The sequence below is a fragment of the Zea mays genome, chromosome 6 (assembly GCF_902167145.1).
Source record: "Zea mays cultivar B73 chromosome 6, Zm-B73-REFERENCE-NAM-5.0, whole genome shotgun sequence".
Lineage (NCBI taxonomy): Eukaryota > Viridiplantae > Streptophyta > Magnoliopsida > Poales > Poaceae > Zea > Zea mays.
Genome location: NC_050101.1, coordinates 148,225,500 through 148,359,203, shown reverse-complemented (window position 1 = coordinate 148,359,203; position 133,704 = coordinate 148,225,500). Strand labels below are relative to the sequence as shown.

Here is a 133,704-nt window from a genome sequence, read left to right as displayed (position 1 = left end):
TCGTCACATCAATGACTACTGATAGTGATGAAAGGGAAATGTGCCCTTGGGCCATTTCTAAGTATTTTGGTGATTTAGTGTCTAACACAAGTGCTTAAATGTAAATGGTGGACAAAGTACAAACTAAGGTCAAAGGTATGTTTCTCAGACTTAGTACATTGTTTTAATGACTAATGTATTGTGTCTAAGTGTTGGAAACAGGAAAAAGCTAATTGAAAATGCCTTGGCTCGAGCAGCCAAGTTTCAGCTCAGTCTGGAGCACCGGACTGTCCGGTGGTGCACCGGACAGTGTCCGGTGCGCCAGGCTGGCTTGAGCGAACTGGCCGCTCTCGGGAATCCACCGGCGACGTACGGCTATAATTCACCGGACTGTCCGGTGTGCACCGGACTGTCCGGTGAGCCAACGGTCGGCCGGGCCAACGGTCGGCCGCGCAATCTGCGCGGGACACGTGGCCGAGCCAACGGCTAAAAGAATGCACCGGACTGTCCGGTGTGCACCGGACATGTCCGGTGCGCCAACGGCTCTCAGCCTGCCAACGGTCGACTGCTTCGTTTATGGAAAGAAATCGGGCACCGGACAATGTCCGGTGTGCACCGGACTGTCCGGTGCGCCAGTCGACAGAAGGCAAGATCAGCCTTCCAAGATTGCTATCAACGGCTCCTAGCTGCCTTGGGGCTATAAAAGGGACCCCTAGGCGCATGGAGGAGTACACCAAGCATTCCTACAACATTCCTAAGCACCAAGACATCGATTTCGCGCATTCTTTTCATTGTGATAGCATATAAAGCTCTAGTGGAGTTGTGAACTCATTGAGTTGTGTTGCGAGCTCTTGTTGCGACTTGTGTGCGTGTTGACACTCTGTTTCTTGTGTCTTGTGTGCGTTGCTAATCCCTCCCTTGCTCCGTGTTCTTTGTGAATTTCAAGTGTAAGGGCGAGAGGCTCCAAGTTGTGGAGATTCCTCGCAAACGGGATTGAGAAAAAGCAAGCAAAACACCGTGGTATTCAAGTGGGTCTTTAGACCGCTTGAGAGGGGTTGATTGCAACCCTCGTCCGTTGGGACACCACAACGTGGAGTAGGCAAGCGTTGGTCTTGGCCGAACCACGGGATAACCACCGTGCCATCTCTGTAATTGATCCTTGTTGGTTATTGTGTTTTGTTGAGGATTCCTATCTAGCCACTTGGCAATTATTGTGCTAACGATTAACCAAGTTTTGTGGCTTAAGTTTTCAAGTTTCACAGGATCACCAATTCACCCCCCCCCCTCTAGGTGCTCTCAATTGGTATCGGAGCCGTTCTCTTCACAAAGGGACTAACCGCCCGAAGAGATGGATCCTAAAGGGAAGGGTATCGTGATCAACGATAAAGAGAAGGAATCTTTCGTCAACGAGTCGAAGGATGACAAGCCTACCAACTCGGGCTCGGGCCATAGACGAAAAGATGGGAAGAAGAAGAAGACAAGGCGCATTAAGGAGATCGTCTACTACGACGACAGTGATGAGTCCACTTCTTCCCACAAGGACAACGACGACAACGACTACGACAAACGAAAGACGGTTAACTCGAACTTTTCTTTCGATTATTCGCGTATTCCTCAAAGTGCAAATGCTCATTTATTATCTATTCCACTTGGTAAACCTCCTCATTTTGATGGAGAGGACTATGGTTTTTGGAGTCACAAAATGCGTAGTCACTTGTTCTCTCTCCATCCTAGTATATGGGAGATTGTAGAGAGTGGAATGCACTTTGATAGTACGGATAGTCCCATGTTCATTAATGAGCAAATTCATAAGAATGCACAAGCTACTACTGTTCTTCTAGCTTCATTGTGCAGGGATGAATACCACAAAGTGAGCGGCTTGGATAACGCCAAGCAAATATGGGACACCCTCAAGATTTCTCATGAGGGGAACGACGTCACCTTGCTCACCAAGATGGAGTTGGTGGAGGGCGAGCTTGGACGATTCGCGATGATAAGGGGCGAGGAGCCAACCCAAACATACAACCGGCTCAAGACCCTTATCAACAAAATAAGGAGCTACGGAAGCACGCGATGGACGGACCACGACGTCGTCCGACTGATGCTAAGGTCCTTTACCGTTCTTGATCCTCATTTGGTGAATAATATTCGTGAGAATCCCAGGTACACCAAAATGTCGCCAGAAGAAGTCCTTGGAAAATTCGTTAGCGGGCGAATGATGATCAAGGAGGCGAGATACGTAGACGACGCCTTGAATGGTCCTATCAACGAGCCGCAACCCCTTGCTCTCAAGGCAACAAGAAGCAAGGAGGCGCTACCTAGCAAGGTGGCACAAATTGAGGCGGCCGGACTTAATGATGAAGAAATGGCCCTTATCATCAAAAGATTTAAGACAGCGCTAAAAGGTCGCAAGGGACAACCAAGCAAGACCAAGACAAAGGGAAAGCGCTCATGCTTCAAATGTGGTAAGCTTGGTCATTTTATTGCTAACTGTCCCGACAATGATAGTGATCAGGATCAAGGGATCAAGAGGGAGAAAAAGAAGAACTATAAGAAAGCAAAGGGCGAGGCACATCTTGGCAAGGAGTGGGATTCGGATTGCTCTTCGTCCGACTCTGACAATGAAGGACTCGCCGCCACCGCCTTCAACAAGTCATCCCTCTTCCCCAACGAGCGTCACACATGCCTTATGGCAAGGGAGAAGAAGGTATGTACTCGAAACTCTAATTATGCTTCTTCCAGTGAGGACGAATCTAGTGATGAGGATGAAATAGATTACTCTAGCTTGTTCAAGGGATTGGATAGAAATAAAATTGATAAAATCAATGAATTGATTGATGCCTTGAATGAAAAGGATAGGCTTTTAGAAAAGCAAGAGGATTTGTTATATGATGAACATGATAAATTTGTAGAGGCACAAAAATCCTATGCTTTAGAAGTTAAAAGAAATGAAATGCTTTCTTATGAACTATCTACTTGTCATGAAACCATTTCTACTTTACAAGGTGTTAACAATGATTTAAATGCTAAATTAGAAGTAGCAAATAAATCTAATTCTTGTGTAGAACATGTTATAATTTGTACTAGGTGTAAGGATTTTGATATTGATGCTTGTAGTAAACACCTAGTTGCAATTTCTAGATTAAATGATGAAGTAGCTAGTCTTAATGACCAACTTAAGACTAGCAAAAGTGATTTCGATAAGCTAAAATTTGCAAGGGATGCCTACACGATTGGTAGACACCCCTCAATTAAGGATGGACTTGGCTTCAAGAGGGAAGCCAAGAACTTAACAAGCCATATGGCTCCCATCTCCACCAAGGAGAAAGGGAAGGCCCCTATGGCTAGTAGTGCTAAAAAGAACCATGCTTTTATGTATCATGACAAGAGACAATATAGAAATGCTTATAGAAGTTATAATGCATATGACGCTTTTGATTCACATGTCATGTTTGCTTCTAGTTCTTCCTATGTGCATGATAGAAATGTTGGTAGAAAAAATGTTGTTCACAATATGCCTAGGAGAAATGTTGCTAATGTTCATAGGAAAATTAATGAACCATCTACAATTTATCATGCTTTAAATGCTACTTTTGCTATTTGTAGAAAAGATAGGAAGATAGTTGCTAGGAAATTAGGGGCAAAGTGCAAGGGTGATAAAACTTGCATTTGGGTCCCTAAGGCAATTGTAACTAACCTTGTAGGACCCAACAAGAGTTGGGTACCTAAGACCCAAGCCTAAATTTGCCTTGCAGGTTTATGCATCCGGGGGTTCAAGCTGGATTATCGACAGCGGATGCACAAACCATATGACAGGGGAAAAGAAGATGTTCACCTCCTACGTCAAGAATAAGGATTCCCAAGATTCAATCATTTTCGGTGATGGGAACCAAGGCAAGGTTAAAGGTTTAGGCAAGATTGCAATATCTAATGAGCACTCTATCTCTAATGTGTTTTTAGTTGAGTCTCTTGGATATAATTTACTATCTGTTAGTCAATTATGTAATATGGGATATAATTGTCTATTTACAAATGTAGATGTGTCTGTCTTTAGAAGATGTGATGGTTCACTAGCTTTTAAGGGTGTATTAGACGACAAACTTTATTTAGTGGATTTTGCAAAAGAGGAGGCCGGTCTAGATGCATGCTTAATTGCTAAGACTAGCATGGGCTGGCTGTGGCATCGCCGCTTAGCACATGTGGGGATGAAGAACCTTCACAAGCTTCTAAAGGGAGAACACGTGATAGGTTTGACTAACGTGCAATTCGAAAAAGATAGACCGTGTGCAGCTTGTCAAGCAGGTAAACAAGTGGGAGGAGCACATCACAGCAAGAATGTGATGACCACTTCAAGACCTCTGGAGCTGCTGCATATGGACCTCTTCGGACCCGTCGCCTATCTGAGCATAGGAGGAAGTAAGTATGGTCTAGTTATTGTTGATGACTTTTCCCGCTTCACTTGGGTGTTCTTTTTGCAGGATAAGTCTGAAACCCAAGGTACCCTCAAACGCTTCCTCAGGAGAGCTCAAAATGAGTTTGAGCTCAAGGTGAAGAAGATAAGGAGCGACAACGGGTCCGAATTCAAGAATCTTCAGGTGGAGGAGTTCCTTGAGGAGGAGGGGATCAAGCACGAGTTCTCCACTCCCTACACACCTCAGCAAAATGGTGTAGTAGAGAGGAAGAACAGGACGCTCATAGATATGGCGAGGACTATGCTTGGAGAGTTCAAGACCCTCGAGTGCTTTTGGTCGGAAGCCGTGAACACGGCTTGCCACGCCATCAACAGGGTCTACCTTCACCGCCTCCTCAAGAAGACTTCATATGAGCTGCTGACTGGTAACAAACCCAATGTATCGTACTTTCGTGTATTTGGGAGTAAATGCTACATACTAGTGAAGAAGGGTAGGAATTCCAAATTTGCTCCCAAAGCTATAGAAGGGTTTCTATTAGTGTAGCATCCCAAAAATCCTAATCTAGGTTTGAAACCCTAATCCACCTTTTTCCCTCCCTTCACCCTATAATTCTAAGTTCTTCACTAAGTTTTTCTTTCATCATATGCATACATTTTGTTTGATCACAAGCACCTCACTTAGATTCTATTTTCTAAACACTTAGAGTATCCACAAAATATTTTTTTTGTTGTTCAAAAGAAAAAGGGACAATATGGGAAATAGAAATTAGAAAGTAAAAAGAAAAAGGGGAAAAGCTCTCTCCCCCCTGCTGGACCGAATTCCGGCCCAAGCCCGCGACCCCCCCCCCCTTTCCCACGCGCCCGCGCTCCCCGCTTTCGGCCCAACTGCGGCCTGCCTCCGCGCGCGCACGCCAGCCCGCTCCTCGCCCTCGCTCTCGCTGACAAGGCGTCCCCACCTGCCAGCCGCCCTTTCTCGCGCGCTCGCTCCCACTGGCAGACCGGCCCCACCGGTCAGCCGCTTCGTCGTCCTCCCCGCATACGACGCCCCGCCGTCCCTTCACTGTCGTCCCTTCCCCGCCGTCTCTTCACCGCCGTCTCCTCGCCGCACAGGAAAGTTTGGCACCGCTCCGTCCTCCTCCCCTTGACCAGCGTCCTCGCCAGTACCGCCCCGCCGTAGCGTCCCCTCGGCGGCGCTGTGCGCCATTGATGGCGGCACCGGGAAGCTCGCCGGAGTCAGGAAGCTCCACCGCTCCCCTTGCCCCCGCGCGCCTATAAAAAGCTCGCCCCGAGCTCCTTCTTCCTCGCACCGGCCTCGACCACTACCCTCCTCCCCTCGCCCGAGCCCAATTCGCGAAGCCCCGTCGTCTTCCCCCTCTCCGGTGAGTCCCTCCCCCTCTTCTCTCTCCCTCTCTGTTGGCCCAGCGAGCGATTAAGTTAGCCTAGCAGCTTCCTCACCTTGCCGCAAACACAATACACCACTCCCCCACCCCGATTGCTCGCCCAGAGCTCACCGACGGCAACCCCGCCGCGAAGCTCCGCCACCTCCCCGCGGACAGCCCCCTCCCGACCTCCTCTGACCAAATTGAGCCCACCTCTAGGTCCGCCATCCCCTCCCCATGCTAAGACACCTACACATTGCCCAAGAACCGGGCCACCGGCGGCGAACCGCCACCGAGTCCACCGGCGGCCGAGTCCTCCCCGCGGACGACCGGTTCACCCCCCCCCCCCCCCCGTCAACCTGACGCCGTTCTCTTCCCCCTCCCGTTCTCTCTGGCACGTGGGGCCCACCGCGACGCTGTCACCTTCACGCGCCCACGCCGTCCCTTGCCCTGGGCCGCAACTGGGCCGGCGCATTCGCGCCCACGCGCGCTCGCGCCTGGCTGGGCCAGAATCCCTCCCCCCGGCCCATCAGAGCTGAAACCCTTTTTCTTTTTCCTTTTTAGCATTTTCCCTCCTTTAATTAGTCCCCTCAATATTTTATGCACCAAAAATTATCAAAAGTAATTTCTAAGGCCACATACAATAATGATGTTAGAAAATGACACACTATAATTTGTAAATCCCTGTTGATGTATTGTTTTATTGCCTGTTTTCCTAGAAGAAGCGGGGACCGTTGATCCGGAACCCGTAGCCCCGGAAGAGGGACCAGAGCCCGAACTTCCGGAAGTAGGTCTTCTGTGCCAGGAAAGCTTCGACGAAGGCAAGTCCATCTTTCCCTTGATGCATAAATTACCTATTCTCTCTACCACTGCCTAGGCCGGGAACTATGGGGGAATATTGCATTGTGAGTAAGAGATGGCCCGCATTAACATATTATTTCCGATTACGAAATGTGGATCTGGAAGTAGGGCAAAGTGTTTCTTCAAATAAAACCTCTTTCTGAAAAGTTATGCGATGAAGGGTACTCACCCTCATCACCTTGAGAGTGGGGTGATCAGGGACTCCCTGGTTTAGGGGAGGGCCTAAGGTGTTGGCTCAGCTGGTTTAGGCGTGAGCAGAAGGATCGTCCCCTCATATAAGGACCGGCTTGTCATTTTTCACTACCTGTACTCCTTTATCGTACAACCACTCGAGACTGTGTGGGCAGTCACTCGATCCGAACTCGTACGGTCCAACCCCAGGGTTAAGAAGGCTGGGGAGCACCGGGAGGATAAGGAGGGGGAAAGTTTTGTCCGGTTTGGGCATGGTGGTGGCCTGACTCCTTCCGGATAACCGTTAAGGTTAGGACGTACGGGTAAGGAAAGAGATCCGGCATTCGGGTCTCGCGACGGTGAGATCGCAGAAACCGGGCTAGTGGGTAAAGTGTACCCCTCTGTGCAGAGTTGAAACCTATTCGAATAGTCCGTGTCCACTGGTATGGATGAGTCCGGTGTGGTATGACAATTAGAACTTTCTCTATGAATTTCAAGAAAAGGGGGAAAGTGCGAATGATTAAGTGTTAAGAAAGAACTAAGGCCACGGGAGCGGGAAGCTCAGTGGTGGTTGAGTTTTGGTTACTTTTAAAGATTATGGGTTAAACCTTCAAGCAACTTCCTTTCTCTAAGAAAATAATGAGTGACATCAACTCCACCAAATTGAGCATGTACATCATAGGTCTCTTTCTCTCTACGGGAGCGGGGTGGGCTTGCGGAATACCTAGTGTATTCACCCAGATTTATTTATGTTTTTCAGCAGCCGAGGACTTCTTTTCTGCTATGCTTGATTAAGAGGGCTGTGTCTGCACCCAGTTCTGCCTATGGCTTGGGCTAGTATATTTTTCCTCCTGCGCTTCTCTATTTGGCTCTCTCGAGCTTGTACCCCAGTATTGTAATAAATTTACCTAAACTCTGTACTATTTGAAGTAAGGAATGCGTTTACTAGCCTCCTGGGACTAGTAATTGTTTCACATTTGAGTCCCAAAGGATCGGGACGCTTCAATTAGGTTATGATTCAAATACAAAGGCGTATAGGGTCTTCAACAAATCATCAGGTTTGGTTGAAGTCTCTAGCGACGTTGTATTTGATGAGACTAATGGCTCTCCAAGAGAGCAAGTTGTTGATCTTGATGATGTAGATGAAGAAGACGTTCCAACGGGCGCAATACGCACCATGGCGATTGGAGATGTACGGCCTCAGGAACATTTGGAGCAAGATCAACCGTCTTCCTCAACTATGGTGCATCCCCCAACCCAAGATGACGAACAGGTACCTCAAGTGGAGGCGCATGATCAAGGACGAGCACAGGATGCTCAAGTTGAAGAGGAAGAAGCACCTCAGGCACCTCCAACCCAAGTTCGAGCGACGATTCAAAGGGATCATCCCGTCGACCAGATATTGGGTGATATTAGCAAGGGAGTAACTACTCGTTCAAGATTAGTTAATTTTTGTGAGCACTACTCTTTTGTCTCTTCTATTGAGCCTTTCAGGATAGAAGAGGCCTTGCTAGATCCGGACTGGGTGTTGGCCATGCAGGAGGAACTCAACAATTTCAAGCGCAATGAAGTTTGGACACTGGTGCCTCGCCCCAAGCAAAATGTTGTGGGAACCAAGTGGGTGTTCTGCAACAAACAGGACGAGCACGGGGTGGTGACAAGGAACAAGGCTCGGCTTGTGGCAAAAGGTTATGCCCAAGTCGCAGGTTTGGACTTTGAGGAGACATTCGCTCCTGTGGCTAAGCTAGAATCAATTCGTATCTTGCTAGCATATGCCACTCATCATTCTTTCAGGTTGTACCAAATGGATGTGAAGAGCGCTTTCCTCAACGGGCCGATCAAAGAGGAGGTGTACGTGGAGCAACCCCCTGGCTTCGAGGATGAACGGTACCCCGACCACGTGTGTAAGCTCTCTAAGGCGCTCTATGGACTTAAGCAAGCCCCAAGAGCATGGTATGAATGCCTTAGAGACTTTTTAATTGCTAATGCTTTCAAGGTTGGGAAAGCCGATCCAACTCTTTTTACTAAGACTTGCGATGGTGATCTTTTTGTGTGCCAAATTTATGTCGATGACATAATATTTGGTTCTACTAATCAAAAGTCTTGTGAAGAGTTTAGCAGGGTGATGACGCAGAAATTCGAGATGTCGATGATGGGCGAGTTGAACTACTTCCTTGGTTTCGAAGTGAAGCAACTCAAGGACGACACTTTCATCTCCCAAACGAAGTACACGCAAGACTTGCTAAAGCGGTTTGGGATGAAGGATGCCAAGCCCGCAAAGACGCCGATGGGGACTGACGGACTCACCGACCTCAACAAAGGAGGTAAGTCTGTTGATCAAAAAGCATACCGGTCCATGATAGGTTCTTTGCTTTATTTATGTGCTAGTAGACCGGATATTATGCTTAGCGTATGCATGTGTGCTAGATTTCAATCCGATCCCAAGGAGTGTCACTTAGTGGCTGTGAAGCGAATTCTTCGATATTTAGTCGCTACGCCTTGCTTCGGAATCTGGTATCCAAAGGGGTCTAACTTTGACTTGATTGGGTACTCAGATTCCGACTATGCTGGATGTAAGGTCGATAGGAAGAGTACATCGGGGACGTGCCAATTCTTAGGAAGGTCCCTGGTGTCATGGAACTCTAAGAAACAAACCTCTGTTGCCCTATCCACCGCTGAGGCCGAGTACGTTGCCGCAGGACAGTGTTGTGTGCAACTACTTTGGATGAGGCAAACACTCCGGGACTTTGGATACAATCTGAGCAAAGTCCCACTCCTATGTGACAATGAGAGTGCTATCCGAATAGCGGAAAATCCTATTGAACACAGCCGCACAAAGCACATTGACATCCGGCATCACTTTTTGAGAGATCACCAGCAAAAGGGAGATATCGAAGTGTTTCATGTTAGCACCGAGAACCAGCTAGCCGATATCTTTACCAAGCCTCTCGATGAGAAGACCTTTTGCAGGCTGCGTAGTGAGCTCAATATCTTAGATTCGCGGAACTTGAATTGAAATGAAGCATACATGTGTTTATGCCTTTGATCATGTTCATTCTGCATATTGTTGCTTATTGTGGTGCTCAAGTTGTACAAACACTCCCTGGACCTCACAAGTCCTGTTTGCAAGTGATGCACATATTTAGGGGGAGCTGTGCTACAACTTGACCCTTTGAGACTAACCATGTACTTGAGTTTGGTTGTTTTAGTCTCCAAGGAGAATTGAAAGGGAAAAGGTGGACTTGGACCATGCAAGACTTCCACTGCACTCCGATGAAAAGAGTAACTTTTCCAAGTTCATCTTTATACTCTTATTGCCCTTGTGTTCTTATTTGAAGATTTTGGTGAGGCAATGGGGTTAAAGGGCCAAGATTGATCCCGTTTTGGTGCTTGATGCCAAAGGGGGAGAAAATAAAGGCCAAAGCAATAGATGGATCAGCTACCACTTGAGAAATTTTGAAAATAGTAGATTAGAGCTTTTGGTTTGTCAAAACTCTTTTATTGTCTCTTATGTCAAAAGTTGGCCTCTTGTGGGGAGAAGTGTTGATTATGGGAAAAAGGGGGAGTTTTTGAAATCCTTGATCAAATTTCTTTGGAAAACCTCTCTTTATGTCTCTACAAGTGGATTTGACTTAGAGATAGGAATTTGAGTTTGATTTGCAAAAACAAACCAAGTGGTGGCATAGAGTGATCCATATATGTCAAATTTGAATCAAAACAATTTTGAGTTCTTAGTTGAATTGATTTTGTACTTGTTCTACTTGCTTTATGTTGTGTTGGCATAAATCACCAAAAAGGGGGAGATTGAAAGGGAAATGTGCCCTTGGGCCATTTCTAAATATTTTGGTGATTTAGTGTCTAACACAAGTGCTTAAATGTAAAATGGTGGACAAAGTACAAACCAAGGTCAAAGGTATGTTTCTCAGACTTAGTACATTGTTTTAATGACTAATGTATTGTGTCTAAGTGTTGGAAACAGGAAAAAACCAATTGAAAATGCCTTGGCTCGAGCAGCCAAGTTTCAGCTCTGTCTGGAGCACCGGACTGTCCGGTGCGCCAGGCTGGCTTGAGCGAACTGGCCGCTCTCGGGAATCCACCGGCGACGTACGACTATAATTCACCGGACTGTCCGGTGTGCACCGGACTGTCCGGTGAGCCAACGGTCGGCCGGGCCAACGGTCGACCGCGCAATCTGCGCGGGACACGTGGCCGAGCCAACGGCTAGAAGAATGCACCGGACTGTCCGGTGTGCACCGGACATGTCCGGTGCGCCAACGGCTCTCAGCCTGCCAACGGTCGACTACTTCGTTTATGGAAAGAAATCGGGCACCGGACTGTCCGGTGCGCCAGTCGACAGAAGGCAAGATCAGCCTTCCAAGATTGCTATCAACGGCTCCTAGCTGCCTTGGGGCTATAAAAGGGACCCCTAGGCGCATGGAGGAGTACACCAAGCATTCCTACAACATTCCTAAGCACCAAGACATCGATTTCGCGCATTCTTTTCATTGTGATAGCATATAGAGCTCTAGTGGAGTTGTGAACTCATTGAGTTGTGTTGCGAGCTCTTGTTGCGACTTGTGTGCGTGTTGACACTCTGTTTCTTGTGTCTTGTGTGCGTTGCTAATCCCTCCCTTGCTCCGTGTTCTTTGTGAATTTCAAGTGTAAGGGCGAGAGGCTCCAAGTTGTGGAGATTCCTCGCAAACGGGATTGAGAAAAAGCAAGCAAAACACCGTGGTATTCAAGTGGGTCTTTAGACCGCTTGAGAGGGGTTGATTGCAACCCTCGTCCGTTGGGACGCCACAACGTGGAGTAGGCAAGCGTTGGTCTTGGCCGAACCACGGGATAACCACCGTGCCATCTCTGTAATTGATCCTTGTTGGTTATTGTGTTTTGTTGAGGATTCCTATCTAGCCACTTGGCAATTATTGTGCTAACGATTAACCAAGTTTTGTGGCTTAAGTTTTCAAGTTTCACAGGATCACCTATTCACCCCCCCTCTAGGTGCTCTCAAGTGAATCGCTTATGCTTGATTACATATGTTCACGTATCTGATGGCATTTGAGGTCTGACAACTTCAACACTAGATAAGCTCTAGCTTAATCATGGGACACTATGTTGGACATGGTGGACGTGGTGATCGCGGACGTGGTTGTAGTGATCATAGTCGTGGGTGTTCTGCTCCTACTTGGACTGGTACACCTCCTCTTCATTGTCGTGGCTCATCTTCCTGTCCTCGTCAAATCTATGGCAAGGTCAGCCACACTGCAATAAAGTACTAGCTCTAGATGGATGAATCTTATCAGGAGTCATCTTTTTTTCTAATCTATATCTATACCCCTAATTAATTCATCATTTCAAATAATTCTAGAGTTACCCTAACAAATGACTCGCGTGGACATGGACTACCCTCCATGCACCAAAGAAACTGTACCCAGAAAACCAACACATCTATACTCCCAAATAATCCACCACTTCAAATAAATCTAGAGTTACCCTAATAAATGACTCCTGCAGACATTGACTACCCTCTATACACCAAAGAAACTGTATCCAGAAAACCAATGTATTAAAAACAAATAGACGAGATTGTACTCAATTTCTTCTTTTCTCTTACTCATTCACATCCAACGCACGTTTAATATGTAAGGATGTTTGGGACAAACTCTATCTTGTGTAAACTCTACTACGGAATAGCTAAGGTCTATTTGATTAGGGACTAATCTCTGCTCCTTAAAAGCAACAATTTCGTACGTCGCGCATCATGGCGTAGATATGTTTCTATTCTCGCTTCTCTTCTAACAATGAGTCTAATAGTTTGTTACACCACAGATAGGCCATGTGAAACCACATAAGTTCAACACTACATAAAGTCACACACAACACAACTCTCTCACGTTGTATATAGATAAATACATGCAAAAGTTCATGCCTTATGTTTGTTAACAACTTGGTAGAAAAATCAGGAGGCACAACTCGATGGAGCAGATATTAGTAAAATTTAGCGCTCTAAATCACATATTTAAGAAGTTGCTAAATAATTTTGGAAGTAAAAAGTTATGAGTTCTCCAATAGTTATATAAATATATCTTGTAGTTTGCTTTGTATCTATCCACATAAAAAATATATGTCACAAATATCAGCAATCATCTTCATTATCTACATAATGCAGTCAACATTTTTATTTAGAGAGTTACTAAATGGTTACCCAATGTAGATAGAAAATAAAATTAGATGAGAAATTGCTAAATTTGGGAAGTTCATTTAGAGAATTGCTGGATAGGAGTTTTTATATTAAGGACTAGTTTGGGAACAATATTTTTCCCAAGAGATTTTCATTTTCCCGAGGGAAATTAGTTCATTTTACCTTGTGAAAATAGGAATTTCTTAGTAAAATGGAGTTCCTAAACTAACTCTAACTACCTAAATTATTGATGTAGAAAGTATTTTAGAGAACTACTGGAGTTGCTGATACAACTTCTCCTATAAATAGATATAGACTTTTATCTTTAACAACAGCCACGCAACAGACAATAGCAGAAATAAAATAAGCAAAGCATATATAGCAAACTAATTTCGCATAATTAAGTTTCAGTTGATCAAACCAAACGAGATGAAATGAAACGAAATCCATGAGTTCATAGATCACGGAAACTGAGAACATGGATTATATTGGCCTGTCAGTAATTCATAGATCACTACGTACGACGGCGCGGAGAATCCAAATCCATGGGTTGGCCTGGCGGCTGCCGCATCCGCATCATTCACTCATGGTCGCCGGGCGCCGGCTGCCACAACGAAACTGAGAACATGGGAGTCCAGCACGAGTGGACGAAGAAGCACCCCTTCTCCTTCACCTTCACTACCCGATACAGCGGCCTTTGCCCGTCGCCGTCAGACAGCCGGTCCGCCAGCCTCGTCGTCTCCTTGAACCCGTCCATGCCCACCAGCGCTGGCTGGAACCCAGCCGCCAGCATCCGCGGCACCCAGCGCAGCAACTTCTCGTGGCGCTCCCGCCGCGCCGCGCCGTCGCGGGCGATGATGTCCACGATCTCCTCCCGGAGCAGCAACCGCTCCACGACCGCACGGTCCAGCGACTCGCGCGGCACGCGGGATACCTCCAGGTCATTGAACAGGACCGCGTAGTAGTCGAAGGCGCTGTCGACGCGGTCCCAGAGCCCCCGCCCCTCGCCGTCGTTGTGGTCGGCCTCCTGCTCCGTCAGCACCAGCAGCTTCGGGGACAGGTCGCGGAGCACGTGGAGGAGCGCGTCCGCCCTAGTCATCGTCTCGTCGTGCTGCCGTCCGGCGTGCCTGTGGCTAACGATGGTCGTGTCGGCGATCAGTCGGTGGAGCTGCAGCGTCGACGAGATCACCACGGCCTGTCCGCGCTGCACGCCGAGAGCCGCGATGACGGCAGCCGAGAAGTTGTCGATGTGGGATCGCACCGGGTTGAGCGCCAAGGGGACGTGCAGGCGCGTGGCCTCCGCGGTGAGCAGGCCAGTGGCGCAGGACAGGAAGCAGGCGTGGTCGCTGACGATGGTCAGGCGCAGCGACGACGACGGCGCACCCCCGGGGCGCGCCGCGAGGAGGCGGAGCAGCTCGACCCACTGCCTTGGGTTCGCGCCGCCGAGGTCGACGACGTGCACGTCCTGCTCGCCCTCCAGCGCCTTGACGATGGCGTGGTTGGCGGCCAAGCCGGCGGCGCGGAGGAGCGGGCTCAGCGTGTGGAACCACTGGCGAGCCACATCAGCGTACGCCGGCGGAGGAGGCCTGCGGAGCTGCTCCTTGATCGCCCAGGGCAGGCCCTGCAGCAGCGGCTCCAGCGCGCGCCGTGCGAGCGCCTCGGTGAAGGCGGACGTCAGGCGCTGGATGGGGTCGCCGTCGAGGGATGAGACGGACGACAGGGCTGCCAGAGCATTGTTGGAGGCCTCGGTGTTCCCTGCCTCCATCGCCCTGACGCAATGCTGCATGACGCATTTGACGAGGAGGATGAGGCTCTTGTCAAGTTGCTGGGACTGGGATCCACCAGGACGGATCACGGCCGCCGCCGCCGCCGCCGCCATCGTCGCTGCTGCAGGCATAGCCTCAGCCGACGACCTCACTGCTGGCTCCCCTGAGCCGACCGCCATTAGAGGAACAGCTTCCACCGGCATCGGCGCACAGAGGTCAAGATTGAGCACAGCTTTGCCCTTGTTACTACTATTATATAGATTTCCCGAAGACATGACTGCAAAATGGAGCGAAAAAGAAACAAAGGCACCCTTCGTTCCCCGATCAAAAATACAGTGGAAATTAAGTAAACAAAGAATATAATGTACTTCAGTAAATAAAAGCAAATAAATCGCAGGTCTTGTGAATTTGAGGTCCCATGGAAAGCTTTCAGATTTATCATGATCCAAGTAGACAATAGAACTACGGAAAACAAGAGGGACCTTATTACGCACGGCTGTGCCTACTGGATTTCACTATATATAAGTATAGACCATAAATCTTGGTTGTCTCGGTATTACCTTTGGATCTACAAGCAGTGCCTGCCTGCACCCCGATCCTTGATCTTCTACAAAGATGTACCAAGGTTCCTTTTTTTTCCTCTTCTGTGGGACATGGACAAAATAATCAAAATGAACAATGTAAACACATGGAGAGAGATCTTTGTGCTATATATGTATCAAAAGAGAAATTGAAGTAATAATCAAAACATTCAAAAGGAAGAAGATCATGCATGTTGTGCAGCTTATGACAGAGACACAGGTTCTTCCTCACAAACTAAGAAATGTGATCCCTCTTCTCTAGCTATCTAAACCAATTAAGAAGCTAAGGCTAGGAATATATCTCTATGCATTTTCTATTCATATCTCTATAATCTATATGTCTTCTATTCAATCTGATGGAATAGATTATTCAGAGATGAAACCACGTTCCTCAGTCAGAATCAGAACTGAAAAGATGTTGCTTACCTCGTAGGAGATGGATCGGAGTGTGTGTGATAATCTTGAGTCTTGATTTTTGAAAGAGGGATATATGGGGGCCAAGTGGGGGATATATAAAGTCGTACCAAAATTCTAGTTTTAAACTTGGCAGCACGTAATTTGTTTAGATTTGCTGGCAGCCTATGGCAGGAGTATCAATCAGATTTGGCTGTATTAATTTCAGCAGATGGCTCACTACTAAGTACTAACCGTTGATACGAGCAATTTTATTTTAGACCCACTCATACTATCCTGCCTTTGCTTGCGCTGGTGCTGTGGAGTGTGGACCCCAAAGATTGTTAGTTGACCGCGGGTTTTAGTCTATTGTCCGTGCGAGTTTAATTGAAGTTTTAATCTTATTAAATGATATGCCACCTAAGTAAACATAATGACATGACATGCAATTTAATGAAGAAAGATGAGAGAGTTTTAGGTGAGATGAGAGAGTTTTATGGGGATGAAATTCTGGATTGACGATTTCCTGATAAATGTTGACGTGGAGATTTAAAATAGGGCGATGAAACTATCCATTAAGAATGACCTTAGGTGTGACTTTTGAATGATTGATGTCGTCCACGAGATTGGATTCAAGCCAGGTAAAAACATTTGTCCTTAGTTTTCTTTCGCCTATAACTGATGTGTATATACACGTGTACTTTATTTGTTGTGCACTTATGCACGCTGTATATGTTGTTGCTACTGTGACCAGCGTGAGCAAGAGGACACTGTTGCGTGTCTAGTCCTCCTAACATATAAATATTAGTCAAAGGGCGTTGGCTCAAGTAATAGAGAGATATTTTTAGTAATGTTGTTTACTTGTTTATAAATTGATACTAACAAACTATCCGTACTGCGATTTACATTTATGCTTGATTATAGAGTATAAAACACAAAGACATATGAGATATTAACCTATACAAAATAGGTACGTGTGCACCAATTATTTGTTGATTCACTTCTACAAAAAACCACTTTTAGACGCATTTTGTTTTTTATATAGGTGAATTCCACTTACCAGTAGCAATGACTATTCGAGGGACATAGCTAACGGATTGTCAACATTTTTTTTGACATTGACTTTATGGGGTAGGTCGCGGGATCGAAAGATAAAAGTAAAAGCACAGGAGACACAAAAATTTATACAGGTTCGAACTCGCGATGTGAGATAATACCCTACATCCTATATATGGTGTTGTTGTATTCTCCGATGAGATGAGATCTCATGTACTTATGGGGCTCCCTTTCCCTCCTTTTATAGTTCAAGGAGGAGGAGGTTACATGGTGGACACTGAATTTGTTACCAAGTTCAAAATGGTACCAAGTCTGGATACCTAGTTATACATGAATCTAACTCTATGATTACAAGTGTATCCTCCTTACCCCATAAGATCTTTGTCGTATATATATGTTAGGATCTTGATCTTATCTCCTATTTGGATAAGACCTTTGCCATGCTTGGTGGTAGACCTTATTTTGATCATGATGATCGAGTCCATGGCTTCTTAGCCAAGGCTAAGGGCCTATCCATACATGCCTTCTCGTTGGGCTTGATTTGGGTAACCCTATTATATATTATTGATAGTAGCTCTCGAGTTTTATTTGGTCGAGTGATTGACTCAGGCAGATGAGACTCTTCTCTTGAATCTTCTTGAAAATCATGAATTATCTATGTCTAAGTTGTCTTGTCCTTTGGTTGAGTCTCAAATTCTATAACCCCCTAGTCTATAGACTCAACTCATTGTTCAAGACTCGATCATATTACCAGGTTAGCGCTTGAAATTCTGAAACTCTATGTCACCTCTACTTCTTTAGCCGCTTCATAAAAGAAAAATACTTTGTAGTGCTTCAGTTTTCTCGAGCCATTAGTTTGCAGAGTTTCTAGGTCAACGTTATGTGCCTTGATATGAGTGGATGAAAGATCTTCTTTCAAAGCACATTGATGCCATCTCCTCCAAAATGAAGAAAATCTAGGAATTGAAACCTCTATGTCTAATAGAAGTTTATGTGGCCAGCCATCTGAACTCAATGCCAAGTTATCCTTCTTCATGAGATGGCAAATTATGCATGGGAGTACGACAAGCAGATTAATCCTTCCCGATCCAAGTCGAGCCCATAACCTCACTAAAGGTAAGAGCCTAGTTCCATCAAACCTTTTTATTGGAAATTGGCTTGAATGATGCTTCATAGAAAACTTATCTCTTCTTGAGCTATGGCTTAAGGTATCTTCAATGACTTTGTCACTTGTACTTTTCATTAAATTCATCAACTAAGTCTTGAACACGTTTTAGATTGATTTAGATGTTGGAACATTGTTGGTGAAAGGGAAATGTGCCCTTGGGCCATTTCTAAGTATTTTGGTGATTGAGTGCCAACACAAGTGCTTAAATGTGAATCTATACCCATGGATGGACATAGTGCAAATCAAGAGTAAAGGTATGTTTCTAAGCCTTAGTACATTGTTTTGAAGACTAATGTATTGTGTTTAAGTGCTTGAAACAGGAGAAATCGAGTCAGAGAAAAGTTGGCTATGTACAGCCAAAAGGCTGTTCGGTCTGGAGCACCGGACAGTGTCCGGTGCGCCAGGCTGCCTCGAGCGAAGTGGCCGCTCTCGGGAATTCGCCGACGGCGTACGACTAAAATTCACCGGACTGTCCGGTGTGCACCGGACTGTCCGGTGAGCCAACGGTCGGCCGGGCCAACGGTCGGCCGCGGAATCTGCGCGCGACACGTGGCCGGGCCAACGGTCGGAAGGGGGCACCGGACTGTCCGGTGTGCACCGGACTGTCCGGTGCGCTAACGGCTCCCAGATCTGCAACGGTCGGCTGCGCCGTTTAAGGAAAGAAATCGGGCACCGGACAGTGTCCGGTGTGCACCGGACTGTCCGGTGCGCCCGAAGACAGAAGGCAAGATCAGCCTTCCAGAATTGCTCTCAACGGCTCCTAGCTGCCTTGGGGCTATAAAAGGGACCCCTAGGCGCATGGAGGAGCACACCAAGCAACCTTAGAGCATTCTTGATCATCCACACTCAGTCTTTGCGCATCCGTTTGTCATTCCCAGTGATTCGAGCTCCGTTCTAGTGAGAACTTTGAGATAGTCTTTTGAGCTCGATTCTTGGCCGTGTGTGTGCGCATTTTGCTGTGGATTTGTGTGTGTTGCTTCCCTCCCTTACTCCGTATTTCTTTGTGAATCTCAAGTGTAAGGGCGAGAGACTCCAAGTTGTGGAGATTCCTCGCAAACGGGATATTGAAAGGCAAAGCAAAACACCGTGGTATTCAAGTTGGTCTTTGGACCACTTGAGAGGGGTTGATTGCAACCCTCGTCCGTTGGGACGCCACAACGTGGAGTAGGCAAGCGTTGGTCTTGGCCGAACCACGGGATAAACCACTGTGTCATCTCTGTGTTTGATCTCTTGTGGTATTGTGTTTTGTCGAGACTCCTCTCTAGCCACTTGGCAACTATTGTGGTAACGATTAACCAAGTTTTGTGGCTTAAGTTTTCAAGTTTCACAGGATCACCTATTCACCCCCCCTCTAGGTGCTCTCAATTGGTATCGGAGCCGTTCTATTCAAGAAGGGACTAATCGCCCGAAGAGATGGATCCTAAGGGGAAGGGAATCGTGATCAACGACAAGGAGAAGGAGTCCTTCGTCAACGAGCCGAAGGATGACAAGCCTACTGACTCGGGCTCGGGCCACAAGCGCAAAGACGGGAAGAAGAAGACAAGGCGCATCAAGGAGATCGTCTACTACGACGATAGCGATGAGTCTACCTCTTCCCAAAAGGACGACGACAACGACTACAGGAAGACGGTCAATTCGAACTTTTCATTTGATTATTCTCGTATTCCACATAGTTCGAATTCGCATTTGCTTTCCATTCCTCTTGGCAAACCTCCACACTTCGATGGGGAAGACTACGGATTTTGGAGTCACAAAATGCGTAGTCACTTATTCTCTCTCCATCCAAGCATATGGGAGATTGTAGAGAATGGAATGAAATTTGATAGCTCGGATAGCCCTATGCTTATAAATGAACAAATCCATAGAAATGCACAAGCTACTACTGTTCTATTAGCATCTTTGTGCAGGGAAGAGTACAATAAGGTGAGCGGCTTGGACAACGCCAAGCAGATATGGGACACCCTCAAAATCTCTCACGAGGGGAACGACATCACCATGCTCACTAAAATGGAGTTGGTGGAGGGCGAGCTTGGACGATTCGCAATGATAAGGGGAGAGGAGCCAACCCAAACCTACAACCGGCTCAAGACCCTTATCAACAAAATAAGGAGCTACGGAAGCACGCGATGGACGGACCACGACGTCGTCCGCCTAATGCTAAGGTCCTTTACCGTTCTTGATCCTCATCTCGTAAACAATATTCGTGAGAATCCCAGGTACACGATGATGACGCCCGAGGAGGTACTCGGAAAATTCGTAAGCGGGCGGATGATGATCAAGGAGGCGAGATACGTCGACAACGCTCTAAACGGTCCAATCAATGAGCCTCAACCTCTTGCTCTCAAGGCAACAAGAAGCAAGGAAATGCTACCTAGCAAGGTGGCACAAATTGAGGCGGCCGGACTTAATGATGAAGAGATGGCTCTCATCATCAAGAGATTCAAGACGGCACTAAAAGGCCGCAAGGGGCAACCAAGCAAGACCAAGACAAAGGGGAAGCGCTCATGCTTCAAATGTGGTAAGCTTGGTCATTTTATTGCTAACTGTCCCGACAATGATAGTGATCAGGATCAAGGGAACAAGAGGGAGAAGAAGAAGAACTATAAGAAGGCAAAGGGCGAGGCGCATGTAGGCAAGGAGTGGGACTCGGACTGCTCCTCTTCCGACTCCGACAATGAAGGACTCGCCGCCACCGCCTTCAACAAGTCATCCCTCTTCCCCAACGAGCGTCACACATGCCTTATGGCAAGGGAGAAGAAGGTGAGTACTCGAGACTCCACTTATGCTTCTTCTAGTGATAATGAGTCTAGTGATGATGATGACATAGATTATTCATGCTTGTTCAAGGGCTTAGATAGATCTAAGATAGATAAAATTAATGAATTGATTGATGCCTTGAATGATAAGAATAGGCTTTTAGAAAAGCAAGAGGATTTGTTGTATGAAGAACATGACAAATTTGTAGAAGCACAAAAATCACTTGCATTAGAGATTAAGAGAAATGAAATGCTTTCTTTTGAACTATCTACTTGTCATGAAACCATTTCTACTTTAAAAAGTGTCAACACTGATTTAAATGCTAAATTAGAAGTAGCAAATAAATCTAATTCTTGTGTAGAACATGTTGTAATTTGTACTAGGTGTAAAGATTTTGACATTGATGCTTGCAGTGAACACCTAGTTTCAATTTCCAAGCTTAATGATGAGTTGGCTAGTCTTAATGCTCAACTTAAGACTAGCAAGAATGATTTCGATAAGCTAAAATTTGCAAGGGATGCCTACACGATTGGTAGACACCCCTCAATTAAGGATGGACTTGGCTTCAAGAGGGAAGCCAAGAACTTAACAAGCCATAAGGCTCCTATCTCCGCCAAGGAGAAAGGGAAGGCTCCTATGGCTAGTAGTACTAAAAGGAACCATGCTTTTATGTATCATGATAGGAGACAAACTAGAAATGCTTATAGGAATTATAATGTTTATGATGATTTTGACTCTCATGCCATGTTTGCGTCTAGTTCTTCTTATGTGCATGATAGAAATGTTGGTAGGAGAAATGTTGTTCATAATATGCCTAGGAAAAATGTTGTTAATGTTCCTAGGAAAGTTAATGAGCCTTCTACAATATATCATGCTTTGAATGTTTCCTTTGCAATTTGTAGAAAGAATAGAAAGGTGATTGCTAGGAAGTTAAGGGCAAAATGCAAGGGTGATAAAACTTGCATTTGGATCCCTAAGGAAATTGTGACTAACCTTGTAGGACCCAACAAGAGTTGGGTACCTAAGTCCCAAGCCTAAATTTGCCTTGCAGTTTTATGCATCCGGAGGTTCAAGCTGGATTATCGACAGCGGATGCAAAACCATATGACGGGGGAGAAGAAGATGTTCACCTCCTACGTCAAGAATAAGGATTCCCAAGATTCAATTATATTCGGTGATGGGAATCAAGGCAAGGTAAAGGGGTTAGGTAAAATTGCAATCTCCAATGAGCATTCTATTTCTAATGTATTTTTAGTAGAGTCGCTTGGATATAATTTGCTATCTGTTAGTCAATTATGCAATATGGGATATAACTGTTTGTTTACAAATGTAGATGTGTCTGTCTTTAGAAGAAGTGATGGTTCACTAGCTTTTAAGGGTGTATTAGACGACAAACTTTATTTAGTTGATTTTGCAAAAGAAGAGGCCGGTCTAGATGCATGCTTAATAGCTAAGACTAGCATGGGCTGGCTGTGGCATCGCCGCTTAGCACATGTGGGGATGAAGAACCTTCACAAGCTTCTAAAGGGAGAACACGTGATAGGTTTGACTAACGTGCAATTCGAAAAAGATAGACCTTGTGCAGCATGTCAAGCAGGTAAACAGGTGGGAGGAGGACATCACAGCAAGAATGTGATGACCACTTCAAGACCCCTGGAGTTACTACATATGGACCTCTTCGGACCCGTCGCCTATCTGAGCATAGGAGGAAGTAAGTATGGTTTAGTTATTGTTGATGATTTTTCCCGCTTCACTTGGGTGTTCTTTTTGCAGGATAAGTCTGAAACCCAAGGGACCCTCAAGCGCTTCCTCAGGAGAGCTCAAAATGAGTTTGAGCTCAAGGTGAAGAAGATAAGGAGCGACAACGGGTCCGAGTTCAAGAACCTTCAAGTGGAGGAGTTCCTTGAGGAGGAAGGGATCAAGCACGAGTTCTCCGCTCCCTACACACCACAGCAAAATGGTGTGGTAGAGAGGAAGAACAGGACGCTAATCGATATGGCGAGGACGATGCTTGGAGAATTCAAGACCCCCGAGTGTTTCTGGTCGGAAGCCGTAAACACGGCCTGCCACACCATCAACAGGGTCTACCTTCATCGCCTCCTCAAGAAGACTTCGTATGAGCTTCTAACCGGTAACAAACCCAATGTATCTTACTTTCGTGTATTTGGGAGCAAATGCTACATTCTAGTGAAGAAGGGTAGAAATTCTAAGTTTGCTCTCAAAGCTGTAGAAGGGTTTTTGTTAGGTTATGACTCAAATACAAAGGCGTATAGAGTCTTCAACAAATCATCGGGTTTGGTTGAAGTCTCTAGCGACGTTGTATTTGATGAGACTAATGGCTCTCCAAGAGAGCAAGTTGTTGATTGTGATGATGTAGATGAAGAAGATGTTCCGACGGCCGCTATACGAACCATGGCGATTGGAGAAGTGCGGCCACAGGAACAAGATGAACGAGATCAACCTTCTTCCTCAACAACGGTGCATCCCCCAACTCAAGACGATGAACAGGTTCATCAACAGGAGGCGTGTGATCAAGGGGGAGCACAAGATGATCATGTGATGGAGGAAGAAGCGCAACCGGCACCTCCAACCCAAGTTTGAGCGATGATTCAAAGGAATCATCCCGTCGATCAAATTCTGGGTGATATTAGCAAGGGAGTAACAACTCGATCTCGATTAGTTAATTTTTGTGAGCATTACTCCTTTGTCTCTTCTATTGAGCCTTTCAGGGTAGAGGAGGCCTTGCTAGATCCGGACTGGGTGGTGGCCATGCAGGAGGAGCTCAACAATTTCAAGCGCAATGAAGTTTGGACATTAGTGCCTCGTCCTAAGCAAAATGTTGTGGGAACCAAGTGGGTGTTCCGCAACAAACAGGACGAGCACGGGGTGGTGACGAGGAACAAGGCTCGACTTGTGGCAAAAGGTTATGCCCAAGTCGCATGTTTGGACTTTGAGGAGACTTTTGCTCCTGTGGCTAGGCTAGAATCAATTCGTATCTTGCTATCATATGCCGCTCACCATTCTTTCAGGTTGTACCAAATGGATGTGAAGAGCGCGTTCCTCAACGGGCCGATCAAGGAGGAGGTGTACGTAGAGCAACCCCCTGGCTTCGAGGATGAACGGTACCCCGACCACGTGTGTAAGCTCTCTAAGACGCTCTATGGACTTAAGCAAGCCCCAAGAGCATGGTATGAATGCCTTAGAGACTTTCTAATTGTTAATGCTTTCAAGGTTGGGAAAGCCGATCCAACTCTCTTTACTAAGACATGTGATGGTGATCTGTTTGTGTGCCAAATTTATGTCGATGACATAATATTTGGTTCTACTAACCAAAAGTCTTGTGAAGAGTTTAGCAGGGTAATGACGCATAAATTCGAGATGTCGATGATGGGCGAGTTGAACTATTTCCTTGGGTTCCAAGTGAAGCAACTCAAGGACGGCACCTTCATCTCCTAAACAAAGTACACGCAAGACTTGCTAAAGCGGTTTGGGATGAAGGACGCCAAGCCCGCAAAGACGCCGATGGGAACCGACGGACACACCGACCTCAACAAAGGAGGTAAGTCCGTTGATCAAAAAGCATACCGGTCAATGATAGGGTCTTTACTTTATTTATGTGCTAGTAGACCGGATATTATGCTTAGCGTATGCATGTGTGCTAGATTTCAATCCGATCCTAAGGAGTGTCACTTAGTGGCGGTGAAGCGAATTCTAAGATATTTGGTTGCTACGCCTTGCTTCGGGCTCTGGTATCCAAAAGGGTCTACCTTTGACTTGGTTGGATACTCAGATTCCGACTATGCTGGATGTAAGGTCGATAGGAAGAGTACATCAGGGACGTGCCAATTCTTAGGAAGGTCCCTGGTGTCGTGGAACTCTAAGAAACAAACCTCCGTTGCCCTATCCACCGCTGAGGCCGAGTATGTTGCCGCAGGACAGTGTTGCGCGCAACTACTTTGGATGAGGCAAACCCTCCGGGACTTTGGCTACAATCTGAGCAAAGTCCCACTCCTATGTGATAATGAGAGTGCTATCCGCATGGCGGAAAATCCTGTTGAACACAGCCGCACAAAGCACATTGACATCCAGCATCACTTTTTAAGAGACCACCAGCAAAAGGGAGATATCGAAGTATTTCATGTTAGCACCGAGAACCAGCTAGCCGATATCTTCACTAAGCCTCTAGATGAGAAGACCTTTTGCAGGTTGCGTAGTGAGCTAAATGTCTTAGATTCGCGGAACCTGGATTGATTTATAGCATACATGTGTTTATGCCTTTGATCATGTTCCTTTTTGCATTTTGTTGTTTAGTATGGTGCTCAAGTTGTACAAACACTCCCTGGACCTCACAAGTCCGTTGCAAAGTGATGCACAGTCTTAGGGGGAGATGTGTTACAACTTGACCCTTTGAGACTAACCATATGCTTGAGTTTGCTTGATTTAGTCTCGAAGGAGAATTGAAAGGGAAAAGGTGGACTTGGACCATGCAAGACTTCCACTGCACTCCGATGAAAAGAGTAACTCTTCCAAGTTCATCTTTATACTCTTATTGCCTATTTGCTCTTAGTTGAAGATTTTGGTGAGGCAATGGGGCTAAAGGGCCAAGATTGATCCCGTTTTGGTGCTTGATGCCAAAGGGGGAGAAAATAAAGGCCAAAGTGATAAATGGATCAGCTACGATCAGCTACCACTTGAGAGATTTTGAAAACAGTAGAATAGAGCTTTTGGTTTGTCAAATCTCTTTTGTTGTCTCTTTTGTCAAAAGTTGGCCTCTTGTGGGGAGAAGTGTTGATTATGGGAAAAAGGGGGAGTTTTTGAAATCTTTCTTTTGGAATGACTCTCTTTATGCTTCAACATGTGTGTTTGACTTAGAGATAGAGATTTGAGTTTGATTTGCAAAAACAAACCAAGTGGTGGCAAAGGATGATCCATATATGCCAAAATTGAATCAAAATAAATTTGAGTTTTATTTGAAGTGAATTGCACTTGTTCTAGTTGCTTTGTCTTGTGTTGGCATAAATCACCAAAAAGGGGGAGATTGAAAGGGAAATGTGCCCTTGGGCCATTTCTAAGTATTTTGGTGATTGAGTGCCAACACAAGTGCTTAAATGTGAATCTATACCCATGGATGGACATAGTGCAAATCAAGAGTAAAGGTATGTTTCTAAGCCTTAGTACATTGTTTTGAAGACTAATGTATTGTGTCTAAGTGCTTGAAACAGGAGAAATCGAGTCAGAGAAAAGTTGGCTATGTACAGCCAAAAGGCTGTTCGGTCTGGAGCACCGGACTGTCCGGTGGTGCACCGGACAGTGTCCGGTGCGCCAGGCTACCTCGAGCGAAGTGGCCGCTCTCGGGAATTCGCCGACGGCGTACGGCTAAAATTCACCGGACTGTCCGGTGTGCACCGGACTGTCCGGTGAGCCAACGGTCGGTCGGGCCAACGGTCGGCCGCGGAATCTGCGCGCGACACGTGGCCGGGCCAACGGTCGGAAGGGGGCACCGGACTGTCCGGTGCGCCAACGGCTCCCAGATCTGCAACGGTCGGCTGCGCCGTTTAAGGAAAGAAATCGGGCACCGGACAGTGTCCGGTGTGCACCGGACTGTCCGGTGCGCCCGAAGACAGAAGGCAAGATCAGCCTTCCAGAATTGCTCTCAACGGCTCCTAGCTGCCTTGGGGCTATAAAAGGGACCCCTAGGCGCATGGAGGAGCACACCAAGCAACCTTAGAGCATTCTTGATCATCCACACTCAGTCTTTGCGCATCCGTTTGTCATTCCCAGTGATTCGAGCTCCGTTCTAGTGAGAACTTTGAGATAGTCTTTTGAGCTCGATTCTTGGCCGTGTGTGTGCGCATTTTGCTGTGGATTTGTGTGTGTTGCTTCCCTCCCTTACTCTGTATTTCTTTGTGAATCTCAAGTGTAAGGGCGAGAGACTCCAAGTTGTGGAGATTCCTCGCAAACGGGATATTGAAAGGCAAAGCAAAACACCGTGGTATTCAAGTTGGTCTTTGGACCACTTGAGAGGGGTTGATTGCAACCATCGTCCGTTGGGACGCCACAACGTGGAGTAGGCAAGCGTTGGTCTTGGCCGAACCACGGGATAAACCACTGTGTCATCTCTGTGTTTGATCTCTTGTGGTATTGTGTTTTATCGAGACTCCTCTCTAGCCACTTGGCAACTATTGTGCTAACGATTAACCAAGTTTTGTGGCTTAAGTTTTCAAGTTTCACAGGATCACCTATTCACCCCCCCCCTCTAGGTGCTCTCAGTTGGCCTCCATGTTTTTGCCTGGGCCAGCAAAGATGATGAAGAAATAGGTCCCAAACACTTTAGAACAACTTGTTGACTGAGCCCCTGAGCCTCCAACTATTGCCTTCAAGTCGAGTCCTCTTGAGCCCAAGAAGAGGAAGTGGGGTGGTCCAAGTTAATAACTCGGATGGTGAACCAGAAGGAGGTCTTCCTCCAAAGCAACCCTCATTTGCACGATCAATGAGGTATGCCTACTGATTATCATTCTTTCATAAGTAGAATATGAGTGTAAGTCTCTAAACCTGTTTGGAAAGCGACGTAGTTGCCAAAGGACAAGGCAGACTATGTCCTATAAGAGAGGGGTTCGACCATCAATATGCCAACTAGTGTCGAGTTTTCCAGACTTCAATTGGTACAATTGTGAATCCCAATTCATCTTGTGAATTACAACTTTGGATGGTATTTGATGGTAGGAAATTTTGAACGAATCTGAGAAGAAATCTAAAAGTACCCTTTGGCGATACTAAGGATCTAGATGTTGTCTAGTGGGGGTGAATAGGCGAATAAAAACTTTAACTCTAAAATGAATTTTCTTACTCTACTCAAAGCATTAACTACAACTGAATAAGATTAGGTCGGGTAGATCACAACGAAATTGAAGTCTTTATCTCAAACGATCATGCACTTCGCAAACAGCTTATACATACAAAGATAAGTAGAGAAGTGCAAATAGAAACAAAACAAGAGACAAGAGACACGATGATTTTCCCGTGGTTCGGCCAAGCCTAAAACGGTTGCCTACATCCACGTTGAGCCAACCTAGCTTGGACTCTATTTCAACTCCCTCCGGTTGCTCAAGTTTATCACAAGTGTGATAAACCGAGTCATCCACTATATCAATGTTGGTTACAACTGTACCAAGGCTTTCACAACTTGGTAGCTCAATGATAGAGTAGCAACACAAAGGAATGACAAAAATCACCAATCGCTCTTGCAGCAGCACTTCGCCTCTCTCTTTTCGCTAACACACTCGCCAACACTTGATCTATCACAAAATACAATAGAGGGACATAGAATAAGAGTGTGTACTACTTGCTTGCTGGCTTGGTGTGCTAGTTGAGGTCGAGGGAGGGTCTATTTATAGCCCCAATGTCTCCCATAGTGGTTGGAGTTTCCTCCAAAAACCTGCACAAAAACTGCTCTCGGCTGGTGCACTGGACCGGTCTGGTGCACCACTAGACCTCTTCCTGTAGCGGTTCCTCTGGGACCTTGATTGGATACTTCCTTTTCATGTAGGCACCAAACCGGTCTGGTGCACCACCAGACCGATGTCCACATCAACTAGCCATTGGGTAGCTATTGCGCCCATGAAGTAGTCGTTTGGACCGAGGTCCAGTGCACCACTGGACCACATACTATTCACGGTCCGATGAATTATATAATTAATTCCTGAAGCCACCGAGTTCCTGTACGGTGGCTATCCAGTGCACACAGGACCAAGTACTGTAGGCGGTTTGATGATTTTTAGCCAAAATCCCGAGACCAACCAATTCATTGTTAGTGGTCCGGTGCATACAAGATCGAGTCATGTAGAGGGTCCAGTGCACCCAAACCGCTGATTCTAAGTCCTTTTTCTTTGGTTCTTCTTCCAATCAACTTGGACTTTCTTGGGCACCTTCCTATGACATAGATAAACATAATTAGAGTGTAATCCAATTGAGTGAGTCACAGGAACTCACCTCCTTTTCCTTTTCCCCATTGCTTCTCTTTTTCCCCTCAAATAGGGACTAAAATAGCACTCTCACTAAAAACAAGTTATATTGCAAACCAAAGTGCCAATAACAATGTAAAAGGTGTACGCAACATATTCAAATACTCAAACCTCTCATACTTAACCTTTTCCATTATGTTGCTCCATTTGGCCTGTTTGAGGTCGATGTTGGACTCTAAAGCTCCAAATCACATGACTTGATCACTCTTGCCATACCTTGAGGTCCAACACCTTTCAATGGTCACTAAGAACATTTCCAAACATAGGAGTGACCCAAACTCTAATCACAGTGCACTTATCTCTTTGGGCCCTTCTAGGTTTTGACTTTGATACGTCTACTATATCGTGTGGCCATGACTCCACTTGAGCTAGGATCTTGAGCCTTATGACTTAAATCATAAACCAATATAAATTACCTCAACGGTTGTAAGTCATGTCTACATGTTATGGTCTTCAATGCACTTTGTCTCTTCTCAGCTTGATCAACCTTGACCTCTAGCAAGACCATCTTCTTCACCTTGGCTTTAGGTACCTGAGTCCTCTTGACCTTCTCCCTTGCTCTTGGTCCCTCTAAGTCTTTCCTACCTTTGTCCTTAGTTTGATCAGTTGTTTGCAAGACATGTACATTGATTTCCACTTAATCAATGTCCATCCTTCATCTTCTTCACTTGTGATATTCATAATCCATATTCACCTCGGCTTATGTGGAATATCACATCTTCCACGCATGTTGAACCTTACATGCTCTTCACTAGGAACCTGTTCAACACCTAACACTCTTATTAGTCCTTTAACTATGTTGTCATCCACAACACCAAAACCCACAAGAGAACTTTCAAAACCCCTTATTCTAATGTTAACCTATAGGAAAACTATAAACAAACGAGTCCATTTGGCTAACCATAGAGCAAGAGGAAAAGTATAGCTCTCGATTCATAGAATCCATCCAGAACTGGCACAATCAACTTGAGGCAAACTTGGCTGAGTTAGATGGTATATAGTTGAGTCCTCTTATTTGATTTCTAAGTCTTAAAAACCGATTCTTTTTATGTTGCTTTTTAAGCTAGTGGCATAATTCCTGAGGTCTTCAAGATGAGAAAACCAACTCAAACATTCTCAGGCTTTGAGCTAAAAACATAGATAACTAAGTTCCATGAACTGAATATTCCTGAAACCACATATAACAAAGTTTCATGAACTCAATTTTCTATAGCATGTTATAGGGGCTTTTATCATCGATAACTGAGTTCTAAACTTCTCCCTTTGTTGCAGCGATTTCATCTAGAACTCATCATTCCTGGCACCCATATAAGGATGTTTTTAATAGATAGTCTAGTGTCATGGACTTGGTTTCCCCTGCACTCATATGGTCTTTAGAAATTGATGACCGAGTCACATGGACTCGTTACTTTGAGTGCTCACGTAGGGAATTTTTATAGGTGATAGATGAGTTACATGAACTTTGTGTTAGAAATATTCCCTAGAGATAATCATAGAGATGAGCATATTTCTTTATATCCATGATATATATATTGCTTAATTAAATATCCATGAAAGGCACCTTGTATTGATTAGCAATTATGTGAATTATTTGTGAGATTCTTTACTTGTATGGTTATTCTAATTGGTGTCCCTGGTCAGAGTCGATGACTAGCACATGTATTAATTGATGACTACATTTTACAAGTCATGGACATGGAGATGTCAAACTAATAATGTGGGTGCATGTATACAATGAGGCTGAACCGACCCAACGTGAGATATTATAATATAGTTCTCTCTTTACAACATGTACAATGTGTCCTTGGACCTATGATTGTTGCATGTTCTTAAGATGTGAATGACTTACTTAGGGACTGTCAAATGCTACTCCATAACTGGATAGTTATAAAGGTAGCCTTGGGTTTGTCAGGAAACATGTTGTGGGGGCATGATCAATCAAGATGGAATTTGTCCCTCTCTTCTTGAGAGAGATATCTCTAGGACCCTCGAGTGATTGGATCAAGAAATGCTATGCTAGGGTTAAGTGGTAACCATTGAAAGGATTCCATTTCACAATATCAAGAAAGAGAGGTCAGCTTAGAGCCAGACCAAATATCGTGAGAAAAGGGGAACAATATGTGTGTAATGTTGTAATGGTTCGTCTGATATGATCATTACGTGTGCATAGGAGTTGAGACGTCTTGATAGAGGTCGATGTCAATTATTGGGCCAAGTAAGAGTACTTTGGCCATGTCTATGTGTACGTGAACCTATAGGGTCACACGCTTAAGGGGAAGGAAGCCTAACTCGGATTGGATCTGAAATTAGACTAGTTGTTAGGGTTGCCGATGGACCTTAGAGTTAGAAGTCCACCATAACGCCTATATAACGAGGGGTGGGGCACGCTTAGGGACAACCCTAATTCGTGACCAACAAACCAGCAGTCGCGCCCCTCTCGCCCTCGCCAAGCTGTCGTGGCGAACCTATCAGTTCGGTATGCGGCATTTCCTCCCTGTACGTGTGGATACCTCGGAGGTGCTGCATCTAGAGCACTAGGACGAACCGTGCGAGGACGTCGGCGACTGCATGATGCTCCTCGACGTGTACGTCTACATTGAGATGGCTTCCGCTGTCCTATGTGTCTAGTGGTAATTCCATGACCTATAACAGCAGGAGTTCTTGGTTTTTATGGGGTCGAAAATTTTGTTTTGCGCTAGTGTAGCCTCCCCATAATCTAACACTTTGGCATTTCTATAATCCTTGTTAGGGATCTTATTTCATAGATGATCAAATCTCACGAACTCAGTACTGAGAGCACCTAGAGGGGGGTGAATAGGTGATCCTAGGAAATTCAACACTAAATAGCCAACACTTGGTTATGAAACGTTAGTGCAATTAAAACCAAGTTGCTAAAGTGTGAACTTTAGAAGAAAACCAATCACAAAGACGATGGACACAAGACATAGTGATTTATCCCGTGGTTCAGCCAATGCCTACCCCACGTTGTGGTGACCTCCTTCGGTCAAGGATTGCACTCAATCCCTCTCAAGTGATCCAATGATCAACTTTGAGTACCACAATTATCTTCTTCAGTAGTCTTTTCCCGTTTGCGAGGAATCTCCACAAGTTGGAGCCTCTCGCCCTTACAAAGTTTGATCACAAGAGAAGCACAAGAGTAAGGAAGGGAAAGCAACACACGCAAGGTTCAATCCGTAGCGCGCACACGCACACAGGCCAAGACTTGAGCTCAAAACAAGGTGCGGGGAGTTCACAACTCAAACGGAGCTCAAATCACTAACACAACAATCCAAATGCGTGGAGGCAGAGTCTAGATGTCTTAAGATGCTTAGAGAATACTTGGTGTTCTGCTCCATGCGCCTAGGGGTCCCTTTTATAGCCCCAAAGCAGCTAGGAGCCGTTGGAGATCAACTTGGAAGGCAAATCTTGCCTTCTGTCGAGTGGTGCATCGGACAGTCCGGCGCACCACCGGACATGAACAGTACCGGTCCGGTGCTCGATTTCCTTCCATATCGGGCACTACCGACCGTTGGACCTCCGGGCCCGTTGGCGCACCGTACACTGTCCGGTGCACACCAGATAGTCCGGTGTGCCCAACCGACTGTTGGCGCGGGCCACACGTCGCCCGCTGATTGCGCAGCCAACCGTTGGCCGCGAGCGCTGTTGGCTCACCGGACAATCCGGTGATTTTTAGCCGCAGCGCCTTTTTCTTTTCCTGAGAGCAGCCAGTTCGCCGCCGGGCCATCCTGGGCACCGGACAGTCCGGTGCGCCATAGGCTGGTGCTTGTTTGGCTGGTTACAACCACTTCTTCTCCAATCCTTTTCCTCTTTTCTTGGCCATGCCTCTAGCACTTAGTTAAACATGTTAGTACCCAAAAACAATTTACTAAGTCCGGAGACATACCTTGTTCCTTGATTTGCATCTTGGCACTTATAAACTTAGAACAATGTGTTGGGCATCTAATCACCAAAACAATTATATAAATGGCCCAAGGGCACATTTTCCTTTCAAGTACTCCGGGGCCCTTGTAAGAACTTTTAATTAGATGAGCGAGCCTCATGGACTCAATACTTTGAGTGCCCATGTAGGGATTTTTAATTAGATGGTCGAGTTTCATGCAAGGATGACCGAGTTCCATGAACTAAGTGCTCTAGAAACCCATAATTGACTGAGCTACATAAACTTTGATATTCTAAGTCTTTATAGAGAATCATTCTCATAGATGATCGAGCTTGATGGACTTGGTGCTCCTAATGCCCATATAGGGACCTTCTTAAAAGATGATCGAGCTCCATGGACATGGTATTCTAGAAATACTAAGATGACCAAGTCTTCATGGACTTGGTATTCTAGAATATCAAGATGACAGAGTCTCATGAAATTAATATTCTAGAAATCCATATAAGAATATTACATTGTTGATAATCGAATTTTGCAAGCTTGGTATTCCAGAACCCTTATAGGGGATACTTTGATATAGATGTCCAAACCTCATGTACTTGGCACTCTAGGGGCCTCATGGGGACTTTTAATAAATGACCAAATCCCATGGACTCGGTCTTCCAAAACTTTTATAGAGAAAGTCACTTCATAGAAGACTGGATTACCAATCCTTAGTATTCCATCATTGTCATAGAGAAAAATCTGGATAGATAACTAAATTTCTTTAACTGAGTACTCCAAAACTTCTGTAGAGGATACTTTGGTAAAACTGTCCAAGCCTCATGGACTCGGTAATCTAGGGCCCTCATAGAGACTTTGATGACAGATGGTCGAGCCTTATAGACTGGACACTCTAGTGCCCTTAAAGGGACTTATGTTTTATTAATTGAAGCCTTATAGGCTTTTTATTCTGGTGCCAATGCAGGCACTTTCAATGTGTAGATGACAACAGAGACATATAGGTTGTACTGCCGCCCTCCTTATAGGGATTGATAATTAGAGTCTCATAGATTTGGTATTCATTGCCCGTGTAGGGAGACTGAATGTACAAAAAACAGAATTGTATAAGTGATATTGATGTTCTCTTGAGTGACCTTTAACCCACCTTAGATTATGTCTAAGGGACCCATGGGGGGACTTTCAACGTGCAGACACCAATGGAGCCATATAGGTGATACTGGCACCCTTCCTGGAGAGACCTTAAATCTACCTCAGTTGATGTCTAGGCACTTAGAATGGCGTGTTGAAGAGTCTTAATCCTTTGGAACCCAAATGTGATACAAATATTAGTCCCATGAGGCTAGTAACCACATTTATTTCATCAGATGGAACAAAATTTTACAAAAGATATTACAGTACCAAAAGCAAGCTCAAGTAGCTTAGAAATAGCGGAGTGAGAATCAGCTCTAGCCACAGGCGGATTGGGTGCAGACACAACCCCCTTGTAGTCGAAAAAGCAGTAATGAAGTCTTCAGCCACTGAAAACATATAAAGAGATGGGTGAATACTTTCGTATTCTGCAAGCCCATTCTAGCCCGTAAAAAGAAACAAACCTATGTTGTACATGCGTGATATAGTGGGGTTGTAAGTCACTCTTTATTTTGGTATATCCCAGAGTAGAAGAGAGAAAAGCACATTTTAACTCAACCACCACTGAGCTTCCTGCTCCCGTGGTATCATTTTTCTTTTCCAAAAAAATACTCACATATTTACCCATCCCATTTCCTTTTTGACAACAAAACGTTAATTGTCATACTGCACCAAACTTGTCCATACCAATGGACATGGAATATTCGAATAGATTTTAAACTCTCTGTAGAGGTGTACACTTTACCTCTTAGTTCGACTCTATGATCTCAGCAACATGAGATCCGACACCGAAACCCTTTCCTTTCTTTCACAACTTTACCTTATCGGTTATCTTGAAAGGAACAAGGCCACCTCCTCGCCCAAACCAGGACATAATTATTCCCCCTCCTTGTCCCCCTGGTGCTCCCCAGCTACCATAACCCTAGGGTGTAGACCCTGCAAGTTCAGATCAGGTGACTACCCATACAGTCTCGAGTGGTCGCACTTGTTATGAGTATAGGTAGTGAAGGATGATAAACTAGTCCTTATACGATACGAGACAATCCTCCATGCTCACACCTAACCTAGTTGAGCCAACACCTTAAGGCCCTCCCAAACTAGTGAGTCCTTGATCATCCCGCTCAAGGGTGATAACCCTTCATCATACACGTTTTTTGAAGAACTTTTTATTTTGAAAACACAACCCTTATCCCACTTTTCCTTTGTAGCAAAATGATATTCTTAATGCGGGCTTGACCTCATCTCACAAATGCATAGAAACCAATCCCATGATCCCGGCTTAGGTCGTGGTAGAAAGAATAGGTATTTTATGCATCAAGGGTAGAATGAACTTGCCTTCGTCGAAGCTCTCATGACCCGAAGGCTCTATCTCCGGGAGGTTGGGCTCCTTCCCTTCTTCCGGAGCTAGGGGTTTCTGAAACGTCGGTCACTTCTTCCTCTAGCAAAAACAAGCAATAAGTAGTACATCAACCATTGCCTTGCTAAGAAAAGTGTGTCATGTTTTTATGATCATCATTTTATGTGACCTAGAAAGTGCTTGAACTATTATTTATGCATTTTATACCAAAATACATATATAAACATATGGGAAAATAGGGAAAATGGGAAATAGAAAAAGAAAAGGGATTTCTTGGTCTCATGGGTCATGCGGGAAAAATTGGCCCAACGGGTGTGCGGGCTTGGGCGTGGCCTAGTTGGCCCATGAGAGGGGGACAGGGTTGCGGGGCGGGCTCACATGCCAGAGAGAGGGGGAAGGGTGATGACGTTGGGGGGGAGCGAACCCGTCGGGGTCAAGGAGAAAACCGACCGCTAGCGAGTTCCCACGGCGGTTCTCCGTCGGTGGCTCGATTCCTTGGGATCGGAGAGGTGTGCTAGCATGAGTGGAGGTGGCAAACATAGGGGTGGGTCCAATTTGGCCAGTTTTGGTCCATCGCGGCGGTGAGGTCGCCAGCGAGGAGTTGGGGGGTAATCGAGGGTGGGGGAGGGTGCCTCGTGACCGTGAGGGAGCAGTGAAGCTCAAGAGCTTACTTGATTCCTTACTGGGTAACTAGAGGGGGAGAGCGAGAGCTCACTGAAGAAGAGGGAGGCGGCAACGCCAGCTCTGATTGAGCTCGAGGGAGGGAGTAGGAGGGGCAATGAGTGGTGTGGGTTGGAGAGGAGCTCCGGGCGCTCCTTTTATAGATGCCCGAGGAGGTGATCGGTGGCCAGTTGGCCTCCAACGGGCGGTGCACATCGGCGGCAATGGGACGACATAGTGATGGGAGGGGGGCGGTGTTGTGCAGGTACACACTCACAACAAGAAGGGGATAAGGTGGTTGTAAGGAAAATGGACCCCGGGCCATTTGGCTAATTGAGTTTTGGTGTTTGATGATCAACACAATCTGTGGACTAATAAGTTTTCTAGTGTTTGTGTTTGTAGTTCACAGGATGCAAGATTAACTTGGACTAAGGAATTGAGGAAAGCAACACCTCAAAAGAAGACATTAAAAAGATCCAAGAAAAGTCCAAGTGTGCTGACTGTGGACTGTCCGGTGCACCAGGGAACCGCAGCCCAACGGCTAGTTCCAGGTGGCACTCAGAGAGAAGACCACCGGACTGTCCGGTGTGAGGATCGGACTATCCGGTGTGGAAAGCCTGCGACGCCAACGGTCACCTGCTCTAACAGGGCAACGGCTAGGCGCACCGGATAGGCTACAGTGCGCTGTCCGGTGTACCACCAGACTGTCTGGTGTGCCGCAGAGAAGCAGCAGCTTTTCTCCAACGGCTCTATTTGTGTTGAGGGCTATAAATACACCCCCAACCGGCCATTTCCAAGTGTGGGAGCCCAAGAAACATACCAAGGCATATAGTAGACATTCCCAAGAGCTCTTACACACAAGTGCTTAATAGAATCACTCGGTGATTAGCGTAGGTGCTTTGCGAAGTGCTTAGGTTAGTTAGACCGCTTTAGCGCTTGCTCTAGGTGAACCCTAGATTGTTGAGTGAGTTTAGATAAACTTCACAACCCCTCGGCTCTTGCGTGAGACGTTGTAATTGTACCGAGTGGGGCGAGAGTCTTGCGAGACCGTGACAACCGTGTTTGTGTCACGGTCGCCACCATGTACCGGAGGGAACGAGGCCCGCGGCGTTTTGGCCGAAAGCTCGATAGTGGAGACGGTGGGGAGCGTCCGAGAGGAGCCAGAAGTGGAGCACCACTTGCGCGTGGAGAAGGCCTGCGGCTCTCTACGGAGTTACTCGACCAAGGTGCTTGGCTGTAGCATCCCAAAAATTCAAATTCTGAAATATTCTCAAACTCGCTCTAAATTCAAAATGAATTTCAAATTTTGTTTCAAAATGTTTGTTTGCAAGTTGATATCAACAAGTAAAATATAGTGGTCTATATTCTCTCTAAAATCCTCCTCAAAATATCCTACAAATATTTCCCCAGTGATCACCCTCAAAGTCTTTCAGAAATACTGCCCAAATATTACACCGATATATCTCCAAGTATTTTCTTCCTGAGAAATACCTTCAGAATCATTTTGAAGTCCCTACAAATATTTTCTTCATAACTTTCCTCATGCTCATACGTATATGTATGCCTCCGATGTCATACGGTAAGCTCTACAAGCTAATTACACTCATATAAGATAAATCCATGCTAATCTCCCACTAATCCTTTCATCCTCCCACTAATCCTCTCATCCCTCCCCCTAATCCCCCCACCATGGCTATAAATAGAGGGGCAAGGGCCTCCTCTCATCCCACCCCAAGCCATTTCATGGCAACTCCCTCCCTCCCCCCCACACCCACACGCCCACTCCCACTCCACCTCCCACACAAGCACACACTAGCACAAGGATCGTTCGGTCATTCTTCGATCGTTCGTCCCCCTGTTCTTAGTTTGTTCGTTTGTTCGTTCGATCGTTCATGGTTTGTTCGTTCGATCGTTCGATCGTTCGTCCGTTCGTTCGTCCAAATAATCTTTTTCCTGCCGTTATGCTGCCGAAATTCCGATCGTTCGTTCGTTCGTTCGATCATTCGATCGTTCGTTCATAGTTCCTATTCATCGTTCATCGTTCGTTCATCGTCACTATTCACCGTTCATCGTCCGTTCATACGAACTATTCACCATTACTATTCACCGTTACTATTCATCGTTATCGTTACTATTCATCGTTACTATTCAACGATCATCCGATCACCCCAAATTTCAACTACTCATCTATCATGTTGTCCAGTCCACCTAAGACCAGCCAGACCCATATTCCAGTCATACGAACTCCGGTGACTGTGATTTTCATTCCAGTAGAGAACTTCCCATCTGGTCACCCATCCTAGATTTCTCCAAGTTGAGCACGCTTAACTTTGGGATTCTTTCAAGCCAGACTTCCAAAAAGATAGGCAAACCATGTTTGTATGGATACGTCTTCAATCCTATAAAACCTGGCCCAAGATACCACAACCCACTCGGACCAGAATACCACAACATTCCAGTTATTTGGGTCCCGCCTCACTGCTGTCTGATGTGACACAGTAGGTAGGAACAGTTTCCACCAACATAAACCTCTGCCCAAGAAAAGCCCAAAAATAATTCCTCGCACCCCGCTCAAAAATACATTCCAAATATCTCTAAATATTCAAATTCTAGAATATTCCAAGAATATTCATTTCCTTTTCTTTTTCTCCCTATGATTATAAAATCGAAAACTCCTCCATCCAAACTCAGATTTCAGTCATTCTTGTTTCTAAAATTCTTATCAAACTATTCCCTATCCAACCATGTCATCTCTTAAGCATGGTTGATATTCCAGAAAACTCCCAAAATACTCTTGTCCCATATTCTGCCTATAACTCTCCTGTTCATATTAAGTCAGACGATTCATTCGTCACTATTCTCACCAACAGTGAACTTCACTGTGCTACACCACATACACCCAGCTATAAATACACCCAGCTATCCTCTCCCACTCCACACACTCAACACCCTCAGCCAAGGCAAACACCCCACCCACTCAGTTACTCTGCTCTGCCGGCTACACGCATAGTGTCGCTTCGTCTCCAGTCCACCCTCCTGGTAAGCACCTCCGCTCCACCACCAGCAGTATCTCAACACCACATGACACAGATTCTACTCACGACTCTACCCATCCATATATCGCTATTCTGACCACTATACTAAATATTTGTTGGTATACTTGTTGGTTTGTATGTTTGTTTGTTCATGTTGCATAGTTATCGGAGAGATCGTGCTGTCTCGTGGAGGCCATATCTGCAAGTCTACGCCAGGCAGTGGAGCTAGAAGCCAGTTCCGCGAGCTCCTCTTCCCCCTTCGCCGGATAAGCACGGCAAGCTCACTGGATCCCTTTGATGCATAAATTACCTATGTTTTTTCAACCACAACCCTCAGCCTGTTATTTTATGCATGATATGATTTTGAGACAAGTTATTATGGCCACCCAGCCGCTTGCTGCAATCAATCCCTGATATATTTGTTACAAATGATTTGAGGAAAGGTGTGAGTTTTCAAAAGAAAATGTTTTTCAAAATGTGTATGTGAAAGGGAATTAGACTTACACCTAGTTCCTAAATAATTTTGGTGGTTGAATTGCCCAACACAAATAATTGGACTAACTAGTTTGCTCTAGTGTATAAGTTATACAGGTGCCAAAGGTTCACACTTAGCCAATAAAAAAAAGACCAAGTATTGGGTTCAACCAAAGAGCAAAGGGACAACCGAAGGCACCTCTGGTCTGGGGCACCTGACTGTCCGGTGTACACCGGACAGTGTCCGGTAGTGTCCGGTGCACCAGAGGACTCCAACTCAAACTTGCCACCTTCGGGAAGTTCCAGAGGCACTCGCGCTATAATTCACCGGACTGTCCGGTGTACACCGGACAGTGTCCGGTGCTCCTCTGAAGAGCGGCCTCAGGAACTCGCCAGCCTCGGGAAATCAGAACGGCTGCTCCGCTATAATTCACCGGACATGTCCGGTGTGCACCGGACTGTCCGGTGCAACTCCGGAGCAACGGCTACTTCGCGCCAACGGCTACCTGCGACGCATTAAATGCGCGCGCTGCGTGCGCAGAGGTCAGGCACGCCCATACTGGCGCACCGAACAATCTACAGTGCATGTCCGGTGCGCCACCGGACATCCAGGCGGGCCCAGAAGTCAGAGCTCCAACGGTCGACCCCAACGACTTTTGGTGACGTGGCTGTCGCACCGGACATGTCCGGTGTGCACCGGACTGTCCGGTGCGCCATCGAACAGACAGCCTCACCAAACGGCTAGTTTGGTGGTTGGGGCTATAAATACCCCAACCACCCCACAATTCATTGCATCCAAGTTTTCCACTTCTCAACCACTTACAAGAGCTAGGCATTCAATTCTAGACACACCAAAGAGATCAAATCCTCTCCAATTCCACACAAGGCTTTAGTGATTAGCGAGAGAGATTTGTCGTGTTCTTTTGAGCTCTTGCGCTTGGATTGCTTCTTTTCTTTCTCACTTGTTCTTGTGATCAAAACTCCATTGTAATCAAGGCAAGAGGCACCAATTGTGTGGTGGCCCTTGCGGGGAAGTTTTGTTCCCGGTTTTGATTTGAGAAGAGAAGCTCACTCGGTTCGAGAGACCGTTTGAGAGAGGGAAGGGTTGAAAGAGACCCGGCCTTTTGTGGCCTCCTCAACGAGGAGTAGGTTTGCAAGAACCGAACCTCGGTAAAACAAATCCGCGTGTCACACTCTTCATTTGCTTGCGATTTGTTTTTCCACCCTCTCTCACGGACTCAGTTTTATTTCTAACGTTAACCCGACTTGTAGTTGTGTTTATACTTGTAAATTTCAGTTTCGCCCTATTCACCCCCCTCTAGGCGACTATCAATTGGTATCCGAGCCCGGTGCTTCATTAGAGCCTAACCGCTCGAAGTGATGTCGGGAGATCACGCCAAGAAGGAGATGGAGACCGGCGAAAAGCCCACTACAAGCCACGGGAGCACTTCATTGGAAGAGTCCCGCACCAAGAGGAAGGAAAAGAAGAAGGACTCCTCCAAACGGAAGGAGAAAAGATCTTCTTCCTCACACCACAAAGAGAAGAAGGAAAAATCTTCTTCACACAAGTCGCATCGGAAAGGCGACAAGCACAAGAAGATGAGGAAGGTGGTCTACTACGAGACCGACACTTCATCAACATCGACCTCCGACTCCGATGCGCCGTCAGTAACTTCTAAGCGCCAAGAGCGCAAGAAGTTTAGTAAGATCCCCTTACACTATCCTCGTACATCTAGACATACTCCATTACTTTCCGTTCCATTAGGCAAACCGCCAACTTTTGATGGCGAAGATTATGCTAGGTGGAGTGATTTAATGAAATTTCATCTAACCTCACTCCACAAAAGTATATGGAATGTTGTTGAGTTTGGAGCACAGGTACCATCTATAGGGGATGAAGACTATGATGAGGACTTCAACTCGAGGCCCAAATCGAGCACTTCAACTCTCAAGCAACAACAATACTCCTCGCCTCTTTAAGTAGAGAGGAGTATAACAAAGTTCAAGGGTTGAAGAGCGCCAAGGAGGTTTGAGATGTGCTCAAAACCGCGCACGAGGGAGATGAGCTCACAAAGATCACCAAGCGGGAAACGATCGAGGGGGAGCTCGGTCGGTTCCGGCTTCGCAAAGGGGAGGAGCCACAAAACATGTACAACCGGCTCAAGACCTTGGTGAATCAAGTGCGCAACCTCGGGAGCAAAAAGTGGGATGACCACGAGGTGGTTAAGGTTATTCTAAGATCTCTTATTTTCCTTAACCCTACTCAAGTTCAATTAATCCGTGGCAACCCAAGATATACACAAATGACCCCCGAGGAAGTAATCAGGAATTTTGTAAGTTTTGAGTGCATGATCAAAGGCTCAAGGAAGATCAACGAGCTTGATGATCCCTCCACATCCGAAGCTCAACCCGTCGCATTCAAGGCGACGGAGGAAAAGAAGGAGGAGTCTACACCAAGTCGACAACCAATCGACGCCTCCAAGCTCGACAATGAGGAAATGGAGCTCGTCATCAAAAGCTTCCGCCAAATCCTCAAACAAAGGAAGGGGAAAGACTACAAGTCCCGCTCCAAGAAGGTTTGCTACAAGTGTGGTAAGCCCGGTCACTTTATAGCTAAATGTCCATTATCAAGTGATAGTGACAGAGGCGACGACAAGAAGGGGAGAAGAAAGGAGAAGAAGAGGTACTACAAGAAGAAGGGCGGCGATGCCCATGTTTGTCGGGAGTGGGACTCCGACGAAAGCTCAAGCGACTCCTCCGACGACGAGGACGCCGCCAACATCGCTGTCACCAAAGGACTTCTCTTCCCCAACGTCGGCCACAAGTGCCTCATGGCAAAGGACGGCAAAAAGAAGAAGGTTAAATCTAAATCCTCCACTAAATATGAGTCCTCTAGTGATGATAATGCTAGTGATGAGGAAGATAATTTACGTACCCTTTTTGCCAACCTTAACATGGAACAAAAAGAAAAATTAAATGAATTGATTAGTGTTATTCATGAAAAGGATGACCTTTTGGATTCCCAAGAGGACTTTCTAATTAAGGAAAACAAGAAACATGTTAAGGTTAAAAATGCTTATGCTCTAGAAATTGAGAAATGTGAAAAACTATCTAGTGAACTAAGCACTTGCCATGAGACAATAGACAACCTTAGAAATGAAAATGCTAATTTGTTGGCTAAGGTTGATTCTCATGTTTGTAATGTTTCAATTGCCAATTCTACAAATAATGATGATGACTTACTTGCTAGGATTGAAGAATTGAACATTTCTCTTGCTAGCCTTAAGAATGAAAATGAAAAGTTAATTGCTAAGGCTAGAGATTTTGATGTTTGCAATACTACCATTTCCGACCTTAGAACTAAGAATGATATGTTGCATGCTAAGGTTGTAGAATTAAAATCTTGCAAACCCTCTACATCTATTGTTGAGCATGTATCTATTTGTACTAGATGTAGAGATGTTAACATTGACGCTATTCATGATCACATGGCCTTAATTAAACAGCAAAATGATCATATAGCAATATTAGATGCTAAAATTGCCGAGCATAACTTAGAAAATGAAAAGTTTAAATTTGCTAGAAGTATGCTCTATAATGGGAGACGCCCTGGCATCAAGGATGGCATTGGCTTCCAAAAAAACTTAATGCCTCTCCTAAAAATTTTTCTAACTTTGTTAAGGGCAAGGCTCCCATGCCTCAGGATAACGAGGGTTACATTTTGTACCCTGCCGGTTATCCCGAGAGCAAAATTAGGAGAACTCATTCTAGGAAGTCTCACTCTGGCCCTAACCATGCTTTTATGTATAAGGGTGAGACATCTAGCTCTAGGCAACCAACCCGTGCCAAGTTGCCTAGAAAGAAAACTCCTAATGCATCAAATGATCATGCTGTTTCATTCAAAACTTTTGATGCATCTTATGTTTTGACTAACAAATCCGGCAAGGTAGTTGCCAAGTTTGTTGGGGGCAAACACAAGGGCTCCAAGACTTGTGTTTGGGTACCCAAAGTTCTTGTTTCTAATGCCAAAGGACCCAAAACCGTTTGGGTACCTAAAGTCAAGAACTAAAATTGTTTTGTAGGTTTATGCATCCGGGGGCTCAAGTTGGATACTCGACAGCGGGTGCACAAACCATATGACAGGGGAGAAAAGGATGTTCTCCTCCTACGAGAAAAACCAAGATCTCCAACGAGCTATCACATTTGGGGATGGAAATCAAGGTTTGGTCAAAGGTCTTGGTAAAATAGCTATATCTTCTGACCATTCTATTTCCAATGTTTTTCTTGTAGATTCATTAGATTACAACTTCCTTTCTGTATCTCAATTATGCAAAATGGGCTACAACTGTCTCTTTACTGATGTAGGTGTCACTGTCTTTAGAAGAAGTGATGATTCAATAGCATTTAAGGGTGTGTTAGAGGGTCAGCTATACTTAGTAGATTTTGATAGAGCTGAACTCGACACATGCTTAATTGCTAAGACTAACATGGGTTGGCTCTGGCACCGCCGACTAGCCCATGTTGGGATGAAGAATCTTCATAAGCTTCTAAAGGGAGAGCACATTTTAGGATTAACAAATGTTCATTTTGAGAAAGACAGGATTTGTAACGCATGCCAAGCAGGGAAGCAAGTTGGTGCCCATCATCCACACAAGAACATCATGACGACCGACAGGCCACTTGAGCTACTCCACATGGATCTATTCGGCCCAATTGCTTACATAAGCATCGGCGGGAGTAAGTATTGTCTTGTAATAGTGGATGATTATTCTCGCTTCACTTGGGTGTTCTTTTTGCAGGAAAAATCTCATACCCAAGAGACCTTAAAGGGATTCTTGAGACGGGCTCAAAATGAGTTCGACTTAAGGATCAAGAAAATTAGAAGCGACAATGGGACGGAGTTCAAGAACTCTCAAATTGAAGGCTTCCTTGAGGAGGAGGGCATCAAGCATGAGTTCTCCTCTCCCTACACGCCACAACAAAATGGTGTAGTGGAGAGGAAGAATCGAACTCTATTGGATATGGCAAGAACCATGCTTGATGAGTACAAGACATCGGATCGGTTTTGGGCCGAGGCGGTCAACACCGCTTGCTACGCCATCAACCGGTTGTATCTACACCGAATCCTCAAGAAGACATCATATGAACTCCTAACCGGTAAAAAGCCCAACATTTCATATTTTAGAGTCTTTGGTAGCAAATGCTTTATTCTTGTTAAAAGAGGTAGAAAATCTAAATTTGCTCCTAAGACTGTAGAAGGCTTTTTACTAGGATATGATTCAAACACAAGGGCATATAGAGTCTTTAACAAGTCCTCTGGACAAGTTGAAGTTTCTTGTGACGTTGTGTTTGATGAGACTAACGGCTCTCAAGTAGAGCAAGTTGATCTTGATGAGATAGGTGAAGAGGCTCCGTGCATCGCGCTAAGGAACATGTCCATTGGGGATGTGTGTCCAAAGGAATCCGAAGAGCCTCCAAATGCACAAGATCAACCATCCTCCTCCACTCAAGCATCTCCACCAACTCAAAATGAGGATGAAGCTCAAGTTGATGAAGTAGAAGATCAAGCAAATGAGCCACCTCAAGATGACGGCAATGATCAAGGGGGAGATGCAAATGATCAAGACAAGGAGGATGAAGAGCAAAGGCCGCCACACCCAAGAGTCCACCAAGCAATTCAACGAGATCACCCCGTCGACACCATCCTCGGCGACATTCATAAGGGGGTAACCACTAGATCTCGTGTTGCACATTTTTGTGAGCATTACTCTTTTGTTTCCTCTGTTGAGCCACACAGGGTAGAGGAAGCACTTCAAGATTCGGATTGGGTGGTGGCGATGCAAGAGGAGCTCAACAACTTCACTAGGAATGAGGTATGGCATTTAGTTCCACGTCCTAACCAAAATGTTGTAGGAACCAAATGGGTCTTCCGCAACAAGCAAGACGAGCATGGTGTGGTGACAAGGAACAAAGCTCGACTTGTGGCAAGGGATACTCCCAAGTCGAAGGTTTGGATTTTGGTGAAACCTATGCACCCGTAGCTAGGCTTGAGTCAATTCGCATATTATTGGCCTATGCTACTTACCATGGCTTTAAGCTTTATCAAATGGACGTGAAAAGTGCCTTCCTCAATGGACCAATCAAGGAAGAGGTCTATGTTGAGCAACCTCCCGACTTTGAAGATAGTGAGTACCCTAACCATGTCTATAGGCTCTCTAAGGCGCTTTATGGGCTCAAGCAAGCCCCAAGAGCATGGTATGAATGCCTTAGAGATTTCCTTATTGCTAATGGCTTCAAAGTCGGCAAGGCCGATCCTACTTTGTTCACTAAAACTCTTGTCAATGATTTGTTTGTATGCCAAATTTATGTTGATGATATCATATTTGGGTCTACTAACGAATCTACATGTGAAGAATTTAGTAGGATCATGACACAGAAATTCGAGATGTCTATGATGGGGGAGTTGAAGTATTTTCTAGGATTTCAAGTCAAGCAACTCCAAGAGGGCACTTTCATTAGCCAAACGAAGTACACTCAAGACATTCTAACCAAGTTTGGAATGAAGGATGCCAAGCCCATCAAGACACCCATGGGAACCAACGGGCATCTCGACCTCGACACGGGAGGTAAGTCCGTGGATCAAAAGGTATACCGGTCGATGATTGGTTCATTGCTTTATTTATGTGCATCTCGACCGGACATTATGCTTTCCGTATGCATGTGTGCAAGATTCCAAGCCGACCCTAAGGAATCACACCTTACGGCCGTAAAACGAATCTTGAGATATTTGGCTTATACTCCTAAGTTTGGGCTTTGGTACCCTCGAGGATCCACTTTTGATTTGATTGGTTATTCGGATGCCGATTGGGCGGGGTGCAAAATCAATAGGAAGAGCACATCGGGGACTTGCCAGTTCTTGGGAAGATCCTTGGTGTCTTGGGCTTCAAAGAAGCAAAACTCGGTCGCTCTTTCCACCGCCGAAGCCGAGTACATTGCCGCAGGCCATTGTTGCGCGCAATTGCTTTGGATGAGGCAAACCCTGCGGGACTACGGTTACAAATTAACCAAAGTCCCTTTGCTATGTGATAATGAGAGTGCAATCAAGATGGCGGATAATCCCGTCGAGCATAGCCGCACTAAACACATAGCCATTCAGTATCATTTTCTTAGGGATCACCAACAAAAGGGAGATATCGAGATTTCTTACATTAACACTAAAGATCAATTAGCCGATATCTTTACCAAGCCACTTGATGAACAAACTTTTAACAAACTTAGGCATGAGCTAAATATTCTTGATTCTAGAAACTTCTTTTGTTGATTCGCACACATAGCTCATTTTATATACCTTTGATCATATCTCTTTCATATGCTATGACTAATGTGTTTTCAAGTCTATTTCAAACCAAGTCATAGGTGTATTGAAAGGGAATTGGAGTCTTCGGCGAAGACAAAGGCTTCCACTCCGTAACTCATCCTTCACCGTCGCTCCAAGTCATTCTCCATCTTTGGGGGAAAGAGCAAAAGGACTTCGTCTTTGGTATAATCTTAACTCATTTATTTATGACCAAAGGAGAGGAAAGTACGTCAAGGGCTCTAATGATTCCGTTTTTGGCGATTCATGCCAAAGGGGGAGAAAGTAAGAGCCCAAAAGCAAAAGGACCGCACCACCACCAATTTCAAAAACTTCGTGTTTCCAAGAATATTATCAATTGGTTTCCTATTGTGTTCAAAAAGGGGAGAAAGTAGTATTTCAAAAATAATATATCAAAACCCTCTTGAACACTAAGAGGAGGATCTCATTTAGGGGGAGTTTTGTTTAGTCAAAGGAAAAGCATTTGAAACAGGGGGAGAGAATTTCAAATCTTGAAAATGCTTTGCAAAATCTTATTCATCTACCTTTGACTATTTGCAAAAGAACTTCGAAAAGGATTTACAAAATAGTTTGCAAAAACAAAACATGTGGTGCAAGCGTGGTCCAAAATGTTAAAAAAAAAGATCGATCCATGCATATCTTGTAAGTATTTATATTGGCTCAATTCCAAGCAACCTTTGCACTTACGTTATGCAAACTAGTTCAATTATGCACTTCTATATTTGCTTTGGTTTGTGTTGGCATCAATCACCAAAAAGGGGGAGATTGAAAGGGAATTAGACTTACACCTAGTTCCTAAATAATTTTGGTGGTTGAATTGCCCAACACAAATAATTGGACTAACTAGTTTGCTCTAGTGTATAAGTTATACAGGTGCCAAAGGTTCACACTTAGCCAATAAAAAAGACCAAGTATTGGGTTCAACCAAAGAGCAAAGGGACAACTGAAGGCACCTCTGGTCTGGGGCACCGGACTGTCCGGTGTACACCGGACAGTGTCCGGTAGTGTCCGGTGCACCAGAGGACTCCAACTCAAACTTGCCACCTTCGGGAAGTTCCAGAGGCACTCGCGCTATAATTCACCGGACTGTCCGGTGTACACCGGACAGTGTCCGGTGCTCCTCTGAAGAGCGGCCTCAGGAACTCGCCAGCCTCGGGAAATCAGAACGGCTGCTCCGCTATAATTCACCGGACATGTCCGGTGTGCACCGGACTGTCCGGTGCAACTCCGGAGCAACGGCTACTTCGCGCCAACGGCTACCTGCGACGCATTAAATGCGCGCGCTGCGCGCGCAGAGGTCAGGCACGCCCATACTGGCGCACCGGACAATCTACAGTGCATGTCTGGTGCGCCACCGGACATCCAGGCGGGCCCAGAAGTCAGAGCTCCAACGGTCGACCCCAACGGCTTTTGGTGACGTGGCTGTCGCACCGGACATGTCCGGTGTGCACCGGACTGTCCGGTGCGCCATCGAACAGACAGCCTCACCAAACGGCTAGTTTGGTGGTTGGGGCTATAAATACCCCAACCACCCCACCATTCATTGCATCCAAGTTTTCCACTTCTCAACCACTTACAAGAGCTAGGCATTCAATTCTAGACACACCAAAGAGATCAAATCCTCTCCAATTCCACACAAGGCTTTAGTGATTAGCGAGAGAGATTTGTCGTGTTCTTTTGAGCTCTTGCGCTTGGATTGCTTCTTTTCTTTCTCACTTGTTCTTGTGATCAAAACTCCATTGTAATCAAGGCAAGAGGCACCAATTGTGTGGTGGCCCTTGCGGGGAAGTTTTGTTCCCGGTTTTGATTTGAGAAGAGAAGCTCACTCGGTCCGAGGGACCGTTTGAGAGAGGGAAGGGTTGAAAGAGACCCGGCCTTTTGTGGCCTCCTCAACGGGGAGTAGGTTTGCAAGAACCGAACCTCGGTAAAACAAATCCGCGTGTCACACTCTTCATTTGCTTGCGATTTGTTTTTCCACCCTCTCTCGCGGACTCAGTTTTATTTCTAACGTTAACCCGACTTGTAGTTGTGTTTATACTTGTAAATTTCAGTTTCGCCCTATTCACCCCCCTCTAGGCGACTATCAGTATGATGAAGGGTTTTCACCCTTATCACCTTTGAGTAGGGATGATCAGGGACTCCCTGGTTTAGGGGAGGGCCTAAGGTGATGGCTCAGCTGGTTTAGGCGTGAGCAGAAGGATTGTCCCCTCACATAAGGACCGGTTTGTCATCCTTCACTACCTGTACTCATGATAAGTACAACCACTCGAGACTGTGTGGGCAGTCACTCAATCTGAACTCGTACGGTCCAACCCTAGGGTTATGAAGGCTGGGGAGCACCGGGAGGATAAGGAGGGGGAATGTTTTGTCCGGTTTGGGCATGGCAGTGGCCTGACTCCTTCCGGTATAACCGTTAAGGTTAGGACGTGCGAGGAAAGAAAGAGATTCGGCATTCGGGTCTCATGACGGTGAGATCGCAGAAACCAGACTAGTGGGTAAAGTGTACCCCTCTGCGCAGAGTTTGAAAACCTATTCAAATAGTCCGTGTCCACAGGAATGGACGAGTCTGGTATGGTATGACAATTAATGTTTTGTTTTCAAAAAGGGTGCGTTTGAGAAAAATGGTTTTTAAAAGGTCCGGCGGTTGAGCCGTGAGCTATGGTGGACGGGAAGTCCAGTAGCTGTTTTTGAAAATGAAAACTAGTGGGAAACTGCTGAGATACCTGGATGGTTTAGTCCAGGGGATTTTGTTCTATATTGAAAAACTTCCTGCTCCTTTGGGAGAGGACGCGCTTTGCAAAATACAAAATGTTTTACAAAACAACCCTGCATAAAATATTGTTGTTTCTGCAAAATATCCTGAGCTCCAGATATTCCATGCATTATATCTGATTTCCTCATTCCACGGGTGAAGGTGGGCTGCTGAGTACGTTTGTACTCACCCTTGCTTATTTGTTGTTTTTCAGAAAAAGGAGATCGGGTAAAAGTTACGACTGTTCCCAACCTTGCATGTGGCTGTTGGACCGCTGAATTGCTTTGCTGCGTATATCGGGCTGCTTCAGCCCCAGTCTGATGATATGTCCCGAGTTGTGGAACAACTCTTAAAGTTGTTCGCCACCTTTATAGGTTTGTATCGTTTAAGCAGATCTGTAATCATCTGATGTATAAATGTGTTTACTAGCCTCCTGGGACTAGTAATTGTATCACATTTGAGTCCCAGAGAATTGGGGCACTTCATTGGCCCTCGTGTGGGCTTCCCTTTTCGTAGGGGCACCAACGAGGATTAGTCGGGACCTTGCGCGGTTCCGGATACCTCGGTAAAAATATCGGCGTCATCCACGAGAGTTTGCTTCTCTACTTTGCCCTTTAAGTTTCCGCATTTATATTAAGCATTTGAGTTTCAATCTTGTATACATTCTTATTTAGTGTAGATTGAAACTTAGCCATTGCGATAGAGATAGCAACACTTAGACAAAACCTAGTTTACACATTCTAGTTTAACTATTTGCATAGGTTTTGCTCTAAGGATTTATTTGTGGCCTAGTTTAGCGAAAGTTTTAGAAGTCCTAATTCACCCCCCCTCTTAGGCGTCACCGTTTCCTACAAGTGGTATCAAAGCCTGGTTTGGCTCATTTGAAACGCTTTAGCTTCACCGCTAAAAGAGCCGACACTTTTTAGAGGAAGGGATGGATACCCATAGGCCACCACACTTTGACGGCACTAACTTCCCATATTATAGTGCTAGAATGGCTTGTTACCTAGAGGCCATTGATCTAGGTGTTTGGAGAGTCACTCGTGACGGGATGAAACCCACCAAGAATCCCGAGAAACCCACCGCGAGTGAGGGAAAAGAAATTCATTTAAATGCTAGAGCCAAAAATTGCTTGTATGAATATCTTAGCATGGATATTTTTAATCAAGTTTTTACCTTGAAAACTACTAATGAGATTTGGCTTAAATTGCATGAGCTCCATGACGGCACATCCAATGTCCGTGAGCAAAAACATTGCCTAGTCTTAAATGAGTATAATTCTTTTGCTATCAAAGATGATGAGCTTGTTAGAGACATGTATTCTCGCTTGAATCTAATTATCAATGAGCTCAACTCTATTGGCATTAATAAGCTAGGTGATGCGGACATTGTGAGGAAGATTATCTCCCTACTACCACAACAAAGATATGGGAGCATCATCACCATCCTTCACAACATGGAGGACTTGAGTAATATGACCTCGACCATTGTGATTGGAAAAATCGCGGCTTTTGAGATGTCACGAAAAATGTGTCGGGGAGAGGAGCCAACTTCCTCAAGGCCATATGCTTTTGCATGTGATGAAAGGAAGGGCAAAAAGAAGGCTCCCACTCCAAGTTCCTCGAGTGAAGAAAAGGAAGAAGAACAAAGTGATTATGATGAAGATAATCAACCATGTACATCATCCTCCGAGGACGAAGAAACAATCTGACGCGTCATAAAGGTAATGGGGATGATCCGCAAGATTAATCTAATGGGTGTGCCCCTGCAGGTCGAAGATCTTCTCTTTAACATTGACAGGAAAAAGCAAAGAAAGAGAGGGTGCTTCGCATGCGGGGAGAAGGGCCACTTCAGGGACAACTGTCCAACTATGGCCGAACCCAAAAAGGAAAGGAGCAAAGACAAGGCACTAACAAGTGTCAGAACTTGGGATGATTCTTCAAGTGATGATGAACCTCCAAGGACGCGCAGCCACCGGTCCTCATCACGCTCATCACGGTCATCACACAAATGCCTTATGGCAAGAGGTAAAATGAGAATTCCATCCTCTAGTGATGATAGTAGTAGTGATGATGATGGTGAGGGAAAGCCCTCCGTAGATGAACTTGCGGAAGCCATTAAATTTTTCCAGGATGTTTGCACTAAGCAAAAAAGCTCAACTTAAAACTTTGAAAAATAAGTTGATTAGCTCCCAAAATGATTATAAAGGCTTGCTAGAAAATTTTGAAACTTTTGCCAACTTAAATTGTGAGCTGTCAACTAAAATTGAGCTATTAGAGTCTAGTGCTCCATCCACTGCTACTGATGATGGTCTTATTAAAAAGAATGAAAAACTTAAGGCTAAGTTAGCTAGCTCCCAAGAAGCTGTTGAAAAGAAAATGGAAATTCTTAGCATACACAATAATGAGCTAACTACTAAGCTTGAAAACATTAGTAGCATCCCAACAACATCTTTAGATGAAATGCCAGAAATTATTAAGAAAGATGCTTCTACTTCTTGCTTTGATTTAATTGATGATTCTATCCCCTGCAACCAAGTTCTTGTTGAGAATATTGTTGTAGAAACATGTTCGGATGAGGTTTCAAAGGAAAATGAACAATTAAAGCAAGAAGTGGCTCGCCTTGGCAAGGCCTTGTATGACAAGAAAGGCAAAGCCAAACAAATCCGACCTCCATAGGATAACACCACTGCAGGAGTGAACAAGCCTATGGAGGGAGAAACTGTGATTTGTAGGCTATGCAAAATGGGAGGCCATAAGTCTTTCCAATGTAAGGCAATGACTGGGGATAAACAAAGGCAAAAGCTCAAGCAAAAGCCATCAAGCAAAATCTCCAACACCTACATCAAAGAGGTGGACAAAAAGGCTGCTACACCATATTTGATCAAGAAGAAAAAGAATGGAAAGGTGATAGCAATCAAGGCCAACAAGCAAGCCAACAAAGGAAAGGGGGCCAAACGCATCTGGGGTGCCAAAGGAAATAATTTCAACCATGAAAAGCACCAAGAAGGTTTGGATCCCGAAAGGGAAGTAAGTGGACCGAAGGTCAACGGGAAATTTGGAGACTTGGCAAAGTTGGGATGTATATCATGGGATACATCATACTGGATCAAGTTTAATTGCCATGTGGGTTAATGAAATTTTTGGACCCAAATTTCCCACCCATGACTAAGGTAACTAGATTTATTGCATTCCTTATTTTTAGATATGCGTATCTATTTTTCCTAGTATATAGTTTTACCTCTCATGCCTAGTATTACAATTTGTATTTACTTTTCTTTAAATGTATGCATGCTAGGTAAATCACATGGTAGGATTGCTTGCTTTCAACTCATATACTTAAGCAAACCTACATGACTTAAAACATTTATTTAAGCACGGCACATAGCTTCTATATCACTCCATAGTAAATGATACAACAATTTATATTCTCAAATGCTACAAGTGTAAAACGCTTATATTCTACAATTAGTATCATTTAACTTATATGTGCCAAAGTTTGGATTATAGATAATCTGCCCCTCTTGATATCAAATCAAAAGTGCATGTCTCCTGCAAGTATTCAAAACTTGTATGCACACCTTTAGGGGGAGGTTACTCTATAATCTAAATACTTTGAGACTAACACCTTTTCAAGTCTATTTCATGTGATAGTCTCATTGTAAGGAAAATGAGGTCCCCGAAGAAAGACAACAATCTTCCACTGCAAAATCTCCAAGAACTCTCGTGTCTCTCAAGCTCGCCATTGAATTTCAATCGGTATCTTTTGAGACTACATCTAGTATCATTTACATGTCTTCTCCAATATTTGATTAGACTATATTTCATATCATATACTTCCATGTTGCTAAAAATGCATAAGTGGTTAACTCATATTCTGTTACCTATGCATAAGGGAAGTTAGTCTTTTCAAATCATGTCTTGCTCCTCTAAATTTCACATGCTTTTTCCTAAAGGTAGAAGATCTCTGTCAGGGGGAGTATTTCTTTGTCTCTAAAAAGGGGAGAAATTATCTCTCTAAAAGAGAACACTCATTTAGGGGGAGTAATCTTTTGAGGGCAATTTTTTTACTTCCTACATGCTTTAAATGTCTTCCTTTTCGGTGGTTGATGCCAAAGGGGGAGAAGTTTAGGGATCAAAGCAATGAAAACTATATCAAACACCAAACATCACCAATTTAAAATTTTAAAATCTACAAATGGTTTTTCAAGTGGTGTTGGTTATTTGGTCCAAAAATAGAAAGTAAGTGAATTATGGAGTTAGGGGGAGGCTTAAGTCTATAATATCACATTGTGGGGGACAAACATGCATCCAAGCAAGTAGATTGCATATTGTCATTCAAATAATTGTATTATTTGCTTGCTTTGGTTGTGTTGTCATCAATCACCAAAAAGGGGAGATTGTAAGGAAAATGGACCCCGGGGCATTTGGCTAATTGAGTTTTGGTGTTTGATGATCAACACAATCCGTAAACTAATAAGTTTTCTAGTGTTTGTGTTTGTAGTTCACAGGATGCAAGATTAACTTGGACTAAGGAATTGAGAAAAGCAACACCTCAAAAGAAGACATTAAAAAGATCCAAGAAAAGTCCAAGTGTGCTGCCTGCGGACTGTTCGGTGCCCACACGCCGGACTGTCCGGTGCACCAGGGAACCGCAGCCCAACGGCTAGTTCCAGGTGGCACCCAGAGATAAGACCACCGGACTGTTCGGTGTGAGGACCGGACTGTCCGGTGTGGAAAGTCTGCGGCACCAACGGTCACCTGCTCTGACAGGGCAACAGCTAGGCGCACCGGACATGCTACAGTGCGCTGTCCGGTGTGCCGCAGAGAAGCATCAGCTTTTCTCCAATGGCTCTATTTGTGTTGGGGGCTATAAATACACCCCAACCGACCATTTCCAAGTGTGGGAGCCCAAGAGACATACCAAGGCATATAGTAGACATTCCCAAGTGCTCTTACACCCAAGTGCTTAATAGAATCACTCGGTGATTAGCGTAGGTGCTTTGCGAAGTGCTTAGGTTAGTTATACCGCTTTAGCGCTTGCTCTAGGTGAACCCTAGATTGTTGAGTGAGTTTAGATAAACCTCACAACCCCTCGGCTCTTTCGTGAGCCGTTGTAATTGTACCGAGTGGGGCGAGAGTCTTGCGAGACCGTGACAACCGTGTTTGTGTCACGACCGCCACCGTGTACCAGAGGGAACGAGGCCCACGACGTTTTGGCCGGAAGCTCGATAGTGGAGACGGTGGGGAGCGTTCGAGAGGAGCCGGAAGCGGAGCACCACTTACGCGTGGAGAAGGCCCGCGGCTCTCTACGGAGTTACTCGACCAAGGTGCTTGGCCCTCGCGTGGGATTCCCTTTGCGTAGGGGCACCAACGAGGATTAGTCGGGACCTTGCGCGGTTCCGGATACCTCGGTAAAAATACTGGCGTCATCCACGAGAGTTTGCTTCTCTACTTTGCCCTTTAAGTTTCCACATTTATATTAAGCATTTGAGTTTCAATCTTGTATACATACTTATTTAGTGTATATTGAAACTTAGCCATTGCGGTAGAGATAGCAACACTTAGACAAAACCTATTTTGCACATTCTAGTTTAACTATTTGCACAGGTTGTGCTCTAAGGATTTATTTGTGGCCTAGTTTAGCGAAAGTTTTAGAAGTCCTAATTCACCCCCCTCTTAGGCGTCACCCGTTTCCTATAGCGGTGTCTAACTCCGTTGTGCCTATCGACGGGAGGGGGAGAGGAGGACCATGGCCGGCGAAGGAGCCATCATCGCTATGCATCTGTGAAGGGGGAGGAGGGGCTGACGGGCGGGGCCCAACTAGCAGCAACAGAGAGGGGAGGGGCTAGCAGGTGGGGTCGAGCAGGCAGCGATAGAGAGAGCGAGCGGGCTTGGGCGCGGGCGGGGTCAGGCGCCGATGGCCCGTAGATGGGTCGAGGAGGGGGAGAGGCGAGCGCACAGGGAAGGGGCGAGCGCAGGCTCTGGGCCAAAGTCGACCCAGGCCAAGGGAAAGGTTTTCCTTTTATTTTTTCTCCTTTTTCTATTTCCTTTCTTCTCCTATGTATATATAGATGCATATATATAGTTTCTAGGTGCAAAACAAATTTGTTACTAGGTGAAAATAGTTTTGTGAGGTACTTCTAACAAACACTATTCATGCACATGAGCAAAGTTTTTTTAAAAAAAATAAATACCATGATGCTAGGGTTTAGGGGGGTTTGGCAACTAGGGTTTCTAACCTTTGGAACAAAAGTCGGGATGTTACACGTGTGTAGCGCCTAGTACCCTTAGGGCTTGTTCGGTTATTGATATTACATGTGTATTGGAGTGTATTGGGTGGGATTTAGGGTGAATTTTGACTTGTTATGGATTTAAACCGGCTCAATCCCACCCAATACGTGTGGATTATCACCAAAACGAACAAGCCCTTAGGGTGACAAGCAAGTGAGGTGGGATAAGTAAGGGATAAGCCATCTCCATTAGCCCTTGATAAACTGCGACTAAAGCTGCAACTTAGCCTAATAGGTGCTAACGGAGCGACACCCAAGAGGGTTTTTGGTCAAGTGACTTATGACCTTCCACTATCTCATGCATTCATCTTGATCCATAGGGAACTTGCAATGTGCAAACGATAGCAGAGCCATATAGGTGATATTGTCACCATCCCCGAAGGGGCCTTAAATCTACCTCAGTCGGTGTCCAAGTAATTAGAACAATGTTTGTAGCGTCTAGTACCCTTAGGGTAACAACCGAGTGAGGCAGGAGAAGTAAGGGCTAAGCCATCTACATTGTCCTTCAAGAAAGTTTCAAGAGGAGATCAGTATAGCCATATCATCTTTTCTAGCAAATTTTTGTACATCGCAACAATAATGATTACTCGGTATGTAATCATTGGTAGCCCCAAACATCTTTGGTGTATCATGACAGTCGAAATTTCAAGTAGGAAAAAACTTATCATAAAGAAAACTTTTAAATATACCATCTTGTGTCTTGGACTTTTGCATAATATTTTAAGTCTGGAATAAGTCTTCATATATCTCGCTGAGGTATTGATTTTTCCCGATCACATTTTTCCTCCATCTAAGGCCATGTTGCATCTTTTAAACTATATTCAATAACATTAACATATAATATTAGTCTAAATGGTTATGCAGGTCATCAAACACTAAAATTTATTAATTAAGTGGGTCACGGTCTATTTTCCTTACAAGTCTAAGTGGTGTGTGAAGCATGGTGACGATGATTTGAGTGATGTAAGTAAAATGTCTTGTATCAATTTGTATGACAATCATAGTTCAGCGTCACAGGAAAGTGTGGATACATCATGCCCTATCCATTGTCATTAGAGATGGCAATGGGGCCCGATCTCCGATTCACCGTGGTGAATTCCTTCATTAGGGGACGAAGATATAAATGGGGAAAATTCTTCCCCCGACGGGTAAACAGGGATGCATTCCCATCCCCTTTCACCATGGGGACTCGCTAAACTTGCATGTGACTATGTTTTTTGTGTACTAATTAATGATAAAAATAAATAATTATATTGTCAAGAGATCACTTATAGTATAAATGCGTTCATTTTGATGTACACATAATAATTTTATACATCTGACAATGTGAATAAGTGACAATAGTTTGCATTAATAACAATTGGTGTATGTCCTAATTGTAATTTTAGCGGGGACAAGGATCCTTGTCGGGGATTTATCCCCGCGAGGAACGGAGATGTAGGGAAGAAATGTCCCCTGTAAACGTTCGTGGGGATCTCCGCGGGATTTTTTTTGCCACGAGGACGGGGATGGGGAGCTATTCCCCGACGAGGAATTCCCTATTGCCATCCCTAGTTGCCATAGGGCAAGAGCTCAACGGAAGGAAAAGGGCCCAACAAGTAGCAGTGAGTTACCATTTAACCATAAATGAATATTAAAGAAGCTCTATAAGGCCAATGAGAGAATTGTAAGAATTAAATTGTTTGGAAAATTTAACAAATTGATGGATCGTTCCACCAGTGACATGGACAAAATGTAAAATAGGCTCATAAATTAGCCTTGAAAAGTTGATAAATTAACTTAAAACTAGAGAAAAAAAAGAAAGAACAGAACATATGGAGAAAGATAAGTAATAGTTTATTAGTTATATTTATGAATTATGTAATTTTTATTTATATGTATATATTACATAATTTTTATTTTTTAAGAAATATCTAATTTTATTTGTTTATGTAATCATTTTTATTTTTTATAAAATGATGTGTTTTAACTTAATTAAAAGTCTATAAAAGTTGACGTGGTACTGAGATGGCTATACACTAAGACTAAATATTGTGTACTCCGCAACATTTCCAACAATAGACCTATATTTGAATCTAAAAATTAAAATAATACCTGATTTGAACTGTTAGGGCCACAAAAATATTTACAACTCCAACCTTTGAGCCATATATCATATTATTAGAAAATAAATCATATTATTTAGAAAATTAAAGGTTAGAAATAGCATACAAAACTAGAATAGAGCTCTAGCATACGGGGTCCTATATTTAGGACCTAAGAGATCTAGTATTATAATTATTTGGTGATTTTTTGTAAAATAGGATCATTGTTGGAGCAGATTTTTTAGTGTTAGAGTCGTATATTTCAAAATACAATACCATTTAGGACTCCTATTAGAGATGCTCTAATAGCATCTGCAATAAGAAGTCCTATATTTAAGTCTAAAAATTAAAATAGTACATGATTTCACACTCAAAAATATTTATAGCTCTAATAGTTGAGTCCTATATCATTGTTATTTAGGAAATAAAAAGTCAAAAATAGTGTATAAAATGAGGATAAGGCCCCATCATATAGGGTCCTATATTTAGAACCTAAGAGGTTAAGTACTATAATTATTTGGTATTTTTTTAAAACAAGACTCCCATTGGAGGAGGTTTTAAGTGTTAGAGTCTTATTTTTTAAAAAAATGTCTGTTGAAACCAAATTAACGTCTCACATGATCCAGCCAAAAAAGCAACCTATCTAGAGACTAGATTGATATTATGCTCATGTATACATTTTAAATTTAGATCCTCCCTCTCACATCAAACAACTGCACCAATTTATAAAGGACCTCTTCTACCTTCCTCCTTTAGTGGGATATTTAAGTGTCGTGTGTGGCTTACTGTCATGATGGGATTGAGTGCTTTCTCACGATCCATCTATGGTGACCGTGTCTAGCAGTTCATCCATATAGTCATCAAAAACACTGTTTTACACTGTAAAATACACTGTTTGCATAGTGAAGTTTGAATATAGATATATGTATGGATAAGCTGCTGGATATAGCCTAAGAGCCCATTAATAAGTAAGGAGAGAGGAACATATCTAGGTAACGCCCAACGATCCGCCAGCCAACACAAACAAAAAAGATTATGAGAGCGATGGGGTTCAAATCCCAGACCCTAAGAAATAGAGGCTGAGGGTGTGTTTGGTTTGGCTTTTGGCTTTGGCTTTTACCTCCTAAAAGCTAAAAGCCAAACCAAATGTCTGGATCCAGGAAATAACTTTTTTTCTAAAAGCCGACTTTATCGCAGTGCAAAACTGAAAGTACCTTTGGACCTGCTTTTAGTGGATTTCGGATGGAACTGTGAAAACATATATCGAAGAACTTTTAACGGCTTTTAGTGGTTTCCATCAAACAATTTTAGCTTTTTAACAACTTCACAACAGCTTTTTCCACAGCTCACAACTCACAACATCTTTTTCCACGGCCATAGCCCAACCAAACAGACCCCGAGTCTCTAACCAACTAAGCTAATGTTTGTTGTATTATAAAAAGAAAAATATTATAAATATACATGTATACTAATAATTTAAAATAAAACCCAATCGTGTCGGGATGGACCCTCAATGCGGACCAAGAAAGCGGTCCAATCACGACATGGTTCTCCGGGTTGGACCGGTATGTGCCCACTTTGAATCATACTGATCCCAGACGCACGCCACTACACATTCAGGTCCACGTGAGATGCACCGTCAGATCCGTCATGTCGATATAGATGACACTGTCATACGTCTAGCTTGGCAAGTTTAGCTCGATCCGGTGGCATCCTCAGTTGTCTCTCTTTGACGCGATCAGAATGTATTTGGATCGTGTTTGAATAAATATTTTATTTAAATAATTTTTTTATACAATATATAGAGACCATAGTACATATAGATATCGTAAGAGCATCTTCAACAAACTAGACAAATGACTCGTCAAGCCAAATTTAGGCTACTCAGCAACAAAATAACTTTTCAACCAACTAGCTATCTGACTCGTTAATTTAGCTCCATTGCTAGCTAAATTTGGCTAGTGAGCTGACTAGCCAAACTAGATAAATAGTATATCGGAGTGAGATGATAAGTGTTATATTTATGAAAATGTAAATAAAGAACTAAAAATATTGAGTATTTTGGAGATGCTCTAACAAAATATAGCCACTTAACCAGTTGGTGTTTTAAACTTTAAAGTAATAGAGGTGTCCTAACGCCTCTTCTATATTCCCTTGTCTTTACTTGCCCTATACTTCCCAAACTCGAATCGTGTATGGTGGTAGCTCCTAAATCCTTCGGCGGGCAGTTAACCCCCAATCATTGATCCCTCACCAGGTTGGGCCAATTGCTTCCCGTACAATTTTTGCCGGCCCTGTCTCCGGTAAGACGGATTCCGATTCCGTTGTTTTCTTGCCAAATCCTTCGCAGCTTGGGGGCGGTTTCGCTCCGGTTCTTGCGCTTCGGCTCCAGGCCATGGAGCAGCGGAGGTGGCTCGCAGTAGCCGTTTTGATGTGCCTGCTGGTGCTTTGCTCCGGGAGAGGTGGGTTGTTGGCCCTTCTTTGGTCCTCCCGTTTCTCGCTGCCGGAAAGGAAAAAAATTGTCTTTTGAATCGGTTTCCCCTACCGTTTCGTGCAAGCGGACTCTGCCTGCCGATTGATTTTCCTTAGTTTATGTATTGCGCATTTCATCAGATTCTTATTTACCCGTACCTTTTGGATTCAGAACTGAAGACCAAACACGTGCCCATATATGACCCAGTGCTGGCCCGGACACTTGCTGAATATACTTCTGCTGTGAGTTCACCTGACCTTCTTGATGCTGTCATCATTCACATCCACGTTGGATTATGTTATTGTTGAATACGTCCTTTTTCTAGTGAAATATGCTGCATTCATTGTGGAGTTGAACTTGGTGCTTTTGTGCAGGTCTATACTGCTGACCTTACCCAACTGTTTACATGGACATGTGAGAGATGTTGTGACTTAACAGAGGTATTTTATATTTGTCATCACCATATGACATTCTATAATTTTACCAATGGTTTTCAAATTCACATTTGACTTGGTTTGAAATCTTCATTAAATTTATTTGGTAGCTCAGGGGTTCGAGGTGATAGAGCTGATTGTTGATGTGAAAAATTGCTTACAGGTTACTGCTTCTGCCAGTGCACCTGAACCGTTTTCTTTTTACCTAGTAATAGGCTTTTGATTATATTGATGATGATTGTGTTTATGATGAGTCAGGCATATGTTGGATTTGCTAGAGACATGAATGCAGTTATAGTTGTGTTCAGGGGCACTCAAGAAAACAGGTAAAAGTTCTGATGCATTTGTTAGATTGTGTCCAGGTTATTATTATATCTATTACCACTTTTTCTTACTCTTAAAATGGTGCCTTTGGATTTCTGGTTCTTTGGAAAAGTTTCCTATCCAATCTTCTGGATATCAAAGGTGCTAAAATGTGTGGCATCCACATTTCAAATTATGAAATTATCAATGAAGCTAGGAAAATATAGATTTGAAAGTATGTGCATGTTATTCTTCTGCAAAAGTTTTATTTCTCTAGTTTTTCAGCATTCAGAACTGGATCGAAGATTTATTCTGGAAACAACTTGATCTCGACTACCCAGGCATGCCTGAAGCAAAGGTGAGCATGGTCTTTGTTATTATGATGAAACTCCACTCATGCAGATCACGGACACTATAAATGTTGGTCTTCTATCTTATAGGTTCACAGTGGATTTTATTCTGCTTACCACAACACAACAATGCGTGACAGAGTTATGAGAGGTATTAAAAATACTAGGAAACTGTATGGTGATATTCCCATCATGGTCACAGGACATTCCATGGGAGGAGCTATGGCTTCATTTTGTGCCCTTGATCTTATTGTGAGTAACAAAATTTGCCCGTGGAAAACTTTCTTCTATTCTTAGAAGTAGGCCACATTGAATGAGGGAGGATATTTTTCTTTTTCAACTTTAGTACTTTCTGTCACAAATACAAGTCCATCTAGGTTTGTCCCAAGTCAAACTTTTTGACATTGGCCATCAATATCTAAAAAATTATATTAATTGGCCATTACTAGATTCGTTATGAAAACTACATTTTTAATACACACACAGGTATTGCTAGCTAAAGTTAAAAATGTTTACAGTGAATAAAACCTAGATGGAACTTATGTTTGCTATCAAAGGAGTAACTATTAAAGTATTATGGATGAAACTATTTTTGCTATTCTTCTGGGATTGGTTATGACTGTTCACTATTACATTACCTTGCATAGTTTGAGTTCTATCTGATATATTATATGAGAAAAAAATGGTAGCCACTTAATTTCGAAATTATTAGATCAAAATACTTCTTACATTTTATGGTTTGACTATTGCTAATATTTTTTTTGGGAATCCTAGTAGTACCAATACCATAAAGAACATTGGTCTGAGCATAGATCTTATCTTATGGCAAACTTCCTATCCTAAGACTAAAGATGTATGTAACTATATGTTCTCCTAGACGGTTTTACACACTGTATATGTGATGCGATACCTTTTCAGCATAGGCATGAATGTTGCCTCGAGCATATGAAGTCCATGCTATTGTTTTTTGATGGATTATTAAAGGTTTCCCCCCCTACCTCACATTTCATTTTATGCCCTATGAGAACCCAAATTTCCATGTTCTTGTAGGTTAATGTTGGGTTCAAGGATGTGTCACTCATGACATTTGGGCAACCTCGGATTGGCAATGCTATATTTGCATCTAATTTCAAAAGATATTTGCCGAATGCAATTCGATTGATCAATGCACATGATATTGTGCCTCATTTACCCCCATACTATCACTACTTTCCACAAAAGACATACCACCATTTTCCACGAGAGGTATGTGTTTATCTTGCTTCCCTTTTACCTTCACTAGCAATTTGATCTAGTATTGCGAAAGGGCCTCTAGCCTAGCGGTTAAGGACTTCCGAGTAGCACCTCCAAGTCCTGGGTTCGATTCCTATCGAGAGCGAATTTTCAGGCTTGGTTAAAAAAATCCCCTCACTGTGCCCCATCCGCTCTCGGGTTGCGATGTCCTGTGCGCCACCCTCCGGGAGGGCCAAGGTTCGGGGATTTTCTCGGCCGAGACCGGGTCTTTCCCTCCCCGGCCGAGTTTTTTTTTAACTTGATCTAGTATTACGCCGATGTTTTCTTAAGATACATGATGAAAATTAGTTACGATTTAATTACGTTGACGATTTTATGGCACATCCCGACTATATCATTCTTCTAGGTATGGATTCATAATGTTGGCCTAGGAAGCCTCGTATATTCGATTGAGGAAATTTGTGATGATTCTGGAGAAGACCCGACTTGTAGCAGGTCCCTCGCACTCATCCGGACTTTTTCCTGTGGTTTATTAATTCTATCATACTGATGCCCCTCTTAACAACATGCTTTCTGCTTTCTAGGTCCGTGAGTGGAAACAGCGTGCATGATCATGTACACTATCTTGGCATCAGCATGCATGCCGAGTCATGGGGACATTGCAGAATCGTTACGGACAATAGTACCCTGCCACAGCAGTATAAGATGGATCCTGATGGCAATATAATCTTGTCGAAGCAGCCTGGCTTATCAGTAAATGAACTACACAGTGCACAATGAAAAACTCAAGATAGCGTTAATAAATTTCATTTCTTGTATGATCCTCTGATGGACTTGAAGGGGATATATTAGGACGGACGACCTTGGCTACAAAAAAAAGGCAGCAATCTCCATTCTATAGGATGTATGTACATATGTCTGTGATGTTAGTTCCAAACCTTAGCATCTGCTATCTGTATATGATGTTGCAGTAAAATCAAACTTCTCTTTACACGGAATACTGTTTTGGTCTTGCAGAATTCCTTTCATGATGCCTTCTGTGGTCAACCGCACATAATAGCAGGATATTTGCTTTGGGGCCGTCTCAGCATCATACTTATCCTATCTTCTATATCATCTCCTATTTTAAACCTTACTCTGTGAATAGTAGCTTGCAGTGCAAAACACAGTGCAAAACAGTGTTTTACAAAATTATATACACGATCTGCTGGAGAAAGCACGAGGGGTGCGTTGGTTATAGATTATGCTACTATAGCTCCCAATCTAGCCAATTCGTTTGGTTTGATATCACTAAACTCTCGTAGGAATATGTGTTTGGTGTTCTCACAAATAACAAGTTGGTGGATATCTGCCACACCTGATTTTAAGGACACATAGCATAGGTGTGTTATGATCTGTTTTCACACATAGCATATCTACCACACCTGATTATGAGGCTTCCATGGTTCCTGATTAAAACCCGGTGAGAATTCTTTTGGAGGTAATTGATAATCTTTCTTACATGTTTGAGAAAATATTATTGCGTCCCCCCCCCCCCCCCCCCCTTGGAGATGCAAGAATTCGTGAATTGTCATCATTTCATAGAAAACATTTAAAAACATCGAAAAACGCACACATGATCCAATGAAATCTCTATGGAACTTCAAGTCCATCTAGAGGATTTCAGTCTTCCACAACTACCGTTCCCAAGATTCGTTCAATCACCACTGAAATCTAGAAACTTCATCACATTTTGAGCCTACAAGTGATGCTGTAGAGTACATTACCTAGCAATCACAAACTCTAGGTATTGTTGCAAGAGTCAGTTGTTGACTGATTTCCTTTCTGCGCTGCAAGGACAAACTAACCACAATAAGGTGTTTAGGTAGTTTAGCTTGCTCGGCATTCTTGGATAATTTCGAACCTTTCATACCCTGAACAGTTCCTTACTAATTTAAACATAAATACTAGAGGGCTATATGTTCAGTAACACTGGTTAGCGCATGGGCTTAGTAGCCCAAAATTGAAGCGCATCGGAAACACGCAGTGGATTATCCTAAAAGAGGTCTTGTGGGCATAGCTTGGTAGAATGTGAACCTGCGAAGCAGTATTGTGCCACATCATTATCTATAATACCTTTTTAAGGTTAACCTAAATTCTCTCGAATTAACTAACTCCTTGCAGGCTAAAAAATGGATGTCGTTGCTGGAGAAACAGCTCTTGCTGCTATATCCTGTCCTTTTCATATTACAGGTATGTTGCGTGTGCAATTCGAATCATAGCAGGTCGTCCGGGTTTTTTTTTCTTGAACTGAGTTGCCACTCATCTTGAACCCTCCAGAATAAGTTGCATAAATCATGTCTAATTGGACAAACAAATGCCATTTGTTTGTTGAACTGAAATTTACACCTCATTTTCGTTTTTTTACCAGGTCGTAGTCTGCGGGATCTTGCTGGTGGTTATGGATGTGGGCAACTTTGTCAACACTATGGAGACACTGGTACTGAAACTGAGGTTTTAAAGCAAAGATGAAGAGAGCGAAGAACAGACGGGATCGCCTGCATCAAAATCGACAGGCATCATCCTTTGTGGAAAACAAGGATGCTGACACCGTCTCTTCTGTAAATCCTTTGACCCGCATTCATTTTTTTTTCTGCCTGTTGAATAATTAGACAAATTCCAATCTAAATTCCGAATATAAATCATGACCAAATCAGAAGAACTGAAATAAAAGCCAAATCAGATGATGCGTACTGATTAGACTTACTGATTGTTGGCGCGCGCCAGGATCAGCTGGGTCGACGATGTCAGAAGATCACGAGCAGTCGCGTGAAGACGCTTCCCAAAAACCTTATTCGCCCTCTCCCGGTGCAGGATCTAGAAGACGAAGGGTTCCGGAGACCTGCTCTCCTGATCGCAGATGCACATCTGCGGTCGGGACGAAGGGAACTAAAAGGCGGCTCAGCTATGAAGAGAGGCGAAAGCGAACTGGGATCTGGGATGATTTGGAGGCTGGCTGCCGGGCTCCTTTTATAGGGTCGAGTCCGCGACCCCCCGTGCTTATCCGCCCACGAAAATCTCGCAATCAGTTGAGATTTTGTAGCGATCGGTTAGGATAAGCGTAACAGCCAAGAAACCAAAAAATCAAACGGCAAAAGGTAGCCGCGCCCCCGCAAGGCGAGGGGCCGGATTTCGGCGGACCATTCACGCGTATGTCGTGCGCCCGCGCCCTTCGCCCCGCCCCGCCCCGGCCCGGCCCGGCCCGGCCAGGCCAGGCCAGGCCAGGCCAGGCGAGGCGAGGCGAGCGAGCGCGCGCGCAGCGCGTGTGGCTCTCCACACTCTCTCCTCTCATCCATGACTTGGTGAGTGAGTGTGGCTTCCATATTTAAGTTAGCTCTACTCCACAAGAGCTAGCAATATGGTGCTATTGGTTCCACCTATCCCTTTGCCATCCACTTATATGGGCTTTTGAGATTTTCCTGGGATTTATTTGAATAACTTAATTGGGCCAAGCCCATAAATCCTAACAATCCCCCACCAGATCTCAAATGCCCATCTGCAGTTTTCGCCACTGTTCACTACTGTTTAATATACTAGTTTTTCAGCAGAGACTGTTAAGTTGAACTTCCGCCTAGAACTCCAAGTTACACCAACCCACAACTTGGACAATGGACTATGCCTTGAATTGCAAGTTTTGCGTGAATGGGTTTCACTTGAAGTCATGACCAGTACTTGGCTACCAGTAGTCCCCTTCTCGGGTGGAGCATATACGTCGTACTCCAAGGTCTCTTCATGAGTTTACTAGAGATCACCCAAATCTCATAGACTGCGACGTTAGACAGTCTAACTCATATAGGTGTGTTCTTTCAAAGAATGTTCTGCAGGACAACATCTTCGCTAATACAAGCCAACAGAACACATTAAGGCACAAAGCCAACCTGCCTTACAGCATTTGAGAGTATTGCATCTTTACTTAGAGAGGGTCAAAAGTTACTCTCCTCAGTTCACCAATGGCTTGTTCTTCCCAGGACCTAATTCACGGGATCTCCGATCACATAGACTGGGTTTCCACCATGGCAACTTTATTCGGGTCTCATACCCATCTCTCTCGATGCGATTTCTATCACATTACGTGGTAGTCCCTTGGTAAAAGGATCTGCCAGATTTTTATCTGTTGAAATATAAGTCACACTTATAACTCCGGAGTTTCTCAACTTTCTGACAGACTTCAATCGTCTTTTGACATGTCTTGATGACTTTCCATTATCCTTAGAACTCGTCACTTTAGCAATCACTGTCTGATTGTCACAGTTCATAAGGATAGCTGGTATTGGTTTCTCAACCACCGGCAAGTCCATCAAGAGTTCACGCAACCATTCTGCCTCAACGGTTGCTGTGTCAAGTGCAGCTAGCTCGGCTTCCATGGTTGACCTCGTCAAAATGGTCTGCTTGCATGACCTCCATGATACCGCACCTCCACCAATAGTAAAGACATAACCACTGGTGGCATAAAGCTCGTCTGCATCAGATATCCAGTTCGAATCACTATATCCTTCAAGTACTGCATGCTGACCAGAATAGTGAATTCCATAACTCATTGTACCTTGCAGGTAGCGCATAACCCGCTCAAGTGCATGCCAATGATCAGTCCCGGGGTTTGACATGAACCTACTCAATTTGCTCACAGCAAACGAGATATCGGGCCTTGTTGCACCAGCAAGATACATGAGTGAACCGACAATCTGAGAGTATCTCAATTGGTCTAAACCAATTCTCTTGTTCTTTCGCAGTGTCACACTGGGATCATAAGGAGTTGGAGAAGGTTTGCACTCAGAGAAGCCAAATCGCTTCAAAACCTTTTCAACATAGTGAGATTGCGAGAGAGTAATCCCACCATCTGCCTTAATCAGCTTGATGTTTAGAATCACATCAGCTTCTCCCAGATCTTTCATATCAAAACTCTTTGATAGAAAAGACTTGACTTCATTGATCACATCAATGTTTGTGCCAAATATCAATATATCATCAACATATAAGCACAATATAACTCCTTCGCCCCCACCACAGCGATAATATACACACCTGTCTGCCTCATTAATGGCAAAGCCTGCAGACGTTAGAGTAGTGTCAAACTTCTCATGCCACTGTTTTGGTGCTTGCTTCAGACCATACAAAGATTTCAATAACTTGCACACCTTGCTTTCTTGACCCTTTACTACAAATCCATCAGGCTGTTCCATATAGATTTCCTCGTCCAGCTCTCCATTAAGAAAAGCTGTCTTTACATCCATCTGATGAACAAGGAGGCCATACGAGGCAGCCAAAGAAAGTAGTACTCGAATAGTGGTCATTCTAGCAACAGGTGAGTAAGTATCAAAGAAGTCTTCTCCTTCTTTCTGAGTATAGCCTTTAGCCACAAGCCTAGCCTTGTACTTTTCAATTGTACCATCAGGCTTGAGCTTCTTTTTAAACACCCACTTACAACCCACGGGTTTGCATCCATAGGGTCGATCAGTGACTTCCCACGTACCATTTGAAAGAATAGAGTCCATCTCATTATGAACTGCTTCTTTCCAATCATCTGCATCTGGAGATGCAAACGCTTCTGCAATGGTAGTAGGAGTATCGTCCACAAGGTACACAATGAAATCATTACCAAAGGATTTTTCAACCCTTTGTCTCTTGCTCCTTTTAGGAGCATCATTGTCATCCTCCTCTAGGACAATTTCATGTGGCTGTTCAAAACTCTCAATAGGTGTATTATGTTCAGGAATTATCTCAGAAGAGTATCTAGAATTGCTATGAATGTCTTTCATTGGAAATATATGCTCAAAGAAAGTAGCATCACGTGATTCCATAATAGTATCAACATACACATCAGGAACTTCAGATTTAACTACTAAAAATCTATATGCTATGCTACACGAAGCATATCCAAGAAAGACACAATCCACTGTCCTTGGACCAAGCTTGCGCTTTTTATTAATTGGTACATTGACTTTCGCCATGCACCCCCAAGTGCGCAAGTATGAAAGTGATGGTTTTCTCCCAACCCACTTCTCATAAGGGGTTTTCTCTTCTTTGCCCATAGGAATTCTATTCAGAACATGACATGAAGTCAGAACTGCCTCCCCCCACCATGCCTTAGATAAACCACAAGTGTCTAACATGGCATTCACCAGGTCAGTCAACGTACGGTTTTTCCTTTCAGCAATCCCGTTTGACTCGGGTGAATAGGGAGGAGTCCTCTCATGAATAATGCCATGTTCTGCACAGAAATCGTCAAAGACTTTGGGAAAGAACTCACCACCACGATCTGATCTAAGACGTTTGATCTTTCTCTCTAGTTGGTTTTCAACCTCAGCCTTATAGATTTTAAAGTAGTCTAAAGCCTCATCTTTAGTTTTTAGCAAGTATACATAGCAAAATCTAGACGCATCATCAATCAATGTCATGAAGTATCTCTTACCACCTTTTGTCAACACACCATTCATCTCACAAAGATCAGAATGTATGAGTTCTAGTGGTGCCAGGTGTCTCTCCTCAGCAGCCTTATGAGGCTTTCGAGGTTGCTTCGACTGCACACAACTATGGCACTTAGAACCTTTGACTATGGTGATATTCGGAATTAAACTCATGGTTGCAAGCCGAGACATAGAGCCAAAATTAATATGACACAAACGAGAATGCCAAATACTCGCAAGATCATCAACATTAGCACAAATATGGTTCACAGACTTATTATTGAAATCTAACAAAGAAAAGCGGAACAAGCCTCCGCAATCATAGCCTTTACCAATAAATTGTCCAGACTTGGACACAACTAATTTATTGGACTCTAAAACTACCTTGAACCCATCTCTACATAGAAGGGTTCCGCTAACGAGATTCTTGTGTATAGAAGGGACATGATGCACGTTCTTCAGCTGCACGATCTTTCCCGAAGTAAACTTCAGATCCACCGTGCCAGTGCCATGAACAGAAGCATGTGACCCATTCCCCATTAGCACGGAAGAATCCCGGGCGCCCTGATAAGAAGAGAACAAGTTGATGTCAGAACACACATGAACATTAGCACCAGTATCAAGCCACCAGCTAGGTGATTGAAATACTGAGAAGATGAAAGGTAAATTACCATACCCTTTGTCTTCCTCATTGCTAGCGACCACTGTGTTGACATTGCCCTTTTTGCCACGGCGATCCGCTCGATCGGGACAATCCTTGGCAAAATGACCCGCCTCGCCACATGCGAAACATGTCAATTCAGCCTTGTTCTTCTTCTTCTTGAAGTTGGTAGTTTTGTTGGGCTTGTTAGATTTTGGCTTTCCTTTGCCCTTGTTGTGGTTCTTCTGAACCATGTTGGCGCTGGAGTGGCCCTCGCCTCCTTTAGATCCCGTGTCCTTAGCCCGAGCTTTCTCCTCAACATCCAGAGACGCTATCAGATTTTCAACTGATATCTCCTGTCTCTTATGTTTCAGAGCTGTGGCGAAGTTCCTCCATGTAGAAGGCAACTTTGCAATAATGCATCCGGCCACAAATCGGTCAGGAAGGACTATCTTAAGGTGGTCGAGCTCCTTGGCTATACACTGTATTTCATGAGCTTGCTCTACAATAGAGCGATTATCAACCATCTTATAATCATGAAAGCTCTCCATGATATACAGGTCACTGCCAGCATCTGATGCACCATACTTAGTAGTAAGTGCATCCCACAACTGTTTCCCGTCTGTGTACTGCATATTAGCATCAACCAGACGGTCAACAAGGGCGCTAAGAACGGCTCCCGTGAACATAGTATTGGCATGGTCGTACTCTTTCTCCTGTTCAGGAGTCAGTGGACCCTCAGGTCTGCCTTTACTAACATGGAAGACATTCATAGCAGTAAGCCAGAGCGTGGCCTTGACTTGCCATCTCTTAAAGTGCATACCATTGAACTTTTCTGGCTTGAGCGCATCGGCAAAAGCAGCCATAGAAAAACTAGGAAATTGTCTACAATAAGGTTTTTGGATTGTTGAATAATTAGACAAATTCCAATCTAAATTCCGAATATAAATCATGACCAAATCAGAAGAACTGAAATAAAAGCCAAATCAGATGATGCGTACTGATTAGACTTACTGATTGTTGGCGCGCGCCAGGATCAGCTGGGTCGACGATGTCAGAAGATCACGAGCAGTCGCGTGAAGACGCTTCCCAAAAACCTTATTCGCCCTCTCCCGGTGCAGGATCTAGAAGACGAAGGGTTCCGGAGACCTGCTCTCCTGATCGCAGATGCACCTCTGCGGTCGGGACGAAGGGAACTAAAAGGCGGCTCAGCTATGAAGAGAGGCGAAAGCGAACTGGGATCTGGGATGATTTGGAGGCTGGCTGCCGGGCTCCTTTTATAGGGTCGAGTCCGCGACCCCCCGTGCTTATCCGCCCACGAAAATCTCGCAATCAGTTGAGATTTTGTAGCGATCGGTTAGAATAAGCGTAACAGCCAAGAAACCAAAAAATCAAACGGCAAAAGGTAGCCGCGCCCCCGCAAGGCGAGGGGCCGGATTTCGGCGGACCATTCATGCGTATGTCGTGCGCCCGCGCCCTTCGCCCCGCCCCGCCCAGGCCAGGCCAGGCGAGGCGAGCGAGCGCGCGCGCGTGTGGCTCTCCACACTCTCTCCTCTCATCCATGACTTGGTGAGTGAGTGTGGCTTCCATATTTAAGTTAGCTCTACTCCACAAGAGCTAGCAATATGGTGCTATTGGTTCCACCTATCCCTTTGCCATCCACTTATATGGGCTTTTGAGATTTTCCTGGGATTTATTTGAATAACTTAATTGGGCCAAGCCCATAAATCCTAACACTGCCTGCTCTGTAATTCTCTGTTTTCTGGTTCTGAAATATGATGTAATGTGTATCGGAAGCTGTGAATTGAGAGACGGGCTCCATACAAATGGAGCAGAGGCTTTGTTAAGGTATAGTGTTGTCATGCCGTGTACTTGTTATACAGAGATCGGTGTGAATGGTTAGTAGATCTTTCTTTTCAACAATCATATCATAATATGAGGCGTCTCGTCCTGCAAAAGCTGCCACTGCTTTCGACCACAACCTGAATGACAAGCATGCTTCACTTGCTCCCCTGCCTACACATGGTCACTCGATCGTTGAGGTGGTGGTGTCTTGATGGTTTTGAGGTCAATGGTACATTGCAAAGGGCAGTGTCTTGGGACTAATCCATTTTTCTTACAATCCTAGATTTTGTACCCCTAAAGCCTTGTTCGATTAATCCCGTTACCTAAGAATTGTATGAGATTGGAAAAAAATAAAAAAAAGTTTAACTTGTTTTAGATTTAAACGTACTCAATCATATTTAATTCATATAAATTGAGAGCTAAACGAACAAACCCAAGAACAACAAGGAAACATGTGAGCTCCAGCAGCTCGCTGAGCTGGATAAACATCACGAACGACCCTGTGCCGTGCGCGTGCGGCGTGGAGGTGCTCCTGTTTCTTACCAGTTACTGTACTGTACCAGTTACCATCCACCGCCGCCTCTCTCCCTCCTCCAACAGAAGACCCCAACCCCTCGGCATGGCGTCGTGGATCCTGGCCCGATCCAAAGCCCATCCCCTCGCGGCCGCCCTCACCCGCGGCGCCGCCTACGCAGCGCCGCCGATCGCCGGAGCCCGGGCGCTCTCGTCCCTGCCCCACTACCCGTCCGCCCCCTCCTCCCATGGGCTCGGCAAGGTTCGTAAGCTCTTCTTCTTCCTTAAGCAGACGCGGGGGGAGGGGAATCTCGATTGACCGGCGCGGCGTCGCTCGGGATGCCGGCGACATGCGGGAACGCAGATGCGCCGCTTCGTGGCCGTCGCATTCCTCAATAAGTGGGTGTATGGGGACGCCGCGGCGATGGACGGCATCATGGCGCGGCAGGACCAGGCCTCCAGGAGGCAGAACGCAACTTGGTCTCCATTTCATTTTCATCCTCCGCGCTGCTACTGATGGGCTGCTCTATCTCTCTCTCTCTCTCTCTGTGCGGGGGTGGGGTGGGGGGCACGATCTCTCTGCCGTGCACGACGACCTCCATGAGATTGCGGAACACCACGACCGCCTCACGCTCCTGCATGCGTTGGAAGAACTCCATGACGAGGTGCACAGAGTCGCGGTCCTCGTGCACGGCCCTGAGGCTGACGACGTTGGGGGTGCCCCCCCCCCCCCCCCCCCCCCCCCCCCCGTTGCGCCATGACCTCAATCTCGAGCTTGACCCCACACACGTCATCGACGAACACGAGGCAGTCCTTGGCAATGGACTTGCAGGGCAGCGCCTCGACAATAATTCCTCTGCAAATTTTGTAAATGTTTGGAGCCAAGTTTGAATTTGGAATCACGTGAAGAAATTGGGTCGAAGATCCGCAAACGGAGCTCGGTCGGTGACTTGGCGTCTATGGCGATGACGCATAGCTGCTTGCTGCCGACGAGCAGAGACGGTCACGCCACGCGTCGGCGTCATGACTAGGACAACACCCTGCATGCCAGCTTGAGGTGGCGCGAGCGAGGCAAAGAGCGTGAGGACGCCGTGTGGAGCGCTTGTTCTGCGCCCGGTGTGTTGTGGCGGCATGGGATGAAGGAGGGAGAAGGGTAGATGTGGTCTAACAGACCACGGCGATTGACATGTGGGCCACAACAACCCATTAGGACGTAGCAGAGACCTGAACGTTGATTACGTCCTTAAGGGACATACTTTATTAGTTTATGGACCGGATTGAGGAGACAAGTTTAAGGACCGGAATTGCATTTTAGTCTGATTTCTTTAGTGATTCGTGTGCCTGCGCTCTTGGTCTGATTTGCGCCATTTGATTGATGATCTGGCTCGTATGCTTTCCTAATGCTACCCCATCGTCCGATACCACATTTTTGAAGATGAATCTCATCTCTGGTAACGGTGTTGGAATGTTCGAGAATACAAACTGGTTGATCCGCTGGACGCAACACACTTCCCCAGACCATGACAACATTGTGCCTACAAGAAAGCCTGGGAGAAGATGAACCACCCTTATCTGAATCCAGAAGATGAACACGAGCCGCCTTATGCCCCGGGAGCGGCGATGCCTTCCCTTTGGAAGGAGCTCGTCTCCCCCGATAGCATGGGCAAGCACTACCTGTTTGCCGGAAGATAGGACCCTGCGCCACTCAAGCCTTTTCTTCAAATGATTCAAAGGAACAGTTGACGACTGTGAACCCAACCGATCCCACACAGATCGATGCTTCGCGCAGTTCATGGGAGTTTCAGGCGCCCTCGGCCCCAGCCTATCCCAGACAGAACATTTTCCAGGCCCAAACATAACCGACGGCTTAGAACCACAACTATCTGGGCAAGCGGCAACACGATGACCCAGCAGCCGGCAGCGGAAGCAGCGTGGGGGCTTGCAACATTCAGCGGCACGGTGGGAGAAGCCCAGACAATTAAAGCAACGACCCCGGAGGTCCACTGGGACTAGACGACGAGGAACATGCTCAGCAGGGCGCTGGCGACAACGAGACACCACCTGCGTCCACCCATTGACGTCAGGAATAGGTCTTGGAAGGAGAGCACAACCACGCGTCAAAACCATCCTGATAACATGGACGATCGGCTTCGCAACGGACTTCATCACATGGGAGGTGGACGCGTTATGTGAAAGGACCACTACCTTGCTTCTCACCTTGCCCGCGCGATCCAACCCGAGACTGGAGGCCACCGTCGACGAGGAAGGGCTGGGAGCAGCCCATCTCTGCGCCTTCGACTGTCCCGCCTGGGAAAACCCTGCTTGAGAGAACGACACAGTTGCAGGAGATAGGCGACGTGCAGGAGTGGCTAGTAGCCGAGGCTGGTGAGGAGGTCGCCAGGTCCGAGATAGACCCTGGCGAGGGGCTAGAGGGAGGGAGGTGGGCGCCGGACAGGGGAGGGTGGGGAGCCAAAGGGACGGGAGCTGAAAGGGCCATGGGCTTGGCCTATTTTGATGGTAAAACCTTTGCAAATTTCTATTGCCTAAACCAATTGTCATAATGTAGTCAGTAGCATAGTCACAAAGTTCTCTGGTCGATAGGATCGAGGAGCGTGGTATGCTATCTATGAGAGATTTTTACATGGTGGTAACGAAAATGACCCCGCGTATCTGGGTCGGGGACGACGTTTACGGATCGATGGTCTATACCCGTTTCTTGTGTACCCGTTTCTTGTGACCGGTAAGTAGTTGACATTCTTCGAGGATGGTATGGCTTCCTCTGGAACATGTATCATGATGTTTGGGCATCAACATTTTGAGCTTATAATGATTAGTCTGATGAAAATTTGAAATGACAAGTAGATAACTAGATATATAAAGTTCCTCTTATGGTATCAAAAGCAAATGTTAGCTAGTTTGCATTGGTATTAATATCCATTACTCAGCCTTCACCTTGTGATTACCACATGCTAAGATGCAATTTACTTTTGACAGGGGGGATGCTGGTTGTCCAAAATTCAAAGAGAAAAAAAATTATTTTGTGGTGCATGTGCCCCTAGCACCTCTTCCACATAAGCTGCAAAATATTTTAACTCATGAGATGGTCTATATATGTTTTTTTCACTGTAAAGTTTTGTTTGTCTGCGACTCTGTGGAGAACTGAACTAAAAAAGAAGCTAAGACGCCCAAACTCAGGTTTCCAGTATGGATGTTGAGATGATACTATAGCTCATTGTTCACATAAATGCTATTTGGAGATCTTAAGTCTAGTGTCTAGATGGTATGTTGATGTCAATTAGACCGTCTAGACAATGATCAGTAAATGTTAACAGCTACTCGTGGGGTAACTTTCTAACTAGTATCTAGCGTCAAGGATAACGGCGCTATAGCTATTCTCTTAAATCACTTAGTGATTTTATCTTTCCATACTGTTGTAGAAAAAATATAGATTGCTGATGGCTTCGAATCATTTCACAGTGTGACATCTTTGCAATGTTGCCGATCTTTCTGCTACTGACCAGTGATCACAACACTCGTTGCCTTAGACAGTTGCACTGTCAAAATAAAAACACAACACTGACCACTAATTTACTGTGATATCTGTAGACTGTAGGACTATATCGAATTGTGATATTATGACAGTACTGTTTGGAAAATCGACACATATTATTGTCATACTTCCCAATTCGCGTATTTTAGATATTGGGATAGTCAAAGTTTTGTCAGTTAGAACACATCAGTACTCCAGATAGCTTGTATTTTCACATTACCCAACTCTTGATACGAACCAATAGTTATTAAATCTTTGTCCATTTTACATGTTTTGATTTGTTGTGTACCCTTGTATCCATCCGTGCTCTCTAAACTAAAAAAACTGGTAGTTTCGTTTGTTTCATGGAGTAATGGAAACTTGTGACCTTTTTAAAAGTTGTAAAAGGTTTGAAAGAAGTTGGGCTTCTGGTTTCCATAAAATTATATTGGAAAAAGTCCAAATTACTCCCCTCGCCTATGCACAAATGTTCACATAACCCCCTAAAGTATTTTTTTGTTCATTTATCCCTCCATTCCTTTGAGTTGGTTCAGTTTATTCCTTAACAAAAATTGTCTTTTTCGTTTCTCTATGTACAAGTTAAAATTCAAGTTCATATCTCTAAGGTGATTGATGACATCATAATTTATGTTAGAAAAATAAATTAATGATTTTTTATCGTTATTATTTAGTTTGGTACCATTAAAGTTAATATATTATCTAACCGCTAACTTATCAAAATAATATAAAAAATAATAATATATTTTTCTAGGTTAAATTATGCTATTATCTACTAACCAACAAAATTTGAATAAAAAAACTCAGTTTGTACATCAAAAAATGAAAAAGAAAAATTTTGGTAAGGTTAAAGTGAACCACCTCAAAGTAGTGGAGGTGTAAAATAAACTAAAAAAATAATTTGGAGGGTTATGTGAACATTGTCCATAGTTGAGGGGAGTAATTTGGATTTTTTCCTATTATATTTCATATCATTCAGAAGAATGAAAGTCTACAGTCTCTAATATATATTCTGGCATGTATTTGCACAACAGGTTCTGGGATATGAACCAACATCTCACGTCAGTGGAGCACAAGTTTTACCTCGTTGGTTTTCCTCTCTACCGTCCAATGGATCTCAGGTGCAGAAGTCACGGGTTTGTCGCCAGCAGGACTTAGTGTTTGATTTGCCATTTATTCTGTCACCCTGTACTAAATGTCCACGAATTCGGAAATATGACAGATCTCTGAGACATACAACAAGTCGGGTGGTGAAATGAAGCAGTCGGATGCACGGAAATCAAGTGAGGAAGCCACACCCACACCAAAGGTTGTGGCCTTCAGCCCGCAAGAAGCAGCTATAGCTGAACCCAGAAGTAGTCCCCTGACAATTGAGAGTTGGAAAGTAAGGCGGTCAGAGATAGCAACCAAAGTCACCTTCTACATGATCCCAGCTCTGCTTCTCGTCTCCAAGAACAGCATGAGTACCTCTCTTCTGGTCGGGGCCGTGTTCCATCAAGTGTACATGTTCCAGAAGGAGATTCTCCTGGACTACGTGCACCATGATATCACCAGAAAGTGGGCTTTGATATACCTGAAGCTGCTTGTGCTGGTGATGGCGAAGAACACCATCATGTACTTTCATCCGTTCTAAGCTCACCCACCGTGTCAGTTCCTCAAATATCCGAGCTCAGAGAATAATGGTGGTGGACGAATTCTGGAGCCCTCGTTCGTGTATTCCCCCTCATGAGCTTGCTTCTTGCCATCTCCTTTTTTTTTCCTGCTGCAAGTTGGTTCCTCTCTCTTGTTAAGTATAATTCATCAGCCTGAGGGGTTGATTAGTGACCAGTCAGATGACATCCCTGATTCTGCACCTCAGTTTGCAATTGCAATAACGGTTGATCCATAGTTGATATGGATCGTGCAGCTAAATGTTTACTGCTGTTATGATCGCCCGTTTAAGTTCTCAACAGTTTTTATGCCATGTGCTTATCATGGACTGCCAGCATGTTTGCTTTCCTGCTGCAAAAAACCTTGGTGTTTTGAATTTTTGAATGCATGTGTAGCTGATTCAAAATAATTGGCAAATGTGCGTTGAATTGAACGGTCGTGTATGTATCTTGGCTGGAATACTTTTGCAGTTTACAGTTGTGGGCCAGTTGCAGCTTATGGGATTGGTATTAGCGCTGATCGGGTTCGGTCGTTCAGAAGCCGCCGCTTCAGGCTTCTAATCTGCTCTATTGATCCCGTGAATGGTTGGTAACTTGTGACTTCACAGGAGGAGATGAGTTTTGGCTCGAGTTGCGCAGCGAGCGTGTGCGGTTCACACTTGGCACTTGGCAGTCCCACAGCACAGGCCAGGGATGAGGAGTGTATCGTTTCGTTGTGGTTGTGGTTCACACACAGTTCACTGGATCTGTGTGCAACGCATCCTATCCTCTGCTGCAGACTGCTGTCTTGTGGGTCGTGTACAACAACTGCGTCTGCGACACCGTCCACACACCATCGGCTGCCGCGCGCACATGCGGCATGACCCGCTGGCACCGCACAGTGACCCAGCCCAGCGCAGCACTCTCAGTCAGCAGCCGCTGCGGCAGGACAGGAACGGGTGGGGTCGGGGTACATGTCTACATCTACATGCCATTGCCACTGTGCAGTTGCAGTGCTCTGAGTCAATGTCAGTAGCAGACTAGCAGTAATAATCGGTGGTGATGTAATGAGTGACATGTTCCCCACAGTTTTACTGAACAACTGGGTTGCCTCATTGGATGCTGCTGTAGAGAACAGGGAACAGAACGCAGTCGCAGAAAGAAAGAAAGAAAGATAGAAAGTCTCTCTTTTATTTACTACTGTAGTGGACTATGTATTGCTACAACCTTTCAAGTTCGAATCTCTTTTGATTTATCTTTCAGTTCAGAATGGAATGTTTTTTTTTCAGATCCACATCATGCATATGGTATGATATGACTAAAGTTTGGTCACGGGAGGCACGCAAGACCCAAGAGGCTGCACACCTGCCTGAGATGCTTGCAGTTGCAGCCTTGCATTGCAGGACCGGGGGGACCGGCCGATGAAGCTGTGTGGCATGGCATCATCAGTGGCAGAAGAAGACATGCTGTCTACAGTGATGAATGGCCCTGAGTCCCCTGGCCCTGCCTGCCATTACAGGGAAAAGTAGATATGGCTAGGATTCCCAGACTGCTCAGTCTCAGCTCACCTTTTGTTGGATTCCTGACCATTACAACTCACCACCTGTTCATCATAGTATCTTTTCTTGCCCTCCTTCCTGTCCATTTGCTTTGCTGGACTGGGGCCTGCTGCATTCAATGCTGGTTTGGTTCTTTCAGTTTTGTTACTACTGCATTACAGGGAAAGATTATTGGACTGATTATGAAATATATTTTTTTATATAAATTGGTTTGCAGTCATAGATGTAAATAGTATTTATCAGAAATTTAGCCAAACCTGAACCACTTTAACCGGCAAACGATTTATAGTTGGGTTCTTTTTTAGTAGAGAGAGAGACACACAGAGAGAGAGAGAGAGACACAGAGAGAGACAGAGAGAGAGAGAGAGAGAGGGGAGGGGGGGAGTAGATCCTTAAGTTCTCTTGTTTTGAGCAAATAATTTGCCACCAAGCATGGTTGTACACTTTCCACTAGAAATCCGCAATCAATGCTGTGCACTTTTACGCTGTTGTCGTCGATGTCGCTTTTGATATTTAATCATTTTAGCACATTAATGTGCTTAGGAGCCACATTGTCGCCTTTTGTATGTCCTTAGCACATTAATGTTCTTTGGAGTACATTGTCGCTTTTCACATTATTACTAGTATTGTTTGCAAAGGGGGTCGGTAGAAGAGAAAGCTCTGGTGAATGTTTCATCACCTAGAAACCTACATTATTGCATTCATAAGCACTCTCTTGGGCGCAGTCTCTAATTTGGATAGAATGCTGGTTCTACTCTAAGCAGCAGCAGCAGCATGACTGCATGAGCTACCTAGTATTAGGCCACAAATATCTGATGCCCAGATCTTGTCTTGTTAATAATAATGCCAGACCTACATTTATAGATCCTCTCCCTGCAGCCTTGGATTCAAACAGGCTGGAAATTTGGCCCATTATGATGAGTGTCTCTGCACTGCAGAGGCAATGTGCCATTGGATTCTCGTCTCCATGGCAGCGCAGCGCATCATGCATGTGGCCTCCATCTTGCCCCCAACTTTGGCATCTTGTTCGGTCAACATGGCACCTTAGAGCTGTCCATCTCTCTTCACAGAGAAGGTTTTTTCCATCTTCTAAATTCTACTATGGACCAGGTATTTTTTACTTAGGTTGTTTCCGGTTTTGTGGGTTGATTTGGGTAGCACCAGTTCTGCCTGATATTGAAAACTGCATGCACTTAGTGAAGCCATGTATTCTCATTGACCCATTTTCATGAAAACTAGATGAAATGAACTGAGATTGCTAGTATTGACATATTGTTATTCTTGTTCGAGAAAAAAAACATAAATAGCTAACTGAGCATAGCAAATTTTCTTGTGGTGGAACATATACATGTAGGTTGTAAATTCTCGGTTTGGCAAAAAAAAAATGATCGTATTTTTTCTAGATTTATTTACTTCAGGGGTTTAGTGAATTTATTTTGCCAATAATAAGTGTGATATGCACGTAGACATCCAGTCTGTCTTTGGTGACTTCATCTACCTTGAGATCTGGTTCAGTCTTTTAGTGATGCTTATTGGATAGAGTTTGTATAAATAAGAATGAGTATAAGACCGTGTCCAGTAGTTCATTTATATGATCACTCAAGATACTGTTTTGTATTGTTTTTAACTGTAGACTATATTTTTCGCAGAGTGAAATTTCAATATGAGTATGAGAATGAGTGAGTTGCTGCATATAGCCTAAGCTTATAGGCCGCTTGCATATATGTAATTAAAAAAGAGAGAAAAGGGTAGATAACCTCGTGCACATATTGATTAATCGTGCATTTGTTTTAATTGACGTCAGGTTAGAGTGCTTATATCGTGCTTTTTTGCATTTTTTATGTTAGCTGCATGAGAGTGTAAGCATAGTTTAACTGATGCAGGTTTGAATTTTTTTTTTTGGGTGGGGGGTGGGGGAGGGGACCAGTGGAGTGGGCCATTTGCTACCTGTTGTTGGCGGCTTCCTTGGCCATACTAGCTTTGCACGCTGCAGTCTATGGCCCATGTTACACATTGCTGTCTCAGTCTGAATCATATATACTCACACCGTCCTATAAAGAAATCTTTCTCGCTTCTCAATAAAAATCAAATATATTTAACTTTAAGTATATATATAATATTAATGTTTGTGGCATATAATTAGATAGATTATTAAATATGTTTTTATAATAATTTATTTAAAGATATAACTGTTGCTAATATTTTTTATAAATCTGATTAAATTTATTAAAGTTTGACCACCACGAGCCTTGCCGTGACTCTTTTTATGAGATAGAGCGCAACAGGCACGAGCTGACTCGTCACGTTAAGCTAACGAGCCAAAGAGTAAGCTTATTTTGGCTCGTTTAGCTTGTGAGCTGGAGCAGAAAAAACAATATGTATATAATAATCAATTTCTAGTTAATTTCTAACTAATTTAACAATAGAAAAATAATAATTATACTAATAGTTTTATAGATCACATCAATGTAACACCAAATTAACACAACTCATCACTCATGAATTCACAATCCACACACATACAGTTATATTCGCATAGACTAATTTAACGCATAAACATAGTTCATCAATCATTAGTTTAACTTATAGGCCATATACACCACACATACATATAATATGTTCATCAATTGTTATGTAAATGATATGCATATAATTCCGTTTTGCTGGAATGTGATAACTCGTTTAGCTCGCGAGCTGACTCGTTAACAAACCAAACTAGCTCGTTAACGAACCGAGGTAGAATGTTATCTCAGCTCGTGAAAAATTCAAACGAGCTGATCCGAGCTAAGCTGACCACAAAATGAGCGAGTCGACGACGAGCATTTCGTTCGATCCTAACTAAACACTATGCTTCATGTGATGAAAGGGTATGTTTGACTATTTGATCCAACAAGTGTTATGCGTGCCGACATATTAAAAAAAACTTACAGAAACATGTAGCGATTATTACTCTAGCGAACCGACCAATCAAGTGGCTATATTTTAGTCCAGCATTGTTGAAGATACCGTATCTCTTGGGTGAGCCCCTCTGCAGTACTGCGGGTGTAGGGGATCACTGCAGCGGAGTTGCTTCCCAATTTTATGTGGCCAGTCAGTAACCTGCTTCGCAGAAGAAATAAAGAAATTACCACTACCAAATATAGTGCCATATTGTTGGTTTAGGACCTTCATATTAAAATAATACCAATAAAGACAATAGAACTTCTTATGATATTACCACCATTTACGATCATGTAAGCAAAAAAACTACAACTATATATTTTAAATTAAACTAGTTAAAGTAACTAATAATGTGTTTGGTTGAGCTGTGACTTTTAAAAAGTAGTTGTAGGATGTCAAAAAGTTGTTGTTATGTGTTGACAGAGAAAGTATAAAGCCATTTGGTGTAGTTGTGGCTTTTCTGAAAACTGTTAAGTCGGCTCCATGTGTCATCCATAGCACTTCCCACTCAACATTTTCTCTCTCACTGACAAGAGGACCTCACTTGTTAGCCTCTTCTCTCATTCCTCTTCTTTGAGTCCGACCTAGGCTCGCAGACCGAGAAGGCTACAATAGAGTTGCTAGCGTGCCCATGAGGCCTCCTAGAGTCTTGCTCCATCAACTTAGGTTCACTGTCCGAGAAGGCCACGAAGGAGTTGCTCGTGTGTCGAGAAGGATAGGGCAGCGCCTCTCCCGACGTCAGACCTTTTGGTTGGCTTCATCATCCTCATTGGTGACCGCTCCACCCAATAGGGTCACGCGCCTCTAGATGTCGTTAGGGCTGCATGTGTGTGAGGCTGCATACCTCTTGGACTGCACCAACGGGAGCCTTTGGCGCTGCACCACTAGGGCTGTCGATGAGAGAATACGACACTGGTGCGAGTGCGAGGACTACAAGAGAGAAACAATGTTTAGAAAAAAGAACAAAACAATATATTTCATAACTAGTGGTAGGTATGCATTTTTTTGAAGTTGACTACCTCCACCACGTGAAAGCAAGGGAAGAAGTGTTGTAAGTTTTTTACTAAAACAAAGCATCTTTTGGCTTAAAGTAGATATGGGTTGCCACCCTTGATTGGCTTTTGAAAAGCCAAAGCAACTGAGAAGCTCAACTAAAGAGACCTAATTATGTTTATGAAACAAATATAATTCCATATAAGTAGTATGAATGATGCTCCAACTGTACTTATTTGATATCATAAATAGCACTATTACACAAATGTTTTTTTGCGTGATACTGTCTAGCCTTCAACGAAAGGGGACACAATTAGGTGTCACCTTTGTTATTGGTGAGTATGACTACAGATAATACCTCCAAATTTTATTTACAGAAGCAGGCATCCTAAGACGCCCACCTTTAAAAACAATTAATACGCACATCTCAAGTCGATTTTCAGGTAACTTAAGGCACTCGTTTATGTTATTCGATTATTTTCGAAGGCCTCAATTCTATATGCTCATTTCCTAAAATTGATTTACATAGGCATACATATTAAGATATCTGCCTCTATAAATAGTTGCATGAAAAAATTATTTATATGAACTTCAACGAAGACAAACTTTATATCAAAATTGTAGCTCTCGACAGACTACAACTTTGCGGTGGATTTTCTTTTGAATTTAAACTCTCTTATACCTTTTTCTGAAATGAAAACCTAAGAACAATATAAGATACTTCAACAATAAGATATCGATAAAACATGTGTCACAATATTAATTACATGTCGGTGTTGCTTCACCCAAGAAGTGCCCCTAAAAAGGTAGGCATATTGAAAGAGAATTAGGCTTACACCTTTTTCCTAATTAATTTTGGTGGTTGAATTGCCCAACACAAATAATTGGACTAACTAGTTTGCTCTAGTCTATAAGTTTTACAGGTGCCAAAGGTTCACAACAAGCCAATAAAAAGACCAAAGATGGGTTCAAATAAAGAGAGCTAAAGACATCCCAAAAGGCACCCTGGTCTGGCGCACCGGACTGTGTCCGGTGCACCAGGGAACTCGACGCTGAACTCTTCACCTTCGGGAAAATGGGAGGCCGCTCCGCTATAATTCACCGGACTGTCCGGTGAAGCACCGAACAGTGTCCGGTGTCACACCGGACTGTCCGGTGTGCCAGCGGAGCAACGACTACTTCGCGCCAACGGTCGACTGCAAACGCATTCAATGCGCTACAGTGCGCGCCAGAGTCAGAACAGCGCCAGACGGCGCACCGGACAGTCTACAGGACCTGTCCGGTGCACCACCGGACATCCTAGAGGCCCCACCAGTCAGAGCTCCAACGGTCAAAACCCAACGGCCGGCTGACGTGGCTGGCGCACCGGACAGTGTCCAGTGGCGCACCGGACTGTCCGGTGCGCCATGCGACAGCAGCCTTCCAACGGCCACTTTTGGTGGTTGGGGCTATAAATATCCCAACCACCCCACATTCAATTGCATCCAAGTTTTTCACCTCCAACACATTACAAGAGCTATAGCATTCAATCCTAGACACAACCAAAGAGATCAAATCCTCTCCCAAGTCCGGAATCACTCCAAATCAAATAGTGACTAGAGAGAGCGACATTTGTGTTCATTTGAGCTCTTGCGCTTGGATTGCTTCTTTTCTTTCTCATTCTTTCTTGTGATCAAAACTCAATTGTAACCGAGGCAAGAGACACCAATTGTGTGGTGGTCCTTGCGGGAATTTGTGTTCCGTTTGATTGAGAAGAGAAGCTCACTCGGTCTAAGTGACCGTTTGAGAGAGGGAAAGGGTTGAAAGAGACCCGGTCTTTGTGACCACCTCAACGGGGAGTAAGTTTGCAAGAACCGAACCTCGGTAAAACAAATCATCGTGTCTCACTCTTTATTTGCCCGCGATTTGTTTTTCACCCTCTCTCTCGGACTCGTTCATATTTCTAACGCTAACCCGGCTTGTATTTGTGATTAAGTTTGTAAATTTTCAGATTCGCCCTATTCACCCCCCCTCTAGGCGACTTTCAATTGGTATCGGAGCCCGGTACTTCATTAGAGCCTAACCGCTCGAAGTGATGCCGGGAGCATCCGCCAAGAGGGAGATCGGGACCGGCGAGAAGCTCGCCACAAGCCATGGGAAGGCTCCATCCGGGGAGTCCGCCAACAAGGTGAAGGGATCCCCTTCACACAACAAGTTGGGTCGGAGCGGTGACAAGAAGAAGAAGATGAGGAAGGTGGTCTACTACGAGACCGACTCTTCGTCGCCATCCACCTCCGGCTCCGACACGCCGTCCGTAACTTCTAAGCGCCATGAGCGCAAGAAGTTTAGTAAGATTCCCCTACGTTACACTCGCATTTCCAAACTACTCCTTTACTTTCCGTCCCATTAGGCAAACCACCTATGTTTGATGGTGAAGATTATAATATGTGGAGTGATAAAATGAGGCATCATCTAACCTCACTCCACACTAGCATTTGGGATGTTGTTGAGATTGGAGTACAGGTACCATCACCGGGGGATGAAGACTATGATTCGGACGAGGTCGCCCAAATCCGACACTTCAACTCTCAAGCCACCACTATACTCCTCGCCTCTCTAAGTCGAGAGGAGTATAACAAGGTACAAGGGTTAAAGAGCGCCAAGGAGATTTAGGACGTGCTTAAAACCGCGCACGAAGGAGATGAGGTGACCAAAATCACCAAGCGGGAGACGATCGAGGGGGAGCTCGGTCGCTTCCGACTCAACCAAGGCGAGGACCCTCAAGCCATGTACAACCGCTTGAAGACCTTGGTGAACCAAGTGCGCAACCTCGGGAGCACAAAATGGGATGACCATGAAATGGTCAAGGTTATTCTTAGATCACTTGTTTTTCTTAACCCTACGCAAATTCAATTAATTCGTGGTAATCCTAGATACACACTAATGTCTCCCGAAGAAGTGATAGGAAATTTTGTGAGCTTTGAGTTGATGATCAAAGGCTCAAAGAAAATCATCGAGCTAGATGGCCCCTCCATGCCCGGAGCACAACCGGTCGTATTCAAGGCAACGGAGGAGAAGAAGGAGGAGTCTACATCAAGTAGACAACCCATCGACGCCTCTAAGCTCGACAATGAGGAGATGGCGCTCATCATCAAGAGCTTCCGCCAAATCCTCAAGCAAAGGAAGGGGAAAGATTACAAGCCCCGCTCCAAGAAAGTTTGCAACAAGTGTGGTAAGCCCGGTCATTTTATTGCAAAATGTCCATTATCTAGTGATAGTGACAGGGGCGACGACAAGAAGGGAAAGAGGAGAGAAAAGCAGAGATACTACAAGAAGAAGGGCGGCGATGCCCATGTGTGTTGCGAGTGGGACTCCGACGAGAGCTCCTCCGACTCCTCCTTCGACGAGGACGCTGCCAACATCGCCGTCACCAAGGGACTCCTCTTCCCCAACGTCGGCCACAAGTGCCTCATGGCAAAGGACGGCAAAAGGAAGAAGGTAAAATCAAAATCCTCCACTAAATATGAAACCTCTAGTGATGAGGATAACTCTTGTGATGAGGAGGATAATTTGCGCACCCTTTTTGCCAACCTAAACATGCAACAAAAGGAAAAAATAAATGAATTAATTAGTGCTATTCATGAGAAGGATGAACTCTTGGACTCTCAAGAGGTCTTCCTTATTAAAGAAAACAAGAAGCATGTTAAGGTTAAGAATGCTTATGCTCTAGAAGTAGAAAAATGTGAAAAATTATCTAGTGAGCTAAGCACTTGTAATGCTATTATTGCCAACCTTAGAAATGAAAATGCTAAATTAATTGCTAAGGTTGATTCTAATGTTAGTGATGTTTCAATTCTCAATCTTAGAGATGATAATGTTAGTTTACTTGCTAAGATTGAAGAATTGAATATCTCTCTTGCTAGCCTTAGAAATGATAACGGAAAATTAATTGCTAAGGCTAAAGAATTAAAAGTTTGCAATGCTTCCATTTCCGATCTTAGAAATAACAATGATATTTTACGTGCTAAGATTGTTGAACTCAATTCTTGCAAACCCTCTACATCTACCATTGAGCATGTCACTATTTGCACTAGATGTAGAGATATTAATGTTGATGCTATTCATGATCACCTAGCATTAATTAAGAAACAAAATGATCACATAGCTCAACTTAATGCTAAGATTAATGAGCATGACTTAGAAAATGAAAAATTTAAATTTGCTAGAAGCATGCTGTATAGTGGGAGACGCCCTGGCATCAAGGGTGACATTGGCTTCCGAAAGGGGGACAATGTCAAACTTAATGCCCCTCCTAAAAGATTGTCTAACTTTGTTAAGGGCAAGGCTCCCATGCCTCAAGATAACGAGGGTTACCTTTTGTACCCTGCCGGTTATCCCGAGAGCAAAATTAGGAGAATTCACTCTAGGAAGTCTCATTCTGGCCCTAATCATGCTTTTATGTATAAGGGTGAGACATCTAGTTCTAGGCAATCAACCCGTGCAAAATTGCCTAAGAAGAAAACTCGTATTGCATCAAATGATTCTAACATTTCATTTAAAACTTTTGATGCATCTTATGTTTTAACCAACAAATCAGGCAAGGTAGTTGCCAAGTATGTTGGGGGCAAACACAAGGGGTCAAAGACTTGTGTTTGGGTACCCAAAGTTCTTGTATCTAATGTCAAAGGACCCAAAACCGTTTGGGTACCTAAAATCAAGAACTAAACTTGTTTTGTAGGTTTATGCATCCGGGGGCTCAAGTTGGATCATCGACAGCGGGTGCACAAACCACATGACAGGGGAGAAGAAGATGTTCTCCTCCTACGAGAAAAACCAAGATCCCCAACGAGCTATCACATTCGGGGATGGAAATCAAGGTTTGGTCAAAGGATTGGGTAAAATTGCTATATCTCCTGACCACTCTATTTCCAATGTTTTTCTTGTAGATTCTTTAGATTACAACTTGCTTTTAGTTTCGCAATTACGTAAAATGGGTTACAACTGTCTTTTTACGGATACAGGTGTTACTGTCTTTAGAAGAAGTGATGATTCAGTACCATTTAAGGGAGTGTTAGAGGGTCAGCTATACTTAGTAGATTTTGATAGAGCTGAACTCGACACTTGCCTAATTGCTAAGACTAACATGGGCTGACTCTGGCATCGCCGACTAGCACATGTTGGAATGAAGAATCTTCACAAGCTTCTAAAGAGAGAACACATTTGGGACTAACAAATGTTCATTTTGAGAAAGACATGATTTGTAGCGCATGTCAGGCAGGGAAGCAAGTTGGTGTTCATCATCCACACAAGAACATCATGACGACTAACAGGCCACTTGAGCTCCTACACATGGACCTATTCGGCCCGATTGCTTACATAAGCATCGGCGGGAGTAAGTACTGTCTAGTTATTGTGGATGACTATTCTCGCTTTACTTGGGTATTCTTTTTGCAGGAAAAATCTCATACCCAAGAGACCTTAAAGGGATTCTTGAGACGGGCTCAAAACGAGTTCGACATAAGGATCAAAAAAATTAGAAGCGACAACGGGACAGAGTTCAAGAACTCACAAATCGAAGACTTCCTTGAGGAGGAGGGCATCAAGCATGAGTTCTCTTCTCCCTGCACCCCACAACAAAATGGTGTAGTGGAGAGGAAGAATAGAACTCTATTGGACATGACAAGAACCATGCTTGATGAGTACAAGACTTCAGATCGGTTTTGGGCCGAGGCGGTCAACACCGCTTGCTACGCTATCAACCGGTTGTATCTACACCGGATCCTCAAGAAGACATCATACGAACTCCTAACCGGTAAAAAGCCAAATGTTTCATATTTTAGAGTCTTTGGTAGCAAATGCTTTATTCTTATTAAAAGAGGTAGAAAATCTAAATTTGCTCCTAAGGCTGTAGAAGGCTTTTTACTAGGATATGATTCAAACACAAGGGCATATAGAGTCTTTAACAAGTCCTCCGGACTAGTTGAAGTTTCTTGTGACATTGTGTTTGATGAGACTAACGGCTCTCAAGTAGAGCAAGTTGATCTTGATGAGATAGGTGATGAAGAGGCTCTGTGCGTCGTACTAAGGAACATGTCCATTGGGGATGTGTGTCCTAAGGAATCCGAAGAGCCACCACATGCACAAGATCAACCATCTTCCTCCACACAAGCATCTCCACCAACTCAAGATGAGGATAAGACTCAAAATGATGAAGGAGAAGATCAAGAAGTTGAGCCACCTCAAGAGGAGAGCAATGATCAAGGGGGAGATGCCCATGATCAAGATGAGGAAGATGAACAAGTTCCAAGACCGCCACACCCAAGAGTCCACCAAGCAATCCAACGAGATCACCCCGTGAACACCATCCTCGGCGATATTCAAAAGGGGGTAACTACTCGATCTCGTGTTGCTCATTTTTGTGAACATTACTCTTTTATTTCCTCTATTGAGCCACACAGGGTAGATGAAGCACTTCAAGATTCGGATTGGGTGGTGGTGATGCAAGAGGAGCTCAACAACTTCACTAGAAACGAGGTATGGCATTTAGTTCCACGTCCTAATCAAAATGTTGTAGGAACCAAGTGGGTCTTCCGCAACAAACAATATGGGCATGGTGTGGTGACAAGGAACAAAGCCCGACTTGTGGCCAAGGGGTATTCACAAGTCGAAGGTTTGGATTTTGGTGAAACCTATGCACCCGTAGCTATGCTAGAATCAATTCGCATTTTACTTGCCTATGCTACTTACCATGGCTTCAAGCTTTATCAAATGGATGTGAAAAGTGCCTTCCTCAACGGACCAATCAAGGAAGAGGTCTATGTTGAGCAACCTCCCGGCTTTGAAGATAGTGAGTATCCTAACCACGTGTCACACCCGGTTTTAGAAGGCAAACCGAATGCGAACCATGTACGTGCCAGGATCAGTTATTCACGTACACAGCAGTTACATAATATGGACATCATCACACAGTGCTCAAAATAGTATTAATAAGGGAAATAGTCGATTACATCATACGTCTGAGACGTCCATATAGTTCTTACAATAAATCAAAGTGCGGAAAAGAAACGTAGATAACCGCGGCCTTCACAGGCAGCCGACTGGGGGTTGCCGCTAACCCACACCTAGAACTCGTCGTAGTCTTGGAACTCCTGGAAGTCTCCTTCCATGGCTTCATCTTCGCCTGAGCAGTGGTTGCAATGCTGACAACCTGGGGGGGGGGGTTTGGTGTGTAGAGCAAGGGTGAGTACACATCAACATACTCAGCAAGTATCCTGTTTGGCTGTAGTGGACTAGCTTTATGTGGGGATAAGTCAAGCAGTTGCTTTTAGTTGGTCAGATTATTACTTACTAGTAGAAAGCCAAGTTTTAGCATTAACCCAAGTTATTAACCCAAACGTACTCCTTTCCAAACGGAAAGAGTACCACTTACTAGCACCATAATCATGATCAAAACCATCAATCTCATATCCACCTGTACCAAAGTATCTCTGATCAAGTACCACTAATCATTGGAGCTCCCTTGGCCGCTCATAACCGTGAGCACGGCTGATATATCAGTTTCATAACACTCTGCAGAGGTTGTGCACTTTACCCACAAGCCGTGATTCCCTCTCTGGCCCGGGCTTGCAAGACCCTTATTCACTCCCGAGGTGAATGGCCAGGGATTCACTACGAAGCCTTTACAAAGATTCCCCGGGGCTGTAGCCACCCGTTAGGTTTCCTAAATGCACTGCACTCCTCCCCAAGGGGCGAACCCAAACTTGGCAGAGCGAGCCGCATACACCGAGCCCCATTGACGGCACGACGGCTAAGTGAACTACACCCCGGATCCTCTAATTATTCAGCTAAGGGCACCCCATTCCACCCTTATGGTTGCACTGTTTTCCCGGGCGGTCATCCATAGAACAGGTCCTTACGGAGAGGCACTCGAGAAACCGCTCGAGCCCCCTTGATAACCACAAGCATACATCATCATAAGATAAGGGAAAACAGCGTATCATAGATAATCTCATCATGTTCATTGATTATAGTTGAGCGATAGCATAAAGCTAAACAGTAATAATCCAACCCAGATAGGTAAACAAGGACATGGATAACAAAACTAGTCAATCCTTAGGCATAAATGTGTAAAGCGGGAGGTGAATTAAATAATGAATAGGACATAAATAGGTCAAAGGACACTTGCCTCCACCAAACGACTGCTGCTCAGGGGCTTCTCCTGCGGGTTCCTCGGGCTCTTCGACCGGATCGTTCTCTATGCGAGCGCAAACATACATACATCCATCCACATTTAATACAAAAGAACAATACACCATACAAGGGAACAAATAAAGTAAGTATGCATCAAGTATGACATTCGATATCGCATTTGATATGGTTAGAAAGAAACGGGAAAGGGTCTCGCGGGGGGTTAAATCTTATGCACTAACGATCAATTACAATTGGTTCTTTAACAAAAGAATTTTGTTACATATTCACTAATGGAAACCTAATCATTTTAAGTTGATCAACATTGCACGAGATAAACAATTAACTACGTGAATCAGTTAGCATAATGGAATTTTAAATTAAACTTCAGATTTCGATAACATTAACAATGATTAGCCTACCTAAAATAAAATAGCTATGATTACAGAAAGTAAATAAAATAAAATAAATAAAAAAATAAATAAAAAAAACAGAGGGGGGGCGGTTGAACCGGCCCTAGGGGCGGTTGAACCGGCCGGGGGCAGGGCGCGCAGGGGCGGCCGAGCCGGGGCGGCTGAGCCGGCCGAGCGGCCAGGGGGCGCGGCCAGGCGGGCGCGGCCAGGCGGGCGGCCGGGCGGGCGGCCGAGGGCGCGCGGCCAAGGCGGGGGGGGGGGGGGGGGGCGGGGCGCGCAGGGGCCGGCCGAGCCGGCCATGGCGGCGGCCATGGCGCCGAGCGGCGGGGGAAAGGGGAGGGGGGATGGGGAGGGAGGAGAGGGGGGGAGGGGGAGGGGGCTCACCGGCGACGGGGACGGGGCGGGGCGGCCGGCGGCAGGGGCGGCCGAGGGCGGCGGTTGGGCAGGGGGCGGCGGCGGCTTAGGGCAGGGGTAGGGGGCGGCGGCTTAGGGAGAGGGAGAGAAAATGAGAGAAAATGAGAGGGAGGGAGAAAGAATTGGGGAAAAAGGGAGGTGGGGGGCGGCATGGGCCAATTGGGCCCAAAGGGGGGGCGCCAGGGGCGGCTGGGCCGGCCGGGGTCGGCCCACGGCGCGGGAGAGAGAGAAAAAGAGGAGAGAGAAAGAGAGAGAGAAAAAGAAAGAAAAGATCTTCTCCTCATTTTCGAAATCCGATCTTTCTACATGAATGCATTTGCACTTTCAAAGCAATCAAAAGAAATGCAAGGTTCGGCATGGTGCATCAAACAACATAAAGTACTTAGGGTTTTCTTACACGGGAAATCCAAACCGAATCCCGCTAGAACTTTGGAAAAGGTCAAGGTTTAGCGAGGGGAAAAAGAAAAGAAAAGGTAACGCCCGAATTTTGGCGAGTAAAGAAAAGAAAAAATTCAACTGCAAAAATTCGGGGCGTTACACCACGTATATAAACTCTCTAAGGCGCTTTATGGGCTCAAGCAAGCCCCAAGAGCATGGTATGAATGCATAAGAGATTTTCTTATTGCTAATGGCTTCAAAGTCGGAAAGGCTGATCCTACTTTATTTACTAAAACTCTTGATAATGATTTGTTTGTATGCCAAATTTATGTTGATGATATTATATTTGGGTCTACTAACGAATCTACATGTGAGGAATTTAGTAGGATCATGACACAAAAATTCGAGATGTCGATGATGGGGGAGTTGAAGTACTTCTTAGGATTTCAAGTGAAGCAACTCCAAGAGGGCACCTTCATTAGTCAAACGAAGTATATTCAAGACATTCTAAACAAGTTTGGGATGAAGGATGCCAAGCCCATCAAGACACCCATGGGAACAAATGGGCATCTCGACCTCGACACGGGAGGTAAATCCATCGATCAAAAGGTATACCGGTCGATGATAGGCTCTTTACTCTATTTATGTGCATCTCGACCGGACATAATGCTTTCCGTATGCATGTGTGCAAGATTCCAAGCCGACCCTAAGGAAGCTCACCTTACGACCGTAAAACGAATCTTGAGATGTTTAGTTTATACTCCTAAGTTTGGGCTTTGGTACCCTCGAGGATCCACATTTGATTTAATTGGTTATTCGGATGCCGATTGGGCGGGGTGTAAAATTAATAGAAAGAGCACATCGGGGACTTGCCAGTTCTTGGGAAGGTCTCTCGTGTCTTGGGCTTCAAAGAAGCAAAATTCTGTCGCTCTTTCTACCGCCGAAGCCGAGTATATTGCCGCAGGCCATTGTTGCGCGCAATTGCTTTGGATGAGGCAAACCCTTAGGGACTATGGTTACAAATTAACCAAAGTTCCTCTTCTATTTGATAATGAGAGTGCAATCCGCATGGCGGATAATCCCGTTGAACATAGCCGCACTAAACACATAGCCATTCGGTATCATTTTCTTAGGGATCACCAACAAAAGGGGGATATCGAGATTGCATATATTAACACCAAGGAACAATTAGCAGATATCTTTACCAAGCCACTATATGAACAAACTTTTAACAAACTTAGGCATGAGCTAAATATTCTTGATTCTCAGAATTTCTTTTGATGTTTTGCACACATAGCTTATTCATATACCTTTGATCATGTCTCTTTTATATGCTATGACTAATGTGTTTTCAAGTGTATTTCAAACCAAGTCATAGATTGAAAGAGAATTGGAGTCTTCGGCGAAGACAAAGGCTTCCACTCCACTCCATCGAAATTACTCATCCTTCGCCGTCGCTCCGAGCCTCTCTCCAACTTTGGTATAATCTTCACTCATATTTTATTTGCCAAAGGGGAGAAAGTAGTTACAAGGGCTTATATTTCACTCAAAGTATCTGTTTTTGGCGATTCATGCCAAAAGGGGAGAAAGTATTAGCCCAAAGCAAAAGGACCGCACCACCACCAATTTTCAAAAATTTAAAAGGTCTTAAAATGATGATTTTTTCAATTGGTATCTTATTTTTGATAGAATTTCAAATTGGTACACCCTCTTCAAAAACTAATATCTAAAACCCTCTTGAACACTAAGAGGAGGATTTTATTTAGGGGGAGTTTTGTTTAGTCAAAGGAAAAGCATTTGAAACAGGGGGAGAAAAATTCAAATCTTGAAAATGCTTCTCAAAATCCTATTCATTTACCTTTGACTATTTGCAAAAAGACCTTGAAATGAATTTACAAAAGAATTTGCAAAAACAAAACATGTGGTGCAAGCGTGGTCCAAAATGTTAAAAATATAAAGAAACAATCCATGCATATCTTATGAAAATTTATTGATTCAATTCTAAGTAATCTTTGCACTTAAATTATGCAAACTAGTTCAATTATGCACTTCTATATTTGCTTTGGTTTGTGTTGGCATCAATCACCAAAAAGGGGGAGATTGAAAGGGAATTAGGCTTACACCTTTTTCCTAATTGATTTTGGTGGTTGAATTGCCCAACACAAATAATTGGACTAACTAGTTTGCTCTAGTCTATAAGTTTTACAGGTGCCAAAGGTTCACAACAAGCCAATAAAAAGACCAAAGATGGGTTCAAATAAAGAGAGCTAAAGACATCCCAAAAGGCACCCTGGTCTGGCGCACCGGACTGTCCGGTGTGCCACCGGACAGTGTCCGGTGCACCAGGGAACTCGACGCTGAACTCTTCACCTTCGAGAAAATGGGAGGCCGCTCCGCTATAATTCACCGGACTGTCCGGTGTCACACCGGACTGTCCGGTGTGCCAGCGGAGCAACGGCTACTTCGCGCCAATGGTCGACTGCAAACGCATTCAATGCGCTACAGTGCGCGCCAGAGTCAGAACAGCGCCAGACGGCGCACCAGACAGTCTACAGGACCTGTCCGGTGCACCACCGGACAGCCTAGAGGTCCCACCAGTCAGAGCTCCAACGGTCAGAACCCAACGGCCGGCTGACGTGGCTGGCGCACCGGACAGTGTCCAGTGGCGCACCGGACTGTCCGGTGCGCCATACGACAACAGCCTTCCAAACGACCACTTTTGGTGGTTGGGGCTATAAATACCCCAACCACCCCACATTCAATTGCATCCAAGTTTTTCACCTCCAACACATTACAAGAGCTATAGCATTCAATCCTAGACACAACCAAAGAGATCAAATCCTCTCCCAAGTCCGGAATCACTCCAAATCAAATAGTGACTAGAGAGAGCGACATTTGTGTTCATTTGAGCTCCTGCGCTTGGATTGCTTCTTTTCTTTCTCATTCTTTCTTGTGATCAAAACTCAATTGTAACCGAGGCAAGAGACACCAATTGTGTGGTGGTCCTTGCGGGAACTTTGTGTTCCGTTTGATTGAGAAGAGAAGCTCACTCGGTCTAAGTGACCGTTTGAGAGGGAAAGGGTTGAAAGAGACCCGGTCTTTATGACCACCTCAACGGGGAGTAAGTTTGCAAGAACCGAACCTCGGTAAAACAAATCATCGTGTCTCACTCTTTATTTTCCCGCGATTTGTTTTTCACCCTCTCTCTCGGACTCGTTCATATTTCTAACGCTAACCCGTCTTGTAGTTGTGATTAAGTTTGTAAATTTTCAGATTCGCCCTATTCACCCCCCCTCTAGGCGACTTTCACATATGCATACCTAATCACCAAGCTTGTAAAGTATGAGATTTGGATAATCGCATTTAACCCATCCTTCATGAATCAATAAAATGGTTAGTCATATCACAATCCCATCTCGAGTTAGGACTTACCTGTTTATCAGGGCCTACCTTCTTGGATTGGCTAGCTCGGGAAACACCCTATTCTCACTAGTCAATTGATGTGATAACACCTTTAAAAACATCATTAAGATTACTAAGGTCGACAACCCTCTTTACCGAGTGGTAAAGCAACCAGGTCTTAGCACATAGGAAACTTAGAAGTATTATTGAGATTCTTGCCTTTGTCATTCTTAGACTATCTCTAGCAGTGCCCATTTCTAGGTGCTCAACCACATTTTGTACACTAAAATGGCACTATAGATGATCCGGCAGCGGTCGCATGTAGTTGCAGATGGAAAGGGACGAGGTTGAGTAGCATGGAAAGCAATGATTCTAACAGCCACAATTCTTCCTACTTTTCTACTCACGAGCCCTATCTAAATAACTCAACGACGCCTCCTCTCTACACGACGACAACATGTGAAGTGGAGACTCTAGAGGGTTCCATCAACTAATCAAATCCACCCAACAAATATAGCCTAATCTCTACTAAAATGGAACTTTCTGAATCTAAATCATCAAATGTCCAAACATTGGAAGCAAGGATCGGCACTACGATTCACCCTGTGACCTAACATTTTAAGATCTGCTCGGCTACCACTAGCAAATGGAGATCCTCCGGAACATGAGCAATGGAGAGGCCTAACCTTCCTTGCCCAACCATGCGAACAAATTTGGATCAAAATCATAGTTCGTCTATCTCCACCACTGTTTGCCGCTGAGCAACACTCGTTGGAGTCCCTAGGCTCACGGGAGCCAATTGTTAGAGGACGAACTTGTCTTCTATATACCTTCGGTACCACACATGGATGGAAACATGTCTGAATATGTGACCTATAGTGGCTGGGCTCGGATGCAGATAATGTGCACTATCCGTATCTGTAATTGGGCGATTGTCAGGGTCAGCCTAATACCATAGATCACTTGGTCCTTGTATGGACCAAGGGAGAGTGACACCCTTAGGTGGGTGCTGTAATAAGGACTAGTTAAGAGTGTCAACTCTCTGATACCTTAGCAACACATCAGGGGGTTCGTAATCCTTTATTAACATTAATCATACATATATATTTGAGCAATTACATTCAAGTATTTATTTTGCTAGAATTTCCATGCTACTATAGGATTGGAACTTAGCGAGCAAAACTTGTGATCAATAGAAAAAGAACACTTCTAGACACAAGCGATAAAGTTGGGATTGGTAATAGGTTTTAATTTGTGCAAAAAAATTGAGAAGCCCAATTCACCAGCTCTAGGGCATCTTGATCCTTTCAGTTGGTATAAAAGCTTTGTGCCTATTGGATTAGGCTTTAGCGCTTAGAGATAACATGTTTGGTGGGATTGAACCTCCTCTCGTGTTTGAGGGAGACAATTTTCCATATTGGAAAATTTGTATGTAAGCATACCTTAAGTCAATGGAGATAGGGTTTTAGATCCGCCACTCAAGGTCTCCCAAAACCTGAACATCACACCAATTTGATTGTGATGAAATATATTACAAGAAATGAAACACAAATGATAAAAACACCCTTTTTAGAGGCTTTTGCAAGGATGTGTTCAATAGTGTGTAATCATAAAGACGCTCATGCACTTTGGTCATATATATGTGGACTTTATGAGGCAAAAAAAATCAGGCATGCTTGTCTCCATCAAAGTCGCAAGTCACGTCATTTTTCGCGCAAATTTTGTGTGCTATGCGTCTGGTGGGATTTGAACCCCCAACATCACCCTCGCGTATAGCCCCTCTATCACTCCACCTATCACTTACTTCATGTCTATATTGCGGTTTTGTTGCCCACATATTAGAACAGTTTAAGTATAAATTGTCTATTTGAGTTTGTAAATGACTTCAAACGAAAAGGTTGCAACTGCAAAGTTTTGTAACTTTTGAAGTTCTACAACTTGTATTTTGGTACTTTTCCCATCCGAGGTCGTTTGCAAAATTTGCATTTTAAATTTGACAAAATTAGATGCAATTTTTGAGAGCCAAAATGATTTAAAACAAAAAGGTTGTCAAATATAAAGTTTTATAACTTTTAAAGATTTACAACTTTTATGTTGGTGTTTTTTGAGAAACTCGAAAAATTAAGAATAAAAATGATTTCTAGTGATATTTTCTTAAGAAAACCGCAACTAGAAATCGATTTTTACAAACGGTTCCTTAAGAAATTATGGATTTCTAGTGACGGTTTTCTTAAGTAACCGATCGTAAAATATTATTTCTATATGCGGTTTTGTTAAGAAACCGCCACTAGTAATACTACTGACGCTTGATAACTGAGTTGATCCATTACCTACTCATTCTTTATAGTTAGTCAGTAAAAATTAAACCCACCCGTAAGATTAGAGTTTTTTTTTCTACTAGTGTAAGGCTAACCGAGGACAAGGAATGACTACCTGATGAACACTGATAGATGTAGGCGTCTTCGAATGAATAATGCAATGTCTATGAAAAACACGGATAGAGAATCGGTGGGCTCTCTGTTTTAGATTGTTTTAAAAAGCATTGGAAATTCTTGGAGGAAGACAAAAACTTTTTCTCCTACTTATTTTATCTATCTAGAATTATAGTCGTATATTTAGACTGGGTTTGACGAGCTAGCCGAAACACAAAAAACCACGGCTTGCCTAGGCACGACACCCGCTAGCCTCTCTGTCTACGCCACTGTCGATGAGTTAACAACTACTAGTAGTAATTTTTCAAAGCGTCATAGATGCTCTGACAAGTTGCGCTAGGAAGGAGTTTGCCACCTACTTATATCGGATAATACAACGACCAAATTCCAACCCTCTAAAGCTTCGCGTGTGATAGGATTTCACAGAAATTAATTACAAAATTCTCGTTCTTGTGTTCCAATTACAATTCAGTGCTCTGTGGATGGGGATGGGGCCATGGGGGTTAGCGTAGCGGAGGCCGCAGGGGCCATGGCGCAACGCAAGAATGGGAATGGCACTTGTCACTGGCACTGGGCATGGCGTGGCGCAAGCGGCCGCATTGACAAAACGCAGCAGCACCGCAATTTGGCGTCCTAGTTGCCATGTGGGGGAGCCGAGCCGAGGTCGGGTGGGAGTGGGAGGCTGTCCCCTACACCAGCCCCAGTCGTCGCCGCGCACCATCACAGCCTCCTCCATCTATCCCCTCCCTCTCGAGTCTCGCCTGCTGCTGCTCCCTTCTTCTTCTTCCTCCTCCTCCTCTTCTTGGTCTTGGAGCTGGACCTTCCTCTTCCCCTCGTTGATCGTTCGCGGTTGCCGATTCGCCATCCCCTCCAAATCAAGACAAGATTGAGTGGGTCTTGGGCCCCTGTCCCTAGCTGCATTGCGAATTGAGGCGCCAATTTGGGAGACGACTGCATTGATGAATGCCGGAGGCCACAGCACTCACTGATTTAGGGGTAGGTCAAAGTGTTTAGCCGGATTCAAAAAGGGTGGCTTTTGATGTCAGATATTTGTTCGGGGGTTGCTTCACCATTCCCCAAAGGCCAAAGCGCGTTGCAGTTAACCCTTTTTTGTCTTTTGCAGATTCGATGTCACGGGCACCCGGATGTCATTGCCGATCGCCCTTGTAGTCGGCATTGCCGGTGGCGCCACCTTGCTCGCGGTGGCGGCCGTGCTGCTCGCGCTCTGGTGCGCTGCGCGGATGAGGGCGCGGCGTAACCGCAACTCCGACACTGGCTCCTCCGACCCCTCGACGCTAGGTGAGTTGCGGATGGCTAGCTCCTTGTGGACATCAATTTGTTTTGTTTTCCCCTTCACCGTGCTAACTGCTAACCCAATGCGTCAGTGGAGTGGGGAAAAGGGGGGCGCAGCTCGTTGGCACCGGACCTGGAGCATCAGGTTGCGAGGCAATTCTCGCTGGAGGACCTGGTGCAGGCCACCAAGAACTTCAGCGACACGAACATCATCGGCGCGGGGAGCTTCGGATTGGTGTACATGGGCCTGCTTCTCGATGGCACTGTTGTCGCGATCAAGAGGCGCGTGGGGGCAGCGACGCAGGTGTTTGCTGATGAGGTAATAATGTGAGGTCAAAATATGGTTCCAGGGGTGTCGCTCTGCATTTTGGGATTAATTACACAAAAGGCTGAATGGTTCATCTACACTGTCACACTTGCTTAATTTCTGAGTTGCATTTGCTCTTAGTTTCTGAGTTGCATTTGCCACAATTTTTTTGGCATCTGAGACATGTGGTAACAGTTTTCATGTTTTTGGCATTTTGTCTGACTTGACTCGAAGTTCTGGGTGCATTGTATTATTTGGACTCAGCACTTGGCTGTGGTTAATTTGCATCTATTTAAGGCCGACAGGGAACACTTTTACCGAGTGATAAGTTGTGATTCATGAAGATCTTTCTCTGTCAACCATTGTTGTTTTCTAGTCTAAAAATGCCATAAATTAGCCAAGGACAAGTAATATAAAGCAGTTGTTTTAGCCAAGGAGTGTCACGCCATCCCATCCCTTGCAAAATGCAGGTTAGGTTGCTTTCAGAGATTCGTCACCGAAACATTGTAACTCTCATTGGTTACTGTCAAGAAGGGGGTCTACAAATGCTGGTGTATGAGTACCTGCCCAATGGCAGTGTCTGTGGCCATCTGTATGGTAATGTTTTTATCTTGTTAGGAAAAAAGATTGTAGCCTACTAGCCTTTCTTGCTTTATTACCTCTGAAGCTTCATACGGTCCACCAGATAACAGGAAAGGCTCTGCAACACGGCTTGAGTTCAAACAAAGGCTCTCAATAGCTATTGGGGCAGCTAAAGGTACGGAAACTTTGAGATTTTCCTCTTTGTGTCCTTGTGGGTCACTGGCTCGAGCAGAACTTAGTGTGAGTGAAAATGTTGTTGTAGGTTTGAATCATCTGCACAGTCTTGATCCTCCTTTGATACACAAGGACTTCAAGACAAACAATGTGCTGGTTGATGAAAATTTCATTGCAAAGGTGGCTGATGCTGGACTTGTTAGGTTAATTAGAGGATCTGACGATGCCGGCCCATCGCGTGGGTTCAGTAACAGTGTTTACCAAGATCCAGAGTAAGTCCAGTTATAACATTTATCAGACAAGTATGTAGGTCACTTCACAGTAACATGTCCAGTTGAGTTTTCAGTGAAAGCGACATTTTTTTGGTATTTTAGTGTTATGGATTTGTAATGCTATTGAGTCTTAAATCTCTGCAGTCATGGACGATTTTCTTTGCTCATCCTGTGATAATAATTTGCAACCCATTCTGCATGCTTATATGCAGGGTACAGTCGATGACTCAGTTCTCTGAAAGCAGTGATGTTTACAGCTTTGGAGTTTTTCTTTTGGAGCTAATTACTGGCAGGGAAGCAGCTTCCTTGATACCTACAGAGTCCAGAGAATATTTGGCACACTGGGTAATTTCTACTGACATGTAGCTGTAAGTTATCTAGAAAGGAAAGTTATGGAGTTCTGCTTAATCTCCAGCAAAATATCATTCTGGTGTTTAGTGTACCTAACTGTGAAGTCAGGCCACACATTTCCAAAACTTGAAAACAGCTAGAGCATAAACTGTTTTCATAGTTATTAGGAGTGAGAAGTGTTTGTCATGTTGTAGGATCACATAAATTCTTATTAGGATATATTATTGAATACTGAAAGTCCTTGTTGATGTTTGATAATGGATACAACTAATTGTACCTTAGTTGAGACACTTTTTAAGAGGAAAATAACAATTTGAAAAAAGTGCTGCAATTCTCGTGCATAAGGATATTTCTTTTACGCGAAAGGGCCACTACCGTAAAGGATATTTCTTTTACTCACTGCTTACTGAAAAAACATTTTCTTGTCACATTGAATGATCGAAAGATGGAAGCGCATTTCAGTTCAAATGAACTGATTGACCCAAGATTAGCCGGCAACTTCACTGCAGAAGGTATGAAGGAGCTTGTTGGTCTGGCCTTCCAATGCTTGAACCCATCATCAAGACGCCGACCGAGGATGAGGCTTGTTGCGACTGAACTAGACCGGATTCTAGAGACGGAGATGTCCATGACAACGTTCATGGGCGACGGAACCACCATTGTCACGCTCGGGAGTCAATTGTTCTCGTCGTGAAGCGACGTTGGGATTGATTTCATGTCTGCTATTTGATGACATGATGATTGTGTGTGAGAGCCTAACAACAGCTATTGTTTCTGCCATGCTGTTCAGGCTCTGCATTGTTATGAAATGCCATGTATGGTCATTTTTAAGCTTGTCATGGTTGATAGGTAGGAGTGAGAAGAAATAGAGCTGTATGTATGTCTCTTTTTTCTTCTTTTTGTTGCATGGGAGAAGAATTGTATGTAAATCTTTTAGATTGTTAACTATCCTTCAATGTATTTGCAGATTGTTCTTCCTTTCGGTGTTTTAATTTCTGAAAGGGCTAACTTGTGCTAAGTTTTTTCTGCTGATGGTTATATTATGTATCTGCATGTAGAAATGGCTATTTACATCCATTCAGGGTATACATTTTCGTCGAATTTATATATTCCGAAATTCGTCGAAATTAGCTAATTCCGAATGAAAAGGATTTTAAAATTCAAAAACAAAAATTGTAAATCTCGGAGTGAAATTTGTAAATTTCTAGGCAGATTTTGTAGAATATAATTGGCACTGAAAAATATTGATTGTGTTGGATTTTTTTTTGACAGGATTCCATTGTAATGTGTATAATTCACGTTGCACAATGAATAATAATAATTTTACACATGATTCGTTCACCAGATTCACAAAAAACATATATTTGTAACTACAAAATGCAATCCGGATGCAACAGAAAGCAAAACCTTAAAAAATAAGCCTATTTTAGTCTGTATTCTATAATTCAACTCCAAAACATGCAAGTTTATATAAAGGTTTTGCATAATATAAGGTCTACACAATTCAAAGGTTGAATATAATTAGGTATATAGGACATGAACCTCCAAAAAGGTCTCTTTCACATAGTGACCACCTATGGTACGTCAAATCCTACATATAGCACACAAATAGTATTAACACTACTACGTGAGAAAATAATACTAAAACTAAATAATTATGCAAATAATACTACCATTTAATGTAAGTACTTAATCCTCCATGCCATTAACTATCACTAGTACTTGATAGCATACACTAAGTACTAACAAATAACACTAATACTCGGTAACATACATAACAACTAAAATTTAGATAAAGTATGATAAGTTAGACAGCGAACCAACGGCTGTATATAGGATGTATGTATTTCACAGCAGGAATTCGCTTGCAACTGAGTCCGTTTTTTGATCCGAGAACAGCACGTGGTCTTTGGTTGGTTTTGGTCAAAACATTTGAGGGATCGATGTCGCTGTACCTTGACCGATGATCGATGCATCTTTATTTGATGTTCGTTTCCATTGTTTAGTTTCATCCTTGCAAGCTACATATGCTGCTGATTTTTTTTTTAAAAAAATGTGTTTGTTTATAATGTTATTATGATTAGTAACTTTAAGCTGCATGATAAATATCAATTTTGTAGGTATAATTTTCTATATTTGAGCTATTATATACTCAACTTGTTTTAAATTAAAATTTGTTTTAGTTAATTAACAGATTCATACAATATTTAATGTATGTGTTTTATATATGTGATCATTCAATTAAATATAGACATATAAATAAAGAGCTAAAATGAATACTATTTTGAGATGTAGAGAGTACATGACTATATATATTTTTTATTTTAATTGTTTGTTGAATATTATTGAATCAACCTATCCAATAAATATCTGTTGCCTACCCAATATCCGCATATATTATTGAATACACCATTCCATTTTGAATCAAACCAAACACCATCTACTATCCGCATATATTTAACCCGTTTTCATCCCTACCCAATAATAACCCAATAATAAATCAACAACGAACAAAAAAACTCTACTCCGTAACCTTTCCGTCTCTAACCTTCCCGTCTCCTGCTGCCACCTCCCGCATCCGTGAAGAACGACTGAACCAGCCGCCACCCGCCCGTCCGACTCCGGCTCCGGCCACCTGCCTCCGTCCCTCCGCCGAGCTGCCCGTCTGCCTTCGTCCCTCCGGCCTAGGCGAGCAGATCTCCACCCCCACCCGCCCCGAGCCGAGCAGCAGCCAGCAGAGCCGCATCGCCGCCGGGGAACGCTGAGTTGCCGGCCCGTCGCCCTGAGAAGATCTCCATCCCAGCAGCATAGCCGCAGCGCCGCCTCCCCAAGGCAAGGCCCGAGCGCCCTACGCCCTGCCACAGGCCCCAGGTAGAGTTTCGTATCCCCTGCAAAATCCAAATTCAATCCGATTTTGGTTAATATATTTAATCTAATCCAATGTATTTTCGATGACCCTTAAATAAGATTTTTTCTTCTTCAAAATTACGCTTATTTTGTAGCTATGAGTTGCTTTAGACACTGTTTGGGCCTGTTTGTTTCGGCTTATAGATTTTATAATCTGGATTATAATCTAAATTATATAAACTAGATTATAATCTAGATATATTATAATCTACATGTAGTTGTTTGGTAGTTTAGATTATACAAATGTAGATTATTCATAAAGACAACAACACCCTTATTTGTTTATTTGAGGTGAGAAAAGAAGGATAACATATATTGTAATTTCTATTTACATAACCATGGGTAGTGGGTCTTTTGCCAAAATAATCTCAAATAAGCTACTCTTGATGAGATTATCATAATCTGGGGTTTACTGGTTTAGATTATATAATCTGAACCCATAATCTAGGTGTTTGTTTACCTACTAGATTATTTGCTGGATTATATAATCTAGAGAGATTATAATATGAAACAAACGGGGCCTTTGTTTACCCTCTAGATTATATAATCTATCTTAATAAGTTAAGAGACAAACCAACAACACAACTTATTAGGTGGATTGTATAATCTAGATACGATAATCTATAAACGGGTCATTAGGTGCTTATATAATCACTTAATGACCTGGTTATAGATTATCGTAATCTAGGTATCTAGATTATATGATCTATCTTAAATAAGTTAAGAGACAAACCAACAACACAGCTTATTAGGTGGATTATATAATCTAGATACCTAGATTACGATAATCTATAAGCAGGTCATTAGCATTAGGTGCTTATATAATCCATAAGCTGGATTATATAATCCTGTAAGCAAACAAACAAGACCTTAGACTGTATTGTAAATTTTGTTTTGTTGTTGCATTAGCAACACATTGATTTTGGCGAGTCATCAGCCACTGCCCCCTGGCCAGGTCCCTCCGATGGACACGGCAGACCATGGCCTGCACGACTCATTTGATGAATCTCCCTGTCGCGATGATGGCAGCCGGCTAGTGGTGGCTTAGCAATAGGATTTTCTCAACACACATATGGCGGCTTGGTGATGCATTCCTATGTCCTATCTTGGCAATGAGGATGGCTGCTGGGTGTGTTGGGAGAGGAGAGGCAGGTTTCCTGGTGTTGAGGTGAGATGAAGGGATTATAGAGATGGCAATGGGTAAATACCCACCGGGTATTACTACCCCATACCCATACCCACGATAAAAAAAATAACCCTACCGGGTCACCCATATACACCGGTGGGTATGGATTTACCCCCATACCCATACCCACGTGGGTATGGGTCACCCAGGGGGTCACCCGTACCCACAAAAATTAAACATATATCAAAATATTATATTATACAAATATCAATTATATCCATCTAAATACCATTACAAAATTTCTAGCATCATTTAACCATCCATTCAACACACATTGGGTGAATTACATGTTCCATTACATGATCATTAAATTGTCGTTAAGCCTTCTATGACATAATGGCCTAAAAGGTTATTAAATAGTAAAAAAGATGGATGACTAAAGTCTAAGTTCGTGCTTGGGCTAAGTTTATATTGGGTATTTTATACCCACGGGTTAACGGGTATGGGTAAAGGTGGAACGTTCTAATACCCGTTTACCCATTGGGTGAAGATTTTTGCCCAATAACAGACCCACGGGTAGAATATTTAGCCCATGTACATACCCTAATGGAGTAAATACCCATCGGGTATCGAGTCGTGGGTACCCATTGCCATCTCTAGAAGGGAACCAGGACCACAAGTCGATAATGTAGCTGACATGGAACAATTTCAGTATGTAGAATGCAATACCTGCTTTTTAAGCAGTCAGAAAAAAGAAGAAATTTTGGGGTTAGACTGAAGCTGAACCTCAAGCTTCAGGGTCCATGTTGATTGATCCCTCGCCGTGAAATTAGGGAAACAAACAAATTCCTTAGGAGCCCATGGGTAGTTTGATTTGATGCCAGTGAACACAGACGTTGTTCAAAACCAGATCTCCTAAGTTACAACTTTATTGGCTCTAGTGGACTTCCCTAAGAAGTCTGATCGCTGTGACTAAGAGTAATCAATTGTTCTCTAATCAGCTATGCCCTTTTCAGAATACGGTGTGTGTCTTGATTTGGAAATTGTCGTAGGTCGGCTAGCTAAATCAACAGCCAAAATTTAGTTTATTCAGTAGCTATATTGGGGACCTCCTCATGTTTCTGAAAAAAGATATACTGTTATGTTGCACTATGAATGAGAAACTGTCGAATTATTTTCTGCTTGTTCATCAGAGTTTGGTAATCTTCTTCTTCTTCCGAGTTATGCAGATTAGGTTGATGTCTTTCATGAGACTATTGCCTCAAAGGCTACCCCAACTTATCAGGTGTGTTTTAGCTTTCACTCCTACCAATATGATAGATACTTCATTTATGTGTCCATAATTTCATTGAAAATGACATGGGGTTATGTTTCCGTTTTCTTGCTTGATGCACTCTCTCAGGCAGGTGGAGCAAGATGTTGAGACTGTAATCCACGTTCTCCAGCCAGGTCCAATAGGAATTGTGGAGCACAAATTCACAGACACGGAGATCTTAGAGGCCAGGGCTACAGTGAAAAGAGCAGTGGATAATTGGCGAAGAAATTGGACCCTTGAGAAAAATGTTGGCAGATAAATGGAAATAATATACCCCTTGTGTCTTCTATCAACAGTACTTGAAATAAATAGGATGCTATGGCTGGATGCAGCTGTTGCCATTAGTTAGATTTGAGCACGATCTGCTTATCGGGAGTTATGTTAACTGTTCTAAATGATCAGTCTGCCTCTCTTTGTTTCATGGTTTGAAACGTTCATATTTAGAGAATTTCTTTTTGTTCATTGCCTTGTCGGCAGCCGGCTGTCATATTGAATGTGATCTTTCTTTTGATGCTTCAATACTTTAACTGTAGTATCTGAAGAGATACTTGAAGATCACTGACTTCATGATGGATACAACACCTTGACCGTTGTGTTAACACCTTTGAGGCTGCCATCCTGAGGATACTATCTTCACATGCTCATGTACAATCATGTCCCTCTTAAGGTATGGTTTGCGTACTCTAGTAATGAAAGGGATTAGAGTGGATTGAGATGTATTGTGAGAGTTTTTGATCTATTAGGGATTTATACACTCTCCAATCCCTTCAAACCATTTCAATACTAGAGTATCCAAACTAGCCCTAATCGGTTTTTGAAGACACAGGTTTTTGAAGACAAGAAAAAGCTAAGAGACCACATAATACACTAGTCACATCATAAATATAATTAAAATATAATTAAAGACAATATGTATAAAAAGTCATGCAGAGAAAAGCTCTTCACAAAGAGACTATCTCTTATGTTTTTTTTTCTAGCTCCCAAAAGATGTCTATTCTAAGCACACAACTCAATTTAGAGTCCTTAGGAGGTTTGGATGGCTAGGAGATGATCCTTTCACTTGTATATCATGTTTCTTAACTCTTGGATAGAGCTGTGTCTGGTTGGGGGTATATATACCCTCCCCACTCAAAACTAGTCATTTGAATTCCACTTAGATTCCTGCGTACTCACCAGACATGTCCAGTGGTGCGTCTTAGAATTAGCCGTTTGGTAAAGCTGTCAAACCGTTAGTCTGATACCATGCCCCGTACATGTCAGGTGCGCCACTGAATACACTACGTCAGCTAGTCATTGGAGATTTCTAGTAGCCGGCCATTGAACACTGTAGATCTCGTGCGCATCCGGTATGGCACTGGATATGTCAGGTACGCCCAGCTTGAGTTGATCCATTTAACATGCTCTTTGAGTGTCGTGTCTGGTGTGTCATCCGATGCAACATTGGACATGTCAGGTGTCCATTAGCTGACTTAGGTCCAATTTACATGTTCTTTGCAATCTGTATCCGATGTTGTATCCAGTGTCCGGTGTCTTCTGATCCCGAAGTCTAAACTTAGGCTCTCTTCATGTCGTATCCGGTGCACCATCCGACGCGCCACCAAATAAGTCTTGGCTATTTCTAAGTTGTTTATTTGATTTCCTTTTATTAGTCTTGGCTTGTTGTTTTTGGAAATTTGTATGACTTAGACAAATGTTCAATAAATCCCTTTTAAGTCATTTTAAGCCATTTCTTGACATATTGATCTAAGTTGACCTTCTGAATTGCTTTATATATTTTTCCAAAGTGTATGTTGCATCCTTTGAACTCTATAATCAACCACTTAACAAATTTATTAGTCCAATTAGTTGTGCTCGTCATCAAACACCAAATCAATATTGAAATGGCTTGAGGTCTATTTCCCTTACAATGCTATCATGTGGAATCCTGGCCCAAGGTTTATAAGATTCATAGAATACTCATAACAACAAGATGCACATTTCACCTTCTTTTTTAAAATCCTATCTTGAAAGAACCTTTGTGCTAAGCGTGTTTGACTCAGAGCATTTTTTGGTTAGGTGTTGCGAGCTTCAAATTCTCATCAGGTTTGTCGGTTAGAGTACCATAAGCTAGCATGCATGTGGATAGCAGCAATATATTTTTGGAGAGGTAACAAACTATCTGTTCCCAATGAATTGAATCTTGTAGTGAAACACGATGATCACTAACCAAGTTCTTCAACGATATGCTGAGAGATGGGTCCATTCATTCTAATATTAAAGCTGGTTAGAAACGAGTCTAGTTACGCTGTCCACGTCGTCTCAAAAATTTTGAGCCGTTAGTTGCCTCATCAACGTCCAGCGAAGCATCCTATCCTCTTCTGTTCTTTTTGCAACACCCACGAAGGTTCCGGACCAAAACCCGCTGCCTCTCCGCCTCCACCTTCCCGTGCTCTTTCCGTCCTGACATCGTAGCGTAGGAGCCCAAAAAACGGCAACCGACGCGCGCGCCACCTCTTCGTAACACCATTCTGCCGCCCCCTCGCCCGTTCGATCGCCCTGTGAGCTTATCCGACGCCGCGGTCACTTGAGCCCCCGATGGAGTTCGCCGCCGGCGCTGCGGTGGCCCCGCGCCCGATGCCCGCCGGCCCCGGCCGAAACCGCCGGGTGGGCGGTGGAGCGATCGGCATCGGTTGGTGAGAGCACCTAGAGGGGGGGTGAATAGGTGATCCTGTAAAACTTAAACTTATAGCCACAAAAACTTGGTTAATTGTTAGCACAATAATTGCCAAGTGGCTAGAGAGGAGCCAAAACACAATAACCACAAGAAATCAATCACAGAGATGACACGGTGGTTATCCCGTGGTTCGGCCAAGTACAAAACTTGCCTACTCCACGTTGTGGCGTCCCAACGGACGAGAGTTGCACTCAACTCCTCTCAAGTGATCCAATGATCAACTTGAATACCACGGTGTTCTTCTTTACTTTGATCTTTTCCCGTTTGCGAGGAATCTCCACAACTTGGAGTCTCTCGCCCTAACAATTGAATTTCACAAAGAAGTACGGAGTAAGGGAGGGAAGCAACACACACAAATCCACAGCAAAATGCGCACACACACGGCCAAGAATCGAGCTCAAAAGACTATCTCAAAGTTCTCACTAGAACGGAGCTTGAATCACTGAGAATGACAAACGAATGCGCAAAGACTGAGTGTGGATGATCAAGAATGCTCTAAGGTTGCTTGGTGTTTCCTCCATACGCCTAGGGGTCCCTTTTATAGCCCCAAGGCTGCTAGGAGTCGTTGAGAGCAAATCTGGAAGGCCAATCTTGCCTTCTGTCGTCGGGTGCACCGGACAGTCCGGTGCACACCGGACACTGTCCGGTGCCCGATTTCCTTCCTTAAACAGCGCAGCCGACCGTTGCAGATCTGGGAGCTGTTGGCGCACCGGACATGTCCGGTGCACACCGGACAGTCCGGTGCCCCCTTCCGACCGTTGGCCTGGCCACGTGTCGCGCGCAGATTCCGCTGCCGACCGTTGGCCCGGCCGACCGTTGGCTCACCGGACAGTCCGGTGCACACCGGACAGTCCGGTGAATTATAGCCGTACGCCGTCGGCGAATTCCCAAGAGCTGCCTCGTCACGCCGAGTCAGTCTGGCGCACCGGACACTGTCCGGTGCACCACCGGACAGTCCGGTGTGCCAGACAGAGCTGAGTCTTGGCTGTACACAGCCAAGCTTTTTGCACCTTTTCTCTTTTCTTCTTCTTTCTGTTTCTAACACTTAGACAAGTATATTAGTACACAAAACCAATGTACTAAGGCTTAGAAACATACCTTTACTCATGATTTGCACTTTGTTCATCCATGGGCATAAATTCACATTTAAGCACTTGTGTTGGCACTCAATCACCAAAATACTTAGAAATGGCCCAAAGGCACATTTCCCTTTCAATCTCCCCCTTTTTGGTGATTTATGCCAACACAACGTAAAGCAACTAGAACAAGTGCAAAATCACTTCAAATAAAACTCAAATTTATTTTGATTCAATTTTGACATATATGGATCATCTTTTGCCACCACTTGGTTTGTTTTTGCAAATCAAACTCAAATCTCTATCTCTAAGTCAAACACACATGTTGAAGCATAAAGAGAGTCATTTCAAAAGAGATTGATCAAAGATTTCAAAAACTCCCCCTATTTCCCATAATCAACACTTCTCCCCACAAGAGCCAACTTTTGACAAAAGAGACAATGAAAGAGTAAACTCCCCCTATTTCCCATAATCAACACTTCTCCCCACAAGAGCCAACTTTTGACAAAAGAGACAATGAAAGAGTTTTGACAAACCAAAAACTCTACTCTACTATTTTCAAATCTCTCAAGTGGTAGCTGATCCATTTATTGCTTTGGCCTTTATTTTCTCCCCCTTTGGCATCAAGCACCAAAACGGGATTAATCTTGGCCCTTGAACCCCATTGCCTCACCAAAATCTTCAATAAGAATACAAAGGCAATAAGAGTACATAAGATGAACTTGGAATAAGTTACCCTCTCATCGGAGTGCAGTGGAAGTCTTTCATGGTCCAAGTCCACCTTTTCCCTTTCAATGGTTAGTCTCAAAGGGTCAAGTTGTAACACATCTCCCCCTAAACATGTGCATCACTTTGCAACGGACTTGTGAGGTCCAGGGAGTGTTTGTACAACTTGAGCACCATAATAAGCAACAAAATGCAGAATGAACATGATCAAAGGCATAAACACATGTATGCTACAATTCAATCCAAGTTCCGCGAATCTAAGACATTTAGCTCACTACGCAGCCTGCAAAAGGTCTTCTCATCTAGAGGCTTGGTAAAGATATCGGCTAGCTGGTTCTCGGTGCTAACATGAAACACTTCGATATCTCCCTTTTGCTGGTGGTCTCTCAAAAAGTGATGCCGGATGTCAATGTGCTTTGTGCGGTTGTGCTCAACAGGATTTTCCGCCATGCGGATAGCACTCTCATTATCACATAGGAGTGGGACTTTGCTCAGATTGTAGCCAAAGTCCCTGAGGGTTTGCCTCATCCAAAGTAGTTGCGCGCAACACTGTCCTGCGGCAACATACTCGGCCTCAGCGGTGGATAGGGCAATGGAGGTTTGTTTCTTAGAGTTCCACGACACCAGGGACCTTCCTAAGAATTGGCACGTCCCCGATGTACTCTTCCTATCGACCTTACATCCAGCATAGTCGGAATCTGAATATCCAATCAAGTCAAAGGTAGACCCCTTTGGATACCAGAGCCCGAAGCAAGGCGTAGCAACTAAATATCTAAGGATTCGCTTCACCGCCACTAAGTGACACTCCTTAGGATCGGATTGAAATCTAGCACACATGCATACGCTAAGCATAATATCCGGTCTACTAGCACATAAATAAAGTAAAGACCCTATCATTGACCGGTATGCTTTTTGATCAACGGACTTACCTCCTTTGTTGAGGTCAGTGTGTCCGTCGGTTCCCATCGGAGTCTTTGCGGGCTTGGCGTCCTTCATCCCAAACCGCTTAAGCAGATCTTGCGTGTACTTCGTTTGGGAGATGAAGGTGCCGTCCTTGAGTTGCTTCACTTGGAACCCAAGGAAGTAGTTCAACTCGCCCATCATTGACATCTCGAATTTCTGCGTCATCACCCTGCTAAACTCTTCACAAGACTTTTTATTAGTAGAACCAAATATTATGTCATCGACATAAATTTGGCACACAAACAAATCACCATCACATGTCTTAGTGAAAAGAGTTGGATCGGCTTTCCCAACCTCGAAAGCATTAGCAATTAAGAAATCTCTAAGGCATTCATACCATGCTCTTGGGGCTTGCTTAAGTCCATAGAGCGCCTTAGAGAGCTTACACACGTGGTCGGGGTACCGTTCATCCTCGAAGCCAGGGGGTTGCTCCACGTACACCTCCTCCTTTATTGGCCCGTTGAGGAAAGCGCTCTTCACATCCATTTGGAACAACCTGAAAGAATGGTGAGCGGCATATGCTAGCAAGATACGAATGGACTCTAGCCTAGCCACAGGAGCAAAAGTCTCCTCAAAGTCCAAACCTGCGACTTGGGCATAACCTTTTGCCACAAGTCGAGCCATGTTCCTTGTCACCACTCCGTGCTCGTCTTGTTTGTTGCGGAACACCCACTTGGTTCCCACAACATTTTGCTTAGGACGAGGCACCAGCGTCCAAACTTCATTCCTCTTGAAGTTGTTGAGCTCCTCTTGCATGGCCAATACCCAGTCCGGATCTAGCAAGGCCTCTTCTACCCTGAAAGGCTCAATAGAAGAGACAAAGGAGTAATGTTCACAAAAATTAACTAATCGAGACCGAGTAGTTACTCCCTTGCTAATGTCACCCAGAATTTGGTCGACAGGATGATCCCTTTGAATCACCGCTCGAACTTGGGTTGGAGGTGCCGGTTCTGCTTCTTCCTCCATCACATTATCATCTTGTGCTCCTCCTTGATCACATGCCTCCTGTTGATGAACCTGTTCATCGTCTTGAGTTGGGGGATTCACCATAGTTGAGGAAGAAGGTTGATCTCGTTCATCTTGTTCCTGTGGCCGAACGTTTCCAATCGCCATGGTTCGTATAGCGGCCGTCGGAACATCTTCTTCATCTATATCATCACAATCAACAACTTGCTCTCTTGGAGAGCCATTAGTCTCATCAAATACAACGTCGCTAGAGACTTCAACCAAACCTGATGATTTGTTGAAGACCCTATACGCCTTTGTATTTGAATCATAACCTAACAAAAACCCTTCTACAGCTTTGGGAGCAAACTTAGAATTTCTACCCTTCTTCACTAGAATGTAGCACTTGCTCCCAAATACACGAAAGTAAGATACATTGGGTTTGTTACCGGTTAGTAGCTCATATGAAGTCTTCTTGAGGAGGCGATGAAGGTAGACCCTGTTGATGGCGTGGCAAGCCGTGTTCACGGCTTCCGACCAAAAGCACTCGGGGGTCTTGAATTCTCCTAGCATCGTCCTCGCCATATCAATGAGCGTCCTGTTCTTCCTTTCTACCACACCATTTTGCTGAGGTGTGTAAGGAGCGAAGAACTCGTGCTTGATCCCTTCCTCCTCAAGGAACTCCTCCACTTGAAGGTTCTTGAACTCGGACCCGTTGTCGCTCCTTATCTTCTTCACCTTGAGCTCAAACTCATTTTGAGCTCTCCTGAGGAAGCGCTTGAGGGTCCCTTGGGTTTCAGACTTATCCTGCAAAAAGAACACCCAAGTGAAGCGGGAAAAGTCATCAACAATAACTAGACCATACTTACTTCCTCCAATGCTCAGATAGGCGACGGGTCCGAAGAGGTCCATATGCAGCAGCTCCAGCGGTCTTGAGGTGGTCATCACATTCTTGCTGTGATGTGCTCCTCCCACTTGTTTACCTGCTTGACAAGCTGCACAAGGTCTATCTTTTTCGAATTGAACGTTAGTCAAACCTATCACGTGTTCTCCCTTTAGAAGCTTGTGAAGGTTCTTCATCCCCACATGTGCTAAGCGGCGATGCCACAGCCAGCCCATGCTAGTCTTAGCTATTAAGCATGCATCTAGACCGGCCTCTTCTTTTGCAAAATCAACTAAATAAAGTTTGCCGTCTAATACACCCTTAAAAGCTAGTGAACCATCACTTCTTCTAAAGACAGACACATCTACATTTGTAAATAGACAGTTATATCCCATATTGCATAATTGACTTACAGATAGTAAATTATATCTCAGAGACTCAACTAAAAACACATTAGAAATTGAGTGCTCATTCGAGATTGCAATTTTACCTAACCCTTTTACCTTGCCTTGATTCCCATCACCGAATATAATTGAATCTTGGGAATCCTTATTCTTGACGTAGGAGGTGAACATCTTCTTCTCCCCCGTCATATGGTTTGTGCATCCGCTGTCGATAATCCAGCTTGAACCCCCGGATGCATAAACCTGCAAGGCAAATTTAGGCTTGGGTTTTAGGTACCCAACTCATGTTGGGTCCTACAAGGTTAGCACAAATATCCTTAGGGACCCAAATGCAAGTTTTGTCTCCCTTGCATCTTGCCCCTAATTTTCTAGCAACTATTTTCCTATCCTTTCTACAAATAGCAAAGGAAGCATTCAAGGCATGATATATTGTAGAAGGTTCATTAACTCTCCTAGGAACATTAACAACATTTCTCCTAGGCATATTGTGAACCGCATTTCTCCTACCAACATTTCTATCATGCACATAGAAAGAACTAGAAGCAAACACGTCATGAGAATCAAAATCATCATAAGTATTGTAACTCCTATAAGCATTTCTAGTTTGTCTCTTATCATGGTACATAAACGCATGGTTCTTTTGCACACTACTAGCCATAGGGGCCTTCCCTTTCTCCTTGGCGGGAATGGGAGCCTTATGGCTTGTTAAGTTCTTGGCTTCTCTCTTGAAGCCAAGTCCATCCTTAATTGAGGGGTGTCTACCAATTGTGTAGGCATCCCTTGCAAATTTTAGCTTATCAAAATCACTTTTGCTAGTCTCAAGTTGGGCATTAAGACTAGCTACCTCTTCATTTAATTTAGAAATGCAAGCTAGGTGTTCACTATAAGCATCAATGTTAATATCTTTACACCTAGTGCACGTTACAACATTTTCTACACAAGAGGTAGATTTACTAGCAATCTCTAACTTAGCATTCAAATCATCATTAATGCTCCTTAATTTAGAAATTGTCTCATGGCACGAAGATAATTCACAAGAAAGCATTTCATTTCTTTTAACTTCTAGAGCATGAGATCTTTGAGCTTCTACAAATTTATCATGTTCTTCATACAACAAATCCTCTTGCTTTTCTAAAAGCATATTCTTATCATTCAAGGCATCAATTAATTCATTAATTTTATCTACCTTGGTTCTATCTAGGCCCTTAAACAAACATGAGTAATCTACTTCATCCTCATCACTAGATCCGTCCTCACTTGAAGAAGCATAGGTAGAGTTTTGAGTACATACCTTCTTCTCCCTTGCCATAAGGCATGTGTGACGCTCGTTGGGGAAGAGGGTTGATTTGTTGAAGGCGGTGGTAGCAAGTCCTTCATTGTCGGAGTCGGAGGAGGAGCAATCCGAATCCCACTCCTTTCCGATATGTGCCTCGCCCTTGGCCTTCTTGTAATGCTTCTTCTTCTCCCTTTTGTTCCCTTGGTCCTGGTCACTATCATTGTCGGGACAGTTAGCAATAAAATGACCAAGCTTACCGCATTTGAAGCATGAGCGCTTCCCCTTGGCTTTGGTCTTGCTTGGCTGTCCCTTGCGACCCTTAAGCGCCGTCTTGAATCTTTTGATGATGAGGGCCATCTCTTCATCATTAAGTCCAGCCGCTTCAATTTGTGCCACCTTGCTAGGTAGCGCCTCCTTGCTTCTTGATGCTTTGAGAGCAAGAGGTTGCGGCTCATTGATCGGTCCATTCAAGGCGTCGTCCACGTACCTTGCTTCCTTAATCATCATTCGCCCGCTGACGAATTTTCCTAGGACTTCTTCGGGCGACATTTTGGTGTACCTGGGATTCTCACGAATATTATTTACTAAATGAGGATCAAGAATGGTAAAGGACCTTAGTAATAGTCGGACGACGTCATGGTCCGTCCATCGCGTGCTTCCATAGCTCCTTATTTTGTTGATAAGGGTCTTGAGCCAGTTGTATGTTTGAGTGGGCTCCTCCCCCCTTATCATCGCAAACCTTCCAAGCTCGCCCTCCACCAACTCCATTTTAGTGAGCATGGTGATGTCGTTCCCCTCGTGAGAAATCTTGAGGGTGTCCCATATATGCTTGGCATTGTCCAAGCCGCTCACCTTATTGTACTCGTCCCTGCACAAAGAGGCTAGCAACACAGTAGTAGCTTGTGCATTTTTATGAATCTGTTCATTAATAAACATAGGGCTATCCGAGCTATCAAATTTCATTCCATTTTGTACAATCTCCCATATGCTTGGATGGAGAGAGAATAAATGACTACGCATTTTGTGACTCCAAAATCCGTAGTCCTCCCCATCAAAGTGTGGAGGTTTGCCAAGAGGAATGGAAAGCAAATGCGAATTCGAACTATGTGGAATACGAGAATAATCAAATGAAAAGTTCGAATTGACCGTCTTCCTGTAGTCGTTGTCGTCGTCCTTTTGGGAAGAAAAGGATTCGTCGCTGTCGTAGTAGACGATCTCCTTGATGCGCCTTGTCTTCTTCTTCTTCCCATCTTTGCGCTTGTGGCTTGAGCCCAAGTCGGTAGACTTGTCATTCTTCGGCTCGTTGAAGATAGACTCCTTCTCGTTGTTGTCGACCACCATCCCCTTTCCCTTAGGATCCATCTCTTCGGGCGATTAGTCCCTTCTTGAAGAGAACGACTCTGATACCAATTGAGAGCACCTAGAGGGGGGGGGGGTGAATAGGTGATCCTGTAAAACTTAAACTTATAGCCACAAAAACTTGGTTAATTGTTAGCACAATAATTGCCAAGTGGCTAGAGAGGAGCCAAAACACAATAACCACAAGAAATCAATCACAGAGATGACACGGTGGTTATCCCGTGGTTCGGCCAAGTGCAAAACTTGCCTACTCCACGTTGTGGCGTCCCAACGGACAAGAGTTGCACTCAACTCCTCTCAAGTGATCCAATGATCAACTTGAATACCACGGTGTTCTTCTTTACTTTGATCTTTTCCCGTTTGCGAGGAATCTCCACAACTTGGAGTCTCTCGCCCTTACAATTGAATTTCACAAAGAAGTACGGAGTAAGGGAGGGAAGCAACACACACAAATCCACAGCAAAATGCGCACACACACGGCCAAGAATCGAGCTCAAAAGACTATCTCAAAGTTCTCACTAGAACGGAGCTTGAATCACTGAGAATGACAAACGAATGTGCAAAGACTGAGTGTGGATGATCAAGAATGCTCTAAGGTTGCTTGGTGTTTCCTCCATACGCCTAGGGGTCCCTTTTATAGCCCCAAGGCTGCTAGGAGTCGTTGAGAGCAAATCTGGAAGGCCAATCTTGCCTTCTGTCGTCGGGTGCACCGGACAGTCCGGTGCACACCGGACACTGTCCGGTGCCCGATTTCCTTCCTTAAACAGCGCAGCCGACCGTTGCAGATCTGGGAGCTGTTGGCGCACCGGACATGTCCGGTGCACACCGGACAGTCTGGTGCCCCCTTCCGACCGTTGGCCTGGCCACGTGTCGCGCGCAGATTCCGCTGCCGACCGTTGGCCCGGCCGACCGTTGGCTCACCGGGCAGTCCGGTGCACACCGGACAGTCCGGTGAATTATAGCCGTACGCCGTCGGCGAATTCCCGAGAGCTGCCTCTTCACGCCGAGTCAGTCTGGCGCACCGGACACTGTCCGGTGCACCACCGGACAGTCCGGTGTGCCAGACAGAGCTGAGTCTTGGCTGTACACAGCCAAGCTTTTTGCACCTTTTCTCTTTTCTTCTTCTTTCTGTTTCTAACACTTAGACAAGTATATTAGTACACAAAACCAATGTACTAAGGCTTAGAAACATACCTTTACTCATGATTTGCACTTTGTTCATCCATGGGCATAAATTCACATTTAAGCACTTGTGTTGGCACTCAATCACCAAAATACTTAGAAATGGCCCAAAGGCACATTTCCCTTTCAGTTGGGCCCGCCGCGCGACCGCGCCGGGGCTCTCGCTGGCTCCCGCCGTTGCGAGACGGGCGGCCTCCGCGTCGGGAGGAGGCCACGGGCGCGTCGTCGTTCGCTCAACCGACGGCGGCTGTCTGTGGTTCCGCGACGAGGGCGCCCATGGTGAAAGTCGCGGCAAGCGGCTCTACTGCCACTCCACTCTGCGGCGGTGCCAGCGTTGATGACCACCTCTCGGCCTACTGCTACTTCTTCTCTCGGCCTACTGCTACTTCTTCTCCAGCATGGGTCTAGTCCATGTCGCGATACGGGGTTTGGATATTTTTGGGCTAGGTTCCTTCCCAACTCTGCAGTGTAGCCTCTCCGCAGCGTGGTCTAGCTACGCTCCTTTCCCTTGGTTCTGATGGCGTGGCTGGCTGTTGCCCTTTGAAGGTTGTTCAGCATGGGTCTGGTGAATGAAGGCATCGACATGGAGGAGGGAAACCCGGAGATCGGCATAGCAATTCTTTTGCATGACAGTTAGTTTTATTTTATTAATCTGTGCTAGATCTTCAAATACACACAATCCAATCTTGAATATTTGGTTAAATAAGTATGCTGCTTGTACCATAAACTGTGTGCGACGCAAATTTCAGTAAGTGCATTTTGCTGATGTATTGTGGTAGTAGACCGACCTTCCTTCTGCAGAGTGGAACCAAAGGTATTTGATGAGTTTTTTGGCATGCCACATAGCAGATTTGACCGGGAAGCTTGCATGTCTACTATCTGTCCTGGTTTTCGTATCTGCATGTCTTCCTTCATGTTCAAAATGGTGATTCAGTTTATATGAGAGTGTTGTCTTAGTGCTTGTGTGGATAACATCAATATGGCATACGGTGATGACTTTCCTGAACTTAGTACTTTCAAGTGTGTGACAAGGAAGGAAAGTAGCAAGCTGGAAAGCAAGAACCAAGATAAATTGTTTGATGCATATATCCTGCATGGTCCGCAATACAATCTACAACACACCGGATTATATGCGAAGGTCAGATTTTTATCATCTCAGATTTGTTGGTTTCAATATTTTTTGGAGTCCTTATGGTTTGCCAACTTCACTAACGATGGAATTGATTGAAATCCTTTCTGGGAAATGAATAGCCAATAAAGTTCTCATGGGAAGAGGGTAAGCAATGGCCAATGTTCAGGGATTGGATACATAGTTGCATTTACATGTCAATGTCATCTTCACATAGTAGATAGAATTGCACACAATTTTTAATAATATTGGCACTGTAGATATGGCCTGTATTTAACAGTGTTGCTGACTTCTTAGTGATTTGCTGAAATAATGACGCATAACTACGCTTATATCGAGAAGGGGAGAAAGGATCAACCGTCATTGTCTCCGTCGGCAACATCGGCCCTGTTGACAGCCCGAGCTCTGTGTGCCCTCCTCCCCACGCGTTTGATGGCATCTGTTTTCTCTTCTCCCTCGCGTTGCAGGTACGAACACTCTTAGACATGTGTCTTCTTGGTGTTAGGGTTTTCTTCTATCCTCTCGCTTCGTGCACTCCCCCCACAGGCCCACACCATTCCTACTCATTGACGAGCAAGACCCATGTGTTCCCATCACCCCCGTTCGACCGTCACCCAAATGCAGAAATTGTTTTACTGCTGCAGAGCTTAGTGACGTGGTCCAACAGCTTACTACATGATGACGATCGGCACCGACAAAGCTTAAGTGTGAAGTGAGACATGACATGCAGCATCTGATTAGAAATTTCATATTTAGATATACTCACGAATCACTAAGACAGATTATATGCTTGTTGACCTTTTTTCAGAAACAGAAATGTTCCCTGTAAGGTAAGTTTAGTTGTTTAATTTCTTAAGTTCAAGCATCCTTTCTATGTATTAATAATAAACTAACAATTACTCCATAATAACTGCAGGAATGTCCACCGCATAGCATAGTATTAATTGTTGAAGGAAAATACTAGGCAAAACATCCCCCACATAGTTAATACCTCATAAATCTTCTGATTTTAGGTTGCCATCCCTTGCATTTTGTGTTAGAAATATAGGCATTTTCCGTACCATTTTAATTCCATAAATTAATATTATGATGATGACATATAAAAGATGATTAACCATGATATCAAATATATCCATAACAATATGGATCATAAGAACATAAAACATATGAATTATATAAATCATATAAATACGATAAACATGTACACTAACTGAACAATTGAAAATAAACAGATAGAAATACAAACAGCATGACTGTAAAATTAAAACAGACAGATCTATCATATTACAAAAGGATAGAACAGATAAGATAAAATCATTCGTACATATGAAGCAGCATAGATGAATATATGAAACATATATAATATCCAGAACACAAAACAGTAAGTAAATAAAACGATCATACCCTCTGATGCGCTCTGATGATCCAGATCCTTGACCAACTTCTTTAGTCATGTTGAAGATGTTTTGGGCAGTCGCGTAGACGCTCCCTAAAAACCTAATTGCCGATCCCCCGTGCAAGGTCTCGAACGGCACCGGCTTCGGAGGCACCTGCCCTCTCGCTTCTCTGTGCGCGCAGAGTCACGAGATGGAAATACCCTCACTCGGCGGCTGGATTGTGAGACTGAAAGTGTTTCTCGCGTGTACCGAGTGACAGGGGTGCTCCTCTATTTAACCTCTCGCAGAGGGAAGCTGAAGGAGAAAGGTCGCCGAGTCACACCAAGAGTCGGCCAGCTCTAGCCGAGTTATGCCATGAGTCGGCCAGCTCTCGCCGAGTCACGCCATGAGTCGGCAGCTGAAGGATAAGGGTCACTCGGCTGGCTGACGAAGAGACAGGGTCACTCGGCAGACGAAGAGACAGGGTCACTCGGCTGACGCGGTTAGTGAGTGCTAAAAATTAACACAACCACACCACACCCGCCTGCCTGCCTGCCTGCCTGCCTGCCTGCCTCGCCTCGCCACGCCACGCCACGCCACGCCCGGCCCGGCCGGCGGCGGCGGCGCGCGCGCGCGCGTGTGGCACGCCCTTGTCCATTTCTTGACTTCTCAAGTTAAGTGGAATAAATCCCACCATATAAGTCAAGGCAAAAGACCCTTGGACTTCCAATGTGGTACTATTGGTATTCTCCACCATTACACACCATAGAGTTTATTCAATAAATGGGCCAAGCCCATAAAAGATCCAACAATCCCCACCAAACTCTAGGGTTTGTAATGAAGAAGTATCAGAATCACAATCCTTTGATATACCAGTGTTTCGATGGAGACTGTTAAGTTGAACATCCATCTAGAATAAGAGTTTCACTCATTCACAACTGAACAATGGACTATGCCTTGAATTGACAGTTTTGTGCGAAATAAGATTCACTCAAATCCTTTGCTGATACTAGGCTGCAGAAGGGTATTCCCGCTGTTTAGAAGCATATAAGTCACACTTCAGTGCCTTTCATGAGTATTTAGGGATTACCCAAGTCCCATAGACTGTGACCAGCAGTCTGACTCATATAGGTGTATTCCTCAAAAGATGTTCTGTAGGACAACATCTCAACTTCATAAGACTCTTGGAATACATTAAGGTAAAAACCATCCTGCCTTACAGATAGGAAAGATGTGCATCAGAAATGAGTTAAAGAAGGGATCTTTCCTCACAATCTACTCCTAGCTTGTTTCTCCACTCTACTTCACGGGATCTCCGATCACATAGAGCAGGTTACCACTAGAGTAGATCTCACATGGGTCTCATACCCATTTCCCTCGATGCACTTTCTATCACATTGCGTGATAGACCCTTAGTGAATTGATCTGCCAGATTATTTGATGTGTGGACATAATCCACAGTTATAACTCCGGAGTTTTTCAACTTTCTGACAGATTTCAATCTCCTCTTAATATGCCTTGTAGACTTCATGTTATTCCTAGAACTGTTAACCTTTGTAATCACCGTTTGGTTGTCACAGTTCATGGAAATAGCCGGTATCGGTTTTTCAACTACCGGTAAGTCCAATAGGAAATCACGAAGCCACTCGGCCTCAGCCCCAGCAGTGTCTAATGCTGCGAGTTCTGCTTCCATTGTAGACTTCGTTAAGATAGTCTGCTTGCAAGACTTCCAGGAAACAGCGCCACCTCCAAACAAAAACACATATCCGCTTGTGGCATAAAGCTCATCAGCATCAGAAATCCAGTTGGCATCACAATAGCCTTCCAGCACTTTTGGGTTTCCGGTATAATGAATACCGTATGTCATAGTACCTTTCAAATACCGCAACACTCTCTCAAGAGCACGCCAGTGATCATCTCCTGGTTTCGACACAAACCGACTTAGCTTACTCACAGCATAAGAGATGTCTGGCCTTGTTGCACTTGCAAGGTACATGAGCGAGCCAATGATCTGGGAGTATGTCAATTGATCCCTTGCTATTCTCCGATTCTTTCTTAATAGCACACTGGGGTCATAAGGTGTTGGAGCAGGATCACAGTCACTAAAACCAAAGCGACTCAATACCTTTTCCACATAATGGGATTGTAACAAAGTTACCCCACCATCAGCTTCTCTAACAAGCTTGATGTTTAGAATGACATCAGCCTCTCCCAAATCTTTCATCTCGAAATTGCTCGATAGAAGATTTTTAACTTCCTCAATCACATTGAGATTTGATCCAAAGATCAAAATGTCATCAACATAAAGACACAGCATAACAGACTCACCCCCACCATACCGATAGTATACACACGAGTCAGATTCATTTACAACAAAGCCAGCTACTGTAAGAGTATTATCAAACTTTTCATGCCATTGCTTAGGTGCTTGTTTTAGGCCATACAATGATTTTATCAACCTGCACACCTTGTTCTCTTGACCATCCGCAATAAACCCTTCTGGCTGATCCATATAGATCTCCTCATCCAACTCTCCATTTAGGAAAGCTGTCTTAACATCCATCTGATGAATGATAAGACCATAAGAGGCTGCCACGGCTATTAATGTGCGAATTGTAGTCAATCGAGCCACTGGTGAGTAGGTATCAAAGAAATCTTCACCCTCCTTTTGGGTATATCCTTTGGCCACAAGCCTTGCCTTGTACCTCTCAATTGTACCATCAGGCCTAAGCTTTTTCTTGAAGATCCATTTGCAACCTATAGGTTGACAACCATAAGGACGGTCAACGACCTCCCAAGTTCCATTAGACATAATAGATTCCATCTCACTCCTTACTGCTTCCTTCCATAAGTCAGCATCAGGAGAGGAATATGTCTCACTAATGGTAGTTGGTGTGTCTTCCACAAGGTACACTATAAAGTCATTACCAAAGGATTTTGCAACCCTCTGTCTCTTGCTCTTTCGAGTGACTATAGTGTCATCCTCCTCAGGGATGTGCACGTGAGAATCCTCAGTATGATCTATAGGAATCGACAGTTCGTGCTCATGGGGAATTATAGTCTCATGACTTATATCACTAGGTGTATTCTTCATAGGAAACTCATTCTCAAAAAATGTTGCGTCTCTTGATTCCATGATAGTATCAACATACATATCAAGCACATCAGATTTTATAATTAAGAACCTATACCCAGTGCTGTGAAAAGAGTACCCAAGGAATACACAATCAACAGTTTTAGGCCCAAGTTTACGCTTTTTGTTGATTGGCACATTCACTTTAGCCAAGCAACCCCAAGTGCGCAAATATGAGAGATTTAATCTTCTCTTTTCCCATTCCTCGAATGGTGTGATCTCTTTGTTCTTTGTTGGAACTCTATTCAGGACATGACATGCTGTCAAAATCGCCTCACCCCACCATGCCTTGGATAATCCCGCTGTACTCAACATGGCATTCACCAAATCTGTTAGAGTGCGGTTTTTCCTTTCAGCAATCCCATTGGATTGTGGTGAGAATGGCGGTGTCCTCTCATGAATAATACCATGTTCCACGCAGAACTCATCGAACACATTAGAGAAATATTCTCCACCTCGATCAGACCTTAACCGTTTTATTTTCCTCTCAAGTTGGTTCTCAACTTCAGCTTTATAGGCCTTAAAATAATTGAACGCTTCATCTTTTGTTTTTAAGAGATACACATAACAAAATCTAGTGGAGTCATCTATAAGAGTGAGAAAGTATCTTTTACCACCTTTGGTCAAAATTCCATTCAACTCGCACAGATCAGAATGAACAAGTTCTAGAAGTGCCAAACTCCTCGCCTCGGCAGCCTTGTGTGGCTTGCGGGGTTGTTTTGATTCAACACACACATGGCACTTAGACTTTTTGACCAAGTTAAATTTAGGAATTAAATTTATATTTGCTAACCGCATAAGACAGCCAAAGCTTGCATGACAAAACCGTGAATGCCATAAATCTGACTCATGAGAAAAATTAACAGAATTCACCAGTTTGTTACACACATCATGCAGTGATAAGCGGAACAAGCCTCCGCAATCATATCCTTTACCAACAAAAGTACCATGTTTCGACACAACACATTTATTAGACTCAAGAACAACTTTATATCCATCTCGACATAGCATCGAAGCGCTAACGAGATTCTTCTTGATAGAGGGCACATGCTGCACGCTCTTCAATGGCACCGTCTTTCCCGAAGTAAACTTCAGAATGACCGTACCAACACCAAGAACATGAGCACGCGACCCATTTCCCATCAACAAGGCGCCAGACCTCCCGACCTGGTAGGAAGTGAACATAGAGGCATCAGCACACACATGAATGTTTGCACCACTGTCCATCCACCACTCAGGTGAATTACAGACTGAAAGAACAAATGGTAAAGAATTACCATACCCAGATGTTCCTTCTTCAGTTTCAGTGGTTACAACATTAGCTGATTTCTTGTCTTGAGTGAACTTGCGATCAGGGCACTCTCTTGCCCAATGTTGATCACTGCCACAGACAAAGCATCCTCCCTTTCCCTTGTTATTGTTGTTCTTCTTTTTAAACTGTGCTGTATGAACAGGCTTATTTGCATTCTCTTGTTTGTTCTGGTTTTTCTTCTTGTTAAACTTGCGGAAGTTTCTCTTCTGCACCACATTAGCAGTAGAGGTCTCAACACCTTTTCCACTGTCCTTTGTTCTAGCCCTTTCCTCAACATCAAGAGTACCAATGAGCTCTTCCACATTGAACTCTTGTCTCTTATGTTTGAGAGAGGTAGCAAAGTCCTTCCAAGAAGGTGGCAGCTTGGCGATTATACCGCCAGCCACAAACTTGTCAGGCAAAGGACAAGGAAAAAGTTCGAGTTCCTTAGCTAGTGCCTGAAACTCATGAGCCTGTTCCACTACAGATCGGTTCTCAACCATCTTGTAGTCATACAGCTGCTCCATGAGATACAGCTCGCTACCAGCGTCAGTAACTCCAAACTTTCCAACAAGAGCATCCCACAGCTCTTTCCCCGTGGGAAGGATGATATAGCTTTTCTGGAATTTTGTGTCCAGTGCGCTAATTACTGCTCCTCGAAAGAGGTTGTCTTCAGCCTTAAACTTAGCCTCATCCTCAGGAGGTAAGTTGGCAGGCTTGCCCTCAGCGGCATGAAAACAAGACATTGCAGTTAGCCACAATTCCATTTTAGCTTTCCATATCAAGAAGTTTTTACCATCAAAAGGATCAGGCTTTAGCACAGCAGCAAAACCTCTGACAGAAAAATGCCTAACATTAGGTTTTTGGATTGTTAGAAATATAGTCATTTTCCGTACCATTTTAATTCCATAAATTAATATTATGATGATGACATATAAAAGATGATTAACCATGATATCAAATATATCCATAACAATATGGATCATAAGAACATAAAACATATGAATTATATAAATCATATAAATACGATAAACATGTACACTAACTGAACAATTGAAAATAAACAGATAGAAATACAAACAGCATGACTGTAAAATTAAAACAGACAGATCTATCATATTACAAAAGGACAGAACAGATAAGATAAAATCATTCGTACATATGAAGCAGCATAGATGAATATATGAAACATATATAATATCCAGAACACAAAACAGTAAGTAAATAAAACGATCATACCCTCCGATGCGCTCTGATGATCCAGATCCTTGACCAGCTTCTTTAGTCATGTTGAAGATGTTTTGGGCAGTCGCGTAGACGCTCCCCAAAAACCTAATTGTCGATCCCCCGTGCAAGGTCTCGAACGGCACCGGCTTCGGAGGCACCTGCCCTCTCGCTTCTCTGTGCGCGCAGAGTCACGAGATGGAAATACCCTCACTCGGCGGCTGGATTGTGAGACTGAAAGTGTTTCTCGCGTGTACCGAGTGACATGGGTGCTCCTCTATTTAACCTCTCGCAGAGGGAAGCTGAAGGAGAAAGGTCGCCGAGTCACGCCAAGAGTCGGCCAGCTCTAACCGAGTTATGCCATGAGTCGGCCAGCTCTCGCCGAGTCACGCCATGAGTCGGCAGCTGAAGGATTAGTGAGTGCTAAAAATTAACACACCACACCACACCACTCCCGCCCGCTCGCCTGCCTGCCTGCCTCGCCACGCCCGGCCCGGCCGGCGGCGGCGGCGCGCGCGCGCGTGTGGCACGCCCTTGTCCATTTCTTGACTTCTCAAGTTAAGTGGAATAAATCCCACCATATAAGTCAAGGCAAAAGACCCTTGGACTTCCAATGTGGTACTATTGGTATTCTCCACCATTACACACCATAAAGTTTATTCAATAAATGGGCCAAGCCCATAAAAGATCCAACATTTTGAACCAACTGCTTCAGCTCATCAGAAATAATATATGATGATCAATGATGACTCAATTTGATATTAGCAACACAACTCACCCTAATTACCGGAACAAACAAGCCATGATCTGTTTTAGTAAAAGTATCTGCGTTGCAACTTATATTTATATTTGGATGATAAACAACTTAGAAATGGTATCAAGATTATATATATCATCATATCTTGTATTTGTTCCTGTAAAGAAGAAGCATCAATGTTATGTTATATCAATACCTATATAGGCATTTTTAGTAGAATTGTATAAAAAACGCGCACAGGGCGCGCGTCAAGACACTAGTTCATTCTAAACCTCCGATGGAACATCTTAGCGGTGTAGATCATTGGAGACTCAAAAAATAGCTACCATACAGATTTGCGCTTCACTACAAGATGCTCTCACCAAATTTGATCAAGGTACTCGAGCATGTCATCTGTTGTGTATATGTCATCGTCACCATCTTCAGGTAAAATGGTAAGGCAACGAAGCCCAAAACAAAAACAAAGTTATGGAGATGCGGGGTATCGATCCCCGTACCTCTCGCATGCTAAGCGAGCGTTCTACCATCTGAACTACATCCCCATTTGGGTTACGAATACTTCTGGATTTTAGATAGAGCTACGCAAACTGGATTTGATGGATTGGTGCAGAGCGGGACGTGGAAAGCCGAGGCAGGGATGCAATTGCGGCCTGCGGGGCTGTGGCTGCCGCTCGGCGCTTGCTTCCCAGTCTCTCATGAATCAAGTTAGATGATGAAAAGTACAGAGAATAGTACACATATATAAGTATCTTGAAGGGAAGCATCGTGTGAAAAGCTAGCCATCTAATCTAGGCATGTTCACACAATGGCTGTTCACACACACACTATGGTTGTTTCAATTCAGTTCACACGCACACGATGGTTGTTCAACAGCCATGTTCAACCCTTTTAGTTCAAGGAAATATAATCAAATACTGATACTTCACTTGCATGCTTATACTAATTAGTTCACACAGATAGTTGTACAAAGCCATAGCCGAACCATCAGATAAAACACCAATTAAAGATATACGTTGCAAAGATAATAGTGTTCACTGCCTTGCATATAGAGCAGATATTGATAATATTGTGACAAAACAACAAGTACACTTAGCGGCATTATAGAGGTAACAGAGCAGTCACTACAACAGTGATAACACTACAATCAGTTGTTCTGTTTTGATAGTAATAACACTACTAGCAAGTGACCTAGTGGACCAAGAGAGTAGTTTAAGATAATTTTGGGAACAATCTCTTCCTCAAGCATTAGAGTGCATCAACATGTTTTGTTTTGATATCATCCCTCATCCCTGAAGTGTCTTGCTTGAGGAGGCATGCATATGTTTCTATCATCTTAATTACCTTTTCTTCCTTCACTGCTTGTAGAGTAAATTTTGACTTGACACCTCTATCTGGTCGTTACTCACCTTTTACTGCATTTCAAAGAGCTTAACACGGTTTGCATGGATACCAATATGAACCTTTTCAAACCTGTCAAGCTGGTCCAAGTTTATGGCACTCTCTTTGGATTTTCCATAGCCCTCCAATGCAGCCTTTTTAGCCTTATTCTGTCCCATCTGTTAAAAGATAGAAGGATATATCCATCCTTGGGAGCTGCGATCTCCCTGATTTCCTGAACCAATCTATTCTTGGGAAGTTATTATCTCCCTGATTTCTTGGAGCTACACCTCCGTGATTCTCTAGAGTTGTTACCATGTAAATCCTGTGTACCTCGTTCCTATATATTGAAGGATGCCGTGACCCCTAGAGGGCAGGCTGTGCATTGCGTCAACATGGTATAGGAGCCAACTATCGATCCCAGATGTCCACAGACTCCTCTCTTTTTTCCGCCTCCTCCCCTTCCACCATGACTACCAACGCTCCAGCATTCCAATCTGCCTGCGTTCCAATTCCTCTGCACCATGTGGTAACCATCCGTCTTACCAAGAGCAACTATCTTCTATGGCGCGCCCAACTTGTTCCGTTCCTCAGGAGCGCGAAACTCATGGGTTATCTTGATGGCACATTGCCGGCGCCTGCCCAACTGATCACCTCTTCAACGGCGACTGGTGCTGCGCAAGTGGCAAATCCAGCATATATACGCTGGTATGATCAAGATCAGCAGCTTCTCAGTGGACTTCTCTCATCGATGACTGAAGATGTTCTTCGGGACGTGGTTGCAGCCACCTCATCCAAGGAGGTGTGGGACTCTCTGCATAAGAAGTTCTCCTCCTCCACTCGAGCTCGCACGGTTCAGATCCGTGTTGAACTCGCTACGGCAAAGAAGCGTGACTCAACAGCTGCTGACTACTATCGCAAGATTACAGGGCTGGCAAATGAGCTGGCTGCTGCTGGCGCTCCACTCCAAGATGATGAGGTTCTCTCTTATTTACTTGCTGGCCTTCCTGCTGAATATGATCCGTTTGTTACTTCCATTACCACCAAGACAGATCCTCTCTCGCTTGACGATGTGTTCGCCCATCTGATGGCGTTCGAAGCACGACAACTCCAGCATCAGACTGAGATTCAACTAAACACCGGCATGTCCGCGAACTATGTTGGGCGTGGTGGTCGTGGTCATCGCGGTCGTGGCCGCAACACTCGTGGCCGCGGGCGTTTTGCACCTAGGGGGGGTGCGCCTCCTCGCGCATCCGGTGGTCATGGCTCATCTTCTCGTCCCACTTGTCAAATTTGTGAAAAGGAAGGACATACAGCAATCAAGTGCTGGTATCGCATGGATGAATCCTACACTGAGACACCTTCATCCTCAGCTCTGGCGGCCACTACTTCGTACAAGATCGATCCAAACTGGTATCTTGATACGGGCGCTACCGATCACATAACCAGCGATCTCGATCGTCTGGCCATACGAGAACGCTACAACGGTGGTGAGCAAGTCCACGTCGGTAATGGAGCAGGTTTGCGCATTTTGCATATTGGCCATTCTTCCATTACTACTTCTATGCGTCCACTTGCATTGCGCAATATTCTTCATGTTCCACAAATTGCTAAGCATCTTCTTTCTGTTCATAAATTCTCTCTTGATAATGATGTATATTTTGAATATCATCCCTGGCATTTTTCCATTAAGGACCGGCACACCAAGAAAAGCCTGCTGGACGGGAAGTGTGAGGCCGGCCTATATCCCATCAAGCCTTGTGATGTCGTCGCCCTTCATCAAGCTTTGATTAGTAGGACTCCAAGTCGCGCCCAATGGCATGCTCGCCTTGGGCATCCCTCATCTCAAGTGGTCCAGTCAATTCTGCATCTTAATAAAATTTTATGTCCTAGTGAGTCTTCCCTTCCAGTTTGTAATGCTTGTCAGTTAGCAAAAAGTCATCAATTACCCTATAATACTTCGGTTCATCAGTCGACCTCTCCTTTAGAGATGATTTTTTCCGATGTCTGGGGTCCTGCGCCCCAATCTGTTAGTGGTTTCAAATATTATATCAGTTTCATCGATGATTTTAGTAAGTTTTGTTGGATCTATTTGATGCATGATCGTTCTGAAGTCCCTCGTATTTTTCGGCAGTTTCAAACTCATGTCGAACGTCTTTTAAACACGAAAATTAAATGTGTTCAGTCTGACTGGGGAGGGGAATATCAGAAAATTCATAACACTCTTTTCCGCCCGCTTGGCATTGCTCATCGTGTTTCTTGTCCACATACACATCAACAAAATGGTTCTGCTGAGCGTAAACATCGTCACATTGTTGAAACTGGCCTAGCTCTTCTTGCCCATGCACATGTTCCTCTAAAATTTTGGGATGAGGCTTTTCTTACTGCTACGTATCTTATCAATCGTCTTCCTACTCGTGTCATAGACAACAAGTGCCCGTTAGAGCGTCTGCTTAATACTCCTCCAAATTACTCCATGCTCAAAATTTTTGGATGTGCATGCTGGCCGCATCTTCGAGCTTATAATAATCGCAAACTTGCTTTTCGCTCCAAAGAATGTGTTTTTCTTGGATACAGTTCGCTTCACAAAGGGTATAAGTGCCTTGACATAGAATCTGGTCGCATCTATATTTCTCGGGATGTTGTTTTTGATGAAAATATTTTTCCTTTTGCACGCTCAGCAGCTTCTCATCTTGTCCAATCCCATTCCGATTGTTCCTCCACATTGCGCAAATTGCAGTCGGACATTAGTAGTACTGATGTGAATTATGATCATGTGCATATGTCGTTGCCTGCTAACATTGTTCATGCAGAAAATCCAGCCACCTCATCCCTGCCTGAGTCTCAAGAATGGCTACAGGTTGCAGCGCCAGCGCCTGCGCTAAATGCGACCACCTCTGCTACAAGAAGGCTCGACGAATCTTCCTCCTTGGCTACATCTGGTCAGCCTGCTGATACTGGCACATTTACACCAACAGAACATGTGCCTGGGTCATCTGCTTCACCTCAGTTGCCTTCCGCCGAGGTGCCTGCTGGGACCACCTTGCCTGCTGATCGTGTACTGCATCAGGATACTGTTGCTCCTTCGCCTGAATCCCATCCAGATACACATCCATACGGCACCAGGTTGAAACACAACATCAGGATCCCCAAGAAACGAACAGACGGCACTGTTGCATGGTCAGTTGTTAAGTCCCCTACTGAACCTACAAATTATCGTATTGCTATGGAAAATCCTTTTTGGCTCCAGGCTATGAATGATGAATTTCAGGCACTGTTGAACAATAAGACGTGGCACTTAATTCCCCCTAATCCAACTCTTAATCTTATTGATTGCAAATGGGTATTTCGGTTAAAGCAGCTTCCTAATGGATCTATTGATCGCTATTGAAAGGGAATTAGGCTTACACCTAGTTCCTAAATAATTTTGGTGGTTGAATTGCCCAACACAAATATTGGACTGACTAGTTTGCTCTAGTGTATAAGTTATACAGGTGCAAAAGGTTCACATCTAGCCAATAAAAAGACCAAGTGTTGGATTCAACAAAGGAGCAATAAGGCAACCGAGGGCACCTCTGGCTGGAGGCACCGGACTGTCCGGTGTGCACCGGACAGTGTCCGGTGCGCCCGTAGACTTCGTTTTCTACCCTTCGCCAGAGGACTTCGACTTCAACCCTTCGCCCTCGGGAATTCGCGGAGGCCGGCGCGCTATAATTCACCGGACTGTCCGGTGTGCACCGGACATGTCCGGTGCGCCAACGAACCGCGGCCTCCGGAACTCGTCATCCTCGGGTTTTCACGACAGCCGCTCCGCTATAATTCACCGGACTGTCCGGTGTGCACCGGACTGTCCGGTGTGCCAGCGGAGCAACGGCTCTCTGCGACGCCAACGGCTCCCTGCGCAGCATTAAATGCGCGCGCAGCGCGCGCAGACGTCAGGGCTGCCCATACCGGTGCACCGGACATCAAACAGTGCATGTCCGGTGTGCACCGGACACCCAGGCGGGCCCACAAGTCAGAAGCTCCAACGGCTAGAATCCAACCGCAGTGATGACGTGGCAGGGGCACCGGACTGTCCGGTGTGCACCGGACTGTCCGGTGCGCCATCGAACAGAAGCCTCCAGCCAACGGTCAAGTTTGGTGGTTGGGGCTATAAATACCCCAACCACCCCACCATTCATTGCATCCAAGTTTTCCACTTCTCAACTACTACAAGAGCTCTAGGCATTCAATTCTAGACACATTCAAAGAGATCAAATCCTCTCCAATTGCACACAAAACCCTAGTGACTAGAGAGAGTGATTTGCCGTGTTCATTTGAGCTCTTGCGCTTGGATTGCTTCTTTTCTTTCTCACTTGTTCTTGAGATCACAACTCCATTGTAATCAAGGCAAGAGGCACCAATTGTGTGGTGGCCCTTGCGGGGAAGTTTTGTTCCCGGCTTTGATTAGAGAAGAGAAGCTCACTCGGTCCGTGGGACCGTTTGAGAGAGGGAAGGGTTGAAAGAGACCCGGCCTTTGTGGCCTCCTCAACAGGGAGTAGGTTTGCAAGAACCGAACCTCGGTAAAACAAATCTCCGTGTCTCACTTGCTTATTCGCTTGGGATTTGTTTTGCGCCCTCTCTCGCGGACTCGTTTATATTTCTAACGCTAACCCGGCTTGTAGTTGTGTTTATATTTATAAATTTCAGTTTCGCCCTATTCACCCCCCCTCTAGGCGACTATCAATTGGTATCGGAGCCCGGTGCTTCATTAGAGCCTAACCGCTCGAAGTGATGTCGGGAGATCACGCCAAGAAGGAGATGGAGACCGGCGAAAAGCCCACTACAAGCTACGGGAGCACTTCATCGGAAGAGTCCCGCACCAAAAGGAGGGAGAAGAAGAAGAGCTCCTCCAACAAAGGGAAGGAGAAGAAATCTTCTTCTCACCACAAAGAGAAGAAGGAAAAATCTTCTTCCCACAAGCCGCATCGGAAAGGCGACAAGCACAAGAGGATGAGGAAGGTGGTCTACTACGAGACCGACACTTCATCAACATCGACCTCCGACTCCGATGCGCCCTCCGTCACTTCTAAGCGCCAAGAGCGCAAGAAGTATAGTAAGATCCCCCTACGCTACCCCCGCATTCCTAAACATACACCTTTACTTTCCGTCCCATTAGGCAAACCACCAACTTTTAATGGTGAAGATTATGCTATGTGGAGTAATTTGATGCGATTTCATCTAACCTCTCTCCACAAAAGAATATGGGATGTTGTTGAGTATGGTGTACAGGTACCATCAATAGGGGATGAGGACTATGACACGGACGAAGTGGCCCAAATCGAGCACTTCAACTCCCAAGCCGCAACCATCCTCCTTGCCTCCCTAAGCAAGGAGGAATACAACAAAGTACAAGGATTGAAGAACGCCAAGGAGATTTGGGACCTACTCAAGACGGCGCACGAGGGTGATGAACTCACCAAGATCACCAAGCGGGAAACGATCGAGGGGGAGCTCGGTCGCTTCCGTCTTCGCCAAGGGGAGGAGCCACAAGACATGTACAACCGGCTCAAGACCTTGGTGAACCAAGTGCGCAACCTCGGGAGCACAAAATGGGATGACCACGAAGTGGTTAAGGTTATTCTAAGAGCTCTTATTTTCCTTAACCCCACTCAAGTACAATTAATTCGTGG

At 44.3% G+C, this 133,704-nt stretch overlaps 6 protein-coding genes and 2 non-coding genes across 12 annotated transcripts; 6 read left to right on the top strand and 2 right to left on the bottom strand.

The window, feature by feature from the left end:
- Positions 1–13,372: 13,372 nt before the first annotated feature.
- LOC103630207 (GRAS family protein TF80) lies at positions 13,373–15,476 on the bottom strand. The gene is made up of 2 exons (XM_020540121.3): positions 15,309–15,476; positions 13,373–15,025 (listed from the first exon to the last, which is right to left on the bottom strand). The coding sequence occupies exon 2, from the start codon at positions 15,021–15,023 to the stop codon at positions 13,563–13,565; it is 1,461 nt and encodes a 486-aa protein (XP_020395710.2). The 5' UTR covers positions 15,024–15,025; positions 15,309–15,476; the 3' UTR covers positions 13,373–13,562.
- A 44,486-nt stretch (positions 15,477–59,962) lies between these two features.
- On the top strand, positions 59,963–63,593 carry LOC100192918 (uncharacterized). Of its 2 annotated transcripts, NM_001352682.1 has the most exons (11): positions 59,963–60,042; positions 60,136–60,247; positions 60,430–60,500; positions 60,633–60,698; positions 60,808–60,855; positions 60,951–61,018; positions 61,281–61,353; positions 61,436–61,597; positions 62,396–62,590; positions 62,985–63,073; positions 63,163–63,574. In NM_001352682.1, exons 2-11 carry the CDS (start codon positions 60,181–60,183, stop codon positions 63,356–63,358), a joined length of 1,035 nt encoding a protein of 344 aa, NP_001339611.1. In that variant the 5' UTR covers positions 59,963–60,042; positions 60,136–60,180; the 3' UTR covers positions 63,359–63,574. The 2 variants fall into 2 exon arrangements, with proteins under 2 accessions (NP_001339611.1, NP_001131574.1); NM_001138102.1 differs by having other exon boundaries at positions 60,039–60,247; positions 63,163–63,593.
- Positions 63,594–72,017: 8,424 nt separating this feature from the next.
- LOC100277027 (uncharacterized) lies at positions 72,018–77,649 on the top strand. Of its 2 annotated transcripts, none has more exons than NM_001150700.2 (3): positions 72,018–72,281; positions 76,601–76,687; positions 76,789–77,571. In NM_001150700.2, exons 1-3 carry the CDS (start codon positions 72,126–72,128, stop codon positions 77,197–77,199), a joined length of 654 nt encoding a protein of 217 aa, NP_001144172.2. In that variant the 5' UTR covers positions 72,018–72,125; the 3' UTR covers positions 77,200–77,571. The 2 variants fall into 2 exon arrangements, with proteins under 2 accessions (NP_001144172.2, XP_023156020.1); XM_023300252.2 differs by having other exon boundaries at positions 72,019–72,281; positions 76,601–76,702; positions 76,789–77,649.
- A 20,567-nt stretch (positions 77,650–98,216) lies between these two features.
- LOC100272541 (uncharacterized) lies at positions 98,217–101,854 on the top strand. 2 transcript variants are annotated; one of them, XM_008649276.4, is made up of 8 exons: positions 98,217–98,887; positions 99,015–99,190; positions 99,277–99,503; positions 99,962–100,088; positions 100,177–100,248; positions 100,336–100,519; positions 100,732–100,887; positions 101,316–101,854. In XM_008649276.4, exons 2-7 carry the CDS (start codon positions 99,037–99,039, stop codon positions 100,883–100,885), a joined length of 918 nt encoding a protein of 305 aa, XP_008647498.1. In that variant the 5' UTR covers positions 98,217–98,887; positions 99,015–99,036; the 3' UTR covers positions 100,886–100,887; positions 101,316–101,854.
- Positions 101,855–103,372: 1,518 nt separating this feature from the next.
- LOC100303962 (uncharacterized) lies at positions 103,373–106,737 on the top strand. Of its 2 annotated transcripts, NM_001321520.1 has the most exons (3): positions 103,373–103,741; positions 106,133–106,188; positions 106,306–106,639. In NM_001321520.1, the coding sequence occupies exons 2-3, from the start codon at positions 106,142–106,144 to the stop codon at positions 106,475–106,477; spliced, it is 219 nt and encodes a 72-aa protein (NP_001308449.1). In that variant the 5' UTR covers positions 103,373–103,741; positions 106,133–106,141; the 3' UTR covers positions 106,478–106,639. The 2 variants fall into 2 exon arrangements, with proteins under 2 accessions (NP_001308449.1, XP_020394625.1); XM_020539036.2 differs by lacking the exon at positions 103,373–103,741 and having other exon boundaries at positions 105,496–106,188; positions 106,306–106,737.
- Positions 106,738–117,774: 11,037 nt separating this feature from the next.
- On the top strand, positions 117,775–118,523 carry LOC100274989 (uncharacterized). The gene has a single exon (NM_001149216.2). The coding sequence runs from the start codon at positions 117,788–117,790 to the stop codon at positions 118,151–118,153; it is 366 nt and encodes a 121-aa protein (NP_001142688.1). The 5' UTR covers positions 117,775–117,787; the 3' UTR covers positions 118,154–118,523.
- Positions 118,524–127,124: 8,601 nt separating this feature from the next.
- On the bottom strand, positions 127,125–127,197 carry TRNAA-AGC (transfer RNA alanine (anticodon AGC)). The gene has a single exon. It is a non-coding gene; the product is annotated as a tRNA-Ala (tRNA).
- A 1,796-nt stretch (positions 127,198–128,993) lies between these two features.
- LOC111589616 (small nucleolar RNA Z247) lies at positions 128,994–129,133 on the top strand. Its single transcript, XR_004850975.1, has one exon. It is a non-coding gene; the product is annotated as a small nucleolar RNA Z247 (small nucleolar RNA).
- Positions 129,134–133,704: the final 4,571 nt, after the last annotated feature.

What these genes read in the sequence shown, in the direction of transcription:
- LOC100192918 (NM_001138102.1), top strand. Translation starts at nt 60,181, where the DNA reads ATGGAGCAGCGGAGGTGGCTCGCAGTAGCCGTTTTGATGTGCCTGCTG. An exon ending in GGTGCTTTGCTCCGGGAGAG is followed by an intron (nt 60,248 to 60,429) that starts GTGGGTTGTTGG and finishes TTTTGGATTCAG; the next exon opens with AACTGAAGACCAAACACGTG. An exon ending in ACCACCATTTTCCACGAGAG is followed by an intron (nt 62,591 to 62,984) that starts GTATGTGTTTAT and finishes TCATTCTTCTAG; the next exon opens with GTATGGATTCATAATGTTGG.
- LOC100274989 (NM_001149216.2), top strand. Translation starts at nt 117,788, where the DNA reads ATGGGCATAAATTCACATTTAAGCACTTGTGTTGGCACTCAATCACCA.
- LOC100303962 (XM_020539036.2), top strand. Translation starts at nt 106,019, where the DNA reads ATGTTTCTGAAAAAAGATATACTGTTATGTTGCACTATGAATGAGAAA. An exon ending in AGGCTACCCCAACTTATCAG is followed by an intron (nt 106,189 to 106,305) that starts GTGTGTTTTAGC and finishes GCACTCTCTCAG; the next exon opens with GCAGGTGGAGCAAGATGTTG.
- LOC103630207 (XM_020540121.3), bottom strand. Translation starts at nt 15,023, where the DNA reads ATGTCTTCGGGAAATCTATATAATAGTAGTAACAAGGGCAAAGCTGTG.
- LOC100277027 (XM_023300252.2), top strand. Translation starts at nt 72,126, where the DNA reads ATGGCGTCGTGGATCCTGGCCCGATCCAAAGCCCATCCCCTCGCGGCC. An exon ending in CCTCCCATGGGCTCGGCAAG is followed by an intron (nt 72,282 to 76,600) that starts GTTCGTAAGCTC and finishes TTTGCACAACAG; the next exon opens with GTTCTGGGATATGAACCAAC. An exon ending in CTCAGGTGCAGAAGTCACGG is followed by an intron (nt 76,703 to 76,788) that starts GTTTGTCGCCAG and finishes GAAATATGACAG; the next exon opens with ATCTCTGAGACATACAACAA.
- LOC100272541 (XM_008649276.4), top strand. Translation starts at nt 99,037, where the DNA reads ATGTCATTGCCGATCGCCCTTGTAGTCGGCATTGCCGGTGGCGCCACC. An exon ending in CGCAGGTGTTTGCTGATGAG is followed by an intron (nt 99,504 to 99,961) that starts GTAATAATGTGA and finishes TGCAAAATGCAG; the next exon opens with GTTAGGTTGCTTTCAGAGAT. An exon ending in AGTGTTTACCAAGATCCAGA is followed by an intron (nt 100,520 to 100,731) that starts GTAAGTCCAGTT and finishes GCTTATATGCAG; the next exon opens with GGTACAGTCGATGACTCAGT.